We start from the raw sequence: 144,179 nt of genomic DNA on the forward strand, positions 1-144,179 counted from the left end.
GAGATGTCAAATGAAGACGTTTCTTAGGGGTCTCTATTTGGCCAGGGATGGCGGAGGGATCTGAGAAGGCATGAATGGTAGAAAGATTTGTGATGAAGGCAGTATGTTCATGTGTTCTTAAGGACAAATTTAAATCACCTTGTAGCGGTATAAGCCAACATTTGTGATGAAGGCAATATGTTCCTCGTCATGTTCGAACATTGGTATCTAGTTGTAACCTGAGAACACGTCCATGAAACTGAGCATGTTATGACCCGCAGTTGAATCAACCAGTTAATTGATTTTCAGTAACGAGAAACTATTCTTTAGGCATGTCTTGTTAAAGTCTGTTGAGTTCACACACATTCGCCATTTGCCATTGGACTTCTTCACCAGGACCACATTGGAAACCCATTCAGGATATTCAACCTCCCTTATAAAGCATGTTCGCAGCAGCTTCTCGACCTCTGCGCTAAGGGTGTCGTATCTCTCCTGATTAAAGCACTTTCTCTTCTACTTTATTAGTCGAACATCTTTCCTTACAACTAACTTATGGCAAGCAATTGTAGGGTCTATTATAGGCATGTCGTCATACGACCAAGCAAACACATCTGCATACGTTTGTAAACAGTTCACAAGCCTTTTTTTTTTTTAAAGTCTGCTTCAATCTTCAACCCAATTTTGATAATTTTTTCTGGCTCTTCTCGCTTTATACTTATTGTTTCGACTTCTTCAACTGGTTCTTGCCTGCCTTTTTTAGCATCTCCTCGAGTATCCAATAAAATTATTTGTATTGCTATTTCAGCTGCTATTACATAGCAACTTCATGCAATTCTTTGGTCTCCCTTTACAACTCCCACAACGTCGTTCACTTGATACTTCAAAGCCAAATAATGGTTAGATACTACCGCCTTACTAATTCTCAGAAAAGTTCTGCCCAAGATTATCTTATACAAGCAATCTTCATCAACCACTACGAAGTCCAACATCATGGTCTTCTGAAACGGACTAGAGCCTATTGTGACAGGCAATTTGATCACACCAAGAGAAGTTAGTGTTCCCCCACCAAACCCTTTTAGGGACGAGCTTGTGTCTTCTAACTCAAACCCGTAATCCCAATTTCATCCAAGGTTAATTTAAACAAGATATCCACTGAGCTCCCAGTATCTACAAGTATCCAGTCGAACTTCTTAGTTGGCACAACGACACTAATTACCAGAGCATCTTAATGCGGATACAACACTCCATCTTCCATGGTATCAGTCCATCTAATAGGGACTTATCTGGTTTTTGCTCACTTCACGGCTCGTATATCGAACAGAACATCTCTGCTGGTCATTGCATACCTTGAGTTGTTCTTCCTGGACCTGTCTTAATCTCCGGCCAGAGTCGGTTCTTCAGCGATGACCTGACTGTTCACTGCTCGCGTCTAACGTCCCTAACATTTTCCTCTATTCCATGCTGGAAGTCTGCTATTGGATGGGATTCCTCGATAAAGTTGTCCAAATACCGATTTCTCACTAAGTCTTTCACCTGGTTTTTGAGATCTCGACACTGGGCTATTATGGGACCATGGGTGTTGTGGAACTAATAGAATCTACTCTTGTCTCGTTTGTTGGGTGCTTTTGCTATCGATGTTGAGGAATATAACAAGCTGTGATCTTCAATTATGTGATATAACTCCTCCAGAGGGACTTTCAAAGGAGTAAACTGCTAATGTATAGGACTTTGGTCAATCATCTACATAGTCATATCCTTAGAGATTGGATGATGGAATAATTAGTTTGTTAACTCTCGCATCTAGTGTGTAACAAGCTATTGGAGCGTTATATTCTAGTTGTCTATATTGTTGATTGAGTTCCCTCCATTGATCGTGAGCAGGAGAGCGAGGAAGTGGGATCTTATTATATTGGAATTGAGACTGCCTCGGATGGAATTGGTATGGGAATGCCTGACTACTCGCCTTTCCACTTGAGGATGATTTGTCGTTTTAGATAGGCCCACTCTCTTTTTTAACCTTCTTCTCTTTTTTCTTCAATACTTCAAGCTGCTCAACTCTCAATCTTGCTGTTTTTTCTTCCTTGATCTCAATATCTCTCTTCGCATACTCATAAGCAGCGAAATATAACTGTATTGCCAGATTTCTCAAATTGTACCAGAAACGTCTTATCTTTACCCCCCTTTTTTAAAGCCCTTTCAAAGCCTGTGAATGGTTAAAGGCTCCAAAATCAAGAATAGCCCGATAATACCTGTTTAAGAACTCCCTAAGAGGGGCATTTTCTCTCTGTTTTATTCCCAACAACTCCATCATATCATCTTTTGGACTACCTTATGAAATTGCTATGCAAACTTCCTGCCCATCTGGTCGAAACTCCTGATACCTCCTCGAAGCAATTTTCAGTACCACTCCCGCGCACGTCATTCTAAAGTTAATGAAAACACCTTACACCTCTGGGCCTGTGTTAAGCCTTGCACCCCCTATCATATCAATAAAACGTTTAACATGAACTAAAGGGTCACTCTTTCCTGAGTATTTGAGATCAGAGAAACGGAAATCTCGCAGGATTATTGTACTTATAATCTCCTCTGAGAGAGGTGACTCATTGTCCAGCATAATCCTCTAGCTTGGTGCCTTCTGCCGTCCTGGGAGTTCATCTATCACTTGAGCCAATTGACGCATCTTCCCTTCCAATTCTATATCACCATATGGGTTTTGTACCGTGACCTGATCGCGTTCTCGCACGACAACATTTAGATGATATCTCAACTCTCCCTCTTGAACATTCATTCCTCCCCCTGAATTCAATTGGCCCTGATTTTCTCCTAACTGAACCTCATCTCGAGTACTTTGATTACTTCAATGCCGAGCCTCCTCGTCATGACTCCACTCACCTCCAGTTGCCCTGTTACTAGGGCCAGAGACACCGAGATTTTCTCCTTGGGACCTCTCCTTAATCCTCTTCTTCCCTTCCTTTAAATCTTGAAGGACAGCATGAGGGCTTCCATTTATTTCTCCATCTGTTCCATTCATTCATACATCATCATTTCTCTTTCCTCATTTGTCGTTCCTCGAAAAATAGTAGGTTCACTGGTTCCAGAATTTGCCACGCGAGCTCCATTCCTTCTTGAATTCATATTTCTTGTCTTGTTGTCAGTTTATTTGGTGCACAATAGCTTTTTGCCTCGAATTCCCCACAGACGACACCAAACTATTGATATCGAAATCTGGTCAAGCTGATGATGGCGACCAGGTTGCTTCGTCAATACTTCAATTTGTTTTGATGGGAAACTGTCACTTGTCGCTCTAGAAGAATTTGAATTGCACCGATACCCTATTTAATATGCAATAATAGAAAACTGTCAAGTGGCACCAGATTCTTCGCAGTAAAAATCATCTAACGCTCAAGTCAGTAATTAGGTTTTTATTTGGAAAACAATAATCTCACACACTCATGATCTCTTCTATATTTTTTTATCAGATTCTTTTTCTAGTCGAAAAAAATGTCCCTTTTTTCAAGATCTTCTTGGGTTCTTATAAACAATCACGAATATCACTTATTCTTCAATGCGCAACCGTTATCAAATTGAATGTGCCGCTTAACTCTAAGAGTTAATGCATCTGCTTCTAAGTAGTTATTAAGCAACAATTATAACGTTTGGTTATGCTTAAATGCTACAGTGGGACATGCTTGGACATTACGAACTCTCTCCCAAGTGGAGCTCTAAAACCCGAGAATTAGACCAAGATCATAAGATCAGACGACCTGATTCTAGTCTCCTCGCAGAATGTTGGTCACTTATTCATGTGACCAGATTAATGCTTCCTCGACACCCCTTATTATCTTTGTGACCTCGATATTTGTGGAGATATTATCATTTTGTACTTAAATTATGTACGGCTCTAGCATCAACTTTGCACCCACGAAACTTGTTGCTTCATTGCAACTTCACAAAATGTGACTCTTACTTAACAAAAAGTTGCACATGGATTGAAACATATTGAATGCAAATTACACTAACAGAAGAAGACCAAGGGCTACAATGTAATGCTATTATTTACATATTACAACTGATTATTAGGAAATGTAATTTTCCTGTTCTGTTATTTACAAAGTCACCAGAAGATAAAAACCCAAACAACATAGTATCCACACTTTCAATTTCCGAATGATGATCTTCATCATGGTCAAACCCACTACACCTCAATCGTTGTCCTTTCACCCCCATAGTATTAAACACTGTTAATCAGCCTCCCAGGAGAGGGGGGGGGGGGGGGAGGGGGGGGGAATAAATAACCGCACACCTGAATAAGAACAAATGCGAGGACTTCAACTCAAATCTGCAAGACATACACTCACTATTAAGACACCATAGACTGAAGTATTGCAATCTAAAAGCCAGATTGTAACTCTTCAGCTTAATTTTTGGAAGAGCAGCAGCCAGTGTTTCATAAACACCAACTTTTACTTAACTAATGTTTACTGCCAGCCCTTATAACATCAGCAAGGAATTCCATTCCACAATAGATGTGTATTAAAAGCCCTTACATGTCAATTCCAGACGGAGCCTAAAATTAAATTGGCAACAGGGAAATTACCTCTAATCAAACTCATCCCCTTCGTCTTCAAAATGATTCTCCATTCTCAGGCCCTCAATTTTACTATTTACAAACTTAAGTTGAGCCTCCACTCTTAAGCTCTCACTATTATTTACAATCTCATGCCGAGTTTTGGTTTTAGGGCTGACACTATTATTTACAAAGCCCTTGGTATCTACTGGCATCTGAGGACAATCTAAACTTGTTTCTTCGATGCCAATGTTAGGTTCGGCTGCTAAAGCACCATTGTCAGTTACAGAATCAAGAGATCCAGAGCTGCTCCTTCTTGAAAGCAGGCCATTTTCAGACAGCCCAGATCTCTGATGTAGCAGTCGCTCATTGCTATTTCTACCTACAGTAGGAACCCTGCAACAAGAAAAACATTTATATATTTCATGACTTCAGCATATGATTTCATAGATGAGCACCAAAATTCATTTACAAAAATATATAACTGAACCCTGCATAACAACAAAACCAAATTTCATGAAAGTCAGCATGAGGTTTCACGTTTGAAGATGAGGAAAACCATGTACAAGAACATGTAAACCAAAACTAAGCCAGTATCTACTAAATTCATATATACCATAAATTGTGCATATACACTATATAATTAGCTAACAACCTTATCTCATAGACTACACTAGAATGATAATGTAAAAGAGTCAAATAGCTAACCTATAAAACTAATGGTACAAAGGCTAGTTAAACATAAACATTATAGAACCTATGGAAATTTAGGGCACCTTGCTTGCGAAAATTTGGGACTTTGAAGATAGTCAAAAACTGGTACCAAGTCTTTTGATCTTGCTTCGACCATGCGCGTTGGAAACCGTTCGATTTCAATTTCCCCTTTCAGAAAATTTTCTTCTCCCATTTTAAAGTCCTTTATCATCATCGACTGAAAATATATCTAAAAAGCAATGGCACAAGAACAACAAGCATGTTAAACATCAAAGAAAACATTCACATGATTCTATGTATAAATGCTTCATAGAAAACCCTGCACAAGGAAATACCTGAGGTTTAGCCCACAACGGAATGCGAGGTGGATGCATCTGCAGTTCAGCTTCAGAAATATACAGATGATGCTTATCTTCAGGACTAACCTTTGTTTTCTCAATCACACCGTTAGCTTCAGTAGAAGCAAAATTTCCATCTTTCACTTCTTCAGGGTATATCTTATTGCTATCTAAAGTTCCATTATCACCATATATGTCTATATTATCTTCTCGCTCTCTTCGAGCTTGTTTCTGACAAATATTCCACTTCTGGATTGCCTCAACAACTAATCTAGGATCATCCTCTGGAACTGAATCATAAGCACTGCCTAATCCAGGCACACCCATTGTTACATCTAGACCAGTTGATATTCGCAATGCATACTGAATCATACATCCAGAGGGAGAAAAGACCAGAAGGTGGTTCTTTATCTTTAAAGAGCTGCCAGCTGCATATGTTTCACTATTGCCTTTGCAGTTATGGAAAGATGAAGCAATGGCCCCAGAGAGCGAACTCACCCTTCCTGTCGCAGCCGCTGCTGCACCACTAACAGTGCCTCTCCATCCATTATTTCCATTCCTTATTCTGCTAACCACAGAGAGAGTAACTGGGGGACCAGATGCACAAAGGCTCTGTTGATTAGGCATTTGCAAACCTAAATTGGGTGGCCAACGAACTCCTGACTTAGCCATTGCACCATGCTTTGTGGTGAAATTAGCATCAGTAGGTTGAAAATTGACTGATCCTCCCAAAGGATTTATAGCAAATAAATGGCTCGTCCCCCTAGAGGAACTAATCATAATCCAATTGCTGTCATCACTGAAACTAATATCTTGTATAACCTGGAACCAAAAAAAAAAAAGGGGAAACAAAATATAATATAATGAGCAAATGGGTCAATAGATTACAGTTGTAAAAGAAAACTATGGAACAACAATAGTGCTCTTACAGCATTTGTTAAACCACGTTGCAGCCTGTAAAGATGTACATAAGATGAACCAGCATCACATGCAGAGGAGGTCCCTAGGATTCCGGGGATTATTTTGAAAATATTTATGTTATGACCCTGAACTGAAGCAGTCACTAAAAGTATCCCGCTAGGATCAAAGCATAATGCTGAAATAGGACTCTTGTGCGCCCTAAACTGGGCAATAACATTTTTACTGACAATGTCTCTGACAATGACCTGATTAACACATAGGGGAAAAAGAAGTAAGGGAAAAGAGGTAAGGCATAAAAGTATCATCATTATATTCAGACTCAAATAAATGGATATAGAAAAATACAGATCGCAATTTTGTTTCCAAATAAAGCTAAAATAAGATTGTTCCTCAAATAACATCATTATACAAGTGTGCATGCGATTGGGAAGAGCAGCAAAGAACCAAATACTATAAAAGAAACGAAAAAGGCCTCAGTTGCCGACACAAATAAACTTCAGAAGAATAGAAGGTACCATTCCAACATTCTCAGCATCAGGAAAATGACCATTAACAGTTCCATTACTTTTCCCACCAGGAATTGCTGATTGCAGAGAATTCTGGGAATCAGGTAGAAATTCTGAGCAGTATTGCGACAGCTTTTTATATCCTAGATCTCCAAGGTTCACTATCCCAGCAGCCAGATGTTTGCTCGATTCTTTTGCATAGTGTGCAACACGGCTCCCATTTGAAGCAAAGCCAGAAAAGCTCCGGGACTGCATTAGATGTTGTGGATTTACACGCCCGTCATTTGAGACAACAACTGGACTTCCACTATAAGCCAGCCACCTGGGACCAACAGCGAGAGGTCCATAGCCAATACCTATACCTCCAGCACTAGGATGTCCCATAACTATAGGATTTGTTAGAATTGCGTATTCAATCTCTAATGTTGCAGCATCAAAGCAGTGTACCTGCAGTATGTGAAAAATTAATTCTCATACACTGACTAGGGGAAAGATACGAGTGGTTGGAAACAAATGCACAAGTAAATACCTGAGCTGCCTGACATATGGCAACAACTCTAGAGCTGCATCTTACAGAATAAATGGGAGACCTGAACTTTAGCATATGCACATAAGACTGAGATCTCAAGGAATAAAAATGAACAACCGTGGGCACAGAACTGCCATTCCCCAAGTCATGGTAGTTTGCAGAAGTCCCATTGCAAGCAGTAGCTAACCCATCCTGAACTTTAGTACCACAAGAACGGGACCCATCAGCACAAAATACCAGGAGTGGCCTGACTTCTGCAAACTTGTCTCTCGATCTTTTTGATGTTATTGGTCTTGGTAACATTTGCATAAATGAGACAGGACCATCATATCGGGAGACCAGGTCATGAACGTTATCCGCCTCTTCAACATCCCAAACCTGGAAACCAGACCGATACCCCAGCAGCAGGACTCGCCGTGTTGCACCTGCCTCACTCTCTAATTTGTCAAACCCAGCCCAAAGCACCTTTATATCATAAAAATGAAATTTGGTATGAGCCATTTCAACTCTCAGATCATAATTTCAAGTACTCAAATTAGCAAGAATCGTGCCATAAGAATAACATCAACAGGAAAGACAGCAGCATAGCCATCCATACTGAGCACAAAAGAAAAAGTTAATAAAAGCCAGCGTTCTTTTCAAAAAATTTCAAAACAAATTTCAAAATAAACAGAAAAACAAGTTTCCAGAGATTCAACTCATACCATATCGCAAAAGTCAATGAACAAGCTCAAATCCTCAACTCCTTTGGTAAAAGATCACCCCACGAGCCACAATTGTTTTACCAGGTACCACAAGTGAACTAATTCCGCAATCATAAAACTTAGATGACAAAATGATAAACATACCGAAACTCTTGTCAACTCGATAGATTGCATCAAAATGCCACCACCAACCACTCAGCCCAAAATAATAAAACAGATTACCGCATACACACATTGCTATATACCAAAAATAAACTAAAGTATAAACATCCACCCGCAAATTCAACTAATAGATAATTTAAAATAAGCATGCCACATTATAACTGTCCATCGAAATCCACCCCAAAGTCAGAATACCCACTTGGAAAACTGGAAAGAGAACTCCTGCTTATTCCACATCCCAAAATCTAAATATCCAATAATAATCTCTGCATGGGCATATGGAATTTTTTTATGTATCCACTCATAAATACAAAATTACATCGGTTCAAAACTTTTTAAAAAAGATATATACAACCCACAAATCATCTAAACTTGACAGTTGCATTCAAATTAAAGGCCAAAATCAACTTGGACATGTCAATATAAGCAGAATAAGAATTACACAGCTGGCACTTGTTCATAACCAAAAAACTAAGGTTTACCTACTTTCAGCCAGAACTACACTTTCCTTAGAAGCACTTACACCTACATAACAAACACATTCAAACTCAAAGCTTGAAATACTCTACTTCTAATACATCAAAACACAAACACAATTTTGACTTAATTAACCAAAAACAAAATCGCAAATAAACAAGTAAAAGTACCTGATCATGGCTTGACTCATCATCTCTCTCCACAATAGAAGACGCCACAGAAACGGCCGACCTGGCCACCGTTGACGCCCCAGATGACACGATCCTAAAATAACTCGATATGGCACGAAACGGGCTCTTTGTGGACCGCGAAACGACACCGTTTTGCGGTTTAGGCCCATCAGTACTATTCCTCATCCCAGAAAAGAACCGGACAATGAAATTAACGAATACCCAGAACACTAAATTCAGTTCTATGTCTCCAATTTGTTGTTCAAGCATAACCCCAGGCTGTTTCTATTGTAAAAATCAAAACCTTTTTGAGCTCCCAAAAAAAAAAAAATCCGATATCATTATGTAAAGAAACAGCTCTAAAATTTCAAATTTTCAGCTTTCAAGTGGGTTCGTGTTGGGTTTTGTGAAGAACCCAGATAAAAAAAGCTCTCAATCGAAACAAGAGCCGGTTTGATTTTGGTTTGCTGAAGAAAAATAGAAACTGCTTTCAGACAACAAACGAAAGCAAAAGCAAATTATAAAAGAAAAAAAAAACAATTGTTTGAAATTGAAAGAGTTTTTTTGGGTTTATATGTTTAATACCCAGAAACGAAAATCAAAAAGATATCAATTTGATAAACAACTTTTATTGATCAGTATCGTAATATACAATTAAAATCAAAAAATTAAAAAATTTACAGAAAACATAAACAAAATAAAAACGAATTTGTTTTTTTCTTTCAAAAATCGAAATATTTTACAGTAGATTATTTCATCGAATGGTTTTTCGACGACTAAAAATTTAGCTGGAAAAATCAAAGAAGAGAGGCAGAAGGGTCCTTAGAGAGAGAAAGTTGTGGAGAGAGACAGAAGCAGAAGTTGGATAATGAAGAGTTTATACAATACAACATGTTTTGTTTTTGTTTTTTCTTTTTTTTCTTTTTTTTTAATGAATCTCTTTTGAATTTGGTTTGGTTTGATAATTAAACTAAATAATTAATGAAAATAGTCTTCTTATTTGTTGAATGAAAAAGTTGAAAATTTTAGAAATTCAATTTCAAAAGTGCGTTTGCTTTATGTGTTGGGTTTGGATTTGGTTTTGTTGTTGTTTCGGCTTCTCGTTGTTGAACCAAACATTCCCACACGTCTTTTCAAAGTCTCAAACTTCCAACTTCCAAGTCTTCTACTCTTTCATTGTCTCGTGGTTAAGGGATCACAAAATATTTATAGCATAAAATGCTATGTTAACATTTTAATGTTAGCTCTTTTTTTATGCGACTCAATGTTGTGACTACGGTATCTAAGAATATTATATCTCATAATTTGATAGCTAGATTTTATTTATTTTTTTAACATATAATTATACTTAAATGATGGGAGAACGATAATCTTAAAGTATTATGGCCGCACATGTGATCTAAATAATATCTAATTTTATCTTTCATAACGTAGGCAAGTGGTTTTTCATATGTCATTTACAATTTTTTTTGCTGAGGAAGATCTTTGTTTTTTGGGAATAATTTGATAATATTCAAAATTGATGGATATAATTATTGTAATTTATTTGAAATCTATCCTTATTAAACTAATAATAGAATCAAAAGATTATCCTCTTGGTGTCAAACTCTCAAAATAGAATAACAAAAAACTACCAGGGTCAAATGTCTATTAATATTATCATTTATATGAGTTTATGAATATTTCTATATAAGTTTGAAATTATCATGTGGAATTAATTTTCTACTTTGATTTTCTCTGTTTCTTCCGACTCAAGCTTACTTGATTGCCAAGCATACTATATGCTATTAATTATTTCCCGAGAATCTAGAAAAACAATTATTGATATCTTTTTTATTCAAAGGAAAAAAAAATACTAAACTAATAACATGGATATATACATGTCTAAATTTAGTTGAAGTACGTATTCTTTGATGGGCTGATAAATTAAATTTGGAAAATTTTGATTGTTCCAACCCAAGAAAGAAATTGATGCTTAATCTTTTTAAGATGTTTGCCAAGCACTTTACACAATACATGCCATTCACGTTTTGATTCTTTTGAATAATCACATGCAAGCAACTTCTACAATAGTATATCTTAAACAAATCACGATTAATATTGTGACAAAATTTCTTTAAACACACAACTCATTAGGTTTTCCGTGACAACAGTGTATTTGGTAAAATTTATTAACACATGCATGTGGGCATGTTAAATTATTGATATTGTTAGCTAACATGCGATGCGTACGCTCCATAAATGATAAATTTTACATGCGTATCTTCCAAGTTAGGTCTATAGGGCTTTCGGCATAAATTGATTTCGGCATAAATTATTGATTTGGGTGGTGAGAATTAAGAAGAAGATTGATCAAACAATGCAGTTAGGATTCTCTCATAATCTGATCTCCTCTTGCGTAAAAATATATTTGAGTGATTGGTAATTAATAAATAAATAAATAAATAAAGTTAAATCATACTCATACACTATCACTTAAAGATACTTAACACAAGATTTTTAAAATCTCATGAAAACTCTGATTAGAAAATGAGCTTTATCTGTAAACGAGAGAGGATAAGTGAGCATTTATATTGTTTCTAAGATTAATGATTTGCATTTTTTCACGCGAAGCACTAGAAAATGATTTGAATCGCGTAAATGAACCCAGTGCAATCAACCTCATAAAGTAATCCTCTCAATCAAATTCTAATTCCTATATGAGTATATAACAAGTGCTCAAGTTTTTAGTACTTTGCTTTTCATATAAAAATTTGCAAATATTGAGAATGAATTTTTCATTATTTATAATAAGAATAATGTTTGAGATCCCAATCCAATATTTGATTTTTAACCTGAGTTTTAATGTTATATATCACTCATCTATTAGATTATGAATATAAAATTATTTATTACTCTATTATGTCATCTAATTAATGAATGTCGTATAAGTTGGGAGTAAAATTGGGATTCAAATGTTGAGATCTCTAATATTACTCATATAAATTATTTGTTAGTCTATTTTATCATTTAATAGATGAGTGTCATATTAATTAGAACTCAAATTATGACTCAAATGTTAGGATTCTTAGCATTATTACTCACCATCTAATAGTGTTCGGGCTATGAGACTCGGTACTCCTTAATTAGACCTCTTGGGAAGAATGATGATAGATTTGTACAAAGTTATTTTATACAATTAACATGACACAAATCAATTGGTCAAATAAAAATAAATAATGTAGACTAAGAGATGTTTAATTCAATCAATTAAATTATGTCATATTAATTTATACAAGAGTTTGTAATTCTACCATTACTCAAAAAATCAATTTGGGCCCCGTCCGCACCTATTCTATTTTTTTTCCAAAATAAAAATTGTTATTATTATCATTATAATATACAAAAGTAATTCCTGCCCATGGAGACAAACTTTTTATTATTAGCATTTTTATATTTAACACAAATTACTTATTTCTCTTAACTCTTAATATCAAGAATTAAAAGAATAAGGAGGTGACAACAATTTAATCAAAAAGTGATTTTTATAATTTTTTTATATTTTAGCGCATATTACTTACAATCTATTATAAAATGAATTTAGATTTCACCATTATTAGCGCTCCATATTCCAAATTTTTATTCTAAAACACTTACAGAATGACCTATAAAAATTTTAGATGTCTAGCCGTGTACTGTACAATAACACGGTCAATCCTATAAAGCCCGTAAATCACATTTAATGAATAAATTAATAAATAATAAGTGAGAAGATAATATTATTAGCCTTAAAATAACCCAAATGCTAATTCTAAATTTCGGTCGGCGCCGTCTCGGCTGATCTGGCATATTTTGATCTTTGACATATCCCTGCCTATCTGTTTCGGCTTAAATACGTTCACGTGTTTTCAATTCAACCCGGTTAGAAATCGGTGGCAGGGTTAACGGTTGTAATATTCCAGTGGAAAAATTTTATAAATTGTTTTGTCACACCAAAATCGAAGACGATTATCAGTTATCAGATTATGCACGTGGTCATGTGATTTAACGGAGTCATATGTGAAAAGAGATTGAATAAGGCAAGGGTCCAATGAGAGAGTTTGGAATAATTCAATAAATATGTGAAAAGCTAGAATGTACTTTGTGGTGGGAGTATAACCATCCAATGATGTCGTTTGCTTCGGAAGTGCCTTTAAGCTTAGAATAAATCAATCTCTTGTCTTATCAATTTATCGGGAAGGTATTTCAGTTGTTGTTTCTTTCGTAAATCTTGAGTAACTTCTTTCAGACATGCAGTAGGCTAACTACATGTTTAATTTCAATTATATATTGATTATTAAGGGTCGGGCTAGCCATTGGATCCACTTAAATGAGTGAAGTCCACTTGAATGAGTGGAAATCCAACGGTAGGGTGCAACTATGACACGGTACCACAGTTGCACCATAGTTTTATCCTGATTATTAATAAATAATTTATCTTTTCATTTATGTGATTGCGTGGATGAGGTTCGAGTTAAGTTTCTTACACTTAATGAATTTGAATTTAGTACTGAACTGATTTGTTCTCAATTTTTCATAATCTTCTGTTACACGTGTATGTAGAACAATATACGGTTAGGATTTAATTGGTTTTATATTTTTATCAAATAATTAATAATTGTTACTTTTTTATCGGTCAGTACATTGAGCTAATACTTAATAAAAGTAAAATTAAGTTTAGAAAGTTGAGTCCCAATTGATATGGTATTTATCCATTAGATGCCAAAATAGTAGTTTTCTAGTCCGGAATTTTTAAAGTGAGGGAAATCTTTAAAACCGCACGGTTTTAAAGTTTTCTTAGACTTTCTTACAATTTAAAATCCTGAATTAAAAAATTTCTAGATGACAAAAAAGTAATTTTATAAGTCATAAAATCTATTACCCTAGATGTATGAAATATAGTATTGAGATTCATATTAAGACTCAAATATTGGTTTGATTAATAATTATTTAATAAAAAAAATAAGGGAGCAAAAATGATTAATATTCTAAGTATGATTAATGAGCTTCATTTTCTTTTTTTTTCCTTTTCTCTATGAAATGGAAAGAATAGAAAAAGAAGGAGATTATTATGCAAAAATGACTGATCCAGTCAATAATCAAAATTGTTCTTTTTTTTTCCTTCTCTCTATGAAATGAAACATTTTAAAATTATATATTAGTCTTGATATTAAAAGTAAGATATCGTACTTAAACAGTATTTGTCAACCTACTTATATCACAAACCAATTAATTAAAAAAAAAAGCCAAAAATTGGGTCGCAACATAATACACCATTGTATGAGCACCGTTGAATGGTCATAATTAATAAAAATTCAGTAAAATCTTACCACCTAATATTGCAGAAGCCGTGGATCGGTGTACACAATTCCAAAAGCACCATAGTCACAGCCGTTGAAAATTTATCTAATGGTAGTTAAATTTATTTTGCGAATATTTGTATATACAAATAGTATCCAATGCTTTAAGTGCAGATAGCCAGATATGATCTTTTTATAAACCTTAGCCGAGCGCAGCATGGTGTCGCTGTCGAAAATCTGAAAGTAGTGTCTGTCATCCAACGCTATTAGATTTTGTACCTAAAATTAAATTCAACACGCACCACAAAACAAGAAGTACACAAGTTGTCCTAACCAGCTCGCCTCGTCTAGATGTTGCCATTTGGACTCCGAGTTTTAGCTGAAATTACGAATGGTCCATAGTTATTAGATTATATTTACAAACGCATTCCACTTACTAATTTTGATGGTTTGGTAGTTAGTGAAAAAAAAAATGACATCTAGAACATAAATGTTCTCAAATAATTGACGATAGAAGAGTGGTCAATAAATGATAGATAAATGATCCGTTGAGAATAGTTGACCAACAATTAACGTGATTAGCATGAATGAACCTTTTTTTTTTTTTTCACTCTTTTAGTTCTTACTTGTTAATTAGTTGTTGTTTTGATCAAGCCATTCGAAATTGTTTTTTCAACTTTAATGTGTGCTTGAATTGCGAACATCAATCTTCTAACTTTTTCCATCACTTCAAGACATCCGCATCCACTACCCTTATAACTATGATTTTATAGGAAATAATTGTAATGGGTAATCGTTAATTAAGATATCGAATCACACACATAAGAGTTTGTTAGCGATTTAGGGATTCAGCGGTCGAAATTGAACACACAAAAAAAAAAAAAATGATAAGACTAAGGAGCAAGTGCTCTAATTGACGGAAAAAGACATGCAATATAGACCTTAACTGGAAGAGAAAGTAGGGAAACCACATTCTTATCACCAACCTCAAGAAAACAAAGAGCTAAAAGAAATGTTTAAATCAATTTATTTATTTTCTTTTTCTGGAAACATAAGCAAGCACAAACAAGGAGTTCTTTAATTACAATGGATGAATTAGTAGAGGTTTCAGGCTTTCAGCATCTAAAAATACCCTGAGCATAAAGCTTCACTTTAAATCCCAGAACAGCTGCAATTGGCATGCCAATAAAATAGAACGTTCCCAAATTGGCCAAAACAGCCAAGTGCTGCTACCCATATCCTCTTGCCACCCCTGCACCATTAAGCCCACACCTTGAATCTATTAATAATCAAAATTTCATTTATGCGTACATCGACTTAGAAATTTGTAAAGCAGTTGCAAAAATCTGATAAGAAGCCTTGCACGGAATGAAACGTTATTGAGATTGCGAGAAAAGATGTCAAAGAAGCAAGTTTCTTTATTGTTTCGTGTCTGTTACTGAAGAAGCCAGCCCAGATGTCATGACCAAAAGCTACAGCCCAAACAACAATAAGAGCGAGGATGACAGAGAGCTCGATTGCCACAGCCATGGCATTCTTATCCCTACCGATGTTTCCAGTTCCCAATTCATTTGACATCCTTGTGCTGTCAAGACTCAAGGGGTACAGTGTGTATATGTATATATTCTAAATTACTTCAACCTTGACTCTAATAGTTTCACGATGTTCAGTGTAGACACTAAGTCAATAACCTATATAGGTATTAGTGCCCTCATATTTTTCTACTCATACCATTTTAATAGAGTCAGTATTCAATTCACTGTTAAACCAACAAAGACATAAATTACTGGTAAAAGTAGAGGTATCGATAACGAAGCTGAAGCTGCTAGTGAAGGTTCCTTGAAACCAAGAGATAGATGTACAATGTATAAAAGCATATGCAATGCCAAAATTAATGGAGTATAGGCTCTTGTCTAGCACCACAAGACTGGTATGATAATTGTGCAGGATAATGATATGATGCAAGATGCTTGATAGCCAAGTATTATTATTTAAATATAACTGATGGGTTCTTAATCTACTAAGTTTTGACACATGGTAATTAAATAATTTTATGAACATGATTAAGTGTTTGTTTGGTATAGATTATTTAATGATTATAAGTGTTTATTTAATTTTAAAAACTCTTTGTAAAATTTTTATTGTTATTTAATTGTATTTTGAGTACCAAACAATTAAATATTTTTAATAAAAACTCAGCTTGAATAAACTGTATTTAAAAAGCTATAAACAAAGGCTGAATCTACTCTCAATTTTTCTTATTAAACACAAAAACTCATTGTTTTCAGCTAACCAAAATTCTAAAACTAAGACACAGACAAACATGTTAATTTTTTTCTGTGTGGCAAGTTATATAATGTTAACTTACAATACCTCAAAAATTACGCTAATCAAACAAAGTATAGTTTAATTGTCAAATACTTTTGTGTTATTAAATACAACTCTTAAATTGTTGTAAGGTACAACATTATGTAACTCTGAGGTGATTAGCTCTTCACCCACATCCTGTTTAATTTTTTTTCCTGCTAATATTTTTTCTTTGTTTGTCGGATACAATTTCAATTCTTCGTAGGTCTCAACCTTGCAAGCATATACTTTGAAGTTTGAAGCACTGCTTGTATCTATATTCCTACAGCAAAAATATATTTCAAAAAAATCAATTGAAGAGTCAAATAAATATTCATATTAAACCAATCTTTACAATGTTTACCATACAAACCTTCAAGAAAATAAGAAGGATTTGACCGCATTTCATTGTAGGCTATGACTATGTTGGAGTTCATCTACGGTAGAGCACGAATCTCAGCCACACACGTAAAGTGATAAATAATAAAAAGCTCATTATCACTCATTATTTATTATTTATCACTTTACTTGTGTAGCTGAGATTCGTACTCCACCATAGATGAACTCCAACATAGTCAAACCCTTCATTGTAACCTAGAACACAATAATTGCCATCACTATTTACGTGTCTCATGTCAATGATGAATATACAAATTACCGAGGCTGGGATTTTTTTTTTAAAGAAAAAAAAATCCAAATTCAAATACAATTGAAAACACCATTCACTATCTAACTTCTAAAAATTCACTAACCTTGCTCCATTTTTTTTTTAATATTATTGAAGTCTTCTCCTGCGGCTGCCAGAATCTGCTACGAAGATGAACAGAAACAGAAAGATAAAAAAGAACAATTAAAGAGTTAACGATTGTTTGTTTGTTTATTTTAGAATTTTCGTGTTTAATCAGAAAAATTAAGAGTGGATTAAAATTTTGTCCATAAAATTATTTAATTATCATGTGACAAAATCTTCTACAAATATTAAGGAAGATTGGATTATAAGAGAATCCAAATCCTCACGGCTAAAGTTACATAGAAAGATTAAAGAGTTAACTAACAACATCCTAATATGAACTGCTGGATTGAAGGGGATGAAATTCATGATTCAAATATCATATGGTTTTGTATAATTTTTAACTTGTAACTATCTTTGTGTCATATAATCAAAACCCCCCGAATGTTTAGAAGAAACCCTAATTCCCTTGAACTTTCGCTAAACAATAATAGCATCACAATTTTTAACCCAAGCATATAAAAATTTTTTTAAACAGATTCTTATTATTCCAGCATAGATTTCAAAAGAAACAAGCTAAATATTGTGGAAAGTCTTCCACCCCTGTAAGACACTGATTTTGACTAAGTGTATATATAGTCAAAATATCAACTGCTTTACTACAATTTCTATGTACATGATCGGATGACATCCTGTTTTGGTAACAGTAAATGCTGTAACTTTATAATTATCTAAAACAGCTCTATACAAGTATTACTCTGTCCTTATAATAATTGAATAACCTACAAGAGTTCGACTCAACAAATAACAGAGATAAACTAATCTCACTAGCTAGAATGGTAAAGCGTAACACTTCTGCCCCAGCTTTATCGTAAACACCACAATAAACCCACAGAAGCCATAACTAAGCCGTCATGATTGCGCACTACAGCTGCATAGCCACCCTTAACAAAGCTTAACGTCAACAGCCGCATCAGTGTTGAGCCTAATCCACCCATGAATAGGTGGCTGCCAAACATTAGGCACCGAAACTTATTAAACCATATTTCTAAAATGAGAAATTTATAAAAATAACCATAAAATTTTTGTTATTTTCACAATTAACCCTCTAAATTTTTTTCTATCAACATTAGTCAAACACACGCTTTTCTTCCCAAATTACCCTTGTTTACAAACCAAAAATAACTTTTTTTCTCCCCTTTTATCAAACCAAACACAGCTTTGCACTCTTAAATCATCACCGGCGACGGCAAAAGGTAACGGTAAACGCCGACGGCGAACGGTAAAAGGAATCCGATCATAATCCATCCGGATCCAACACCAATCGGCATCACTGAGTGGTATGAGTTATTTTCTGAACTTGCGAGAGAGTTTCAGTGCGGTTGCTTGCTGCGAGTCGTGGGACAATCTGCCTCAAGCTTGGTGCGACAGGCGCCTGTCGCACCAAGCTATGTGTGACAGGCACCTGTCGCACATAGCTTCGTGCGACATGCACCTGACGCACAAAGCTTCGTGCGACAGGCGCCTGTCGCACCAAGCTTGAGGCAGATTGTCCCACGACTCGCAGCAAGCAACCGCACTGAAACTCTCTCGCAAGTTCAGAAAATAACTCATACCACTCAGTGATGCCGATTGGTGTTGGATCCGAATGGATTATGATCAGATTTCATTTTTATCGTTCGCCGTCGGCGTTTACCGTTGCCTTTTGCCGTCGCCGGTGATGATTTAAGAGTGCAAAACTGCGTTTGGTTTGATAAAAGGGGAGAAAGAAAGTTGTTTTTGGTTTGTAAACAAGGGTAATTTAGGGAGAAAAGCGTATGTTTAGCTAATGTTGATAGAAAAAAGTTTAGAGGATTAATTGTGAAAATAGCAAAAGTTTTATGATTATTTTTGTAAATTTCCCCATTAAAATTAGTGTGTGTTTTTTTTTCCCTGTATGAAATTCATTAACTCATTTACCAATTTGTCATCAGTAATTTTTGCTCCCTAAGCCAAAATTTCGTTGGCTCTTTTCAGTCACAAATTTGGGCTCCATTTCGGATCGGCCCATTATGAGCCATGCATGGAACTGCGTAAAAGTAGTTTTGAAAATGAAACGTAAGACAAGACTCAAGAGGAAGAAAAATCTTTTTTCGGTGATTGGTGAGACTTTAAGTAGAATTTTGGCTTCTCTTATCGCTGTCAACGGAACTAATCCCAATGAATTCACACCTTTCTTCCACGCTTGCCAAAGTACCTTATCATCACTATCTCTGCTAATTTTTGTTTTTTAAGATAATTATGCTAATCTTGCATCTAAGTACCAATTGATTCACAAGTAGGGGTGGGTATATTTTAACCGAACCGATCCAAACCGACGGTTTGGATCGGTTTCATTAATAAAAATACTGGTTTCGGTTTATTGGATTGTAAACCGATATCACTCGGTTTGGATTTTGGTTTGGAAAGATTTCAAATGGATTCAAACCGATCCAATCCAAAATTTACACTTTCATACGTACACAAAGGAAATGTACACTTACATACACAATAGCATATCTCTTACTATAAAAACAAAAAGATAAACCTAATTTTCCAAACACTCACGCCTCCGCCTCCACCTCCAGACTCCAGTGCTTCCTATTCCTAATTCCTATCATTCTCTAACCTCTCAATCTCAAATTCTCAATCACTCATTCTCAAGTCTCCTGAGGTATGTTTTGATTTTATTTTTCTTGCTAAGATTTTATTTCATTTTAGTCAAAAGTAAAAATAGATTTTGGTATAATTGATGATAATTTATTTAATTAATTATTTTTCTTGGTTTTATTTTTCTTGCTACGATTTTATTTCATTTTAGTCAAAGTTAAAATGGATTTAGGTATAATTGATGATAATTTATTTGATTAATTATTTTTCTTGGTTTTATTTTTCTTGCTACGATTTTATTTCATTTTAGTCTAAGTTAAAATGGATTTAGGTATAATTGATGATAATTTATTTGATTAATTATTTTTCTTGGTTTTATTTTTCTTGCTACGATTTTATTTCATTTAATTATTTTTCTTGCTACGATTTTATTTCATTTTAGTCTAAGTTAAAATGGATTTAGGTATAATTGATGATAATTTATTTGATTAATTATTTTTCTTGGTTTTATTTTTCTTGCTGCGATTTTATTTCATTTTAGTCCAAGTTAAAATGGATTTAGGTATAATACTATAATTGATGATAATTTATTTGATTAATTAATTCCATAACTATTTTTTTAATCTTTATTAATTGTAGAAGCTCTCAACATGGAAGATAATTCTAATATGAATGATATCATGGAAGATGGAGAAACATTGATGGATGATTTTCTGGAACCTAAAAGTAAGAAATCTAAAATAGGGGGTGATCGTCTTCATGACAGTGAAAGGGGTTCAAAAGCTTGGCCTCATTATATCAAAGATGAAGTGAATAAGACATGTAAGTGCAAATATTGTGGGAAGCAGTATAAGTGTGATAGTAAGTTTAATGGGACTTCTAATTTGTGGACTCACTTAAGAGAACAATGTGAAAAATATTGGGCTACTTTAGATGATGAGACTCAAACTAAACTAACAAGCTTCCGTGTTAAGAAAAAAAAGTCTAATATGGCAAGTGGTAGTGGCACTGGGAATACTGTGTATGGTAGTGGGTTGGGGCTTGCTGGAAAGTTTGATAAGGAGGATTGTAGGAAGACTGTAGCTATGTATTTTATTCTTAATGAGGTTCCATTTAGGGAAGTAGAGTCTTATGGGTTTCATCTTTTGTGCGATAAACTTTGTCTTAGATTTGGCCCTCCTTCTAGGAGAACACTTGTTAGAGATATATATCAATTGTATTTAGCTGAGAAGGCAGCATTGAAAAATATGTTTATTGCAAGTAAGTATAGAGTTTCTATTACTACAGACACTTGGACTTCCATACAAAATTTTAATTATATGGTTGTGACAGCCCATTGGGTTGATCCTAATTGGAAATTACAGAAGAGGATTTTGAATTTTTTCCAAATAACAAGCCACAAAGGGGATTCAATTGGCAAGCTCATTGAAAAATGCTTGCTTGATTGGGGTATAGAAAAAGTGATGACTGTTACAGTTGATAATGCGAGTGCTAATGATGTTGCTGTTAATTATTTGAAAAAAAAGTTGAAAAATTGGAAGGGCGATGCAATGATTTTAGATGGAGATTGTTTACATTTACGTTGTTGTGCCCATATTGTTAATTTGATTGTGACTGAAGGGCTTAAAGAGATGCATGACTCAATTGCTAGCATTCGCAATGCAATTATGTATGTGAGGTCTTCTGGTTTGAGGTTGCATAAATTTAAATCATGTGTTGAGAGAGAGAAAATTGAAAATAAAGGACTTTTAGCATATGATGTGCCCACTAGATGGAATTCTACCTACACTATGTTGTCAAGAGCCATACACTTTCAGAAAGCTTTTGAAAGGCTCGAAGAAGAGGAACATGATGGACCATATATGAGTTTTTTCAATGAGAGGAAGGCAGAACAGATCAGGCCACCCACTGCTGAAGATTGGAAAAATGCTGAAATATTTATTGAGTTTTTGAAATTTTTCAATGATGTTACAGTTGATTTCAGTGCTTCATTATCAATTACATCTAACTTGTATTTTCATCATCTTTGCACCATTCAAACCCAATTGCATTTGTATATTGAAAATGAGGACGTGCTTCTCAGTAAAATGGCTGAAAAAATGAAAATAAAGTGTGACAAGTATTGGGGTTCTGTGGACACCATCAACTAGCTGTTGATCATTGCTGTGGTGCTTGATCTAAGGTAAAAATCTGTTATTTCATTTGAATTTTTTATTTTTTATGATAAAATCTATTGTGCTAATTATTTACTCTAATTTTTTTTTTAATCTAAGGTACAAATTGAATTATGTGTCGTTTTGCTTTGAACAATTGCATAATCCTAAGAAAGTGGAAGAAATTACATCAAACATTAAGAAGCTACTTTTGAAGGTATATTCTTAAACTTTCAAAATAAATTTAGTTATAATAATAGTTATTTTATTTTTTTTAATTTAAATGTATTTATATTTACTTCAATTTATTTTCATAGCTATATAAGACCTATTATCCTATGGAATCTACTTCTGGTGGTGGTAGCCAATCTAGTAATGATGTTTGGGCAATTGATGCGGGTTTAAGAAGGAAAAGTGGCAAGGACTACTCATTTATTAATACAAAGACTCAATATAAGCAGTTAAAAGTGCAGAAAAATTCCATTGATTTGAAAAATGAGGTTGAGAGGTATTTGTTCGAACCTAGTGAGGATGAAAATGATGATCAGTTTGATGTTTTGGGCTGGTGGAGTGCAAATAGTGCCAGGTTTAGGACTTTGTCACAAATTGCAAAGGATGTGTTAGCAATTCCTGTATCTACTGTGGCTTCTGAATCGGCTTTTAGTACCGGAGGTCGTGTAGTTGATGCATTTCGAAGTTCATTAACCCCTACAATGGTGGAGGCTTTGATATGCAGTCAACAATGGCTTAAAGCATTTGGTATGGATGAAAAATATATTAAGAAGTTTGATGTAGAAGCATTATCATCATCCTTCAGTGATTTGGAATTATGTGCGTCTGTGGAGCAAGGTAACTATGCTTTAAATATTGTATAATTACATTATATTCTAAGTTAAGTAATCTAACTAATTATATTTGCCATTTTATGCAGATTTTGACAAATGAAAAGCAATTGGGCATAAGTTTTGACGACAAATGCACAATATTTTAATTGTCAAATGTTGTTCAAATTTATTTTAATTTTGTGAGTTTGTTTTGATTGAACATGGGGAGAACTTTTTTATTATAATGTATTATGTTGTGAACAAATTTTGTGAGTTTGTTTTGATTGAACATGGAGAGATTTTGTTTATTAAAATGTATTCTGTTGTGAACAAATATAAAACCAGTATATATTCTGTTATTAGAACTCAAACCGAAGATCCAAACCGATCCAGTCGGTTTGGATCGGTTCGGTTTATAAAAAATTTATGTCTATATCGGTTTGGGAATATTTCAAACCGATAAGTTTGGATCGGTTTGATAATATGTCTCAAACTGATCCAAACCGAATTTGCCCACCCCTATTCACAAGTATCATTATGCTTCTGTTAGTGAAAAAAAAAACATTTAATTTACATTTTAGAATAAACAAATCTTTCTTGCTATTACATGGACCATTTGTAAACATCCATCGATAATGATATATAATTTTGAAGTAATAAACTAATAATGGTAGTGGTTCAAACTTTCCTCGCCTTAATGTTGAAAATATATATATTTTTTTAAATAATAAATTTATTACACCAAGCATACTTGATAGATGTACAATGGGATAATAATTTCAATTTAAATAAATAAATCAAAACAATGAATTGATGAACAACACTAAAGATATTATCATTTTACAATGGTTAAAAAATACATTTTAAAAATACTCAAGAGAAGTATGATAAATACTAGAACCCTAATTGATAGCTTAAGTTTACTTTCACTATGATTTTGTTTGGGATTGAGATACTGTAACTTTTAAGTTGCAGCTGTTTGTGGAAAAAAGTTGTAATTGTGAAATATAAGTTAATAATATATAGTGAATATAAAATTTAAATAATAATTTTGATAAAATTATTAAAGATGCAATATATTTTCAATCATAAAAATAAAAAATCATATTAACATAACTTCTAAGGTACGACAACTAGTGCTTATCAAATACTTTTCTACTGTAACTTTTAAATTACAGCTACCTAACCTCAATCACAAACACACTCTATATATGTTTAATCCACGTCTATCGTTTTTTCCTTTTTCAAATTATCTTTTACTATAATCAAAATATTATAAGTGCCCAAAAAGAATTATAATACGTAATAAATTAGATAGAGCTAACTAAGACCAAATTTATTTTATTTATTCTTTATGTATTGACATGTCAGTTTGCTCTATCATTACATCACGTAACATGTGAGCCGAATTTGGAATGTATTAAATATATATGATCAGCCAAGTCATTGTTATATTTGACTAAAGTCTAAAGCCATTGATTTAATGCAAAAGTGTCTGAGTCTCAAATGGCTAGTTGGTCACATTCCATGCAAAATTGTGTTGCATACTTTGCATGTGGCTTCAAAGTCCATTTGCTAACCCTTCGTTTACTTTTGACAAGCTGGATATATTCTATTTCTATAGATCAAGATGTCTTATTATGCTTTGTTGAAACTTTTTAAAGGGTCTAAGACTTGAACATAAGATTTAACGGAGTAGTTATAAAATTTTTTTAATCTAATTAAACATTTAAATTTAAATCTTATATTTCTTTGATCAGAGGCTGAATCGATTACTAGAAGAAGAATTAGTTCAAAAAATTAAAATATTTTTGTGAGAAAATAAAACTTCCATCGGAAAAAAAGTAAATAAAAGATTTTTATAAAAAATTTCATAAAATCGAGAATGAAGTTTTCATTTAGTAAATGTTAGATCATGAATTAATAACTGCATTTAATCTCTAAAAGAACTCAATTGTTTCGAACTTTTTATTTTTAGAATAGAATAAAAATATGAAATAAAAAATTTAATATGATTTTTCTTAAATTTTTATTTTTTAAAATTATTATTTTTTAAACAATTAACAAAACTTTTAAATAGCAGAGAATAAATAATTTTTTAAATAAGAAAATTATCGGTCCTGAAAATGATTTCTTCTTCCACAAACCAACGACAAAAAACACCGACAAATCCTCTTCTGACACAGCTCTTGCAGCTCCACGCACATGCCCCCTAGAGATCCAATGCATTTTAGCCTGATGATTGAATCCCCCTCTTTTTCCTCGCACGTGCCGCACGTGCCAACAGCTCCGATTTCCCGTTTTACTCACACGTGCGACCAATTCACCAAACACGTGCCGACCCGCCCTTCGCTTTCTCTGTTCTGAGAGTGGGAGATTCCCACCTGAACGCAATTCTTTCCCACACAAAAAAGCCACTCTCATCAAAACGTAGTGAAATTTTCCTTCACATTTCTCCCAAAAAAAAAATTAAAAAAACTCCTAAATTAGGTTTTCACATTGTTGAATCGGAAACAATTTCGATAAATTTTAATGTGATCGTCACAGCAACACATCCTTTAAAAAAAACACTATAAAAACGAACGACGAAGACGAAGAGGATTGAAGTGATTTAATGGAGTCGATAATAGCTCGCGCCTTAGAGTATACGTTCAAGTACTGGCTCAAATCTTTCTCAAGAGATCAGTTCAAGCTTCAAGGCCGCACTGCGCAGCTCTCCAATTTAGGTAAAATTTTGGCTTAATTATACGTTAATTAATAGCGTGATCTCGTCATTATGCTTAATGATTGAATTTCGTTGGATGATTAGATATAAATGGAGATGCGTTGCATGCGAGTATGGGATTGCCACCGGCGTTGCACGTGACCACAGCAAAACTTGGAAAATTAGAAATAATTGTCAGTATTGCTTTTTAATTGTTCTTATATTTCTAACATTTGATTCGTTTTTTGACGTTGAATTAAAATATATCGTTTTCCTTTTTGTTAAATCTTTAATGTCATTAGTGTTTGTCAGATCAGATTATATGGTAATGATTGGTTTAGCGTAGAATTGAATCCATTGCTGTTAGTTCTTTCATTTCTGGAAATTCAGAAACTGTGTCTATTTAGGGTAATAAATGGTGTTGTCTAAATCGAACTGATGATTATTTGGTTAGGGAAGCTAGTTTTTTCTCAAATTTCAATTCTTGTTTTAGTGTCTGTTTTGATAATATTAGAAATTGGAGAAATGGTAATCTTAAGACCTCAGAGATTCTACACTCAGGATTAGCTTACAGTAAATGATTTTATTTTGAGTTTCTGGCAATTTATCTGCTTTTGTCTCATTTTATGCTTTCTCTTCTGTGGTTGGTTGTCTGACGCACCTTTAATCACCTACTATCTACGAATAGCTGCCCTCCTCTGTAAGTAATGTACAAATAGAGCCAATTGTTCTGCAAGTTGATAGACTTGATTTGGTTCTGGAGGAGAACCCGGACAAGGATGCATGTAATTACGCAAGCAGGTCTGTATTTTCATGTTGCTCACTGAGTTATCTATTCTATGGATGCGTTCAGTCATTATTTTATTCTTTGTTAAACATTTTGATCTCGCATTTTCCACTTGCAGTACCCCGACGCCCACTGGCTCCAGCAAGGGTAGCGGTTACGGATTTGCTGATAAGGTTAGATGCAATGTGGTGTTGTTATAATAGCATTTGCATGTAGAATTTGTGTGAACGGCTAAACTTAAGATGTGCATATGATAACTTCTTGGTTTTGTTTCTTTTTCTCTGCGTTCCCTCTTCACGATGTTAGTATAAGTAATTAATGCTTTGAAGACTGTCATTCTAGAAATCTTTGCTTAAGAGGATACAGGTTACGTATTACTTATTCAAATATGATCCTTAACTCAATCCTTGACATACATATTAGGAATTTTCTCCTCAAAGAATTTTGTGTGTGGATTCTCTTTTTCTTAGTTGGATTCAGGCATGCCTTTGGACTGAGAGATTAAAGTAATCCACCATTTTGTTATTGTACCAAGGCATTTCAGTGGAAGTTGTGCCGTACCCTGAGAAATCGGACTAAATGTTATTCATATCATTTATGAGGGTACGGGCATATATGCTTGTTTGTTTGTTTGCAGTGGCTTATATTAAGCTGTCATTGACTTGGTCAAAACACTTATGGTCTCATACTCTAAGGCCTTTACTAACTTCTTTCTAGCACTCAAGTTGCAACTTTTAAATAGTACTAGATCACACCTCCTACTGATATCATTATAGGGACCAAACACAAGGTCAGGATCCGTGTTTATGGGGATTTAGTCAATCATCTATAGCAGCAGCCATGTTGGCTAACTGATGCAGCTCTTCCTTGTGTGGGGTTGTTATTTACATGCACATAGTTGTAGCCATTGAGTAAAATTACATACTGACTTGTTATAAGTATCAGATTGCAGATGGAATGACTTTACAGGTTAATACAGTCAATCTTCTTCTTGTAACAAGGGGAGGTGCTCAACGCGATGGAGGGGCATCTTGGTGAGTTTGTATTTTGTTCATTGAATTTTTTTTCTTTTTACATGATTTTTGTTGTTTTCCGTTCTTTAGGGAGGAATGTTCTCCTTCATGCCTGACCTATCTGCTTTAATGCCACTTTCTATCATGATGAAGGCTATTGATAACTTTTTTTTTTTTGAATGGGGCTATTGATAACTTTTATGAATTATAAACTCGTCCTCCTGTGGGTTGCAAAATTGTTTCTTCTTTCTGCTAATTTTCCCTTTTGGTGCACATCTTGGGAGATGATAAGCTGACATTGCTGGTTTCTCTGTTGGAAGGACACCTCCTATGGCATCTATCACTATACGCAATCTGGTTTTGTGTACAACAAATGAAAACTGGCAGGTAATTTAGTGGATGTGGTTATGATACGACCGTTACTGTGCTCTTTAGTACTGCTTGTTTGAACAATTTCCCTCGACAGGTTGTAAATCTTAAGGAGGCTCGGGATTTCTCTTTGAACAAGAAGTTCATATACGTATTCAAGGTAATACAAACATGCGCCATTCACAGATTATCACTATATTTTTTTTTTCCGTTCCTTTTCTTTTTGATGGATTTTCTATTCAGCTGAGATGAGGGGTGCTAGTGAGGGGAGATAGGTTATCCTACTCTTTTGGTTTGATCTAACTAAAATTCTAATTATTGTTATTATCGTCGATGTTTTTTTGGTGTTTTGTTTATCATCGTTATTGTTGCTTCTGTTGCTGTTTTTATTATTATCTACACAGATGTTTCATGTGTTGTTCTGAGTTTGCTTCTCTTTCGTGTGTAATAAGTATGCCATATTGAACATGTCCTCCAACATTAATAATTAATGGTTTTCATTTTGTCTCAACAGAAACTTGAATGGGAAACTTTATCTGTTGATCTCCTGCCTCATCCTGATATGTTCGCTGATGGTAGCATAGCACGCTCTAATGAGGGAGCAAGTCACAGAGATGAGGATGGTGCTAAAAGGGCTTTCTTTGGTGGGGAGCGCTTCATTGAAGGAATATCTGCGCAGGCTTATGTAATGCAACTTAAACATTTGTAATTGTTTCTTGATGAATTTTTCTTTTTCCCAAATTTCTTGTAGGATACTAGATAGCGTGGTCCAGCTTTTTTATAGGATCTGTTGGTACTGACCCTGTAATTTTGTTCAGATCACCGTGCAGAGGACAGAATTGAACAGTCCACTTGGGCTTGAGGTTCAGTTGCATGTTACAGAAGCTGTCTGTCCTGCATTAAGTGAGCCAGGTATCAAAGTGGCAAGTCTTCCACTCCTTATCTCCGCACTGTTGGAATGATTCAAGTGGCTAATCATAGCATTGTGATTTCTGTGCAGGATTACGTGCTCTTCTGCGCTTCTTGTCTGGTCTGTATGTTTGTCTAAATAGAGATGATGTTGATCTAACAACCCAACAGGTATTAAGTTGCATTCCTTAAACATAACATATTTTGTTATAGATAAATCTCAAGGAAATTGTATCTAACTTCTTCTATTTATATTTAATCCTGATAGCTATCTACTGAAGCCGCTGGTCGTTCTCTAGTCTCAATTGTTGTGGACCACATATTTCTCTGCATCAAAGATGCTGGTTCGTTTCTCTGTGTTCTGAGTTTCTTATTCTTTTATCCTTTTATTCGCATATTTTTGTAGGTTCTACATTTCTTTAATCCACAAAGCTATTCTTATACAACCGTTTGTGATAGTTTTTGACATTTTTTCTTAGTCCAGATTGATACGGTTTAAATACTTTTTAACAATGATGTACTTACAGAGTTTCAGCTCGAGCTTTTGATGCAGTCACTTTTTTTTTCACGGGTATTGTTCCTTGACACAAATGTCTAATATGTTGATGATGTTTAATTAGTTTCCTGATGTAAAAATTTGTTGCTAAAAGATTTATCACATTTCAAGAAATATATGATTGATGGCAAACAACTGCGTGTCTGTCTCTAAATGATGTATGATTAATACTAGTAATCAACAGTAGAGAAACATGGGAATATGAATTGCTGAACATGTAGCTTGAACATTTAAACCTATCACTACTTTGATTCCCTTCCCATTTTACCTTAAGGAACTGTAACTCAAAAGTGTATAGGTCTGTCATTACATCCTTTGAAATTAAAGTTTACTTGGAGCTGCTTTCTAGGTGGCTTATATGCTCTTCGTCTAGTTTGGTTTTAGATAGGCAAAGATCCGCTACAGGGACCAAACCTCTGCCTTTTGACTGATAGTCTGAGAAATAAAGATGACCTTTCCTGTAGTTTGGATTCGTTCCCCGTCATGGTTCTTTGAAATCATAAGTATATTGTGCTTGTTAACTGCACTGTGGGTGCTATGCCATGTTTTCCTAGCTGTCTAAACCTCTGCCTTTTGAGTTTTGACCGATAGCTTGAGAAATAAAGATGACCTTTCCTGTAGTTTGGATTCGTTTCCCTTCGTGGTTCTTTGAAACCATAATTATATTGTGCTTGTTAACTGCACTGTGGGTGCTATGCCATGTTTTCCTAGCTGTCTGAGAACTTATGATAGGATATACTTTTATGCAGGCAACTGTTTCTGATGGAGAAACTGCTAGTAACTTGACTAAGATTACAGTTGCTGGCCTTTTTTTAAGGTAAACTCATTGTCTCATAATTGTTTAGAAATTTGATGCTGATGAATTTACTTAGATGCTCTCTTTTTGGTTTCTGTTATGTCTCTGGGTATCTTGTGCTGCATGTTGCTCTCATTCTATTGTTTGCATTGTTTAACTTTAGACCTTAAAATGCAGAAGATACCTAAAGCTATGCAGGAAAAAATGGAATACATTATATATAGTAACTTTGTTGATACGAGCCTTTTTTATTTTTCACTAATATACTTGGTCTCGGATAAAAAATACATCATATATAGTATCATCTGATATCTATAGAAGTTTCAGATTCGGTTTGTGCTAAGTTCCACCCTCCTCTCTGCCATTATATATATATATATTCCCCTGCAGCTGACTTGATGGCATCATGTGAGTGGATTCTAATTACGATGTGAATGACTAAAATGCAGGGATACCTTTTCACGCCCTCCAAGTACTTTGGTGCAACCATCTATGCAGGCTGTCTCAGAAGATCTTGTGCTTATTCCTGACTTTGGTATTGAATAATTTGTTGGATGCGACAGAGCAATTAAGTTTAATTTTATATATTGTTCGTCAGATTCAACATTTATCATTTAAAGCTGATCCATTTCTCATTTGACTGCTTGAACAGCTAAGGATTTTTGCCCTGTTATATGTCCACTGGGTGACCAGCAGTGGCAGATAAATAAGGGTGTTCCTTTGATATGCCTTCATACGCTTCAGGTCAAGCCTTCCCCAGCCCCGCCTTCTTTTGCTTCACGGACGGTTATCAGCTGCCAGCCACTTATGGTATGCTACAACAACTTTATTGATTGAATTCTTTCCATTTATTTGTATCTGGCCATCTAATTTCTTACTATTATTTCCTATTATTTGCTCAGATTCATCTTCAGGAAGAATCCTGTTTGAGGATATCTTCCTTTTTAGCTGATGGCATTCTTGTCAACCATGGTGCCGTGTTACCTGATTCTTCAGTTAACTCCCTTGCATTCTATCTTGAGGACTTAGACATTACTGTTCCTTTGGACATGAATAAATTGGATAATCATGCTCGTCAGAGAAACCTTACAGCACATAGCTCCTTTGCTGGAGCAAGACTTCATATTAAGAAGTTGTTCTTTTCAGAGTCACCTTCCCTAAAACTAAGGTTACTACACCTCGAGAAAGATCCTGCTTGCTTTTGTTTGTGGGAGGATCAACCAATTGATGCTAGCCAGAGGAAATGGACAGCTGGAGCATCACACCTTAGTTTATCTCTGGAAACATGTACTAGTATAACTGGATCTCAAAACTCTAATTCAGGCTTGTGGAAATGTGTTGAGCTGAAAGATGCTTGTATTGAGGTAGCTATGGTGTCTGCTGATGGGAAACCATTAACAGTTGTTCCTCCTCCAGGTGGTGTTGTCAGAATAGGGGTTGCCTGTCAGCAATATTTATCAAACACTTCCGTTGAGCAGTTATTCTTTGTCCTTGACATCTATACATACTTTGGGAGAGTCAGTGAAAAGATTGTCCGAGTTGGAAAAAATAAAAGTGCAATGAAAAGTGGTAATGAATCTTTGGGCGTGAAGTTGATGGAGAATGCTCCTAATGATACTGCTGTAAGTTTAGCAGTGAAGGACCTTCAACTTAGATTTCTGGAACCTTCTTCCATGAATATTGAGGGAATGCCTCTGGTTCAGTTTGTTGGGGAAGATATGTTCATCAAAGTTACTCATAGAACCCTTGGTGGTGCAGTTGCAGTTTCATCCACTATACTTTGGGAGAGTGTTGAGGTGGACTGTGTGGACACTGAGGAAAACTTGCCACATGAAAATGGTATACTTTTACCTCCTAGTGAAAGCTGTCCTCAGGACATTGGGAATGGCTACCCTCAGCTAAGAGCAGTATTTTGGGTTCACAAGAAAGGGAAGCATCGATTGAATGACAGTGCATATGCGATGCCTTTTCTGGATATGAGCATGGTACACGTTATACCTCTAAGTGAAGGGGATAGAGAGTGTCATAGTTTGAGCTTATCGGCTTGTATTTCAGGTGTTCGCCTTGGTGGAGGAATGAACTACGCTGAAGCCCTACTTCACCGATTTGGAATACTTGGACCTGATGGCGGTCCTGGAGAGGGGCTGTCTAAAGGGATCGAGCATTTATCGGAAGGGCCACTGTCAAAACTTTTCAAAGCGTCACCTCTCAGTGTTGAAGATGTAGGAGAGGGTATGGAACAAATTGTATAGACAAAAATGTTTGGTTGTAATTTTTCATGTAAATGAGTGATGCTGTTTTGTACCTATTTGTCATACTATTTGCACTGCTCTTATTGTTGTGTCTTTTCTTCAGGTAGAAATTCATTAGATGGGAAAGATGGTCTTGTGCACTTGGGATTGCCAGATGATGTTGATATATGTGTAGAATTGAAAGACTGGTTATTTGCCCTTGAAGGTGCCCAGGAGATGGAAGAAAGGTGTTGTTTATCCAGTCAAGAAGTGAGCAGGGAAGAGAGGTCTTGGCACACAACTTTCCAGAGTGTGCGAGCAAAAGCTAAAAGTATTCCGAGGCAAGGAAAACCATATGGAACCCAGAGACACCCTGTGGAATTGGTTACAGTAAGGATTTCACCTTCTCTTTTTCATTTTTCTTCTTTAGGATTTTATTTCATTTTTCTTATGAAGGTGGAAGCATAATTAAGAGCAAAATTATGTAAAAATGTTAAATTTAATTAAGCAAATTTTTAGTCTTATCCTTGCAAATCATTATAAACAATTTCTGTCATTGTGTTAGGACTATCTTGGAAGCAGAGCATTATGAGATGCAGTCATAGTTTAATTTTTCCTGATTTGAAATAAGTCTTTAATAGGTGGGGGGTTATAAGTGGGCTTGTCCCAACAACTTTACTGAAACGGATATACTTGAAATAGTTACTATGAAGCTTTTTTTTTTTTTCAAAAAGAAAAATTGGAGGCACAACCGCTTCTACCCCCTCCCTCACCACCCCCCCCGGGTCTAATGGCAACCCAATCCCTCCCTGCCTGCAAGGGGGGTTCGAACCCCAGGCCTCTTGTTTTCAACACGAGATTTTAATATTTCAACTAGATGGCACTGACGAGGCACGGCTTACTTGGTTCACTGTAACATTTGTTTTTGTTATAATTTTGTTAAGAATGTTCCATAGTGTCCATTGATTATGTTTAGTTACACACCAGACCTCTTGTTTTCAACACATGAGATTTTACCATCTCAATTAGATGGCACTCATGAGACACAACGAATTTGGTTCACTGTAGCATTTGTTTTTGTGAGAATTTTGTTATTGATATGCTTCATACTGTCCGTTGATTACATTTTCTTATACATGTAAGTAGAATTTTGGTCAGATATGGTCGAATTATGGGATTGGAAGCTTTTTCTTCTCCGTTTTGACACTTCAGACATGAATAGCTTAGTTGTGCTTGAGGTCAATTCAAGACAGACAGAATTGCAGAGATGTCTTTCTTATTTAATTGATTTAATGACAGAATTATATTCATGTCTCTATGTTATTTCTAATTGACATTTTACATGATAAATGATAATGCATGTAGGTCAGTGTGGATGGCCTGCAGACCTTGAAGCCTCAGGTCCAAAAGGATTTACAACCTGGTGTCTTACCTGCAAATGGAATCAAAGAAAGTGCTGGCTCATCTGGTGGTATAAATGTTGAAATTCGTATGGTGATATCGGAGGACAATGCTGAGAATGAAATGGACAAATGGATGGTGGAGAACTTGAAATTCTCTGTTAAGGAACCGGTACTGGGATATGAACTTTCTAGGTTTGGTTGCTGCCACTTATCTTAATGGATCTTTTTGTATGATGGTAATTTTTGTGCTGCAGATTGAGGCCATTGTTACCAAGGATGAGGTTGAACACCTTGCTTTTTTGTGCAAGTCTGAAGTTGAGTCAATGGGTCGAATTGCTGCTGGAGTCTTAAGGTTACTCAAGCTGGAAAAGACAATCGGCCAGTCTGCCATAGATCAACTGGGCAACCTTGGTATGGTTGATCTAATAACATTCTTATCAATTTTGTTCTGGACTAGCATTGCATCATTCTTCAATTTGTTTGATTGAAAATATTGGTCCTTTGTGGATTTGAATGTACAAAAAGTACTCAAGTTTTATAGCAAGCGGACAGAATTTAATTTGAGGTAGAGTTTGTTGAAATTGGGTTAACCTGTTCTAATTGATTAGGACATGAAACTGAAATAATTGGTAGTACATATTATTTGACTACCTTATGCTAAGCTTTCTAGAATAAATAATAAAAAGTGGTTGATGCATGGGTGCGTTTCGAATAAAAAATGATTATGTATATTGAACAGGAAAAGATAAATTCTCATTTTGAGTTGTGCTTTCTAGTCGGTTGTGGTTAATCTCCATAGTCTAGGTAGCTATTTTTTCCGCTGATGGTTAGGGATTTATTTACAACTATTGACTTGCAGGTAGTGGGGGATTTGACAAGATTTTCTCCCCACATCTCAGCCGGCGTAGCAGTGGTCAAAGTATCGGACAATTCTCATTGGAAAATTCGGTTACTAAAAGTTCACATACATCATTAGAATCAACTCTGACTTCACTTGAAGAGGCAGTTTCAGATTCTCAGGCCAAGTGTGCTGCTTTGGTAACTAACTTAGGTAGTACAGAATATTCTTCAGATCATCTGGCCAGTATTAATCAACTCAGAGAGAAAATAGAAAGTATGCAGAGTTTATTGACGCAATTGCGTTCTCAAATTTAGTTGCTCCCACTGCTTGGAAAAGAAAATGCCTTTTTCTGCTATTCCTCGATGCACAATTTTGGGTTAAAAAGGATACAGATCATATAGTTCCCCCCACATTCTTTTGTGTAAATAGTATACATGTAATAGCGTGTTAAGTACATGTAATTGTCGGGCAGAAGAGAAAGCTGTTCATAGGGCCCGGAATTTTGTATCATTTAGATTGATTTTTTTTGTCCCCCCCTCTGCAATATATATTTTTTTTAAACGGAGATCTTGGTGCGTCGCCTAAGTCGTTCATTTCTGTATGTTGTAGTTGAAAATTGAATACAAATAGAGTATTGTTTTTTTAATACATTAGTGTAGTCAGAATTTTGTATTTACTAAACCCAGGGATACCAGAAATTTTCTATTAATGTGATGGTATGTTTGCTAATGAAACACAGCATCCATTTTAAAATAATTATTCTAAATGCATGCAATGCTAGAGACCAAATGTGACCTACGAAGCAGCAAGAGGAGGAAGACGTTGAATTCTTGTATCAATTAATCCAAATTGACAACACTCTTTAGTTGCAGATACCCGGGACGAAAAAGGGGAACAATATAATTTTAATTCACAAAGGTGCAAAAAGTTCGGCCCTGCTCGTGCATGTTGCATCCCGGGCCGATCACAGTAGGGGTAATAATCGCCCGTTTGGGTCTGATATCCTGCAGGTGAATGATAATTCCACTCTCCATCATATGAGAATTCTAGAAGTTGATATCTTGATTTGCACATTTTGACTCATTTTTAAGTAGCATGACTATGAATCACCAATATTACAATGATTGACAGTTCATGCAACTATCTCATGTTATACACAAATATGATGTCGCTAAAGGTATCGTTTGCCTGTAAGTCCAAGAAGTCCTGCCATGCATCAACTTGATTAACCAAACGACCACGGAAACATAACTAATAATATTAGAACATAACTAAACAACATTGATATATTACCCCAAAACTAAAACAACAAAATGAGGATCCGATAGACCCATTTGGGTAGACTTCTTAAGTCGGTATAGCATCCCAGCGCCATATTGCTCCATCCTCACAACAGCTGAGAATGGTGCTGCAGCAAAGAAAAAATAAGTTATTTGTAGCAAATGAGTTTGTTTAGCATTAATAATAACATCATAACACATTAGAAGAGGACAGAGTTGTGTTTGGGTGTTTCCAGAGCATTTCTCCCTTCCATTTACTTTGTACCATGTGTATATCGCCATTTTCTTGATTGGTTGAAAGACGCACATCACAAAAAGTGAATGGGAAATGAGCAATGCACCAAGAGCACCCAAGATTTTCTTAAGGAAAACCGTATGTTCAAGTTACCTTCCATCATAGGACATGGCAGTCTGTCTAATGGGAGATTTTGACTGAGCATGAGACAGCCTGAAATGTATAATAGGATGTAAGGCCATCAATATACAGATTGCGGGTTGTATTTGACATGCAGGGAAAAGCTTATCAACCTTGCAATTAGAACAGGGGGGCTACTTTGTAGCTCCCAAACAAAAATCTTCCCTTCTCTATTCCCTGGCAGTCAAAGCACCGAGAGTTGATTTCAGCAACACAATATCTTCGAGAATATAAAGCTCATGTGCATATACTATTGAATTTCACAAGTATTTATGCAAAATTCAATGTGCAGTTGCACCAATAAGATGCATCTGAGTACATGCATACAATAAAGACCACAGAGAGAACAACTAAAGCCTAACAATACCTATGGCAGCTGCATTGTAATGAAAATCACAGGAAAACTTGATGAACCAGATATCACACTCTGGGACAGGGTATTTCTGAAGTATGTCAGCTGTACCCTAAGCGGGAAACACCCAAAAAAAAAAAAATTCATAACAGCAAAAATTAATGAAATGGATTCCAAGTGGTCAACATAAACAAGCATTGTATAGTAAATAAAAGTAAAAATATTAAAAAAAGAAAAAAAGATGCATCAGTACAAAATTGCTATTAAATTACAAAAATAGACAGACTCTAAAGCAAAAGTACTAAGGTCTTCTAACCTCCCCCGGCGACTGTTCCTTCATTTTTGGTTCCCACAATACAATTTCATTGTCCACACTCTGCAATCATGCAAATGAGACCACTAAAAATGTAAGAATAGACAGAGTACGAATTCCTGAATTCTAAGAAAACCATATGCACAGAATATGCCTGGAATCAATGTCCAAGTAAGCATAGGTACAATAGTTAAAAGACAACAAAAACACCAAGTATGACCAAATATCATCATCCACTCTAATTTTAGTTTAATCAAGTCACTCTAAAAGAGATTGACCAACTTCACCTTTGATAAAATAAAATCACCAAGCCACCGATTACAGTCAACATAATTTGAATGAACTGATGCTATGAAGACCTGAAAAAGAGAAGAGTCATCTTACACACATGCCCATTTCTTATGTATTAAAAGTGAAAGGAAAAATGAAACTAAACTTACAGGGAATTGTACATATTTTGTGGGAAATTTTGAAGGAAGATCTGTCCATGTGAATGATTTCTCTACATATGTCCAGAACTCTGCAAGAAGGTTCTCGGAAAGGCAAATAAGAAAAAAATTAGCATTGATAATTGAATGATGTATGCTTAACTGTAAGTAGGACGTATGTCCTGCCTGCCTGACAGTTTAATCAAACATATTCGTAGTATGAGGATCCTGGACCTATCCCAACCACCCCCATAACCACCCAAATTCTCAGATGAAATGCTCAAATACATCTTTCTAAGATCTTGGCAACATAAATGATCAAAAAATTTCTGCAGATAGAATGATAAGGAAAAAAGATAAATTCTTAAGGAAAAGGCCTCCTCCAATTCATGATGACTAAAACCTCAAATTTGACTGGACTTTGTGATACATCATATAGAAATATAAATGCCAAGTAAAGAGTACAGATAATGATAGGGAATAATCTTCATACATGTGTTTCAAGTCTTCAGAATCCCCCCCCCCCCCCCCGCACCACACAACACACAAAAAAAAAAAAAAAAATCCAGAGTTCTAGCTGAATGTAATAACCCCATCATATGCTTAGAAGACTACTACAAAACAACAATTAGTTTAAACTATAAAGTATACTGACCTTTCATTGACCAAATCTTGACAGTGTTGTCCATGCCACAACTTGCAATGCGATAGATATCTGAAGGATGAAAGTCCTGCAGGACAGCAACAGTACCATTGGCTAATGATTTCTGTAATCTATTAAATCTAAAAGAGAAATAATAATAGAACATAATTATATTATGCTTACCACGCTCAAAACTTCATTACGGTGACCCCCAGCACCAGCAAATATCAAAATGCATATTCCAGTTTGCACATTCCAGAGACGAACTGATTCATCCTGGCCAACTCTTAAACAATTAGATCTAATAAACAATAACAAACATATTAAAGACAAACTACTAATAATAATTACTTTGCTTGCAGACACCACAAGTGAGGGTTTCAGTGGCTGGGTCCTGATTTCATTTATTGAATCCCCATGGCCAACAAAACTCTGCACATACGGGAGCATGTAGTTAGACAGAAGAAGGATAAATCAGAAAATTCATTATCGGATGGACATTTATCATGCACATGAAGACATTTCTAAAATATGCCTTCACATTATAAATACTTTAGAGAGTGAAATATATATATATATAACCATCATTGTTCAGTTCCCCATTTCCGATAGACTACAATTTTTAAGTGACTACAGAAGCTGCCAAGAAGCACTTCTCAAGCTAGGATGCTTAAAATAACAATCTCTACCTTGTGAAGTTTCTCATTACTGACATCAATTACTCGGATGATACCATTGATGCCTCCTGCCACTAAGAAGGGGATCCCATCCACATTGCAAGCCCAGCTCACAGTATAAAATGACTCTTCCTTCTGATCTACATAGCACATGGAATTCCCAATTGTTCTTTAACTAATATTTTCCAAACTCACACATCTGCACTAAACTAGAGCTCAATTCAATAAAATCAGTTCAATGAGTGGTGAATCCTCTTACATCTTCATCAACATAAGACTGCAATGCTGCAATAACACCCCCCTCAAGACATTGGTATACAGTTACCTGTGACAACATCAAGCAACAATTTCACAAATAAATAAATTAAATCCGAAACTGCCATTTTTAAAGCACTATTTGGCTAAACAATTTTCTGGAAAGAAAAATCAATAAAATTTTAAAGCTTTGAACGGCAAATTTTTTTTCTTTTAATGTTTTTATTCAGACCTAATGAAGAATAATTAACTCTAATTAGACCTCAAACAAGCTTGAATAGTGAAAACAATAATTTAACGCCGACAAATGAATAGTTTTTATAATAAAAAACGCAAAGGCTACTTAAAACAACAATAAAAAGAAATACAAAATGAAGAAAAGTTACGCGATTTCCACCGACGGTGGCGAAGACGTTGAAGTAGCGGGAGTCGATGAAGTTGAAAACGACGGCGTACAAAGGACGCTTGCCTTCTTGGAGCTTATTAGTGACTCTGTACTCGCGTTTTTTCGACGGCGTTAGTGATCCTACCAGTGGCTCGCAGCCGATCGCAGTCCTCGCCATCCTGCGCACGTTAGCACCCGTCACTGCGTAACCTATGCAAGAAAACCACTGAAGCGTTTCGTCGATGTATTCTGGGGATATTTTTGTAAAGCAATGTTTACCTTTGATATAAAGTTAATTATGAAAAATTTTCCGACATATCATCTACGTCATAATTTATAAACGATAGCTCATACTACCGACGTTTTCTCCTGGGTTGGGAAAGGTTTAAAACAAAAAAAACTTACATGGCATCTATAGGCGGAAAATACAAACGACTTGTCATGTCCGTTTAATAAATTGTACGTATTGTCAACTATATGACATCTTTATAAACGGCAGGTCATACAAATTTTTCTGCGGACTGAAAATTATATGATATGTCATCTGTTTTGTCAATTTTTACACGACTAGTCATATATTTTGATCAATTTATAAACCACGTGTCGTACAGTAAATTTAAAATTTGTACTCATTAATATCATTCACAAAGTAATTATGAGTGTCAAGTAATTGATAAATTAATATTGGAACATTTAATTTCATTCTAAGTAAATTCAATTAATCAAAGTCCAATCTTAAGTTACACAAAACACGAGATAATGTTAAATATAATTTGATTCAATTTTATCTAATTCAATTCAGTCAATTCACTCTAAATCACCAAATCTACCCTTAAAATTGTTTTCTGAATTTTAATATAGATTTAATTTTAAAGGCCATTTGCCAAAATAAAACCAAAATTCAGTAGTTGACTAATTCTTGATATAGATATTTTGCATAACAAGTGTTCTTTTTCTTTACTTCATCTGAAACTATCAACAGCATGTAAACAAATATCGTTGATCTTATCTTCTAGCTTGAGCTCAAAACATTCATGGCTGCCACATTCTTTCCCTTCCTCTCTCAACCAAACTCCCCTCTCTTTAACCATTTCACCTCAAAAAATCAAACCAGCAGAAACCCATCACAGAGAAGCTACAATAGCATCAAATGCAGCAACACTTCAAACAACTCAACTCCAGTCCCAGCTCAGCCTGAAGATGAAAGTTTCCCTTCTCCATATCCAAACTCCATTGCAACAGAAAGCTCAGATACATTTCCCATCGAAAAGCGAAGAAAATCGGAGATCCTACGTGAAAGAAGAGCAAGAACCGGCCTTGTGAAACCAGAACCGCCAAACTTTGAAGTTGGTTGGAAAAGAACCAAAGAGATAAGCTTAGAGAAGCCAATAGGGTTTGTGATAATGGACTTCTTGGAGAAGTTACAAGGGTTGATGGAGAGAGACTACGGGTCGACTGCGCTTTTGGCAAAAGTTGGAGAGTTAGTTGCAGAGAGAGCAAGAGAAGAAGCAGAGGTGTTGAGAGATGAAGGGAAAGTGGAGGAGAGAATGGTGACCGAGTTGTCTAGGGTTTTGAGGTTGATGGAGATGGACATGGCTATGGTGAAAGCTGCTGTTAAAGAAGAGACTTTGAGCGAGAGGCTTGAACAGGCTAAGGCTCGCTGTAGGCAAGCCATACTTGTTGCTAATTCCTTCTGACAAAATAACAGACATATTGTAAATTCATCTTCCATATGTTTGTGTATCAAAGCAATATTCTTATGAAGGTCGCATAATCCACTGCCAAAGATGACATTTTCAAAAGATTTATTAATTGATTAATTGATGCACTACAATGTATTGTATTGTCTACAATGTATTGTCCGTATACAATGTCCTTGGTTGAATGAAGACGACAAAAATTGAAAGCTCCTCTTTTTCTTGATCTGTACAGTAAAAATTGTGTCACAGTCTCAATCTTTTTCACCTCCTTTCCTTATGCAGGAGGAGTGTATCTCTATCTTTTTCAAACCCCCTTTCCTTTTGCAGTGAGGGGATTGTGTAAGTTTGCTTACATGCTTGAATGACAAATCGAACATGGGGATCATCTTTGGGCATTTTACTCAGTAGTTTACTTGCAGATTTACGATTGCCTGAAGCCAAAAAGGCCTTGTACATCCTGCAAATAATTCAATAACAAGATCCAATCAGAAGTTAGAGTGAAAGATCACCTCCCTATTTCTTGTAATCAAAGTTATTTTCACTGAGGGATAACCAGGAAAAATAAATATAAGAACCAGGACGAGCATCAATTACCATAAATAACTCAAAACATTATAGGGCAGACCAGCATTCTCGTATTCCTTCCATATCAAGTGAGCCCTCTTCAAATCTCTGGCATTCACACATGCACCGAGGAGAAAATCAAGACATTTTCGTGACGGAGGCAGGCCAAGTTCATCCTTAATGAACTGAAGCAAGTCCAAGCCAATCTGTACATCGGGTGGGTCCGTTGTGGCAATTTGGCAGAATATCTATTGGTTGTAATAACCAAAGGACAAACGAGAAGGTTCATCAAATCTGTTCGTAATTATGCAATGAATTTACAATGAATACCAAGTTATAGTATTCTAAATAAGCAAACGTGAATACATATGAATACATTTGGAAACATACACAGCAAATATTTACTGCTATGAATGCCTTCAATCAACCACAATAATTCTAACGGACAAGATGCATTTTTTAGCAAGCTGTTTATATACTCTATTTGCGCTGGCCCAAGAGCAAGAACAAACCTCGGAAAAATGATATTCCATAGCCATTTCATCATCCTTGAATTTATCCTTAAGTTGCTTAAGCAAATCAGTGGCGGAACTAGAATGAAATAGGGGGGAAAAAATGTTCAGCATAAGCAAACTGGGAAATGTGGATAATCTTTTGAAGGGAAAAAGGGAAAAAAAAATTAGTTATATTCTCAACGAACCTTAATTGCTTAAATCGAACACAGTGCAAGATAAGTCTGCAGCAACCATCCATCCAATAGTCTGGATCATGCACTTCCTCCAGTAACTGAATCAATCTATTTAACTCTCCTTCAGAGTTGAGATGCTCCTAAGAGAGGAATAGAAGATGTGATTCTGATGAAAATATATAGAATAATAAACATATCTCTGCAAAACTTACAATAAGAGCTATGACTGCTCTAGGCTCCAAATTACATCCTGCTTCCTTGATTTCTTCATAGACGATGATGGCATCAGATGTTCGTCCATGTGATGCAAGAGCTGATACAAGTGCACTTTTGACTTCACTTCGGCTTTTAACTGGTATCTCTGCATCTAAGACCACCTACCAGAAAAAGAAGAATCTATCAGATCATGAAGGAAAACATGTCATATCAATCAATAAGCATAAAATACAAATGAAAACATTAAACAGAAAAAACCAAAATCTATTATGTTCTAATTTTCCGGCATGCTTAGTGACATGTCAAGAATCATAAGAAGACGATTAATATATTACCAAGGTGTCCTAAAAGGAATTTTAAATCCCTTACTTCCTGGGCTTTCTTTTCTGCTTTTACCGGGGTCAAGGTTGGTTGTTTTTGGTGGGGGTGGTGGGGATAGTGGGATGGTGTGGTTGTTAGTTGGAAGATGATTATTTAGTCTGTAGACTGAAAGAGCTTAAAGTCTTGAGATTAGTTAATTGCCATTCCATCATTATTATGTTTGCAGTGTCATGATATAAACATTACTTAAAGAAGTAAAGCCATTTTAAAAAGAGGTATGACTAATCAGGGGACGGGAGAGGTGAAGAGCATGACGAGAACTTAGAAACAGTTTGTAGAAAAAGAGCAGGGGGAATCTAGTAAAAGATGAACATGGATGGGTGGGAAATATGACAATCTAACCAATAAAATTCTTAAGCTGTCCCCATTATTTTCAGGTCATCTAATCTAATTGAAAAGTTTCAAATACATAATTTGAACGAGATACACCATGCAATTGGGCTACTTGTAAATGAAATAAATCAAGAATGTCAAAATGTATTTCAAGATCTATTGAATTAATTAGAAGGTCAATGTTCTTAAATCTCATTACTAGCCATATATTACTAGCCAGAATAATACTTCTCAAATCAAATCTAGAAAATTTCACAACCAAAGATCTAACAACAATATGAAAACAGATGTTTTATCCTAAAATCCGATAAAGAAATCAAAATCACGCAGATAGTTTCATATATCAATTGCAATGAGTAATTTTTATATTCATGGATAACCTCTTGCCCATCTCCCTTCTCAGTGGAAGAAGCAAATCAAGTAGACGATAATGCAACATGGAATATTATGCAAGCTTACCTGTCTTGCCTTCTCAAACTCTCCACAAGTTGTGTATGCATTAATAAGTGCCATGAAGACGTACTTTGTAATTTGACCACCAGCAGACTTTAGTTGTTCATAATACTACAAGCAAAAAACCATGGTATTTCATCACTAATTGTGAATCCATACTTTGCATAAACTGGGAAAATAAAATTGTTTTCTATGACAAACAATATTTTCAAACTACCTTTATAATATCTTCTTCATTGCTACAATTGTGAATCAGATAGCTGAAAGTTTGAGAATCTGGTTTCACATTGGCTTGTTCCATTTCTTTGAGTACCATTAAAGCACCTTGGACGTCTTTCTACAGATCATTTAGCAATATAGTAAGTCAAAACAAAAAATCAAAGAAAAATCAGAAAACTGAAAACAGAAGAGCTTGGGCATAATACAAGGGTACTGAAATCACCTTTCGAAAATAACCCGCCATTATAGCATTGTACATGCTGGCAGTTGGCATCAAATTCATTTCCTTCAAATCATCAAGCAAACTATATGCACTATCAAACTGCATTGAAAGAAGAGAAACATCAAGATGAAATGGTATCAGGTCTACTTTTCTACCACATGAAATGTAACTTTAGTACAAGGCAATAAATTAAAAGAGATAGCAAAACATATATAAATAAAATTTTTCCAAAAAAAAAACATGGAGCAGGAAATTCAAGGATATGCAACTTACATCTTTTATTTTCACATTTAAACTGATCATGCTCCTGAAGGTCTCACTATTTGGCTTCAAGTTATGGTGGCAGATCATCGGGTAGATTCGCCGAACCTTAAAAAGAAGTAAGGGTGAAAAAGGAGGAAGAAGAAAACAAAGAACAACAGACTATATTCTAGTCCAATGGATAGTGAATGAAACAACAAGGATTAATGCATCAATTCATATAGCTAATCTGATAAAAACAGAACCTAATGCTACTAAAATTACATTATATAGAAATCGAGTCAATATTTGCAGCAATCCTAGTTCCATGCCAACTCACCTTCTCCAGATCAGTGTGATGCACCAGTTGAGATCTAAGCTATAGCAATAAGCAGACCAATAAGACGGGTATCAGAATCCACTACTGCTCCAATTAACTAAGTTCAGGACCCACTCAGTTCTAAACATGGTGGATTCACACCCATTCCAACTTCGTCTATTTATTATTTTTATTTTTTCTTCTAGAGATGCATTATAAGAAGTAATATAATTATTTATATAAAGGATTACGAAGATTTTGCACAAATATCCATAACGATATAAGTTTTAACTCCAAACTGCATTTTTACATTCTAACTTCTAAAAAAGAAATGCATGAAAGGTGAATAAGATAATCCAGCATCCCATATCCCAGGTAAGTGGCATTACACGTTTCCATGTGCATCCCTCGACCATATTGATCCATCTACTATGTAACATAGAACAAATGCCATAAATTATTGTTGCCTGTAGTTCAGCATCTCCTTGCCATCAGTTCAGTCAATATAAAAGCTTTTTAAATCAAAAACTGGTGAAGAGCTTTAATTTTGGACCATCAGATTATCATTTTCAACAGCTAAACGTTTCAAAATTCAATTACCCACATAGTATCTAGCTCTAATCTTGTCAGAACATTGACTCTAGTGTTCCAACATTTATGGAGGATGTCTTCTTTATGATCTGTTAGTTCCCCAAAGAAAATGAAAATAAAAAATTGATGCATTTCTAGTTAAGAACATAGCCATGATATGAAACTTTTTCAAGCGAATGGATTCACAGAGTTTGGAACTACAATGACATTGAACTGAAAATGTATATATATCAAATCTGTAATGACAAGAGCCTTAGCTAAGTCAATTAATTTACTGACATTGACACACCAGCTGCAAAAAGCACTAGGAAATTTAGGACAAATGCCTGCTTCACAAAGCGAGTATGTTATTTTTCAGCATTTTGATGGTCAAGGAACTCAATTACATTAATAGAAGGAATTTAATACAAGTTCATTTTCCAGCATATTCATTATCTGTATCTAGAAATGGGTGTAAAAATAAAGAAGATCAAAACCACCAAATGATTTGTTTGGCGTGATCTCTTCATTAGTTCATTAACCTAGTATGTAATCATTGAGTACATTATCAGAAAATTTAGACATTAAAAATATGTTAAAACATTACTGATACAATCTATCATCTTGAAGTCTGAGGTGCTTATTCCAAATACCAGATAATACACTAGCAATTGAAAAAAAAAATGTCAAGCCCACATACCAAATTAAACTCATAGCTCTCTTCACAAGCATGCAATATTGAATTTATTGTCTCTGTAGATGGTACCAATTCACCTTGAACCATTTGCTCAACCACGTCAAGAGCCACATGCACCTAAATAGAGATGAATCAAATTATCAGTCGGACTGTAATTTAGAAATAAAAATCCGAACACCATATGATTAAGAAATTAGATTTCAAAATGAGAGACGGCAAGCCATGTTTAATAATTCACACGACACCTTCAACTCCAAAAAACAGTGTTAGATCTCTCAAACCTTTCAATCTAATATCTTTAATTGGTCAAATTTTCTCATACTTTTTTTTTGTTTGGGGGGGGGGAAGGGGTTTGTACCTTCAATAAGTCACAACTATAAGTAATGAGCTTCTTGTAGGAGGCAGATGAAGGTGTGATCTCCAGCTTGGCATGCATGCCTTTGAATTTTGAAAAAATATCTTCAACCTTCAATCACAACAATAAGTTTAAAGATACCTCAAAAAGAGAAAAGAAAACCTTGCATTAAAACATATACCCAAAAGCTGGTTTCATTATTTGTGACATTTGCTTAGGCATAAAACAAGAGTCATTAACTAAATAACACCTTCGGATGTCACCAAACTCTTAAAATTAACTGTTGGAGATTCAGTCAATTAATTGTAAATATTTGGGTGTATCTTTTCCTTTATTATTTGATTTAGTCATGACAAGAAAGCATATATTAGGGAGATATTGTAGGATTAGTTTACATAATTTAGAGATTCTTTATTTAGTTTCCTTTTTAATTAGCTTTCTAAGTGTATATATTCTGTCAAAGTTAATGAGAAAGCATGAACAAGAATTATTAATTCATCAATATTCTTGTTTCATGGTATCAGAGCTAGGTTACTAGTCAGTTTTTTTTTTTTTTTTCTGGAGAACTGCTAAATATGACCTCAGAGGTGTCTTCCACTACAGCAGATCAAGCATCTGCAGGATCCATAACCGGATCCTCATCTACACCGTCTTTTGACAGCCACTCTCTGCAAATTACACAACACAAGCTTAACGGACTGAATTTTCGAGAATGGTTTCAATCCGTTATTCTTGTCATCAGGGGTAGAGGGAAGGTTGGCTACTTGACAGGGGCAATAACACCTCCTTCAGACACTGCACCAACTTATAGCACTTGGGAAGCAGAAAATTCGATTGTCATGGCTTGGCTAATTAATGCTATGGAGCCAAGTATTGGACGATCTTATCTGTTTTACAAGACAGCAAAGGAGATTTGGGAGGCAGTCCAAGAAATTTATTCTGATCTTGAAAACACATCTCAATGTTATGAGATTCGATCAAAGATTTGGAACACCAGACAAGGAAATCTCACGGTCACTGAATATTACAATTCCTTAATGGAGTTGTGGCAGGAAATTGATCTTTTTTATGAGATGGGATGGTCCTGTACTACTGATACAGAAAAATATAAGAAAATGCTTGAGAAAGAGCGTATTTTTGATTTTTTGCAGGGATTGAATCCGGATTTGGATGAAGTACGTGGAAGACTGCTCAGGATGAAGCCTTTTCCAACCCTTCGAGAATCGTTTGCTGAGGTAAGGAGAGAAGAAAGTAGGAAGCGTGTGATGATGAATCCTTCCAGCCAAGATACTCCTTCCTTAGAAGCACCAGGCTCGGCTCTTGTAGCAAACAAACAAGATGATGGTCATGTATCTCAGTCGAGAGACAAGATCTGGTGTGATTATTGTAAGAAGCCCTATCACACTCGTGAAACTTGTTGGGACTTACATGGCAAGCCACCTGATTGGAAACTGAAGAAGCAACGCAAGCGAACCAAATCAGCCAATATAGTGGAATCAGATTCAAGCAAAGTTGCTGGATTTAACTTCTCAACAGAGCAAGTGGAGATTCTACGGCAGCTTCTCAATCAAACTAAGGTGTCAACGGGATCCGAGAGTCAAAACTCAAAGATTCCTACTGCAGCTATGGCACAAACAGGTAAAATAAGTCAAACTTTCCTGTCAAAGTCACAGCCAGCAGGCTATTGGATTGTAGATACAGGGGCCTCTGACCATATGACTGGGTCAATGAATGTCCTTGAGGATTATGACAAGTGCAATAGCAGGATAAATGTGTGGGTTGCGGATGGAAAAATGTCACCTGCAGTTGGGAAGGGCACGGTTTGCTTACCGAATATGATATTGAAATCAGTTTTATATGTGCCCAAATTTACATATAATCTTTTGTCAGCTAGTAAGTTAACAAAAGATATGAATTGTGTTGTGACCTTTTTCTCCTCTCACTGTGAATTTCAGGATCGTTCTTCGGGGAAGATGATTGGCATTGCTGAGAAAAAAGATGGCCTATACTACTTCTCGGGAGTTGGGGATTCCAGTAGAGTTAAGTCACAAAATAAAATGTCCATGTCCGTTGTTTCCAACTCTGATATTATGTTATGGCATCAACGCTTAGGGCATCCGAGCTTTTCTTATATGAAAGTTTTGTATCCAAATCTTTTCGTCAATAAATAAAATTTTTCGTTTCAATGCGAACATTGTGGCCTTTCTAAACAATCCAGAGTCAATTATCCGCCACATATATACAAACCCTCAAGACCTTTTCAGTTGATTCATAGTGATATATGGGGTCCATCCAGAACAATCAATTTAACTAGAACTCAATGGTTTGTCACTTTCATAGATGACCATACTAGGGTGTGTTGGGTGTACTTGATGAAAGATAAATCTGAGGCATTTTACTGGTTTCAACAGTTCCACAAATTTGTCCAAAATGTTTTTCAATCCAATATAAATGTCCTTAGAACAGATAATGGAAGGGAGTATTTCTCAAATGAATTTAGCCAATATTTGGGGAATAATGGGATACACCATCAAAGTTCTTGTGTTAACACACCAAAACAAAATGGGGTTGCCGAAAGAAAGAATCGACATTTGTTGGAAGTTGCTCGATCAATAATGTTCACTAGTTCTATTCCAAATTCCTGTTGGGGTGAGGCAATTCTCACATCCACATATTTAATTAATCGTCTACCCTCAAAAACACTTCAATTCAAAACTCCTTTGAGTGTCCTTCTTGATCATTTTCCAAATATAAATTTTTTCAACTCGTTGTCCCCAAAAATATTCGGTTGCACAGTGTTTGTCCATATTAAACAACCCAACCAAAGCAAACTTGATCCCAGGGCTCTTAAACGTGTATTTTTCGAATATTCTCCATCCCAAAAAGGGTACAAATGTTATTCTCCTTGTCTCAAAAGATTTTTTGTCTCATGTGATGTAACTTTTTTTGAAAATCAGCCCTTCTATCCCAACAACCATCTCCAGGGGAGAATTCTGATGAAGATGGTCATTGCGATCTTAGTCTATCTCTTCCAATATCACAAGATGTCTCATTTTTGCCCATGAATTCTACCCTAATAGAACCAGGAAATGTCAGTGTCCAACCACCTCCAGAAAACTCAAGTCCAAGTCCATTTCCTATCCCTAGTCCTATTTCAAGTCACGGTCAAGAGAGAAGCAATTTCTGAGAGACCACTTCAAGTTTACTCTCGAAGGCCAAAAGCTTCTCAGCAAGACCAATCATTGAACTAAGAACTAGATCCTGGAGTGAGCAGTGACCTGGACTTGCCGATTGCAGTACGGAAAGCGGTAAGAACATGTACAAAACATCCTATTTCCAATTTTCTAACCTGCACAAAGTTATCTTCTGGATTTAGAGCCTTTATAGCAAAGATCGATAGTGTGGTAGTTCCAAAGAATATCCACGAGGCTTTCAAAGATCCAAAGTGGGAGAAAGCTGTGCAGGAGGAAATGAGAGCATTGCACGATAATGGAACTTAGGAAGTAGTTGACCTACCAAAGGGTAAGAAAGTGGTTGGAAGCAAATGGGGTTTTACAGTGAAATATAAGGCAGGTGGAGAGGTAGAAAGATATAAAGCTCAGTTAGTGGCACAAGGCTTCACACAAACATATGGGATTGATTTTGAAGAAACATTTGCTCCAGTGGCCAAACTTAATCTAGACTGGGAACTACACCAACTCGATGTGAAGAATGCTTTCTTGAATGGAACTCTTAATGAAGAAGTGTATATGAAGATTCCACCAGGATTTCAGTCTGAAAAAGAACAAGGTAAAGTTTGCAAATTGAAAAAATCGTTATATGGTTTGAAACAATCCCCACGTGCATGGTTCACTAGATTTAGCTCAACTCTCACTCGGCTAGAGTACACTCAAGGGCAGGCTGATCACACTATCTTCGTTAAGAAAGGGGAAAATGGAAAAAAGGTCATTTTTATTGTATACGTAGATGACATCATACTTACAAGTGATGATAATGTTGAGATTCACAGGCTCAAGAGTCAACGGAAGGAAGAATTTGAAGTTAAAGACCTAGGACCTCTAAAATATTTCCTCGGTATGGAGGTTGCTAGAAGTAAAGAGGGTATTTTCATTTCTCAGAGAAAATACACTCTTAACTTACTAGAAGAAACAGGGAAGTTGGGGTGCAAACCAGTAGGAACTCCACTCGAGAAGAATTGGAAAAGCAAGATTAAAGATAATGAGCCTTCAGTAGATGTAGGAAGATACCAACGCCTGGTTGGTAGACTGATTTACTTATCTCTCACACGGCCTGATATTGCATATGCTGTGAGTGTGGTGAGCCAACACATGCATTCACCTACTCAGAGACATCTAGAGGCTGTAAATCATATTTTGAGGTATCTTAAAGGAACTCCAGGAAGAGGACTAATGTTTCTAAAAACTGAGAGCAAGAGTATCGAAGGATATGTTGATGCAGACTGGGCTGGAAGTGAAGATTGTAAGTCAACTTCAGGATATTGCACCAAGTTGTGGGGTAACTTGGTTACATGGAGGAGTAAGAAACAAACAGTTGTGGCAAGGAGTAGTGCCGAAGCTGAATTTCGAGCTATTGCACAAGGAATGTGTGAAGTTATATGGCTGGAAAGATTGATGCAGGACTTGCAAATCACAGTTTGCTCTCCCACTAAGTTGTATAGTGAAAGCAAATCTGCCATCAGCATTGTGAACAATCCAGTCCAACATGATCGAATGAAACACGTCAGAATTGATCGAAGTTTTATCAAGAACGAAATCGAAGGAGGAGGTATCGATTTATGCTACATCTTTACTCATGTACAAGAAGCAGATATCCTCACCAAAAGTCTACCCAAACCAACTCATGAAAGGCTTCTCAGCAAGCTTGGAATGCAAAATATCTATTCCTAAGCTTGAGGGGGAGTGTTGGAGATTTAGTCAATTAATTGTAAATATTTGGGTGTATCTTTTCCTTTATTATTTGATTTAGTCATAACAAGAAAGCATATATTAGGGAGATATTGTAGGATTAGTTTACATAATTTAGAGATTCTTTATTTAGTTTCCTTTTTAATTAGCTTTCTAAGTGTATATATTCTGTCAAAGTTAATGAGAAAGCATGAACAAGAATTATTAATTCATCAGTATTCTTGTTTCATTAACAATCTTCTTTTTTTTTTTTTATCATGCAGAAGTCTTTCATGCTCCGGCAGCCAAAGTACTGCTATAAGAACCCGGCCACAGTACCCCATGAATAACACAGGAAAGAAGTACTTTTCCTTTTGTCTTGGCATACTATAGCTCCTACATCAAACAGCTCAGAATATCCAGAAAATCATTTTACTATAATAAGCCAATAACTAAAGCAAGAAGTTAACAGAACATAAAAAGTACAATGATTTCTAAATGAAATCAAACTGCAAGGGGAACAGCGGGTCCAATCATGGACTCTTGGACATTAACTACAGCATTCATGAGAAGTTCCTCACCTCTAAATTTGGAATGCCAGTAACGTAACTAACGATAAGATACGAGGCATTCTTTGCTCCATCATCTGCAATTTTAACAAGCACAGATTGCAAAAAACAGTTAAGAACAAATGCATGCTTAGTCTTCCATCATATATGACATAATTTCCATCATTTCAAATTCCAAAAAGTTAAGTCTTCCGTCATATCTCAGACAATATCCATCCATCAATTATAGATTCCAAAACAATTAAGAACAAGCGCATGCTTAGTATTCTTATACAATATCCGTCTATTACAGATTCCAAAAATTTCAACTCTTCCATAATTTCGACCACACACTTTATCTATCACAGATTCCAAAAGTACATAAAATTTTCTGAAACGTACTTCAAATAAAAAGTACATACGGAAGAAATGGCATTATTATGTTAGAAGAGCCGATGTAGAGCGAAGTAGACATAATTAGTTGTGCAGAAGATCATTAATCTTAACATAATAACCCAAATAATATATTTAGCTGTCCCATGTGGACTTCCTGTCCAACTTTGTAACGGTTTTCTCTTCAACATTATTGCTTTAGAATTGTGGATCTTTGTGTATTTGAATACCACAGATAAAAGAGAGGGAAAAAAAAAAGGCAAGAATATTAAAATCATAAATGTGAATGATATTTGTTCCAAAAAAAAATCTATACTTTGTTTTAAAGAATATAGGTCTTCAGATTCAGATGTGTCTCCATCAGGATAAGTCACCCAAAAATCGAAAGGATTCCAAAGAACAAGCAAAGAAGAGAAAAATTTCAAAACACTGCATACAATTAAGTATTGCCCAGATGCCAATGCCAAAACAACTCAGAAAATAGATTATATATCTCACACTCATTTAGTTAGCAAAAACAATGGATGCTGCTGATTTATTCTATCACATAATAATTTTTGTAATTATAAACTCGGGACAGTTGCAGTAACTTTTTAAATCTAGCCCAGCAGCTGAATTAAATTGGTGAATTTTGCAGGTCTTTTGACTTGCAAAACTTTTTCCTACCAAGTGTACTTGGTGTCAAGCTTACTGGCCTACAAATTGTTATGAGATCAGATTCTCTGTGTTCTGGAGGTAATGATGACTGAAGAATTCATTCAACTTTCTACTGTATAATATGAAGCTCTTTTTATTTTTATTTCTGCTCCTAGGTGCAAAGCCTTAGTTCTTTTAAGCTAAAGGTACTATATTTGAAGCATCCAAAATCCTTATAACCAAGCATGTTGGTACTGTGATTTTGTTTCTAAATCAACATTTTGTTGCTTACAGTAGCAGAAGACCTGCTCCTGCAATCTGCTTTCCTACAATAGATCTATTAGCTCTTTACACTTCCCACGCTGTACTATTAAGCCTCTATAAGTGATATTACCAATGGAGTTTCTGCAACAAGACAAATAAAAGTACAATCAGCAAAAGGTTACAAAGAAAATACCAGATGTTTTGAAAGCCAATATGTACTTCTCTGCATCGGACTCCAGTAGCAACCGCCCTAATGATTTAAAAATACTCGCCAAATGGTCCAGCAATGAAATTTTTCTTATGTCTATAGTCTCCAAAAGTTGCAAAATGTCAATCTTCCGGTCACTTTCGCAAAGAGCTAACAGGTAGTTCTCTGCAATTCAAGGGTTGAATCTTGTAAGGCCTTGGTCATGCAAAATGAGTAGAGTTAACTCTGCTATTAAATGACTTTCTATTGCAAGTAAGAATATCAGAAACATAAACATTAATATCAATACCCTCATCTTTTCAGGATAAAATATGAACTTGAACATAAATATATGCACATATTGACAACCATCAGTTTCTTTGAGTTAGATTATCAAAATAACAAAGTACAGTCACATAAATAGAGAAAATCCAGACAAGAACAATGAAAATACTAATAATAATAATAATAACAGCTCATGCCTTGAAAACAGAGATAGTTTCCATCTTCTTCAGCTGCAGTTTGTTTGCAGAGTTCCCGAATCTTTTCTTCATCATTTACTTTGATCCAAAGCAACATCTCATAGTAACCCAGTCTTGGAACCGAGCTAGAATCTCCATTGTTGATAGTATTACAGAAAAAGTGGAACTCTTCTATCATACCCATGTCAATGAAATATGTAAGAAGGGGACCATAAGTTACCTCTTCTAACCGAAACCCCTTCTCCTTCATTGAATTAAAAATTTGAAAAGCCCTGCAAATTTGCTCTACTGCAACGTCTTCATCATCACATGCCCTAGCCTTCTCTATACAAATCCCTATTAACGAATTGTGTTCTTTCACACCATTTTCTCGCCCCATCTTACCGAATACTTCAAAAGTAGCTTCAGTTCCCAATTGATTTGCACAAATCTTGACTATCCGGCTAAAACGACGAGTTTGGCCGTTACTGAATACCCATTTTTGTTTCCTTTCACGCCAAATTTCTCTTCGTCGTAGAAGTGAATTGTCGTTATTAGACCTAGTAGAAAGCCATGGCATCTGCAGCACATCTAAAAGGTTTTTGTTGTTTGACCCAATTGAATCAGAGGAGGTATCTGAATCATCAGCTGCAGCAGACACAGATAAAAATAAATAAAAAAATAAAATTTCAGTCAATAAAACAGAAACTCCCAATTTCATCAAAATGAAATCATTCAACTGTTACATCTTCAAAGAAAACAGTGAATGCTGTCAAGTCAATACTTTCAAAATCTTTCTTTCCAAACGTAAAATTAAAAGTACTTACTAAAAACTAGTAAGCTATGTACATAAGTGCCTAAAAACTAGTCTTGCAATCAATTAGGACACCATCATTAGTAGTAAAAATACCCCATTTCAACCTTCTTAATAACTAAGTAAAAGACCAAATTGTTTTGCACCATTAAACTAAATTTTACGGAAACATACCGACTAACAGAGATTGGATCTCCTCAGATAGCTGTTTGAGCGAATTATCTGCATCAGACACGTTAAATTATAATCAAACACACCAAAAATTTATTCAATCACCAACTAATTGCACTCTAATTGGCTTCCAAAAAGCATATAAAGAAACAATTTCCCCTATTAAGCTCTCAAATACCCAGAAATGTATACAACATATTGAGTTTAGAATCAGTATCAAACATCTAGTAAAGGAACGTTTATTGATGAAATGTGGCTTTCGAAGCTAACAATGCAGTCACCAACTATCAAGTGCAAGTAAGCATTTCAGCAAACACTTTAGATACAGTGTTTGCAGACCCCAAAACTTGCAACAAAACAACAAATACCACAATTGGGGTTCGGGACAGGGTCCGGCTCGGGCCCTAACTCCCAGAAGGGGTCGTCGTCGGCGGGGTCCTCGGCCGGAGAGCTAGTGGGTTTGGGAGGTTTAGCTGAGGAATTGATGATAGAATTAGCGGTGGCAGAAGGAGACAACGACGCAGCCGCCGCCTCCTTCGCGGTGTCGATAGCAGAGACGAATTGTTTCAAAGGAAAGTCGCTACTTGCGGCGCGTGATGTTAACTTGTTAGAGGTTCTTTCAACGGCGGCGGATACTTTGCGACTTGAACGGAACAGCGAGCTTAGGAGTTTTTCCGCGGCTGGCATTGCATTTGAAATTGATTCTGTCTGTCCAATACAACAAATGATTCTGTTTGTTCGATACAACAAATTTGTAACAGTGTAAAGTGTTCGTTTCTGCGACAGTGTCAAAGTGTGTGTTTCTGCTTCGCTTCGTTTTGTTCGAACTTAATTAGTACTCAATTATTTGATTTAGGTTCATAATCTTCCCTCGCTACCTGTGCCGGTTCCGTTTGTTAAGAGTTAATATATTTGATTTTATAATAATTTTCCAAGGGATTCGCGGAAGGCAAGTAATGAGAAATGTACCCCTTCGTTCCAACTTTTTGCATTTTGAACCGCTCTTAATTAGTAGAAGTATTGTGCTGGTATTGGAGGCCGAGCGGCCCGAGCCAATGGTGTTCTCTTGTGTTGGATGCCAATTGGGTAAGTGAAGGGCCTGAGCCCTAACAAAATGTCCGGCCGTTTGAATTTTGGGAATCAGGTCAGGGTCGACCAAATTTTTTTAAGTTTTTTATATTTAAATAATTTAAATTCAAAAAAATGGACATAGCCTACACAGATTTAGCTGCAGATTTTTTTTTTGGAATATAAAAGAATAATGATATGACTATTGTCATAGTCTTTAGAGTAGTAATAATTGAATGAAGCTAATTAAAAAAGTAATATATTTAATTAATATAACAGTTAATCAATTTCAAAAAATATACCCATAATTGATAATTTAATTCTTTATTATATTAATATATGAAAGATCCACTCTCTCATAAAATTTGATTAGGGTTTTATCATTATTCGTGTACTATTGGGTAAATATACAAATTTTTATTTTTATTGAAAATAAAAATTAACTAAATGTAAAATAGCTTAGATGAAAGTCTATAAATTTGCACTTTAACTTTTCTGTTGACTATTTTATTATTTTATGTTTTAATTATTTAACTTTATTTCATTATGATTTATCCTCATTAACAAAAATTAATTAATTTTTTTAAATGTTAGGGTCGGTTCAGTTCAAGTTGGGGCATGTAGGACCCGAACCTGACCTGAATTTGATTGGGCCTTAATATTTAAGCCTGAACGTGACCCTTGACTTTTAAATTCGGGTGAAAGTCTAAAAATTTTAGATGAGATCAAATTTTTTTGCCATCCCTCTTCTATGATGGAGTATTCGTACAATAATGTCATTGTTTTTTATATAAAATTTAATCGGCCACCACTTCTATTTTAGGATCCACTATTTATTATATGATAGAGCACTATAGGCTTGACTAGCATCTCTTCAAACCCTATTTCACGTAAGCAATGAGAATTATTGAAAAATTATAAATTAGTCCACAAATTTATCACATATCTCAAATTTGTCTCTTGGTTTTTAATTCTAAATTTTGCCTATTGCCTCTCATGTTTAGGATTAGCAAAATTTCCCAAATCTCAATCAGGATTCCAAATCTGACCCTTTCAGTATGAAATTTTGTCCTAATTTACTATTTAAGTTGGGACTCGGGGCCCAATTTATATTGATTCATTGTTCAAGATGAGATTTGAGACATTCAAAAATCCTAAAATCTAGGTTTTTAAAAAAGTACAACAAATCGGTTTGATGAATCACATGAATTTGACATGTTAGTTTTATGTGTACTATACGTTTGTTTGAAAAATAAAAGATATATGGCATGCCAGCCATAAAAGTATGATAACTTGATCACATGCATATAACATGTCGTTTATAACATAATCTGCAGCATATGATAACAAACTTATGTGATCCAAGAACGATTAGGGATCCCAATTGGTATTTAGGATTTTAATTGAGAGGGATTGAGACACATTTTTTTATTCTGGTTTACTATTTGGGATGGACAAAATTAGGATTGACAAATTTTGGCCAATCCCGTCCCATTGCTAACCCTGCCCATGTCCATGCATAGATAGTAAAGTAGATAGTCTCAACAAGGCGAGAACATATAAGTTTTCAATTTCTTTTTTTTTTTAATATGTTATAGATTTATAATATATTGTTATTAATCTAAAACTTAGAGTAGGGGTGTCAAAAACACCCACTCAGGCTAAACTTAGGTGATGCAAGCCAGGTAATACCCAGCCCTGGGGATGAGACCGGGCCAGTTCCGAGCATCACCTGATAAGCCTGAGGTCCGACTTGGAACCCGAATTTTGTTTAAAAATATTTTAAAATATATAATATTTTAAATAATTATATTCATTTGACCCATCTATTACATTTATGTAAAATTTTAAGCATTTAAAGTTTATATTTCCATGTCCAATTTTATTAAAATAAATTTAAAAATTATAAAAGTATAAAAAAAAATATACGTATATAATATTATAAAATATAAAATCCAAGCATAAAAATCTAAATTAAAAAACCCTGCCTGATGTTGGGCTTTTTAAGACCAGCCTGGTTGTCTAAAAAATATATCCAGGCCGAGTTTGGGCATTGTCATAATTAGGTCCGGACCTGAGTTTTGTCATCCCTAACTTAGAGTAGAACTACCATCTTTAACACAAGAAAATAAAAACCCTATAAGAATTTTATCACTCTCAATTTAAAATAATTAAGTACTACTAAAATAAAACATAATTGATGCATATATTAGACCAAATCAGGAAAAATCTATGAAAAAAAGAAAATTATCATGAATGTGATCATATTTTACAAACCAAGAATACCTGTCCGAATAATAATTTATTAAATATCAATTAACTAATTTTTACTAAATTAATAATTTTTTCATGATCCTAATGTTATTAATTTATTAAGGTTGTAGTGTTATACACGTGTATTATAATTATGAAATGCCATTATGAAATATTTATGGGCATGTAATAACGTTTTACTATTTTACAAAATTGCATCAATGACAAAAATCCAGCCCAACTCTTTTTATTACTTCGCCCACTGGGCTGGGCCGTGCGAAATGCATCGGTTTGTCCGTTGTCCATCAAGACACTTCCACACCACTCGCAGTGATCGATTTTATGAAATTTTTCTCAATCATGATGGTAAGAAACTCGGATTTTAAAATTACTTTATCAAAACTCGTCATGAAGTCAACATATGCAATTTATATTTATGATGGGTTATATATATATATATATATATATATATGGGGGCAGATTAGCAGCCCGTTAAAATTATATCTATTTTTATACTAATTTATAACCATTAGATTTACGACATATCAATGGTCAAGATTTTGAGAATTTAATAAAATAAATGTTTAACAATAACAATAATTAATGTACTGTCTCTCTCCTTATCAATTTCCTTATAAACTTAATTTCTCTCTCCTAAGTTTTCTCATTGCTAAGTCTTTACCCATTGAATGTATCATTAAAAAAATCCAAAATTTAATTTTTATTACTAATGTTTAAGAATCCATCTCAGGATGACAATGAAGCGTTTCAAAGTTAATGATTTTTTCAAGAAATTTAAAAGGTTAAGGCTAATAGGACCGTATATGGGGGTTCTTAGATTTTTTTTTTGTTACGATGTGTACAATTTTTTTGTTTTTGTTATTTGGATTACCAAGCAGTGGAATAAGGGTACGGAAAATGCTAAGGAGCAAGAGGAACGAGAGAATGACGAGAGAAACGACATTCTCTCCTGTCGTTTCGCTTCTCGTTCCTCTCGCTACATAAAACATTAAAATAATAAAAGAATGAATAAAAATGAATAAAGAAAGACTACTTTATCGCTTCGTGCAGAGGGAAAGGAAAATGCTAAAGAGCGAGAGGAACGAGAGAATGACGAGAGAAACAACATTCTCTCCTACCGTTTCGCTTCTCGTTCCTCTCGCTACATAAAACATTAAAATAATAAAAGAATGAATAAAGAAAGACTGCTTTATCGCTTCGTGCAAAGGGAAATCTTATCTACTTTCCATTCCAGCCCTCACCTTCCTCTCTCCCTCGCGGCTTCCGGCGTGCCTCACCAGCTTCTGTCTCCCTCACGCTTCCAGAAGCTCCCTCACGCTTCCGGCTTGCCTCACCAGCTTATGTCTCCCTCACGGTTCTCTCCCCCCGACGCTTCTCTCTCCCTCACGGTCCTTTCCCTAGCACTAGTAATCTCGATTACCTTTGCTTCGTACAAAAAATGAAGGCTCTGCACTAGTAATTTTTTTTTCTGGACTAAAGTTCTTTAATGAAAAGGCTGCTGGCTAGCTGTTCCTCCTCCTCCGAGGTATCTTATTTGTCTTTTATTTTTTTGTTGCTTTTGGGAAACAATGTCTTTGCTCTCATTGTTTGTCGCTCTTGTTTCATTTAATTTTTTTGACACTTTTATTTTCTCGGTTTTGTTCTGTTTGGTTTAATATTTTTTGGTTATTCTGCGATTAATAAGTTGTTTGATATTTTCTAGTTTGGATCTAATTTAAGAACTTTTGTCAGTTGGAGTTTTGTTATTTAGATCTGAATGACTTGAAAATGCAAATGTGTTAGCCTTATGGGCAAGAATCAATTTTGATCAGTGCTGAGGAAATTGCAACAATTTTGAGGTTTATGTCAATTGTATGTATTTGCAAGGGTTGATTTTGTCATTTTTGTTCATTAGATAATTTACTGGCACTATCATTGTTGATTTAAGCTGTTGATGAAATCATTTACTTCAGCCGTCTAATTGGTTTTACATTTTTCTTTGCTTGTTCTTTCTCTGATGGAAGTGGTTGAAATTGAAACTTGTACCCGTATATATATATATTTTTTCAGAAGGAAGTCATCTTTGCGGGCATGATGGTTTATTAAACATTTGTTTGAAATTTATGGTTCCTGTCAATTGGGATATAATGGTTTGTTTGTTCTTGTCATATGAAGTGGAAAAATGTAATTGTTTGGTAAAAGAATATGTGGAATCAAATATCTTTGGATATAACGGCAATTTATAGTGGATTAATTGCATGCTTGGTGTAATTTTTGCTCTATTTTTAACAATCGATTAATTGCATGGTTGCTGTAATTTTTGCTTTGCTCTGTTTTTAACTTCTAGGATTGTATGCCTGCTGTTTTTTTATATTTTGGCAGTTTAAGTAGTTTATGAATGACGATGTCATCTAGTACAAATGAAACTCGGAATTCATTGCAAATATGTAACGAATGCAATGAACAAATAGAGTTGTTCACGTCACGTACTACAAAGAATCCAAATTACAACTTTTGAAAATGTAGAGGATGTAAGAAATTTGAATGGGAAGAAGACCATAAATGTAGTGAAGAGAAAATTGATTTGTTAGTGGAGGAAGTTAAAAAGTTGGCATTGGAGATTGAATGGTTGTCTGTTAAGTTTCAATTATGTAAAGCGCAGAGGGGATTGTTTAATGATGAACTTCGCAGAAGACAAACACCATGTTATGATTTGATTAGAATACATATAATTATTTTACTATGTTTTATATTCGAGAATTTTTTTTAAATTCTTTTAATTTGTACTATGAATTGAATTTACTATTGTAATTATAATTCATATCTAAAAAAATGCAACAATTGCTAACGGACCCAATAATAAACCATATATATTGGAAAATGAAAAAAAATGCAAATGCCAACAAACAAAAACAACACAATAACCAAACATTTGAAATGATTTTTTAATTTGCCACTTTTTCTAACTTAAATCCTAATTCAGACAGTTCTATCATTCCATGCAAATGCCAACAAACAAATGCCAACACAATAACCAACACAATAACACAAGAAACCGTCAACCAATACAATAACACAAGAAATTGTCAACCAAATAGAAACTGAAAAATACAGCAAAAACCCACAAAGAAAAACAAAGAAAAAAGGAAATCATTAATTACACTTCCGCTGTTGGCTAGTGAAGTAAAGAAAATTGAAAGGAAACTTTTTGGGTCACCTATAAGGAATTATTTGTAGTGAAAGGAAATTTATTCTGTAGTGAAAATACTCGTAAACATTAACACAAATGTAAGTGAAAATAATCGAAACAAGTTAAAGTCAAACATAAATTTGTCGTCTCAAGCCAAATCTAACTGAAATGATAATGAAAATAATCGAAACAAATATAAGTCAAACATCAATTGCGGCGATTGTTGTCTTCATTACATTGTTGATGTAACAATTGTTGAAAATTCCCACTTGCAGATCCTTCATACGTCATCGAAGGAGAAGAATAATGTGACTGCAAAGCATACAGTGGGACTGGTTGCTATAATACACAAGAAATTAAAATATCATTATACATTATAAAAATTTGACAACGTAAAATATAAGTATGCATTAAGAAATTTATAAATATAAGTATACTTACCGTGTGCTAGCTATAAGGAATTGGCTGGTAAATATTATTTCCACCAACTTGAAATGGGTATACAGGTACCAAAAAAAAATTGTTAAATTCATATTAAAATTGTAAAATTAAAATTTACTTGTGAATTTGTTTCTTACATTATAATAGCCTAAACTCCCGTGCTGATTGAGATTTGCATTTACATTGCTTCCTTCGTGAAACGTCTACATATACTCAACAACATACTTAGTTACATATGTTAAAAATAGTTGAACTAACATTAATAATAAAAACTCAAAAAAATATATCATTGCCATGTTGCTCTGCTGTGTGGAGACTTCATTAGCCATTTCAAAAGATGCTGAAACATTTTCTTACAAATCCTGTAAAATTATAATATACAATGTAATTAAGAAAAAATTAAGATAAAAGATAAAATGAAATTATAAAACATATATATGCATTCAAACAAACCTTATTTTTTTTCGGCTGTCTTGTTCTTTTGGGCAGGTTTTTTTCGGAGTGAAGATTGTTTCCTCAAACGAGGAGGATGCCCTTTACGACGTGCCGTTATTGGATCATTAATTACATGTTCGATGTTGTTGCTGCTACAACTTACTTCACCAATAGCTGTTGTTTCCACACTTGCACACCGAATTTGCTTGGACAGATCCTTCATTATTTTATTAATCAAATCCAACACAAATTTATAACTACTCTCATCATCAATAGCTATGTTTGCAACCTCAGTGAAATCAGTACATATTTTGTCATATCTCTCTTGTTGAATGGATAAATTCTGCATACCATAACTAACTTTCACTTTACTATAACATCTCTTCACATCTTTCCTCCACCTTGATAAAATGTACATCTCTGGAAGTATTTCAATACCATGCCGTATCAGCACTGAAAGGGCATGTCTACAAAGAATTCCCCTAAAGCAGATACAACTAACTTCACATTCAGTTTCATCAAACGCAACCTCAAAGTTTTTTTTCTTTCCTTGTCCAAGTGATTCACTGATTTCATAAATTGACCCAACAGAATCCACTATATCACAATACATCAGTGCATTTAATTCTTGCTGGAATTCTTTGAACTTAGCAATTGTGTACATCTTCTCAACTTGTTTCTCTATCTCATATCTTGTTACACACGGAGTGTTTTTACTGAAACACTTGGCATATGCTTGCCATTCCAATTCAGCTTTCCTTCGCAATGCATTTTCATATTGCTTCACAAACTGCTTTAAATTTGTTTTTGAGTTAACAAACCCATCAAAAAATGCATTCATACTTTCACTTCGCTGCGTTGTTGACATTCATGCCCAAAAACTGTCTTTTAAATAGCATGGAACCCAACGATACCTCTCATCATATAAACCATTTAACCAAGCATTATCCCATAAATTATATGTTGTAATCATGTCATTCCAATCTTCCTCAAATGCAGCAGGGCTCAACGAATCATAAACAACAGAAAGTAACAAAGAAATAATACCTTCATGTTCTTTAAAAGCCCCTAACTTTTCAAGCACCTTCTTCATTATATGCCACAAACACCATCGATGCCTAATCGTAGGAAAAATATTCTCAATTGCCTTTTACATTGCTTTATCTTGATCAGTAATAATACCAATGGGAGGAGAATCGGACATGCATGATAGCCATGCCTCAAATAGCCACGTAAAATGTCTCCGTATCCTCGTGAGAAATCAATCCGTATCCTAACAAAATAGACTGCCCATGATGATTAACTCCAACAAAAGGGACAAACGGCATATCATACTTGTTCGTAAGATACGTGGTGTCAAATGTTACAACGTCTCCAAAATATTTATAAGCTGCCTTACTCCTCCGATCTGCCCAAAATACATTCTTCAATCGATCCTGCTTATCCAAATCAATGTTAAAAAAAAATCTATCGCATTCAACTTGTTTTGTCTTGAAGTACTTTAAAATTGCCATAGCATCTCATTCTCCAAGCTGTAATCGTCTTGCTTTATTAATAAAATTTCTACAATCTTTTTCTAAAAATGACACATTTTCATGCCCACCAGCTTCGACAACAATAAAATTAAAATTTTGAGCAATATTAATTCCCTCAGAATCATTCATTTCAATTCGCTTTTTTACACTTGCACTAATTCTACGGTTACAAGGGAAATATCTTGCTTTGTCCAGACTCGATCCATGATTATGCTGAAGGTTTAAAGTTCGAAGAATCCATTTTCCCTCTTCATTTACACAACCTCCAATTTTAGTTTCACAACTAGTTTTCACAACAGGCTTCAACTTCAGCATATTACTAGATCTACTATCTGCTTTGCCGCTACGGCCACATGCAAATGTCGCATATTTTACAGTCTCATCGCTCCCTTTCTTACTTGTTAGCTTCTTCACAGGAAATCCTTCTTGTCTACCATACGCTTTGTAAAACTCAAACATTTCCTCATAACCATTGAATAACATGCCAAGAGTTGGCTCAAATTTTTTCCAGTGGCACATCTTCAATTACACGCTCATTTTCAAAATTTTCCATTCCTACAAAATAATTAACATTATATTCAGTTTCATAAAAATTAAATTTACAAAATTTCTAAAATAAATAGTATTGAAATAAAACAAAATTCATAACATAACCCGCAACTAAATTTACATTGCTTAAATTCCAGAAGCTTACATTCCAACGAGACCCACCAAAATTTCTAAAACAAATAGTATTGAAATAAAACAAAATTCATAACATAACCCACAACAAAATTTACATTGCTTAAATTCCAGAAGCTTAAATTCCAACGAAACCCACCAACAACACCAAAAAAAAAAAAAGCTTAAATTCCACAATACGTGCTAGATCTTTCACATAATAGAAAATTAAAACAAAAAGAACAAGCTGAAAAAATCCACCGCTCACTTAATGTTTGCCGAGAGAGCCGAGAGAGGGGGAGAGGGAGGAGGCCGTGACTGGTTGTTGGCTGGAGGGAGGAGGTGGTGAACAGTTGCTCAGGCTGGAGAGGGAGGTCATGATTTGCGTGAGAGAGGAAAGTGAAGAGTGAAGCCTGCGTGAGAGAGAGAGAGGAAAGTGAAAGTTGAGAAAGAGGAAAGTGAAAGTGAAGCCTGCGTGAGAACTGAGGAAAGTGAAAGTGAAGCCTGCGTGAGAACGAAAGTGAAAGAAAGAGGAAAGTGAAAGCTGGGGAAAATGAAAGAGAGAAAAGTGAAAGATGGATTTCACACCATTTTTTTTATTCATTTTTATTTATTTTTTTAATGTTTAATGAGTGAGAGGAACGAGAGGAGAAATGGCAGGAGAGAATGTCGTTTCTGTTGTCCTTCTCAATACCTAGCAGCACTTTAAGGGTACATAGTTATGGGCAAATCAAAGAGGTTGAAGTGACTGAAAGTTGATGGAGCGTTGATGATGGATAAGAGGAGAGTTGAATTTTTAAGTGAGAATTAAAATGGGTGTGATTTGATTGATGGTGGTGATTGGGTATGGAATGAGAAGTACCCTTTGTATTAATATGCAGATTGTAATTTTTTTTTTTTCATACAAAGGATTTCGGTGTATTGAAAATGGGAGGCCTGATAATTTCATAAGCAAGCCATTCCTAACTGTTGATTTTTTATTTTTTATTTTTTATGTTACATTCAATGGATGCTTAGCCATGAGAAGAGAAAAATAAAAAGAAATTAAGAAAATTTAGGAAAGAGAAAAAATTACCGAGAAAAATTAGGAGAGAGAAATTAAGTTTTAGATGAAAACTTATGAAGAGAGAAAAATACATTAATTACTATTGTTATTAAGTATTTATATTATTAAATTCTTAAAATCTTGACCGTTGATGTGTAGTAAATCTAATGGTTATAAATTAGTGTAAAAATAAATGTAACTTTAAGGGACTGCTGATCCGCCCCTATATATGCATATATATATGTGTGTGTGTGTGTGTATAGGTTATAATAGACGAGCACAATGATGGGTAATAGTGTCACGTGACAATCTATTATTAGAGAGGTTGTGAGTATCAATATATAATCTTTTGATGAAAGGTACCCTAATTATACTTTTGATGCAAAGAATCTGGTCAAACTTCCTTTTTATTTCAAGTTAGTGATTTTGCATTTAAAAGGTAAAAGATGACCATTAATAGAATGACACGTGGATACATTGAGGGTAAATATAAGGTCACATCAGACTTAATCCAATATTTAGGACAACGTTTAAGATTGAACACTTAATTTTTTTTTGTCTTAATCACGAGGTATCCTAGGAAGGGCCTCAATCGTGGGAGGCACCTTTAAGCCCGTACCACAACCCAGACTATAAGTCCCCGCTCGAACCGGGAGGCATATGTTCTTCCAACAAAGACGACTTCCCTGCCACTTGAACTAGGGAGCAAACTCAGTCAAGCCACTTAAGGGGACTCCATTGCCAGTGTCTAATAACATAGTCACTAATAGTTACACATGCTAAAGTTTTATGAGTCATGGGAAAATTTTTACAGGTTTGACCAAGCCTACCTTGTTCAATTATTGTGTGTAAACACTACATACACTTCGGAAAAAAGAAAATTACAGTAGTGCCTGCTAATAATAAAAAAACGAGAGATATATACAAATGTTGTTTTTCTTGTGAAACGTATCTGTAGAAATATGAAAGTATTTAGTTAACAAGTCATGCTCGAAGAAATTAATATGAAAGTATTTTTATGATTGCAACATTTCTCAATTACTACGTACCAAGTGGCCCTCATTCTGAGGAGGAATTAGTTTCAACTGATCATATTTTGTTTTCTGCTGAGAATTCATTGATCCCTTCTCCATTTCTTTTGTTTCCATCCTTCCTTTCATATAATGCATGCAAGAAAGATACAAGAAGAGAAGGGGCTAATTTATAATATAGTGTTGATTTAGTCCAAAATTCTGAACTTTATTTAAATTTTAAAAAATTATTAAATCTTACGGTTTAATAGTATAATGTCATTATATTAATAAAACATGTGATTTAATGGTTTTCACAATTAATCAGATCACACTCTTCAATAGATTTTTCAGATTTTAACAAATCCAACGTCCTGTATTGGAATATTTTTAATTTATAATAAACTAACAAAACAATCATTTGATATATAAAATAAATAAATCACATACATGCAACTCAGATAAAAGGATGCCATTGCTATAGATCAAGTAAAATTTTAAGCAGAGAGGATAAGAAATTTGATAATTTCTGTCTGCCATCGGAAGTTTTGGCATATGAATTATTACATTTGTAAGTTTAAGCACTAGAAAAGTTTGACACAAATAAATGGTGTTGATTCAGAAATAAAATCATGCAAAAATCTAAGACTAAAAGAGTATTTCCTAATAGCTATGAAGAATACATTAGCACAAACACATAATTTCTTGATCATTGGCTGCAATAAATTGCAACTCGAAAAGCTGGCATAACAAATGCTTTTCTTTAACATATAAGCACTACAAGTGCTAAAAAAATTGATTAAAGTTTTTTTTCTCAAAATTTTTTATTTCTTCCTCTTTTTTTTTTTAAAAAAATTCGAACTCAAATAAACAGTCAAATAAAATTAGTTTAAAACCATTGGGTCAGACCTACGGGAACTTATGGTATCTTGTGTGGTTAGTAAACTTCTTGTTCGATCGTACAAGACATTTTTTTGTATTCTAAATATCAAATTCTGAAAGATTTAAATTTCCTAGGCAAGCATAGAATCTTTCTAAAAGTACACGTATAGCAAGTCGGCCACAAGAAAATATACTTGCTGGTCCAACCCAAGAGAAAATACATCACAGTAAAAACAATTGCACAGATGTAAAACAGACAGAACTGTCAGTAATAATTTAATATGAAAATGTGTCTTGGGTTGCCGTTCCAGGAAGAAAAATTCTTACTAATCGCCATAACAATTTGTTTTTTAACCCCTGGAAGAGTGTGCTCGTTGCAGGCAAGAGCAAAGTGAACGAAAAAGCCAAGTAAATATGAAAATATATGAATACTATAATAAAACCAAAGTAATTTGCCTTGCTTTGGCCGTGCATGAAGGTGTGCACAAAGTCATTTTGCTTCAGAATTGTCAAATCAATTAAGGTCCTTATCAGTCAGTCATCACCAGCTAAACATTAACGTCAACAATGATCATACAGATTTTAGAATAATTCTAACAAGAACTTAGATCAGTATGTGGACAAAACAAACAGTAAGTCATTAAACATGAATAGCATGTACTGGAATTATGGAAACCATGCATAATAAATTCTTGTCCCAGCTGCCAAGATGTAAAAACAATTAATCGCCGGCTAGCATAAAACAATTATTTAAAATATAAGGGCCAGCCAATGAGAGCAGAGCACAAGAATGAAGAATATAAAAGGTAATCTCTGTTAGAACGAAGAAGTACTAATGAAGTTGTTACAACTTTGAAAAATTACACATATTATCTTCTACCAGGAGGATTAAAAAGAAAAAAAATGGGGGGAAATGATGGCTTGTTTCGATATGCTGATGGCAAAGACAAGTTGTTGATGTTATTTGGAACTATAGGCAGCATTGGTGATGGAATGCAGTATCCTCTCATGGTGTTTGTGCTTAGCTTTGTGATCAATGATTATGGAAATCCCAGTAGTAGCTCGTTGTCGAATGATACTGTAGATAAGGTATGTATTTTGAGTCCTGTTTGTAAATTTCATCATTTTTAGTACTTTACCTTGCTAATAATAACTTGTTACCATAATGTTTTTTGTTTTTCAGTATACGCTCAGGCTGCTTTATGTTGCTATAGGAGTTGGACTTTCTGCTTTTGTTGGTAAGTTGAAACACTTAACTATCTTTTTGTTGGTCATTCGGACATAATAAACTGGAGTCAACCTTTTTTTTTTTTTTTTTTTGTCCTGGAATTTGTGCTTTTGTAGAAGGACTTTGTTGGACAAGAACTGCGGAGAGACAGACTTCCAGAATGAGAATGGAGTACTTGAAATCTGTCCTAAGACAAGAAGTTGGTTTCTTTGACACTCAAGAGCAAGGTTCTTCCACAACCTTCCAAGTTGTCTCGACCATCTCTAATGACTCCAATTCAATCCAAGTTGCAATTTGCGAGAAGGTTCGCTTTTAGTATCATGATTCTTTCCTCGTATTGGTTGCATGTTTATAGTAATGAAGCTACTCATGCTGTGATATGTAAACCTGATAACTCGGTGATCAATCTTGAAATGGATGCAATGTGTAGAGTAGTTTGTCTGTGACAATGTTCTGATAATAATATGCTCGTTTCGTTCATGTAGATACCCAACACCCTTGCATATCTATCAACTTTCTTCTTCTGCCTCCTGTTTTCCTTCATACTATCCTGGAGACTTTCATTGGCAGCGCTTCCTTTAACACTAATGTTCATAGTTCCGGGACTTTTATTTGGGAAGCTGATGATGGGAGTCATAATGAAGATGATTGAGTCATATGGGGTTGCTGGTGGGATAGCAGAACAAGCAGTTTCTTCCATAAGAACAGTATATTCATATGTAGCGGAGCACGAAACCCTAATTAGATTCAGCAATGCTCTTCAGAAGACTATGGAACTTGGAATAAAGCAAGGTTTCATAAAGGGTTTGTTGATGGGAAGCATGGGAATGATTTATGTAGGTTGGGCTTTTCAGGCTTGGGTAGGATCTTATTTGGTCACTGAAAAGGGAGAAAAAGGAGGTTCTATCTTTGTTGCTGGAGTCAGTATCATCATGGGAGGATTGTGAGTTAATTTCCCTTTAACTACTCTTAATGATAGGCTTGATTGTTAACAATTAAACCTTAATTCAGTTTCAGAACTGAATACTTTCTATTCTGTTTGCAGGAGTGTTTTGGGTGCACTCCCAAATTTAAGTGCCATCACTGAGGCAAAAGTTGCTGCTACTCGAATCTTTGAAATGGTTGACAGGACTCCTGCTATAGACACAGATGATAAAATGGGGAAGGCGTTGTCATATGTTAGAGGGGAGATTGAATTCAGGGACGTTTATTTTTGTTATCCATCAAGACCTGATACGCTGGTCTTACAAGGACTGAATCTTAGAGTTCCAGCCGGGAAATCTGTTGGACTTGTTGGTGGCAGTGGCTCTGGAAAGTCCACAACCATAGCATTGCTTCAAAGATTTTATGACCCTGTTGAAGGAGAAGTTCTTTTGGATGGATACAAAATAAGGAGACTTCACCTCAAGTGGCTGAGATCGCAAATGGGTCTAGTTAATCAGGAACCAGTCCTCTTCGCAACATCTATTACAGAGAATATACTCTTTGGGAAGGATGGAGCTTCCATGGATGATGTGATCAGCGCAGCTAAGGCTGCTAATGCACATGACTTCATCACCAAGTTACCAGATGGATATGAAACTCAAGTAAGCTTACTTCTGTCTCAGTTCAACCAATATTTTTAGGTTCCTGCTCTTGGGATATTAACTTCAGCTTTAAGCAATTTCAATAAGTAGAGACTTAAAAATAGTTATTTGAAGTACTTTGAATGATTTGTTTCAGATAATTTTCCTTTATAGAATGGCAGAACAGATTGCAACTTCTCACAGTCATACGAAGTTATGAACTTAGGAAAATTTTAGCTTGTTAGTCCAAAAAGCTCTTACTCCAGAAGTTTAGAAAACACCCTTCAATTTATGAATTTTTGTCATTTCCCAGGTTGGCCAACTTGGATTCCAGATGTCTGGCGGGCAAAAGCAGAGAATTGCAATTGCAAGGGCTCTAATCAGGGACCCAAAGATCTTGCTGCTTGATGAAGCCACTAGTGCACTAGATGCACAATCTGAAAGAATAGTACAAGAGGCAATTGATAAAGTATCAAAAGGGAGGACAACACTGATAATTGCTCACCGCCTCTCAACAATACGAACAGCAAATCTGATCATGGTTCTGAAAGCTGGCAAAGTGGTGGAATCTGGTTCACATAATGAGCTGATGAATCGCGGGGAAGGTGGAGAATACTATCAGATGGTAGAGTTGCAGCAGATGGCATCGGAAAATGACACCTCCAATGACACTTTCAATGATTTCAGCCATCAAATGGATGCAATAAATCTCTATAAGAGGACTATTGCTCCAAGTCCTATGAGCATGAGGTCAAGTGCTGCAAGCACACCAGCTTTAAACCCCTTCAGCCCAGCACTTTCTGTGGGCACACCCTATTCCTATACAATACAGTATGATCCTGATGATGATAGTCTAGGCGATAGGATCGATCAATCAAGTTATGCTACACCCTCACAATGGCGTTTGCTCAAAATAAACATGCCTGAGTGGGGAAGTGCATTGCTAGGATGCATAGCTTCAATAGGTTCTGGAGCAGTACAACCAATAAATGCTTATTGTGTCGGTTCTCTTATATCAATTTACTTCCGAACTGACAAGTCCGAAATCAAGTCCAAATCCAGAACCTTGTCACTATTTTTCTTAGGCGTTGCTGTTCTCAATTTCATCTCCAGCCTTCTCCAACACTACAGCTTTTCAGTTATGGGAGAAAAGTTGACAAAAAGAGTGAGAGAGAAACTACTAGGAAAGCTTATGACTTTTGAGATAGGGTGGTTTGATCAAGAAGACAATACAAGTGCAGCCATCTGTGCAAGATTAGCTACTGAAGCCAATGTGGTTCGATCCCTTGTTGGGGATAGAATGTCATTGCTGGTTCAAGCAATCTTTGGTTCTGTTTTCTCCTACATAGTAGGCCTGGTTCTTTCTTGGAGGCTTACACTTGTGATGATCGCGGTGCAGCCATTAGTCATCGGAAGCTATTATTCAAGAAATGTCTTGATGAAGAGTATGGCTGGAAAGGCACGAAAAGCACAGAAAGAAGGAAGCCAATTGGCGAGTGAGGCTGTAATTAACCACAGAACAATAACTGCCTTCTCGTCTCAGAAAAGAATATTGGGGCTATTCAAGGAAACCTTGAGAGGTCCAAAAGAGGAGAGTCTTAAACACTCTTGGTATTCTGGTATTGGCCTGTTTAGCTCTCAATTTTTCAACACAGCCTCAACAGCATTGGCTTATTGGTACGGTGGAAGGCTCTTGACACAAGAGTTAATAACCCCGGAACACCTTTTCCAAGCATTTTTGATACTGCTATTCACAGCATATGTCATTGCAGAAGCCGGAAGCATGACTTCTGACATATCCAAAGGAAGCAATGCTGTTCGATCAGTTTTTGCAATCCTAGACCGGAGAAGTGAGATTGATCCTGACAGCCCACAGGGCCGAGACATCAAAAGGCAGATGAGAGGGCGCATAGAGCTGAAGAATGTGTTCTTTGCTTATCCAACTAGGCCTGATCAGATGATCTTGAAAGGCTTGAGTCTTAAAATTGAAGCAGGAAAGACAGTAGCACTAGTGGGACAGAGTGGCTGCGGCAAATCTACCATTATTGGCCTACTTGAGAGATTTTATGATCCATTGAAGGGATCAGTGTTCATGGATGAACAGGACATAAGGAACTATAATTTGAAACAGTTAAGGTCACATATTGCATTGGTCAGTCAAGAGCCAACCCTTTTTGCTGGAACCATCCGCGAAAACATTGCCTATGGAAAAGCGGATGCCAGAGAATCCGAGATAAAAAAGGCAGCAGTTCTTGCCAATGCTCATGAATTCATAAGGTACGATACTAATAGCTTGAAAGACACAAATTCAGCCCACAAGACCCTCATATATGTATCATCAGCTTGTTTATTGATCATATGAATTTGTTTTCCTAATTGTAGTGGAATGAAAGATGGGTATGACACATACTGTGGAGAAAGAGGAGTTCAGCTATCAGGGGGTCAAAAGCAGAGGATTGCACTTGCTCGAGCAATACTAAAGAACCCATCAATTCTGCTTTTGGATGAAGCTACAAGTGCACTTGATAGCGTATCAGAAAGCTTAGTCCAAGAAGCACTTGAGAAAATGATGATGGGAAGAACATGTGTAGTTGTAGCTCACAGGCTCTCCACAATACAAAAATCAGACACCATTGCTGTTATCAAGAATGGCAGAGTTGTGGAACAAGGATCACACAATGAACTCGTTGCCTTGAGTCGCGGCGGGGCTTACTATTCTCTCATCAAACCACAAGGCGGCAGCTCGCCTTTCCGCTAGAGTAGCGCCACAAAATGGATGAAAATTACACAATTATTGCTGCATACGTTATCTAGGCCGTCTCAGAAGTTAGGATTGTTTTAAGTATTATATGTATATATACGAGGATTATGCTTCTTTGATTTCCAATTTTCCATAAATCATTTTGCATGAGTTAAAAATGTTAAGAAACTTGAATGCGAAAGATCCTCGCAAAACAATTTGTGATCTGACATCACAATCTGAGAAATTGTTTAAGAAATTTTCTTGGTGTGCTGATTAATCAAATTCTTACTGACTCAATAAACACTTCATAATTTAATATTGACAGAACATACTCTGAAGCTTCCTGTGTATATCAAAAAATTGCTTTTCTACTAAGTCAAGTAGTATATGAACAAAATTATAAAACGCGTACCAAAAGCTTCTGCTTATCATCCCTGGTGAAATTGCCTGGAACTCTTCGAGGGGTATCAATCATAGAGCATTCGCTCTTAGAAATCTGACCTACGTGTCACGATTCCTTTGGCTGGCACCCTACAGTCCGGCTAATAAAATCATGACACATGATCCGTTGTGTACGACAACGTTCCCGATGGTATGCACGGTCAGCATGGAGTACCCTCCACTCTTATATTTATGCATATTAACTATTTTTTCTTTTTCCTTTTCCTTTTGAAAAATAACAAAACAAGTGCCTAACAGATGCAACATTGGACCAACTTTAAGTCGGTAGCATTTAAGACGAGATGAGTTAGAGATCATTATGATTTTGGCAGTGATGATGTCTCTTGTTGAAATTTATTGATTGGCAACTCTTTCTTTATTTAATTGAGGAACATGTTTGCCCATTTGGTCCAACAACCATTCTCTGCTTCACCAATATATTATGATTCAAGAGGCATCAAATTAAAAATAAGGAAAAAGAAGTATCATTAAACAAATGGGTGCTGAAAAAAAAAAAACAACTTACTAAACATGATTAAAAATTCATGTCTTTTTTAAGAAAGAAATAAGAATAATAATTACAATTTTTTTACTTGCAAAGAGCCATAAGTCAACTCATTGTCAATATAAAATTATTAATATATATATAGCACTGAAATTTGCCAATTGTACAACAATAATTTCTGTTTTCAAAAAATCATCATTAATTAATTAGCTCACACAACAAATTAATCCTAAGACAACGATTTCAAAATTTTCAATAAAAACACAAAAAATTAAAAATTAAAATTAAGCAAAAATCAAGACAAAAAAATACAACAATATTCCCACACAACAACAATAATAGCTCACATTATTTGATCCTGAAGAACTGAGCTTAATGTTCTTTTTGTTGACTTTGGTACCATTAACGTTGACTTCAACGTCAGCCCCAACAGCGATCTTGTGCCTCTTCGTCTTCCATGCAATGATCTTGAACCTCACCGCCGTCACCAAATCCACCCGGAAAACCGCCGACCCATTTGCAAAAACCGCCCGGGAAACCACTTTCTGATCGGTCGGCGCAGTTCCATTCTTGTGAGCAGTCTTCTTGTGCCCCTGATAAAACCTCCCAATCACGGACGTGCCGATGATGTGGCTTCGATTGGGGAAGTCATAAACGGTGACGTTTACGTCGTCGTAGTAGACTCCCTTGTCTTTGTTGGTGTTCTCGAGCTTTAACTGAAACTGAAGTGTCGTGTTGTTTCGGTTGTTTGATGATTTGTCGAGGGCAGGAAGGTAAAATCCTTCTATGGAACACTTGGGGTTGGAAGTGCGTAGACTCAGCCACATGAAGAGTGAGGTCAGCCCTAGGGTGAAGATGAAGCTGCAGCAGCAACGGCAGCACCCACCGGCGTTTTCTGACATGAGGGGCAAAGTTGTAAATAGTGATCAAACGGAGGGCAAATTGTGAAGAAGGGAAATGAGATATATGCTGAAGATGGAGAATCAACGGGAATAAAGAGAAGGGACTTATAAGGGGCTGTCTTGTTTTTCTTCATAAAGAAGACACTTGGGATAATTCTATTTGTCTATTCTCTTTTACTTTATGTTTGATAGAGTTGCGCGGATGATTTTTGTATACGTATTATGATTGGCCATGTGGTGCAAAGCGGTTGGTGGGGATGAGAGAATTTGGGGCTGTTCCGGTGATTGAATCATTGCGTTTGATTTATGGTATAATTTATAAAAAATTGAAAATTACTAAAAATATATATATATCTTGAAGTTGGGAATGATAGGCACAATTACAATTTTGGAACAATTAAGCTGTAGATATGTTGGTCAAGTCAACAGTCAACACACTTGATCTGACTACTCAGAATCTTGCAAGTGGCATACTCATGCCTGAACAGACAAATAAAATAAAAATAAGAGAAAAAGGTTAGTAGTTTGTCTAAGATAAGAGTGTAATATGTTTTCTCTTGATTAAAAAAAAAAAAGAAGGAAAATGTAATATGTTTCAAAGAACGTGTAATGTGTATCGCTTATATAATCCGAGATGGTTTGAGCGACAAGTATTTATAAAGAGTAATAACAAAATCACAGATTTCTATATAAATTTATGTGACATAACTATAATAATTAAATAAAAATATTTTTTTTTCATCAAATTAATACAATTATTTCTCATTAATTTGCATACAAATTTGTAATTTTATCATTAGTCTTTTGTAAATAATTGGTGTGTTGTTACGCGGAAAGTGAGGGAAATATCGAACCCGTGATCTTTTTACAATATTGGGCTCAGCTTGGGTAGAATCTGCCTATATGTAATGTAACTGTGGTACGTGTAGATTCGAGGCAGGTATAATTGAGAACCATGCAGGAAAAAAGAGCCCAAATTGAAGGTTTACCACTTGGGCCTTATCTTTGGGCCCAAACAAAATAATATACTCATGAAAATATTTATGCTGTGTTTACTTTTTGGATTGGAGTGGAAATCCTTGGATTAGGAGTGTGGAGTGGGAGTGTGAGTAGGTTATTTACTTACACTAGAATGGAAGCATAGAATAGAGATCAGAATCCAATTTATGTGTTTACTTTGTCTTGGATTGGGAGTAAATAGTTTCAAATTACAATTTTATCCTTATTTAAAGAATTATAGTTTTTAATTACAAAACTAATAAAAAATATATTTAATGAATAATATTTATTTTATTATATTTGTAAATTTATTATAATTATTAATATTCTTAATTATGAACAATAAATTATTAATTTTAATATAAAATGAAACCTTATTTTATTTTATTTAATATAATTATATTAAATTTATTATTATATAAAATAATAATATAATATTATTTAGAACAAAATTAATATTTTCTTAGAATAAACTATTTATTATTATTAATATTAAATAAATATAGTACTATTATTTTTAAAATAAATATAATAATATTATATTTATTAATTCTCTATTAATGTAATAATATTATTTTAAAATAATTTTAACTTAGAATCAATGTAAATTATTATTTAGTTAAATATAATATTATTATTCAAATAAATATTATTTATTTTATTTTATTAATTATAAAATATTAAATTAAATTAAATTAAATTAAAGGGTAAAAAGGAGAGAGGTGGGAGTGGATTCCCACTCCCACCTCCCCCAATGGGAGTCCCACTCCCACTCCCCACTCCAAAAATGAGTGGGGCCCACGGAGTGGGATTCCCAATCTGTGGCCATTTTAATCAAGTAAACGCTGGAGTGGGAGGAATCCACACTCCTCACTCCCACTCCAGCAAGTAAACACAACCTTATAGGATACATCTTATAAATGGGCAAGAGGTCTCGCCTCTAGCTGGCGTAGATTTCCAAGTTTTTGTAAATTATCCTCTAGGTTTCAATTATAACTAACTAAATTATATTATTGTTATAAAAATTTCAAAAATACAAAGGTATACTCCTCAGTTGGCATAAACAAATTGTCTTCTTTCTTCGGTTACATCTAACAACAAGAAGTAATTTATTGGTTAAAATGAACAAACAACGAACCCCATTTTATCATGAACTTTAATTATGAACACAAATTTAGGGATGACAGTAAAATTCGGTTCTAGCCCGCATCTGCAAGGATCCGGAAGATTTGGATTCACATATTAAAAAATGCGGATCCGAATGTAGAAAGTAAGGATCCGTGTGGATTCGAATCCGGGTCTAGTTAAATTTTATTTTAAATTAAAAATATATATTAAAAATTAAATTTTATGTGTGAAATTATGATATTGTTGTATGTTGTTCATGTTGAATTATTAATTATTGAATTATGATTTAATTTTATTTGATATTATTAGGTAAATTATTGAATTTTTAAATTATATATTAAAATTTTGAAATTTTAAATTATATATTAAAATTTTGAATATTTATTTTTGTGGATTCGGATATCCGGAATATCCATCCGCATCCATTGTGAATATTACCCACATCCAAATCCAGATATGGAAATGTAATGCGGAAATGGAACTAGATGCACCTACATCCGGATCCGGATCCGGATCCGGATTTTGCCAACCCTACACAAATTGGTTAGAGTTCGAGTAAACCATATATATCAACGTACACTTATATGATAAAATGACGTGTACTCAAATACATATATACATATTTAAAACAAATGATAAATTAACCTTAATTACATTGATGTAGTAAAAAATTTCCATTCCAAACTACGTGATATTTATCAAAAAGCTAAATAATTATATATAACGCTCGTATGTATCGCACTACACATATCTAATATGTAATTTGATCTCAATTTCTTAAAATTTACATGGATGATTATATAATTGGCAAAAATCCAATGATTGGGACTCGTATTCCTCTTCAGTTTAACTGGCTAGGGTAGATATATCGTTATCTTTCTTATATATATTAGTAAGACTAGAAATCTAAGTTATGGCATTATAGACTTGATCTAACAAATTGTGAATTGTAAATATATGTTGAGTTTTGATCTCAAGAAAGAAAGATAGAAAAAAGAAATTAATTAGAAAGAGAGACGGAGGAAAACTAATTAGTAGTCATTTCAATGTCTCTCCGTAAGACAGGTTTTCAGAAGAAGGACATTGGAGCATATGGCTAAAATTAAATTGGGAAACACAAGCAGTGTTTGTTTGTGTGGCCACTTGCCAACTGAGACGACTTGTCTTTCACCGTAGTCGGCAACGAAGAAAACAAAAAACAACAATAATCAAGTCTGCACGTCCGTACGTAGGTTATCTACAACTATGGTGGGGATATATATATATATATATATCATATAATAAGTAATCTAGTTAAGTTCTCATTGGGAACGAAATGTTGTAGTTTAAAAAGATATGATTGTTGTGGAAAAAAAATTATAATTATAAAATAAAAATCAATAATGTATAGTAAATATGATTATTAAATAATAATTTTAACAAAAATAATAAATATCTTATAAAGTTTTTATCACATAAATGATGGAACAAACTCCACTTAATTTTCAAACTACAAACAACTAGTATTTACTGAACACTTTTATATTATAACTTTAAAATTATAACGCTCCTGTCTCAAAACTAAACAGGGATGCTAGTAAACATTTTGCTAGCCACTGAGTGCATTCATAACTATAACGGTCGTGTGCACGTGAACTAAAATCAACCTGCTCCCAGCAATACTTCATTGATTGATAACAGCTGTTGCAAGAGAAGAGAGCCGGCCGATACATAATATTGGGGATGATACATACTATTGATTGATAGTTATCACACAACAATTATGTAAAAATCATGACCTAGGTTCATATCAGGTCATATTTTTCGGCAAAATAATGGAAGCTAAACCAATTATCAATTGCCAAACCCAAACAACCCTCGCAATTGCGAGAGCAAGTTTTCATTATTTTCGATCTCAATGCTCAATTATATAATTGATGGAGGTAGATTTTTTACGTGGGTAGAGGAGATGTCTCTTGAATATTAATGAAAATATAATTTTCAGCCATACTTTGTAGATTTGATTTAAGTAGTCTTACTAAATGTTAGATTGTAAACTTTTCATTATAATAATATATATCTATATAAAAGAAAGAACTCGGTTGTCAATTGAATTACTAACCATGTAAAGAGGTATAACAAGAGTAGAAGGAGAGTTAAGCAGCTTAGTATATGTAAATGCTGCATCCTGCGTTATTGGATGTTCTTAACTTTTTACCTATATCCCTCTTAAATATTTGACAAAGGAAAGTGAAAAAATGTTTCTTATTACAAGAGAAACCTTGAGAGGCCTACTTTGTTTCCTGTAGCTCGAACATCCTCTTGGATTTGTTGTTTATATTCTCTGAAACTAAACTTTCTATAAATTGCTGGCTCGATGATATTCTCGGTACTCTCAATCACAGCTTCATATGAGGGACAATAAAAGTATGCCACTGAGTATCTTTCAACTTTTGGATGCGAAACCACCCGGTGTTCAACGCTCTTGTACACTCCATTGCTCAATGCCTAAGATATCATAAATTATATGCATGCCTCATTAAAAACTTTTAATTGATTAAACTCAGTACAAGTTCCAAATTATAATTTAATTACCTGAAATAAGTCACCAACGTTGACAATTAGAACATCAGGATTAGGTTTAACACTAAGCCATCGTCCATCTTTCTTCAGCTGCAAGCCTCCGACGTGGTCTTGATATAGAATGGTGAGAAAATCACTATCAGTGTGAGGTATCAGTCCCAACACCTCGAATGATGGCGGGCATGGAGGATATCTGTTCATTCGAAGGTAACTGGAGCCTGGCAGGCAATTTTCTCGAAAGTAAGATGACTTGATCTTCAAGTTACGAGCTAAATACTCGGCCAACCTCTCAGCCAGATTCGCAGCTTTTGTCGAAAACAAACCAATAGTTGATCTGAAGAAGATGGTGAAGTACTTAGGATAAAAGATCTTAACGTGAACCAGATTATATCATTGATACATTATCTTGATCTCCTTATCCTAAGTTTTTAGTAACCCATTTTGCCTTGCCTATGGTGTTAAAACTTTAAAAAACACATATATGTTATTGATGGATAAATATGATTGTTGTTTAACATACAAATTGATTACTGAGCATAGGTAAACAAATTAAAGCTAGTTAATGTGTATGTTAAAAGATCAAATTTTCCCCGTGACAAAACGTTTTATCAGTAAATACTACATTGGTTATTAAAATTTATAAAATAATCCGAGTGCATGGTAAAAGTATTATTAATCTAAGTGTCATTCTCCCTTAACTAAAATGACCAAAATCAGCACATGAATGTTTCAAGGGATGGAATGATGAAGAGATTGTGCAACTTTTTAGGAGTTAGGCGGCAAGGTAATGTCAGGCATGTACATGATATGACTTGGATAAGGTTTGAAAATGGGAAGTACCGGTTAGAAGTTCGATAAGATTAAAGTGAACAATGCTAAGTACTTTCTGTGTCCCCTATAGTTCAAATTTTATGTCCTGTGTGGCATAATTACGCACTTACAATGTGTACTTTCATTTTATATCATTATAAATATATATATATAGAGACACACACAGTGTAAAGAGTGTAAAGAGCAGGTAAATGGTAATAAAAGTTAATCTTTAATCTCAAAAATATCGTTTCTTATTTAAACAAATCTACGTATACGCATAATCCGTAATTTTCAGCATGTAATTATGGGATAAAAGCTTATTCAAAATAATTAATAATATTATTTTCGATTTATTGCCATTATTTAGTAATCATTTTGCATTTATATTCACCGATTCAAGAGGCTGTACATTCAAAGATTGTTGGAATTTTTCTTTATTCTTTGGCTTTCTGTTTTGGTTCTTCATGGCCTTGGTTTAATCCTATACTTTTTTTAATAAAATTATTTAGTCGAGGTTAACTCAACAATAATGTTACATTTACGTTAATGCATAAATACAATAAAAATTACAAACACACACATATTAGTTTCATTTTACTAGAATAAGTTTAGTGAAAATAAATATAAAATCGTGAGTCAAGAGTAATTAAATCCCATACAGAAAAATTGCCTTAAGAATTCATAAATTCTAAAGTGCCTAATCGATATGATTTCATAGCGATCCCAATTTCTGGTTCTTTTAATTTTTTTTTAATTTCTGCCATTGAGCTAACTCTATCTATATGCATGTAATTAATTAATTGAACAGTTAATCAAATAAAAAATTTATGAAAATCATGAATAAATCAATGATTGTGGATCTTCAGTGGTATGAAGTGGCCTTCCCGTCAGGTTTTGGATTTGAGTTTCAATGAGTACATGAGTTAAATTAAAAAAAAAATGTAAATACCTGGGGTTATTGCTTTCATCGCCCAGTCTTGAAATATCAGTAACCGGAATGTGAAGAGCTTCTGACCATAGAAACTGCTTCAAACAAGTAGCTTTAGGGTTTCCCCACCTATAACTATCAGCTGATAAATTCATGAAATTTTGTTCCGACTTCTTTCGGAAAGGCTGATGAAAGATCTTCATCTGCTCCTTTCGCATGCTTTCGAGGACTTTCTGTGGGATTCCATGATTCATAACTTGGAAGAAACCCCACTGAGAAGCAGCTTCAGCCATCTCTTCTATCCATTTGTCAAAGCTCCGGAAATTTAAACGAGCGAGGTCAATCGAAGGAAGCTGACATTCCTCATCCACCGCGACAAGCCTCTCATCGTTTGCTTTTGCAGTAGAGTTATGGAAGAGGGTTGGGTAAGTTTTTTCAAAAGGAGGTTCTATATCATCCATGGAGATAAAGAAAGAGAAATTAATGCTGCCTCAAGTGTACTGTCTACTCAGACCTGTGAAGTTCTAAAGATTAGTTTATGTATAGTAAGAAAATCTCATATATTGGATAAGAATTGTTTTGGGACCAAAGATATAAGCTAGACAACTCTCTCATAAGCTAACATTTGAGCAGTCAAACACAATGTTAAGTGGATAGGTAGAATCAGCAGCATATTACATTCTTATTTAGATAATGACATCTCATACGTTCCCATTTTAGCTTATTAATTGTTACAATATATTACATTTTTATTTGCATAAAGACATCTCATACTTTCCTATTTTAGCTTATTAATTGTTACAATATATATTTATTTCATGTCCAAAGTGATACTCTGAGTATATACTTTATTAATTTGGACAACTATGGTAAAAATATTTGTGCATGGGCGGATATCGAGTATAGGATTAATGTGGGGACACGATCTCAGATGTCTTTTGGAAAATTTCAAAGTATGATTATAAAATAACTTTATTTTCTTTAAATTTTGTAATAGTGCTCGATATGAGTTTTTTAAATTATGAAAAAGTCTCAGCCGATTTCGAAAAGTTTCAACCTACCGAACGTCTAAAATCCCAGTTCTTTAGAATTAAATTAGTTATTTTGATTTTACATCAAGTATTACCCACACTTAATAAACGATAACTCACAAAAATAAAATAAAATAAAATGTTTTCCTCTTTATGTATGAGGAAGTATGAATGAAAAAAAAAAAAAAACCCAAAGCGTTTAAATATGTCAAAAGAAAAAAAAAAGAAGAATTCGGATTGGTTTGCATACCAAATATGTTAAGTCGCTTTCAAGTTGATCAATCATGGTAGTGATTAAAATAATGAGAGAGATAATTTGAAACACATGACACAATTCTATTGGATTATTTATTGAGATTGTTCGACATAAAATTTTCTCATTTCGAAGTTACTCCATAATATTCTCTATTGAAAGAAGAATATTCAATTAAGATTCAATTCTTCTTTAGTTTATTGAGACTGTCCTACTTAAGTTTTTCTTAATCCTTCAAAAATTACTTTATAATATTCTCTAGTGACTGAAGTATTTAAGTTAGTATTCAAGTATTCTTTCTTGCTTTAATCTTTACAGCGGCTTTCTTTATGCATGTTCTATCCATTGGGCTAATTGAGTTGAGTTAGTAACTAAATACACACAAGAATTAATTGAGAAATTCACTATCAAGAGTTGGTGTTTTGCTATTATCTCATGTCAGTTGACTAGTAATAAAAGAAATGCAGCTTTATGATCAGTATGAGGAAACCCTCATACTTGTTCATCCCGTTATCAGAATGAACACCTAAAGGATTTTCACCATAATTACAAAATTTCCACCTCGCATAGGTTTCAATTAGTTTCATGTATGAATTACTGTATATACAAATTACAGTCTTAATTTGGAAATTAATTAAGCTAAAACAAAGTACGTGGTAATTTATTATTAATTGATCATATGAGATTATATACCTCTAATTGTCTCACGTATCCATGGCTTTGTCAATGTTGGCCTCCGCACAAATCTTAGCTAGCAGTTGAAGATTTGATGTATTGACTTATGAAGAAACTCTAGAATACTTTTGAAGTATTATTTCAGTCATATAATAAGTAAATAATATTATGATATGAGTGCATTTACTTTTAAGAACCAACATGCAGTTAATGGTTATATAAAATTTAACTGTACATCTCATACATGTATCAATTAATTGTATTACTTCTAATATAATTTAAGATGAACAATAATCGCATTTTGTATCTAAAATCAATGTCCAAAACAACCAATTAATTATACTCATTTAAAGCAAACCCTTTTCTGGAGAAAATACAAATAAACTCTAAGTGTGAACTTCAAAATATTAAAAATCCTTACCGGTAAGCTCCTTGCTTTTACGTGCATGTACAAGTTTCCTTGGCACTGACAAAAACACATTCATGGAGCTAATTAAAACCATTCTAGCTCTATATAGTTTGTCGCTACTAAATTCATGGGCTAACTAATAAGATTTTGTATTCGAACATAAATTTAATTCACAGGGTACGTAAATTGTTAAAGACTTAATAAATACTATTGACTCCTTAGTAACATAGAGAAACAAGTGTTTTCCTAACATCCATCCCATTTCTTCTTAATAAACATCATAATTATATTGGAGAAATATCTTAGCTAAGAAGCGAAGCAATTGGATATACATCTAGCAAATTTCATTTATAAATCACAATAAACTATAAAAGCATTTTAGTGTTGGGTAATATTAGTGATCTCACCTACAGTGATTTTCTTATTAGAATTCTAATTAATGTAGCAGCTTATTTATATTTACCACATCCATCTATTATTAATATTTATCATGGAGGGATGAAATTATAAATTATAAAAAAAAAATTATCAATGACTAACATGATGTGAGAGTTACATAAAACCTACACATTAATTAGAACTCAAATATTTTGTCAATAGTTATATATGATCTTTAACATTATTGTTTGGATGCGTGTGCGCGCATAAAGATAGAAGTTAAGTTTAGTGCATTTCATATTTTCATTAGTTATTAAAAAGTAATGATAGCAGTTAAAACTTTCATCAAAATTAATACCATAATCAATTACCAATTGTCATATGTCATTCCTATGTCATATCATAAACTAACTTTTATGTTTATTTCCCTTAAAAGCAAAAATAAACTGTATATTCTATTTTCTAATATAAAAAAACTGTATATTCTATTTTTATCGATGATGGTACATATGAATGATATTTTTAGTTGATTTGATGGCTGCAACATTACCCACCACACCAAAAATGTCCAACTAATACAAATATAAATGCCGTCGGTCGACTAAATAATTATAACACTTCACTGTGCTTCATAATTAAGCTGATGTTTATAAAGCCACAAGCGTAGCCTCATGTCTTTATACATAGAAGAAGATTCTCAAGATTAATAATTAACGCTTTTTGAAACTAAGAAGTTTAATGATTGTCATAGCAGCTACCCTCACAAAAATTAAAACAGAAATTAGAGAAATTAAAGAAAAATGCTGAATATAATCATAGTTATGCTGTCGGCAGTCAGAAAATGGTGCCACTTGACCAATGACCCTTAATTAATTGTAAACTTGAAAAGAATCGGGAGCAGAAGCGAAGCTATTGAAAATTTCTCTAGGATTATTATTTTTTTTTAAAACCGTTCATACCGGTCCTGAGCACATTTCATTATAATTTTAATAAGTTTAATAAGGTTCATATTGTTGTCCCTTAAATCTTCATAGCATCCAGGTTAAATTACTGAAAAATACGAAAGCGGAAGCATGCTTGAATCCATGATGATTCGTAGTGGTTCTTGAGTGTAGGAGATGGACTTCCAATTTTATATTTTCTCTTTAGTTTAGAATTTTCTCTGAGAGAATTAGAGAATTACAGAGGATAATGAAAGATTGGGGACCATAACCCCTTTTATATAAATATCATGACTATTGGTTTTCTTTTAGAAAACTCAACAGTCACGTCGTTTATGATAATTATCACTTCAGCCCCTCATTAAAGTGATGATTAAATTCTGGTATTTATGCATTTAATCCACAACAATTATACCCTTAACCATTTAATTAACTTCAAATAGATCACTTAATTCTTGGCGTATTAAATAATAGCACACACATTTTATTTATTTCATGTGTGGCCCTAAATATATTAGATTAATATAAAATTAATCTAACAATCTCCCACTAGGCCACAAATGAAAACTGAAATGTGTTTAACTTAATGAGCTCATAAAATTGCTATTATGTCCTTAGAGTATATCTGAACAATCTAGTTCAATAACCACATCGATATAGGATCATAGCGGCCTTTGTTACATTAATCGTACCTCAACCATCTATGGTCACATATATCAATATAGTTATATGACATAGATCAATTGTGGATGCATAACATGAAAATTACATGCAATGTGATCTAAACATGTCTATTCCCAACTGGTCCTAATTTACTTTATTGAGATCTAAACTTAAGTTAGTCTAACAGAGTGTAAGAAACTGAAATACTGTATTTCTGCAGAAAATAATCCGAATAATATAATCAAAATCTAAAAGTCACACTTAGTAATTATACAAACTCCCACTAAATCTGAATATCCTCAAGTAAAATCACACTCATACGAGCAGTGTGCTCATGAAAGACTTTAGGTGGTAATCCTTTAGTGAGCGGATCCGCTATCATGGAGTTTGTCCCAATGTGCTCTATAGATATTTGTCCACTTTGCACTATTTCCTTCACAACAAGGAACTTGATGTCAATGTGTTTTGACTTTGTAGAGCTCTTGTTGTTGTTGGAATATAAAATTGATGACTTATTGTCACAAAATATCTTGAGCGGTCTTTCTACACCCTCTAGAATGCGCAGCCCAGTGACAAAATTACGCAGCCATATTCTTTGACTGGATGCCTCATAACATGCTACAAACTCTACTGCCATAATCGATGAAGCTACAAGTATCTGCCTGGCAGATCTCCAAGAAATTGCTCCACCAGCCAACAGGTAAATATAGCCTGATGTGGATCTTCTGCTGTTTTGGCATCCAGGAAAATCAGAGTCGGAATACCCAATGATCTCTAACTGATCCGACCTCCTATATGTGAGCATGTACGCCTTTGTTCCCTGTAAGTACCTCATAATCCGTTTGGCTGCTTTCCAATGATCTATGCCGGGATTGCTCAAATAACTGCCCAACATGCCAACTATGAACGCAATATCTGGACGCGTACATACTTGAGCATACATAAGACTCCATATAGCTGAAGAATAAGGAATCTTCTCCATTTCCTGAATTTCAAGATTGGTCTTAGGGCATTGACTAAGGCTGAATTTATCTCCTTTGGCGGTAGAGGTGTCACCTGGTTTACTGTTTTGCATGCCAAACCTCTTCAAAACTTTATCGATATAGTTCCTTTGTGACAATTCCAGAATACCCCGAGAACGATCCCGATGTATCTTGATTCCTAAAACAAAGGAGACATCAACAAGATCTTTCATCTCAAAATATTTTGATAGAAAACTCTTGCTGTCGTGCAGTATGCCTATATCATTTATGGCAAGCAATATGTCATCAACATATAAAACCAGGAATATATGTTTACTCCCATTGAACTTGTGATACACACATTCATCAATAACATTTGCCTCAAAACCATATGAGATAATTATTTGATGAAACTTAAAGTACCACTGACGAGAAGCTTGTTTGAGCCCATAGATGGATTTAGTTAGCTTACAAACCATTTTCTTTGGGTCTCCCAACACAAAGTTTTCTGGTTGTACCATATAAATTGTTTCCTCAATGTCACTATTAAGGAAAGCAGTCTTAACATTCATATGATGTAACTCAAGATAAAAATGTGCAACAAGTGGCATAATTGTCCTAAAAGAGTCTTTCGTAGAAACCGGAGAGAAAGTCTCTTTATAGTCAATTCCTTCCTTTTGAGTAAAGCCTTTAGTTACAAGACGTGCTTTATACCTTTCCACATTACCATTTGAATCCCTTTTGGTTTTAAATGTCCATTTACAACCAATGGGCTTCGCACCGAAAGGTAATGAGATAAGTTCTCAAACTTTATTGTCTTGCATTGACTTGTACTCTTCATTCATGGCTTCGATCCATCTATGAGAATTGGAGCTTTGCATGGCTTGATGAAAGTTGATTGGGTCATCTTCCATCACTCTAGTTTCATCATCATGTTCTTGAAGAAAATACTATATAATCATCCGAAATAGCATTTCCCCTTTCTCTTGTGGATCGTCTTAATTGCACAGGCTCTTAAGGTTGTTGAGTTTGTTCTTCAGGAACAATAATCTCATGTTGATTCTGGGGTTGAACAACATTGTCAGATGGTTGAGGATCTGAATTTACTTCATGATCAATGACAAGTATTAAAACTTGTACATTGTCAAAAGCAACAGTGGATCCCTCTTCCTCTTCAAAGACAATGTTTCTTACTGGATTTCTCCCCCCAAACTCAACATCCTCAAAGAATGTAGCAGTTCCCGTCTCAAAAATTGACCTTGTACTGGGATCATAAAACTTAAAACCCATTGATCGCTCTGCATAGCCAACAAAGTAGCTGCTTACAGTTTTGGAATCCAATTTCCTTTCATGAGGTCTATAAGGCCTCGCTTCAACTGGACATCCCCAAATATGTAAATGCTTTAGACTAGGTTTTCGACCCGTCCAAATCTCATAAGGTGTTTTAGCAGCCGCTTTAGTTGGCACTCGATTTAGGATATAAGCTGTTGTTTTTAGTGCTTCACCCCAGAGTGATTCTGGTAAAGTAGAATAACTGATCATACTCCTTACCATATCTTTAAGAGTGCGGTTTCGTCTCTCAGATACACCATTCATGCTAGGCGATCCTGGCATAGTATATTGAGGGACAATTCCACATTCCTCTAGGTATTTAGTAAACGGTCCTAGACATTGTTCACCTGAACCATCATATCTACCGTAGTATTCACCACCATGGTTAGACCTGACATTTTTAATCCTTTTGTTGAGTTGTAACTCAACTTCGACTTTAAATGTTTTGAACACACCCAAAGACTGTGATTTTTCATGAATCAGGAATATATAGCCATATCTTGAATAGTCGTCTATGAATGTAATGAAATATTATTGTCCATTCCAAGTATCTGTGAGGAATGGTCCACAGATGTCTGTATGAATTAATTATAAGACGTCTGAAGTTCTGTAGGCTCCTAATTTCTTACTTTAGGTTTGTTTTCCCGTGATACACTCAATACAAACACCAAGGTCTGTAAAATCAAGAGACCCGAAAATCTCATCAGACACTAATCGCTCAATTCTAGCTTTAAAGATGTGACCTAAGTGTTTGTGCCATAATGAGGCCGAATTTTCATTCTCTAATTTACGCTTTGTACCTCTGGAACTAAAATGCAGGTTTTCATTATAACTTGAAACAATTTCTAGCAAATATAGATTATCATAAGCATTAAGCAAACCAGTTCCAATAACATTAGAATTGATAAATAAACTAAATTGTCTGTTTACAAATGAACAAGAATAACTAAATTTGTCTAAAACAGAAATTGAAATCAAATTCCGTCTAAAAGATGGAACAACAAAGTATCTAACAAATTCAAATAACAACCAGTTTTCGTAAGTAATCTAAAATGCCCAATTGCTTCAACTGCTACCGTCTTGCCATCTCCTACATAAATGCATCTTTGAGCATCACTTGGCAGCTGGTAGCTCAGGCAACCCTGTAGCGAAACACAAATGTGAGTAGTAGCACCCGAATCTATCCACCATGTGTTTCTTGGTACTAAAGCTAAATTAGTTTTAGAACAAACCAAAGTAAGAAATGTACCTTTCTTTACGCGCCATGCATGATATTTTTTACATTCCTTCTTCACATGTCCAGGCTTGCCGCAGAAGAAACAGCCATGCTCGGCCTTTGGTTTCTTTGGCTCTGGACCCTTAAAAGCAGCAGCTTCACCATTTTTCTTTCTTTTGCCCTTATCTTTAGAAGTGCTTACCACATGTGCACATTCGGTTTTCTCTTGCTTCAGTCTCTTTTCTTCTTGTACACAAAAGGAAATCAATTTATTGAGATTCCACTTCTCTTTCTGACAGTTGTAACTGACTTTGAACTGATTAAATTGTGCTGGGAGAGAGATAAAGACCAAATGCACAACCAAATCATCAGATAGGTCGAGCCCTAATGCCTTAAGCTTAGAAGCAAGATGAGACATCTCCATGATGTACTCCTGAACGTTTCCCTTGCCTTTATACTTCATTGAAATCAAGCTTGCTAAATGCGTACTTGTTTCAGCCTTATCGTTTTTTGTAAAACATGTCTGAATTTCGGTAAGGAACTCACTAGCACTTGTAACCTCATCAGTTATAACACTCTTAAATACTTCTGGAACATCGCGCTTCATGATTATAAGACTCATCCTGTTAGATCGATCCCACTTCTCATAGTACAATACATCTTCAGATGTACTATCATCAGTGAGTTCGTCCGGCTTAGGGTGTCTGAATGATAAGTCTAGATCCATGCAGCCTAAGAGAATCATCATATTCTCTTTCCAGTCCTTAAAATTAGTCCCATTTAGAACCGAGACACTATTCATATTTGCAGATATAGAAATAGCAGATAGAAAAGCTGAATAGAGAACAAAAAAAAAAATAATAATGCTCACATTAAACAACTCAATTAATAATCTTTAAAAATTTAAAAGCAAATTATAACAATTCAAGATACATAGCACAACATTAGTAATAAGTCTTTGGACTATAATACTAACTGTAAATGGTACTCTTGTTGCAATGATCAAATTTTGACAATAAATTATGTCAAGTAATGAACCTATCTTTGAATTAGTACATTACTCACATTAAGTTATCTTAATAATCGTCACAAATTTACCATCACAAGTGTGTGTGCAATTAGGCCAAATATTAACCTTCCTTTGGTCGATTAACATCCGCAGGAATTACACAAACACAAACATCTAACACCCCAAATAAACTAATCTACACAAGAGATATCACTTTGGTGACTTCCTGCTTTAATTAGCATATCATCAATGTTAGACTAATTTTAATTTTTCTCGATAACCGAATCATGCATTAATAGTTTGATTCGACTATAACCATTAATCAGAAATTAATAACTCAATAATCTAATCATGGATGGGGCTCTGATACCACTTGTTGTCCCCTAAATCTTCATAACATCTAGATTAAATTACTGAAAAATACGAAAGCGGAAGCATACCTGAATCCATGGTGATTCGTAGTGGTTCTTGAGTGTAGGAGATGGACTTCCAATCTTCTCTTTTCTCTTTAGTTTAGAATTCTCTCTGAGAGGATTAGAGAATTACAGAGAATAATGAGAAATTAGGGACCATAACCCCTTTTATATAAATATCGTGACTATTAGTTTTCTTTTAGAAAACCCAACAGTCACGTTATTTATGATAATTATCGCTTCAACCCCTCATTAAAGTGATGATTAAATTCTAATATTTATGCATTTAATCCACAATAATTATACCCTTAACCATTTAATTAACTTCAAATAGATCACTTAATTCTTGGCTTATTAAATAATAATACACACATTTTATTTATTTCATGTGTGGCCCCAAATATATTAGATTAATATAAAATTAATCTAACACATATAAGTCCCTAACAAATTTCATATATTTAACTAAAAATATTCATAACAGTCTCAATAGATAATGTTTAATATTTTAATTTAGCCCAAGTTAAAAAAAAATTGTTTCTAATTTTACCATTAATTGGGAAAATTGGTGCACCAAAGTTAATTTGTTCTGGTTGCACTTTCTTCTTATGCATGGTTTTAAAAAGTTCAAGAACAGTTACTAGCACCATGGTAGATTTTTGGAGATATTGCATTCGAGTGCCTTCAGTTTTCATTGACACCTGCAAATGGAAGAAAATTCCCACCAATATTTACAAGGAAGAGAAGGAAAACAGAAGATGTAAAAAGTATATGGGCTTGAGCCCCTTCCACGTTTTCTTAATCTACGTACAGCGAGAACTGAGATCATATATAACAGATTAACTTACAATGAGAGGATCCAAATCCAGTTAAACGACACAATGGACCACTCCACAGTCAAGTTAATGCAATTCTAGGTCTCACTCTATCAATACGGTATACTCAAAGAAGCTGTATTGTAAAAAAAAGCATGGCATTCAAATTCACAGATTTAAAATGAGATGCAAGTACGGTAAGACACACATATCCGCTTTCTTCATCTAATTTCTTACATATACAGTAAGTGAGGAGGTACCTGAGCCAACCTCGGAACATCTAAGCAATATAAAAGGTTTAGAGATTCACATTGTTCACTTCCGTTAGAGAAATGCTTAAAACGGAATCTTCTTAGAGCTTCCATCAAGGAGACACACTCAATCATCCTGAATTCATCCGCTAATAACATCCTTGCCTAGCATACATAACAATGTCAAACTACCTGTACATCGTGCACAAAGACAATAAAACAATCAAAGAAATCCCACAGAAAGATTTTAGAAAAGCTCTGAATACAAGGAATGGCACTCGCCTGCTCTATGGCCACTCTATTGTCTCCACTATAGATGTTGCGATAATAAAGACTTTGACATGTAGCAGGAAGCTCAATAAAATCCAGGAGGGGATTGTCATGCAAAGTTATACTGCAACATGTCCCATCCAGGGGTGCAGCCAGAAATGTTTTCCAGGCTGGGCTAGAAAGCTTCACTTCATTATACTTTTATTTATTTATTTATTTTAAAGGCCTTTATTACAGCATTTATCGCAATTAAAAAAAAAATTGCTAACTAAATTTGAAATAACATTTCCGATTTGTCAGAAATGCATAAAGAATACAAATATAATTATGCACTATCAAAGTTGCCTTTGACGATACTTTAGATTGTAGAACTGGTCAAATCTCAGGGATTATGACTGAAATAATCAAAGTAAACATAATAATGAAACTCTAAAAGTAAATGCCATAAATGTTAAGCTGATATTTGAGAGTTTGCAATTGAAAATTATATTGTGAATTAAGCTTCTTTTCCTTCACGAATTTGTATACATGACTTGAGAGAAAGAAAGAGGGAAATAACGATTAAGAAATTAGGAAAGAGAGAAAATTGGTCGTAAAATTAAAAGGACAAGTCTCTAATAAATTTTGTAATAACTGAAAATCAAAGTTACTTACGAAAGTAGCTATAACTTAAAGAAAAAGGATAATGAACTAATTTTAAAAATAATTCAAACTTGTGTATCAGGTTTATAAATTAATTTACTTATAATGACAGGTTCATAGATATATTAAAGGCAAAATTTGTAATTACTAATAACCATAAAGGCTTAAGTAAAATTTTCCAAATCTAGGCCAGGCTATTATAATTGGCTCCATCTACTTAGAATTATGTGAACCGTCCAATTAATTTTTTTTTAATTTTATTTTAAAGGTGGATAAAGTGTAAATTAATTTTTTTATCTTCCTAACTTTTCTAAAATTCAAACTTAAATAATTAACCAAATAAAATTATTTAAACACCACCTCATGACCCCTACGACCCTTCAAATCCTAATTCCTTCCTTAGCTTGGATGAGGTGTTTAAGAAGTGTAAATTAATCCTAAATCCTAATATCTTGCTAAATCCTAATTCCTTCCTAAATCCTTTAGAAGTTAGCCAGAGGTCAGTAAGAAGCCAAACATGTTCATTTCTTTAATTCATTCACATGCATGCATGAGTTAGATTTTCAACCAATTTGAATTTGCCTTGAATCCTATAAATAGGCCGAATTTCTCCCAAAACCAAATAATCTTTAGTGCTTCATGAATACAATTATTCTTTACGCATTTTTAATGCATAATTTTCAATTAATTCCTTATTCAATAAAATAAATAAATTAGCTAAAAATAACAAATAAAATTAACTAACAAATATGAAAACTTATGCTCATCAACAATTGCACCATAATTTTCGATAATCAATAAAGAATCCCAAGCATTAGTTCAAAAACTTTTCTCCATTCATATACACTTACCATCTGATAATTTGACATGGTCACACAATTACAAAGATATTGTACTAGTCCCAATTTGTTGAGAATTATTAGGATAGTTTCCCAATATAAATTCTCTCTTAATTTAAAAGCTCCTATTCATTTCAAGGTTTAAAATGACATATTACTAGTTAAGAGTTATTAAACTAACAAGATAGTAGTTCCCAAGTAAGTTGGTGAGACATTTGGCACACTTAAATTTCAAGATTTTCTTAGCCAGAATTGGCTGCCTAATGTTAATTTTTATAATTGCTCAGTAAAAGCACTAAAGACTGGATCTTTTTATAGATGTCATATAAGCATAAAAGATCTATTTAAACAAGTGTAGGTAAAATAAACCATAGATAAATTAATTCCCTTAATTAATAAATCTGAAAAGCATTGTTCACCAATTATTGTTCATGCAATACTGGTCTTATGAGTTACTGCTCAAGGGCACTGATCATCATAACTATTCACTGCACTGTTCACATTTACAATTCATTCATCATAAATATGCTAGAAACAGTAAATTGTAGAAAGTAAAACACATAGAGGATTTTTACGTGGTTCGGATCATAATCTTACATCCACGAGGCCACGCCTAGAAAATAAACAATTCACTAAGTAATGAAAATATTACAATCTATTGGATTCTTAGACAATTTCAGACACCCTCTTATTCTTGCAGCAACCTCGTTATATCTAATAGTCTACCTTGGTTAGCGAGAACACTTCGTTTTCAATTGTGTTCGTTGCTTTCCTTGAGATCCCGTCAACGCAACAAATGACCTCTTCGTCTCGAAGAAACTAAGGTAAATATAAAAAATGTCTGATGAAATACTTAATATAATGAAGACTTGGTGAAGAAGACCAAAACATCATAGAGATATGAAACATTATAAGCTACCAAATAGGTTTCTTCTTGTTCTATCTATTTTGGCTGCTTCTCTAATATAAAATACAATATATCTTTTTCACATTCTTGAACGCATGAAACACTTCTCTCTATATAAGTGCAATATTTCACCCAAACCCTAGTAGGGGAATATTAATTAATAAATACTTCCTTAAGAATCCAATATTCTACAAGCACTTTATATAATTACCAATGTAGTAGTCATCTTTATTTGGAACTCTTTGATATGGAATTCCTACTTACATGTCATTTTGCTTTTTTTTTTTTATACCTTAAAAAATATTTTATAATATTTCACATAGTCTAATCTTAATTAATTCCTAAGACCAGAAAAATCACTAATAAAAGGAAACAAAATCATAACAAAATAAATAAATAAATTGCAGTATTATTGACACAATGATGCAAATAATAAAAACCCTAACAATTTCCGTCTTTGGCATCTTTGTAGTCAAAACATTAACTAACCAATTTTCTACTCTTCAAATGGCATGTTTAGAAGCAAGATAGATCATGAGCAATGGCTTACACACATGCAACAAAAACAAATAAAGAGCTAATCAAGACAAAAGTCATTAGTCACCGTTAGTTTAAGATAAAAATCTCCTCTAATAAATAAATGCTCATGACTATAATTCAATTGAGAAAATTAACTCTCCTTCTAAGATAAATAATCTCATATCAATATATGAAGAGAGTAGTAATGCATATCAAATAAATAATCATTAAAGATAATATAAGAATCAAACAAGCTCCCCCTTAGAGAAAGAATAAATAAACTTAATGAACATATAAATAAGCACCCCATTTATTATTGAAATACAGTTTAAACAAAATAAAGAACTACTCTTCTCCTTTCATGAGGCAATAAAAAGTAAAATAAGTTACTTTTCCCCTTTTTGACAAAAGATGCGAAAGAATGATAGAGAGCATAAATGAAAAATTGAAATAGCATCCTAAACTAGACGACAATCAAAACTAAGAATGGGTATAAAGCAAAGAAGTCAAGGGTAATGAACATGTCTAAAATTTTCTACCTTTGATCATACAAACATTGAAGAGTGGAGCGAATGATTTGAAACTCAAAATTGATAGTCGTCGAATCTAGGAGGGCATTCTTAGTTTGAGTATCTTCGTCCCGATCACCAACAACACTAAGGGACTTCAACATAGGATAGGTTGGTTCAATATAAATAGAAAAAGAAATAAAAACCTCTTTATTTTTAATTAATTATAATCTTGAGATGTCAACACATGATGAATCAAGGAAGGGAATGGCAATGCATATCTCTCCCAAAAGACATTTTCATTATTTACAATCAAATCAAAAGCCAGCTTTCCAAAATTTAAAGGAATTCCACCTCCAATTAGAAAAAAAGATTTTAGCAAATAAAGGATCCACTATAGCATAATTTTCATAATTAGGATACCAATTGTGCGCCCCAATCAAATGTAAAGCTTGCTATTTGGAATCAAGCTTGGAAACTGAAAGGTCTTTAGGCTAAAGAGAACACCTTCCTAAAAGTCGAGCAACAATAGCAGACATGTCCATGGTATTCATGTGTTCCTAGATATTGGTATCATAAAAATCCTTACATATAAACTAACGATTGATTAAAGAAGGAGAAAAATTCAATATACGCCCTCTCCCATAAATTTTATGGAGAAAACCTGGCTTAGTCTTATCCACAATTTTTTCATTCAAATTGGCATAGAAATTTCACGAACTAAGTTAGGCTCATACAAAGAGGTATTCTTAATGGTGTTATCCATATCAACAACATTTATGGATGGTTCAATCTGAAAAAAAAAAAAAACTTAGAAATAGCAATACTATTTTCAGAATGAAATTTTCTTGAGAGCAAGAATCAAGACTAACATTAGGAGGATAAGTATAGTATTTTTTACTATAAATACAAGGTAACACATATCTAAAGATTGAATGGCCGTCGTTTTGATGAATTTGGAGACTTTGAGACATCTTAATCTAAACTGGCTTCACTAGGATCTTCTTTAACTGAGTCGGCATTGCCTTCATAAGATCCAACAAGATTGTTGCAATCGACATGTGTCCCCCATCCTAGCGTACTGAGCAATTTTAATGTAGTTTTGTCATAGGCCATGGGCTGTCATTTTTCTCTTCTTCATGAGCAGCATGCATCACATTAATTGGATCAGATTTATGCATGTTGGAATCACCAACAACATCCATTTCCTTTGCATGTTCAATATGCATCTTTGATCTCTTTTTCATGGAACTTGATCTTGTGGAAACCATGACGCACAAATAGGAAAAAAAAAAAGGAGAAAAGCTAAAACAAAGAAGCTCTAGAGAAAGAGGCTGCTGTTTGGATGAGAAAGAATGAGGAAAAACAAACTAAACAAGAGCTATTATTTAGCGAGATAACCCTAAACTAGGGGTGGCAAAATAGGTTAAGATTCGTTTACTCGATTCGATTCGATTCGATTCGATGAGAATTAAATGGGTTTGGGTTTAAAAAAAATTGATTCGTTTAATAAATGAGTGAATTTGATTTGATTTGCTAATTTAATGAATCGAATCTGGGTTTAAAGATATTGATTCATTTAATAATTGGGTTATAAACGAATTGAATACTGGTCGATTCATTTAAAATTATTTTATTGTTTGTTTAATTAAATTACTTTTTTGTCTTTAAAATTTATTTTAAAAGTTTTTAAAACTTGAAGGTTAATATTGTAATTTTTAGCGATTATAAGACAACCCATAAAGTGAAACAAGAATTAGGGCAACCGACCCAAATTTTTCATTTCATTGTTTCACTCTTTCTTTCCCTTCATCTCTTAGCCACGATAGCCCTCTCTTGTCTCCAGTGTTCACAGTTCACCCTTAGCAATTTCTTTTGTTCTCTTCATAATTTCTCAGTTGGCACCATCTCACTTAACTCACATCGAATAGTAAGCTCTAATTCTTTTTCTTTTTTCTGTTTAATTTTTGAGCTATTTAGAGGCATATCTCACATTATTGTATATTCTTTACCTTTAGATTTCTCCATCACCTAAGATGATTCATCTCTAAACATTTTGAATTGATATGATTCTTTTTCTTTTACTTTTTTTTCTCAAATGCACTATCATCATCAAGATGCAGCCTTTAGTAATGATTTAATTTTTGAGCTTAAAAGTTATTCAAGCTTATGATTGGTTGTCTTTAAATTTCCATCTTGTAATTGATAAGATGGATTAAAGCTAAAGTTAGATGTTTGATAATTTATTTAATAATATTAATTATTGTTTCTATTGCTCATCTTATCCTAAGGCCCAACTTTTCTTCTCAAATCTTTCTAAGTGTGGTCATCATGTCTAATATTAACGTATGCTTGATTTGTTTAGCTTTCAAAAGGTACATATCACTGGTCAAGTTTCCTTCATCCAGAAGAGCTCGCACTAATCCTACAATGTGCTTCCGTCGATGTAAGCCAAATATACACATTCCTCAGCAATTTCTTTTTGGTTTCTCCACAATATCTCATTCAGCACTATCTCACCTAACACACACAGTAAGTTCTAATTCTTTTTCTTTTCAAAAATTTTTTGAGCTATGGATTTACATGCATATGCATATGGCATATGATCTTATTTACGAGTAGAATCTTCATTTACCGATTTACGCATATGATCTTTTATTATTTAAGTTAAATTGTTAATCCATCTTGCTAAATTATTTTGAATTTTTTTAGGAGAATGGAAACAAGCCAAAGTAATTCAATCTACACAATTAATGATTCCATTGTTAGAGATGATGATATAAATGACATAATCAAAATGAAAGAAGAGATTGAAAAGAGTTTAAGACCAGCAGAACAAAAGGGACTACGTCAAAGGAAACTAACTTCAAAAGTTTTGTCATTGTTCCCTAAGGTTTTAAGGATAAATATCCAGAGAACAAGCCAACAACGGAGTGTAAAAATGCGACATTGAGTACGTGGCTATGCATAATTCTAGCACAAGTACTTTGAAAAGTCATAATGATGTTTGTGCAAAATTTAAAAAGCATGATCCCATACAAATGATGCTAGATCATAATGATGAACTAGCAACTCGTGTTCCAAAGTTTGAAGCTCATGTGATTCATGAATTATTGTCTTAGCCATCATCATGTATGATTTACCATTTCAATTTGTTGAATATAAGGGTATTAGAAGAATTTAGAATTATTTGTATCGTGAAGCGCCTAACATCTGTAGGACCACTGTGGAAGCAGATGTGTTAAAAATGCATAATAGAGAAAAGGCAAAATTAGAAGCATGTTAGAAGAAGCCTCTAGTAGAATATGTCTTACTACCGAATTATGGACTTTTATAACCACATATGATTATTTGTGTCTCACTGCACATTTCATTGATAAAGGATGGAATTTATAGAAAAACAAATGTTGAACTTTTGTGAAATGCTAACTCTTAGAATTAACACAATAATTGTAAAGATTAAGACAAGATGTTCTTATAAGATGGAATTCAACTTTTCTCATACTTGATAATGTTGTATATTACAAAAATGCCTTTTGTCATTTACAATTGAGTGATTCTAATTACAGGAATTGTCCTTTTAAAGAAGAATGGGAGAAAATAGAGAAAATAGGCAAATTCTTGTCTATGTTTTATGAGATTACATACATTTTTTCTAGGTCAAAATACCCCACTTCAAATTTGTCTTTTCCTAAGGTGTTTGCAGCTACGGTTGCTTTAGATCAATTATTGTGTAGTAAGGTATATGAAAACTGTGGCATGGAAAATGATTGAAAAGTTTGAGAAGTATTGGTCTAATTTTTGTACCATTTTGGCAATAATAGTTATCTTGGATCCTCGATACAAGATGACATTCATTGAGTTTGCCTATAACAAGGATTATGGTCAAAATTCATATGAGTTAAAACATGTTTGAGATAAGTTATTTTTAGTTTTTGGTGAATATAATTTGATCACGCCATCTTCCTCCACTATAGTCATACTCACTCAAATAAGTGATGTTGGTTCAAGTGCGGGACACAATGACAATAGTCAAAATACACTTAACCAAATGACCATGGATGTTTTCAAGGTATATTTACAATTTCTTATTTGTTCATTGTAAAACTTATTATTTCCATATTTATTTTGGATTTTGACGATTCTTATTTCTTAATTATTTTGTAGGAGTTTGATGATTTTGATAGTACGGATTGTAGTGCTTATGTTAGAAAATCTGAATTGGAGCTTTATTTAGATGAGCCAAGAATTGATAGAAAAATTGATCTGGACAATCTAAGTTTTTTGAAAGGAAATGGATTTCATTATCCTAACTTTTTTCAATGACTCGTGATATCTTTAGCATTCTTATATCCACTGTTGCATCTGAATCATCTTTCAAAGTTGGCGGTCGAGTTCTTGATCAATTTTGAAGTGTATTAAAGCCAAAGACAATCTAATCAATTACTACCATTAAAGATTGGATGTTTGTAGAGATTGGTAAAACTTTCTCATAAAATTTATTTATTTTTCTTTTATAATAGTATATGCAATTGTTTCTAATTAAGGTTTATTTTTATAAAATTATTGTAGAAAATTTTGATGTCACTATGGACCAACTTACTCAAAACATTATGAACATGAGCACTAATTGTGCTCCATCTACAAAGAGTGCCAATGATCCTAATGATAGTGTGGGAGTGTGATAGGTAAAGTTTTATTTTGTATATTTTTCTTGGCTTTGTAGATTTAATTATTATTTCCTTAACAATAATACAAATTTGCTATATATTTGATATTTTGAAGTTTTATAGTGACTATTATCAGTGTTGCAGCATGTTAATATCATTTTATATACTTTTTAGTGTAGGATTTTTGTTTTCAAAGTGACAAAGACAGAATGAAGAGAATTAAAAAAATCTCCTTGCGTGTATGATTTGAATTTTAATTATTGTTATTTGTGATGTTAAGAATTTGTAATTTGGTGCTTGAATGACTGTATATTTAATTCTAAAATATAGTTTGGATTATTAGTATTTTGTATGATATTAAATTTGTAGATTTTTATATATATTTTTGCTTAATTTTGTTTATTAATTATATTTTCTAAACAAATTGTGAACGAATGCAAATTCGATTCGATTTATTATGGATTCGTAATAGGATAAATGAATTCGGATTCGGATTCGATTAATTTATTAATTCTACCAAACGAATTAAATGAATCGAACTGAATATTCATTTAACAAATAAATATTCAATTTAACTCATTCTTATTTTTATTCTAAGACAAAGTAAACACATAAATGGTACACATCATTTTAATTACGATTCCTACAGTTCAAGTAAATAAATTATTCTCATTCTAATTCCTCATTTCGATCCTAACTATTCTGATTCTAACTCATTATGTTTCTAACTAATTTCGATTCATGTTTAGTGAATGCACTATAAAATTCATAATACTTATAAATAAATTGCAAATAATATAGAGTTGTCTAACTGAATATGATTGTGAATAAATTGTAAATAATATAGAGTGGTCTAAATCAAAATTGATTATGAATAAATTGTAAAAAAATATAGATTGGTCTAATTGAATGTAGATTATTCTAATTGAATGTAGATTATGAATAAATTTTAAATAATATAGAGTGGTCTAATTGAACATAGATTTTGAATAAATTGTAAATAAAATAGAGTGGTCTAATTGAATATAGATTATGAATAAATTGTAAATAATATAGAATGGTCTAATTGAATATAGATTGGTTTACAATTTTATAGTCCATTCACTAAACATGAATTGAAATTAGGTAGAAACATAATGAGTTATAATCGAAATAGCTAAAATCGAAATGTGGAATTGGAATAAGAATAATTTATTTGAACTGCAGGAATTGATCGTAATTAAAATGAGATGTATTACAGTTTATGTGTTTATTTTGTCTTAGAATTAAAATTAGAATGAGTTAAATTATAACTAATTACTATAAAATTCTTAATTAATTTTTATCATAATAATTATTTTTATTTTAATTATATTATTGTTATTATTATTCAAAATTAATTACTAATAATAATTATTGTTAATTATTATTATTAATAATTTAAATAATTAATTATTTTATAATTAATTTTTATTTTATAGTTATAATTTTTTCCACAATAATTATATTTTAAAAATTATAGTACCTCAATCCCAGAAAAACATGCTCTTTATAACTAATTAATTAAGTAACCAACTTCACGAGTACTAAAAGCTTGCCCACTCCTACATATTTTGTCGTATTGCTATAATTTTCCACAATAAAATCTGTTGATGCCAAATGAAAAAAAGAATAAAATAAAAAAGTATAAAGGGTTCTGTTTCTTTCGTTTAACGGGGCAGATATTTTGTTGGCTACTAATTTGGATGTCGTTTGCATTACAAAAAAAAGGAAGGGATCATTAAATTTCTTGGAAGCAAATCAAAAGTTCTATTCGAAAGCAACTTATGGAATCATTTTAATTATCATATAATAAAATGATTTAAGTTGGATCTAGTTGATGTCGACTATGACTAGGTTGAAAAGTCGAGTATAAAAAATAGCACTATAGCATCAATTTTATGAAAGAAAATAACGCGGTTTGGTGACATTTGGCCTACCCTAATCAATCATATTATTCTCAGTACAAAATTTTATATTTCTCGGAAGTCACTGAGAAATTTCTTGATAGTTGGTGATCAAATTAACCGAAAATGGAGGAAAAAGTTGCTTCCAGAACAATAGAGCAAGTTGGAAAGAGAGGTGGGTAAGGTTTTTCTTTACCAATATTTTTTGCGGATTAAGATTATGCACAACAACTTAATTAATTCTTTAAATTGTTAATTTTTTAACAAGAAAAAAAAGGACGAATTTAAATAATTAATTAATTGTCAAGCGGGTGATGGCAGCAGAATTATTATCGGCTAATGGGCTGGTAGACTCCGTCAACAGACGGAGAAACAACGGCGGAAATAACGGAGACCAACCACACCCACATTATCAGGAAAAACAAACCCACGCTCATGCATGAAGCATGGGTGCGTGCTGGAGCATTTTGATTTTGGAAAGGAGAGCGAAGACAATGATGAAAATTCAATTTATTAATACTAAAAATTCAATTTATTGTTTGTATACAGAGTAGGAAATTTCCATTATTGATACTTTATTTGCACAATTTTTCCTCCTAGCACATCAATATAATAAAATAATTTAACTGATTATTTTTTGTAATGGACTATGGTAATTTGATTGAATAGTGCATTGTGTGTGGATTACGTGTTGTAGGAGTTATGAATATGTTAAAAAACAATAGATACTTGAATATTAAAAAAATAATCATAAATTATTGAAAATTATCATAAATGATCAACATAGATTATCAACCTAATTGAGAATTCTCAATTTTATATTCTTTTTGTGATTGTAAAATTTCCCTCTTATTCCTGAATCACTATTTTTATTTATGATTAGTTCAATTACATTACCATAGTGATTCTTATAATTTTGGTTGAGTAGTTTTTACTTTCATCCAGCTCAAAAAGTTAAAATTACACATTAAAAAAAAAGATTTAGACTTTGTTTTCAAAAATGTCATTATAGGAATCTTTAAATTTTCACATATTTTCTTTTTCAGAATAACTTATTAATATTTGGAAAATAACTTTAAATCGTTAAAAATAATCTACAAATATACAAATAGAAAATTAGAATGATGAGCTAGTGTGTGACGTGTGGCACACTCGTACGCTCGTGATATAAATACTTAACAATACCTTAAGAGCATGTTTGGTACATTATATTATAGGGTATTAAAATACTGTTCACATTAAAATAATATCAAACCCATGTTTGGATCAAAATTACAAGGAATTAGGGTAGGGGACTAATGACACGTTAGGGTGGGGGGCTAATGCCTTTTTTTTTTTTTTTGGTTTTGCTTTTGGTTTTAACTTTTCTTTTTGCTTTATTATTATTATAATATTAAAATAATAAATAAATATAGTTTTTAATTTAATATAATATTTTTATTTTATTTGTTTTTACATTATAATTATTAATATAAATTAATAAATATATAATTTATCATTCAATAATAGTATTTTTTATTTTCTTCATTATAATTTATTAATAAATTTATAACTTATTATAATTAATAAAAATATTTAAATATGAATAAATTTTAATAATATTAATTTAAAATTAATAATAATATAAATAATAACATAAAATATTAATGTAATTTAAATATATTAATATAATATAAAACATTAATATAATATAATATTTAATTTAAATTAATTAAAAAAATAATACAGTACAATATAGCACCAAGTATTGTACAACATTATTATAATACAGTGCTAATACAATACAATGTAATACAATACACCAGCATTAAAATAATGCAATACAGTATAATACAATACAGTATACCAAACGCACCCTAAAAGTGTTTTTGACACACTGTATTGTATTATGTTATATTATATTATTTTAATACTGGTGTATTATATTACCACTATATTATAACAATACTGTACAATATTTGGTGCAACAATGTACTGTATTATTTTTTTGTGATTAATTTAAATTAAATTTAATATTATATTAATATATTTAAATTGTATTAATATTTTATATTATTATTTATTTTAAATTAATATTATTCATATTTAAATATTTATTATTAGTTATAATAAATTATAATGTAAAAATAAAAGATTAATATAATATAATATTATATTAAATTAAAAAATTATATTATTATTATTATTATTAATAAAAAAAAAGCAAAAGTGAAAACAAAATTATTATTATTATAAAACAAAAGCACAAGCCAAAAGCAAAAGTAAAAGCAAAAGCCAAAAAAAAAACAATAACTTAAATCCGACAGTGTGAGTCGGGTTTAAGTTGCCGGCCGCATTAGCTTGCCCATTAATATAATAAAACTGCAGTTTTTTATATACGGATTTATATAAATTTAATGCAACAGCGGTTTTAATACAACGCCCTAAAGTCTGAAAGATTCCCTTCCGATCCGCCGACGGATTTGCCAAGCTAATGTCGGCGTGTGGGTCAGGAAGGGGACACCAAATATTAAAGACGTGGCATCATTGTACGGGATGGAGTTTGGGCAATATCGTCATTTTAATTTGTCAATCGCCACTATAAAACGAGGATCTCGAGCCGTGATTCCGCACCGCACCATTTCTTACAGTAATCTTCACCTTCAATTCCATAAGAGGAGTGCTTGGCATAGATAAAGATGAGAGAAAAATATGAGAGAAAGATGAGAGAAATTTGTTCCCTCTACACCCACCCACTCTCTCTTCTCTTTTCTTCTTTTTCTCTTATCGTTATCTGTGCTTAGCATTTTTCTTCGATAAAAGGCCTCCTTCTAATCTCTCTGTGTAGTTAAAAATGATTATAATTGCTACCTTTAGCTTTTTGGTTTTATTTTGGACTAATATTTATTTTTCCGATTAATCTAGCTGTTATGATGCTGTGCTATGTCGATTAATTCGTAAATTGGTTTTTTTTTTAATTATTATTGTTTATCTTGACATGGTGATATGCTATTTATAAGCTTTTCATTAGCTGTAAATTTTTTTAGGCGATAGCTTATTTGTTGTTTGAGGTTATAATTATGGCGATTTAACACTCAAATCAGCCTCGTTGATTCTGTTTAGGGTTTTGATTTGATGTAGTTATAGTGCTCTCTCGGGGATAATTTTGACTTTTTTGGTGTTAATTATAGGCATATCTTGTAATTCTATAAGATTTGTGGAAAAAAATTAATTAAAAAAGCAAAGAGAAAAAGATATGCCCAAATCTTTACTTATGATTGATCGTTCTTGAAGCTCTCTTTTTTATCTTTTGATCTATCAAGAGATGTACAACTTTTATAGGTTTTCTATCAGTTTTTTCCTAGAGAGACCTGCCCGAAGGTGTCTTTGAATTATGTAGTGACTATATCTTCTACAATTCTGTGTTGTTGGTTATGTTAATATTGTTTGTTTGGTTTGATTGTTTTGTATGGATATATTCTGATATGGTGTTTCTTTGGTCCAACAGATGCAAATCCTTGTGAAAACTCTCACCAGCAAGACGATTACTCTTGATGTGGAAAGCTCCAACACCGTTGATAAATGTCAAAGCTAAGATCCAGGACAAGGAAGGGATTCCACCAGACCAGCAGAGGCTTATCACAACTTTGGAGGTCGAAAGCTCTGACACAATCAACAATGTCAAGTCTAAGATCCAAGACAAGGAGGGCATCCCACCTGATCAACAGGGGTTGATCTTTGCCGGCATACAACTTGAAGTTGGTCGTACGCTGACCATCCACTCTGCATCTTGTGCTCCGTCTCCGTGGAGGTTTCTGAGTTTGGTCATCTGGGTGTGTGTCTTATTTGCTTCGGTTTCTCATGGTTAATGCTTGCTTGCCATTGGTGATATGGCTTAAATAAGTTGTAACAATTATTTGAAGTTTATTTTGGTTGGTGGTTGTTGAACTCTGTTTTTAAGATATTGATATGGTCCCACTAAAGGTTGCATTATAATATCTACGAATCTTCTTCTTGAATAAATACATGTTTAATGTACATTACTTATACTGGTTGATCGCCCATTTCTTGTTTGATATCTGTGTTGGCGTTTCAATTTATTTCAATTAAACAAAGTGTAAATGTATCATCATTTTCTTCTAAATTCTAATGGAGTTGGGAGAGCATCAATCAACCCCCTTATAAAGTGACAATTTTGGTGTTTATGGTGAGGGAAAATTTTCAGAAAAACAAAATCCCGAGGGCTCAAATGGTTGCCTAATTTAGCCTATCTCATCGGCACTTAAAAACTTTTCCATCGCTGGTCTTACAAATGAAAGCCTGAAACCATGTACCATTGCATATTCAATTTCTAATTTTCCGGTTATTCTTCTGCCTGCGCGGCTTGGCTGTTTGGCCGCTTCATGGCCATCGATAGTCACCATTGTTTTTGCTGAACTATGTACGATATTTGGATCAAGCAATGGTTAATTACAACACGATTTGTGGAAATTCTCTTTTAATTCTTCTTCTTCTTCTTATGGCGTCGACTCTTCTGTTTTCTTCTACAGGCATTGCCAAATGTCGTCGCCAAATATCTGGAAGTCACTTTTATTTATGTATATTTTGTAAACTAATGGATAATTTTGTTTGTTTGGTTTGCCTGTGTTTGATTCGAAAAAAATGTGCACTGTGTTAATTTGAAAAACTGAAAGCAAATGTCATCTATTGCTTCCTCTGTAATTGTTAAGAGTGTGTATGCGTGAGTGTTTGTTGGGTTAGGTGGTTTTAGTTGAAGGTTGTATATACATACATGTGTCCTTATGCACAGCGTGTGTGGATTACAAGGAACTGTAAGGTGGTTTGTATATTTTGAAACTATTGCTAACTAATTATCTGGTGTATATTGATTTTGGGATTATTATTATGTGTTTGGTCAGTGAGTAAAAATAAACACAGGGGAAGGAAATGTTGCTGGTAGCAGTATGTTATTCATGTTTTTGGTTTGTAGTTACTTTAGCAACTGAACTGGAACTCTGTTGAATACTCAAGGACTTTAAGCTGAATGAAGATTTTAGTTGATTATGTCTCTAGTAGTAAACAAAAAAATATGATACTGAACTTGAAACATTGTAGTAGTTTGTTGTGATAAACAAGAATAGGCATTCCTACTCATCGAGGTTGATTAAATTAGCAATTAGGGGTTTTATAGATAAAAAATTTTCATCGAAAACTAAGAATTCTAAATTTCTTGTGATTTGTGGGGAGAGAGGATTGTAGGAGAAGATTAAATTGGTTCCTATTGATTTGCAAAACAGGCCTGATTGGTACAAGATGAAAGTCTATCTAGCGAATAAGGTGAGATTAATAGGAATGCAACATATTAAGAGCGGAGAGTTGCTTGATTGTAACATGGAAACGATGGTGGGAAATGAATGACTTTGTTTGATTAGCATTGAAATCACTCAAGAGTAATCGGGAACTTCATTTGATTATCATAATAAGTTTGTCAATTGCTTCATTTTTCTTTTCTGTATTCATTTATTTGATTTTTTATGTAGATGCCATCATTGGAACACAATAATGAAGTTAAAGGAGGGTCTCAATTTGATGAAATACATTGACAGTCACTTTGAAGGGCCTTCTCTTTTCCCTGATGGAAGATTTAAAGAGAACATTATTACTTGTTTTCAGCAATTTTTTTTCAGATGCATAACTTTTGCTTCATAGGATCCTAACAAGAGAGAATTTGCAGAAGAGTTGTTTTCCTACACTGACACATTCAATAAAACCGCGCGTTCTTCACTCGAAGGAGATGGAAATGAAGCCCGTGAGTTGCTCACTTACCATAGAACCATTTTGTTCTAACTGAAGCACTTGTAACACATTGGCAAACTGTATCAGGTGCTGCATTTCATTATTTTGAAACGCCTCTCTCCAAGTTCAATGATGGGCCTTTTCTTCAAGGCCAGTTTAGCCTAGTAAGTGAAAATCTTATCCTCATTGTGGCAGTTTTGCTAGCTTTTTGCCATTTAATGATTCCGATATTCATAAAGCATAGAAAGCTAGATCACATTAGTAAGCTCCTAATGCAATATAGAATAGTATAGACTTCGCTGCAGTTTCAGCAATCCATTATGTTTGGCATTACTGGATTTATTGATTACTATGAAAGTAGAATAAATTTAACGTGTGCTTGATCTTTGTTTATAGGCGGATATAGCTTGTGCTCCATTCATTGAAAGATGTAAGCCTTTCTTATTGGAAGTGAAGAAGTATGACATCACTGCAGGGAGGCCTCAACTGGCTACTTGGATTGAGGTATAATGAATTTGCTTAAATGTATTGAATAGTCAAGTATTTTAGTAAGTAATAGTTACACATGGAAATAATGTAAATGAGATCTTTTATAATTTTTCAATGATATCTCATGTTGTTAATTAATATGCTCTGTAGGAGATGAAGAATGAGGCTTTCAATCAAACCTACAAGAAACGATTTGTCGTATTCACAATTTATTACATTGTGAAATGAAATTTAGATGCTTTGAAATGGTTGTAGGCTTCCAGATGAAAAGGGTAACCAACTTATTTCCAAACTCACTGCTTCTGCAGGCTAAGATCTGAATTGTGGCTATACACTCCCTCCAGTCTCAAAATGACATAATCAGTCACGTCGTTGTGTTCTTACAGGGGCACCAAGATTCTCCAGTTCAAGCGTGGATTGTTACTAGTGTTATTATAGACAACATTGCACTGTGTTTCAGAAAAGCTAGTTGTAGAATTTTGTAATATAACTGTATAATTTAGTATATCAATGAACACTACGGCACTGAAAATGTTGCATCATATTACACGACTATAGTTAATTTTCTTTAGTAACAGTTCGTGAATCATCAATTAACCAAACAAGTTTTCTAAGTTCTAAAAGACATGAAAATTCCATGACTAATGCTTCAAAGACAAAAACCACCATCTCCAGGTAAATAATTCTAAGGCTAACAGAAACCTTCCACTCTGTTTATATTTCAAGACTTGTAACATCAAATCTCAAAAATCTCAATGAATCAAATCTATTCATTTCCAGGATTCTGCAAATAATCTGCCGAAATAAAGCAATAAAAAAAATAAAATTGGAGATAAAAGAGTTAGTAGAAGATCGCAATCAGCCTCAAATTTGTATATAATGATAGTAAGAAGCTGTATTCCATTGAAGAGAACCTATAGACAGCCATAACTGCCAATCAATCCAGTAGATAAATCCAAAATTGTTAGCTTAATAGTCTATTAATTTATTTTTACACTTCTTAAATTCAACAACAACAAAATCCCTTGAACTCTTGTGCCACATTTTCAATTTCAATATCCAGCCCTGGAGTGGACATTTCAGAGGGTTCCAAAACTATCTTCATAGATGAAGCCAACCATTGGATCAGAGCAAAGAAAAATTAGAAGAGACAGGCGAACAGCCTGAAAGAGGGAACTTGGGATTTTGAAGATATCTTATAACACAGTTCCAGTTCAGTTGAGTTAATTTAAATTACAGTTATTTAAAACAGCCCTGACTCGGAAAAGGACTCCCCCATAATCTGCACATTTGAAGAACTTTGCTTCAGCGGGTGAATACAGGAATACAAAAGGTTAGAAAAGCCATGGCCAAACAGCACAAACTCTACGCTAGTATATGTTTGCAAACATAAAGCAGATTGTTGATGGAACTACTTGAGCAATACTTTCGATATCTTCCCCATATACACAATTAAAGAACGTAAGGAAAGCCCTGCTGAGATATAGCAAAACAACACCAGCACCTACTAGAATCCATGGCCCTGAAATATTGCAAAATAAAAAATGAAAGAGAGGAATTAATATAGATGAAGAAACTTCAGAGCATAAATCAAGAGAATCATTTTTGGAGGATTCTCTTTCATGTCAATTGTAAAAGGAGATGATGAACCTGCGATCTCGAGTAGCGAGAAGGATGGCCAGTGCAATCACTGTGTTGCAGTTTTCCACTTGCCAAGGTTATTTGCAGCAACAGCCTGCAGGAGACCAATACAGACATTATCATTATTCATGGCTATTAATCAAATTTGTTGACAAGCTAGACAAATTTTTATTTTTGAAAAAGTAAGACGTATGAGTGACTATATGAGGTCGAAATACCGAAAATTGACCTGGTGACAATCAAATCTTTTACAATCAATTAATTTGTTTTGGTGTAAACTAGTTCCACAACAATTCTTCAATAATAAAATGAGTAGGTGAAATTGATGTAATGTAAATTATTTGTATTAATGATCTGATGCAAGCTAAAATGTGTAAGGTTAAAAGAACTCTAAAATTAATTGCATTGTAACATGATGTTTCCTTTTTGGGCTTCAAATTAAAGGGGAAAAAATTGGACTTCTTTAAGGAAATAAGTCCTTGAAGAAGGTCCAATCTCAAAAGGAATAAACTTACAAATAGCAACACTACTTTCATAATGTAATTTTCTTGAGAGCAAGAATTAAGATTAGCGTTAGGAGGATAAGTATAGTATTTTTTACTATAAACACAAGGTAACACATATCCAAAGATTGAATGGCTGCCGTTTTGATGAATTTGGAGACTTTGAGACATCCTAATCTAAACTGGCTTCACTAGGATCTTCTTTAACTGAGTCGGCATTGCCTTCATAAGATCCAACAAGATTGTTGCAATCGACATGAGTCCCCCATTATGGTGTACTGAGCAATTTTAATGTAGTTTTGTCATAGGCCATGGGTTGTCATTTTTCTCTTCTTCATGAGCAACATGCATCGCATTAATTGGATCGGATTTATACATGTTGGAATCACCAATAGCATCCACTTCCTTTGCATGTTCAACATGCATCTTTGATGTGTTCTTCATGGAACTTGATCTTGTGGAAACCATGATGCACAAATTGGGGGGGGGGGGGGGGGGGAAAGAGAAAAGCTAAAACAAAGAAGCTCGAGAGAGAGAGGCTGCCGTTTGGATGAGAAAGAATGAGAAAAACAAACTAAACAAGAGCTATTATTTAGAGAGATAACCTTAAATTAGGGGTGGCAATATAGGTTAAGATTCGTTTACTTGATTCGATTTAATGAGAATTAAATGGGTTTGTGTTTAAAAAAATTGATTCGTTTAATAAATTAGTGAATTTGATTCGATTTGCTAATTAAACGAATCGAATCCGGGTTTAAAGATATTTAAAACAATCACTGTCAAAGTACTAGAAATTATTAGTACAAGCTCGCAAAGATATAAATATCAAATATGCTTTTAATCCAGATTTCCTAATCCAAATTTGTCTAGTAAAGTTACCTTTACATTTAAGCTTAGAATTAGAAGCATATCCAGATTTATCATATAATGATAAATTAGATGAAATAAGTTTCTTTATGGACTTCATGAGCTTAAAGCATCTAGGTCATATGTATCCTTTAACATGGTAAAAGTGACGAGTAGAAACAAACCTTTCAAACTTGCCATGTGAGCTCGATGTATAATATGCCACATATTTATGTTCCACTTCATTAAGGAGCTTTGCCATAGGTAGTGGTAGTTTAGTCCTTGGTTGAGAGGCTTTAACAAAAATAGTATTTGAACTTAAAGCAATTTCGTTCTGATATTCGAGACCATAATTATCTAAACTAGTTTTTCCTATAGTTCAAATCTGATCAAGTTGCTCCTGTAAGAATAACAAACACAGTGAGATAACAATTTTAATAGTAGCTAATTTAAAAAACAATGTAAACCAGCAATCGGAAACAAAAAATGAAGAACAAAAGAGAAAGGAAACCGAAACAGAATATGAACCCGAGGCCTGCACAAGACAGTTTCCTTAAAACAGATTACCACCTCTTGGAGTGCTTTAGGTGGTCTGCTGGTATCTGTTGCCTAGGATACAACGGGCACGAACTTCCGGCCAAGCATAGCTAAAAATTCCGGCGAACCACAACAGCGAACTCAATCAGAGAAAACAGAAGACGAAGACAGAGGGAAAACAAGTGTGGTTTTTGCTGGTTTTTCAAGTGTTTCAAGTGTTCAAAAAACAGAAGAGGATGTGCATTTTTATAGTCATGTGAGGATGTAACAGCTGCTTTGTATTGAATTTCCGAATTCAATATGTTTTATTTAATTGTTATAATAGCCAAATCAATTCAATGAATTGATTTCAAAATTGAATTAAAAAAATGTGAATTATATAACAGCTAAAAAATAATTGTTGAAGCTGTTACAAATCCTTTGAATTCAAAACGTGAAACTATTACAATAAAAAATTCAAAAGGAAATTAAAAACGTGCCAAGCTTGGGTGGATGATTTTGGGCTGACATTCGCGTCGCAGGACGCGCGGGCGGACACGAGTTCAACCAAATCAGTCTTGGATTTGCACACTCCCAGCGCACGTGCGTGTGTAGAGAGCCTCTATCCTTATAATTCTTACTCATGCATGGTTAAGTGTTTATATATAAACACTAATCCCTAGGCTTCTTTTTCCCATGTGGGATAAGCCTCATTTCCTTTCAAATTTTCAACTTTTAGGGTAAACTTTGAGAGACAATTTCTCATTCACCCAAGCACCATTTTGAGAAAATAAGATTATACTTTGATTCTACTCTGTTGATACTTCAAAAGTATAATCCGAACCTCACAAGATTTTTCACTTTTGTTAAGTGGGACCCACTCAAAATGTGCCCTCAAAATAGCATATATACATGCTATTTTTTCAACAATCCCCCACATGAATGAAAATTGGCAGTAAAACAAAAAACTGCTATATTTTTTACATCAAAACCATTTTTGACCTTAATGATCGAGTTTATTGGATCGATACCTAGCACAGGATAGGTAGGTGTTATCCTTTGAACCTTTCCTTGTAATAGTATAATTACTTTACTGGCTGATCAGTAGACGCGATGTCTTTGAACTGTGCGGCCGTTAGTGTAAACGATCATATACTACACATAGGTATTTCTCCTAACACTGTTGAGTTCTCATGATTATGTTCGTTTTGGCCTTGAACGTCTGCCTGGTTCTGCAAGAGTTTCTAAGAGCTGAACCCTTTATAGCTCCCTTTGAAGCGGCCTCACTTCTCTCTTATATAGGTGATATATTAATTAAGAGTAACCCGCATTACTCCGCTCGAATTTCCAACGCATAAGAATCATTAAGAGCCTAGCTCATCCTTATTCCCCATGGGCATCACTGTTTCATCATAGGAATGGTCAATGAGGTAATCCTCTCAAGAGAATGACCCCCATAGTAATCCATCTTTAGTCTTTAATAAATAGGTTATCCAATTGAACCTAGATCTTGAGATCTCCAGTCTACTAGGTTGGGTTTTTCTTCATTATTGACTAATCAATCTATGGGTTTAAATCCCATTCCCCTCGATGATTTTTCTACTAACTCTCTATTTAACCTTTTGGTTAGTGGATCCGCAATGTTATCCTTTGACCTCACATAGTCAATAGAAATAACTCTAGTAAAAATAAGTTGTCTAATGGTATTATGTCTACGACGTATGTGTCTAGACTTACCATTATACATATTGCTTTGTGCCTTACCGATAGCTGATTGACTATTGCAATGTATACAAATTGTAGGCACATGCTTTGGCCACTTTGGAATACCTTCTAAAAAATTGCGTAGCCATTCTGCTTCTTCGTCACATTTATTTGATGCAATGAATTCAGATTCCATTGTAGATCTAGTAATTACTGTCTGTTTAGAAGATCTAATGCACCTGCTAGTGTAAACACATAGCCACTAGTAGATTTTGAATCTTTTACATCAGATATCCAGTTAGCATCACTAAATCCTTCTAATACTTCTGGATACCTAGTATAGTGTAGTCCATAATTACGAGTGTATCGAAGATACCTAAGCACTTTTACGATAGCTTTCCAGTGATCAATTCCTAGATTACTCGTATATCTACTAAGTTTACTTACCGTATAGGCTAGATCTGGTCTGGTACAACTTGTTAAGTACATCAGACTGCCTATTATTCTAGCATATTTTACTTGAAAAATACCCTCTCCTTTGTTTTTCGATAGATAGATACTAGTATCTAATGGAGTTTTAGACATAGTATTATCATCTTTATTAAATTTTCTAAGAATTTTATCTACATAATGAGTTTGACTTAAAATATGTCTATTAGAAGCCCTTGAGATTTTAATTCCCAAAATGACATCTGCAAGACCCATGTCTTTCATGTCAAACTTAGACTTCAACATATTCTTGGTAGATTTAATCATGTCATCATCACTCCCAACAATGAGCATGTCATCAACATATAAACATAAAATGACATAGCAATTTTCTGTTTCTTTGACGTAAACACATTTGTCACACTCGTTAATCTTAAAGCCACTTGTGATCATTGTATGATCAAATTTGTCATGCCACTGTTTCGGTGCTTGTTTCAAGCCATATAATGACTTTACTAATTTACAAACTTTCTTTTCTTGTCCTGGAGCTATAAAACCTTCAGGTTGCTCCATGTACATTTCTTCATCTAAATCTCCATTTAAAAAAGTCGTCTTTACATCCATTTGATGTATCTTGAGATTGCGTAAAGCTACAATTACTATTATCATCCGAATGGAATTTATTCTCGTAACAGGAGAATAAGTATCAAAGTAATCAAGGCCTTCTCGTTGCCTATAAACTTTAATTACAAGCCTAGCCTTGTACTTATTGATTGATCTATCGGCTTTCATTTTCCTTTTGAAAATCTACTTATACCCAAAGGTTTACATCCTAGAGGAAGATCTACTATCTCCCAAGTATGATTTTGTAAAATTGATTCAACTTCATTGTTAATGGCTTCTTTCCATAAAGTGCCTTCAGCTGAAGTTACAGCCTCTTTGAAACTTTGAGGTTCACTTTCTAGTAAATACGTCAGAAAATCTGGACCAAAAGACTTTTCTATTCTAGCTCTTTTGCTACGTCTGACCACAATTTCTGTTTCTTCTTCTTCTGATGCTTCATCATTTTCTTCATTTTCAATTGTTGTTTCATGAAATTTTCGCAATTCTCTCGATTCCACTCTAGAATTGCAAGGAAACACATGTTCGAAAAATGATGCATTTCTTGATTCTATTATGTGGACATCTGGAACTTTAGACTCATGCACTAAAAATCGATAAGCACTACTGTTTTGTGCATAACCAATGAAAATGCAGTCAACAGTTTTTTGTCCTATTTTTACTTTTTTATTTGAAGGAACCACTACTTTAGCAAGACACCCCCACACTCGTAAGAATTTATATGAAGGTGTTCTACCTTTCCATAGCTCATATGGAGTTTTATCTTCTTGCTTTCGGGATATCTTATTTAACAAATAATTAGCTGACAAAACTGCTTCTCCCCACATATTCTGGGGTAACCCAGAACTTATCAACATTGCATTCATCATTTCCTTTAAAGTTCGATTCTTTCGTTTTGCAATCCCATTAGATTGAGGTGAATATGGAGTCGTGACTTGATGTATGATTTCACTTTGTTCACATAGTGACATAAACGGACCAACATACTCACCACCACGGTCACTCCTTAATTATTTTATTTTTCTATTAAGTTGATTCTCAACTTCATTTTTGTAGAGAATAAACTTTTCCAAAGCTTCATCTTTGCTTTTCAATAAATATACATAGCAATATTTTGTGCAATCATCTATAAAGGTAATAAAATATTTATTACCACCTCTTGTTTGAATAGATTTAAAATCACAAATATCACTATGTATTAAATCAAGTGGTTCGGTGTTTCTTTTAATTATTTAGAAAGATGACCTAGTTAGTTTTGCCTTAACACAAGTTTCACACTTATGTTTCAAATTAATTTGGAAATTAGGAATATGCTTCATGTTAATTAATTTACGCAAAGAATTAAAATTAACGTGTCCTAATCTACCATGCCAAAGATTAGAAGACTCAAGCAAATAAGCAGAAGAACTAGCTTTATTATTAATTGTTGGTTTCAGAGTCATTACATTGAGCTTAAATAGCCCATCATTAACATAACCCTTTCCCACATACATCCCATTTTTTTGACAAAACTACCCTATCTGACTTAAACACCATTCGAAAACTATGTTTGTTCAGCAGCGATCCAGACACCAAGTTCTTCCGAATTTCTGACACATAAAGCACATCGTTCAGAGTCAGTTCTTTCTCAAACGCCATCTTCAAAATCACCTTCCCTTGACCCTCAATCTTAGACGTAGCCGAATTCTCCATGAATAGCTTCTCTCCATTGCTAATTGCTTCAAATGAAGTGAACAACCCTTTGTCCGAGCAAACATGTCTAGTTGCTCCCGTATCAATCCACCATTCTCTCGGATTAGAGCCAACCAAATTCACTTCTGAAACCACTGCAGAGAGGTTTATGTCTGAAACATGTTAAGTGATGCTTTCCACCATATTCGCCTCTCGCTTCTTTTTAGGCAACCTGCAATCCAAAGCCTTGTGACACATCTTATCACAATTAAAACATTTTCCTTGAAATTTAGTTTGCTTCTTGGAAATTCCTCCTTTCGGACCCAATTTTTATTTTTATTTTTAGGTCCATGTTCAACAAAATTTGCCTTTGCCATAGAAATAGCCTCTATTCTTTTTGCATTTCTGTTATCTTCCTTAATTCTGAGCTTAACAACCAGCCCTTCAATATTCATCTCCTTTCATTTATGCTTCAAATAACTCTTGAAAGCTTTCCAAGCAGGAGGTAATTTTTCAATAATTGTGGCCACTTGAAAAGTTTCACTTAGATGCATCCCTTCTGCAAGGATTTCAGATAATATAATTTGAAGCTCTTGTACTTGACTTATTACAGTTTTAGAATCCACCATTTTATAATCTAGGAAGCGACCAACAACAAACTTTTTGGTACCCGCATCCTCAATTTTATATTTCTGGTCTAAAGACTCTCATAGCTTCTTGGTTGTTTTCTTTCCTATGTATACGTTATGTAAGGAATCACTAAGGTCATTCATTACATAATTTTTACACAAAAAATTTGAATGATGCCATGCATCAATTGCACTTGCAACTTGAATATCTGTTTCACCCTCTTTGGTTTAGGAGCATCCTCGGTCAAGAACCTCGCAAGGTTCAACGTGGTCAAGTAAAAGAACATCTTTTGCTGCCAACGGTTGAAATTCTGGCCATTGAATTTTTCTGGTCTTTCCGCATGATTGACAGGAATTGCCACAGAGGCTGGTTCCTTCACAATAGATGGTGCAGTAACAGAGGATGAAACAGGGACATACGGAACATCATCAACGGTTTCAGTTGTCATCTCAATGATAGTTAAGTTATGTTTTAAGATTGTAAGAATAAAAAACATAGTGAGATAACAATTTTAATAGTAGCTAATTTAAACAACAATGTAAACCAGCAATCAAAAACAACAAATGAATAACAGAAGAGAAAGGAAACTAAAACAGAATATGAACCCGAGGCCTGCACAGGGCAATTTCCTTAAAACAGATTTACCACCTCTTAGAGTGCTTTAGGTGGTCTGCTGATATCTGTTTCCCAGGATACAACGGGCACGAACTTCCGGCCAAGCACAGCTAAAAAACAGAAGAGGAGATGCCTTTTTATAGTCATGTGAGGAGGTAATAGCTACTTTGTATTGAATTTCCGAATTCAATATGTTTTATTTAATTGTTATAACAGCCAAATCAATTCAATGAATTTATTTCAAAATTGAATTAAAAAAAACGTGAATTATATAACAACTAAAAAATAATTGTTGAAGCTGTTACAAATCCTTTGAATTTAAAACGTGAAACTGTTACAATAAAAAATTCAAAAGGAAATTAAAAACGTGCCAAGCTTGCATGGATGATTTTGGGCTGACATTCGCGTACGCAGGACGCGCGGGCGCACACGAGTTCAACCAAATCAGTCTTGGATTTGCACCCCCCCGCGCACGCGCGTGTGGAGAGAGCCTCTATCCTTATAATTCTTACTCATGCATGGTTAAGTGTTTATATATAAACACTATCCCTATGCTTCTTTTTCCCATGTGGGATAAGGCTCATTTCCTTTCAAATTTCCAACTTTAAGGGTGAACTTTAAGAGACAATTTCTCATTCACTCAAGCACCATTTTGAGAAAATAAGATTATACTTTTGAAGTATCAACGGAGTAGAATCCGAACCTCACAAGATTTTCCACTTTCGTTAAGTGGGGCCCACTCAAAATGTGCCATCAAAATAGCATATATACATGTTATTTTTTCAACAGCTCCATCGTAGAATTCATCATTGTCAACTATTTTGGAGTATTTTCTAGCTTCCCCGAAATTGCCTTCAATTTTTCTTCTTTTTCAAGAATAGTGGTTTGAAAATTGATTGTCTTACTTTCAAACATTAGCTTTTGATAAAATAAAAAAAAATCTAATAATTGAGCTTCATTTCTTGCATTTTTTTTATTCATTTTTATCCATTTTGAATACATGTTGGTCATATGCTTCACTCATAGTTCTAGCCATGGAATTAATATCATGACTACTTTCAGCTTCTGAATTAGATTATTGATCACTCGACTTAATACTTGAAGTTTTAACATTATTATGAGTGAAGAATCCGTAAATCACAAGGAGGAGAAACATCTCTTGATTTTCATCTTTAATCATCAGAATCTTCAAGTTTTAACTTTTTATCATGAACAATAAATCTGCCAATAATATCCTCATCATTAATGCCCAACTCATTGTTATCACTCTGGTTGTTTGGATTTTCTTTCTTTTTTTTTTAAAGATGTAATTAGGATATTGAGCTTGAATATGACTAAAACCATCGTAAACCCCACATCAAATACTTTATTCTATATTAGTTTCAAACAAATTAGAATTGGAAGAATATTTACCCTTTGTGCAGGTTGCAGCTGCAATGAGAATTTCTTCATCTTATTGCTTCCAGAATTTCCTCAAGTTAAATTTTGAACCTTCTTGGTGATTATGGCTAGAGATCTTTGCAAAATCTTTAACTTCATTATCAGTGTCTTCAGCTTCATCATCATCATTCTCTAAATTTGGCATCTTAACTTGAAAAAGCAATATATTTTTCTTTCTTCTTCTTTAAATGATTAGTCTTAAAAGTTTGACGTTTGGTAATCATCATTTTTTGTCATGGTGCTAGTATCACAATATTCTTCAATAGCTGTAACTTTAATAAGAAATCCATCCAATAAAAATCTAAAAATTTTCTAACTAATTCTTCCTCATAAATTCTTTTACCAAGAGAATATGAAGTATTAGTAATCTTAAGAAGTTTAGCATTAAATTCAGCAATTTCTTCATGTTCATGCATCTTAATATTCACAAATTTAGTTGCAAGTTTTTAAAGTTTAGAACATTTTACTAAATGGTCTCCTTCATGAGTATCTTGAAAATGTCCCAAACTTCCTTGGCAATTGTACATGTAAAGTTTAAGGGCCGGTTTGGGATTGCAGTTGTTGATTAAATCAGCTGCTTCTACTGTGCAGATGCTATAAGCAGTTGATTAAAAAAGTAGTTTTTTTGCTTGACAAACTGTATTGTTGAGGTTGCTGTGAGTTTGAAAAGCAATGTATATGCATTTGATAAATTTTATTACAAACGTATTATTTTATCATATAATGACCAAAATAGACATAAGTTTAAATTATTATTTTTAAATATGTTCAATAATGTTTAGACATGCCCTTTTTTATTAAAAGATGTAAAATTATATTAAGTTAAAAAAACTTAATGATTTGTTACATAAAATATGATAAAAATTCATACTAATATATAGTTCATATAAAATAAAAAAGTAATATACATTACTTCCACATTAAACTTGTTGCAATAAACACCGTGAATATAGAAAAAATAAAAATAGATTGAATGTTAAAAGCCATGGTTATGAAATTGACTTTTAAAGCTATGGTTAATTTTCATGTGAAATTGTTCATAATTAAAAAATAATTATTATTATATGCAAGTCTTTTTTAATCTTATAATAGAAAATACAAGTATAATATAAAAAATATGAACTTACTATATCAAAACTTTGATATTAGAGAGAATATATAGTAGTTATAGTGGTAATTTGATTGTGGTGGTAATATCATATCTAATGACTTATATATTAGAGTGTATGGAGAAATATGACATAATTATTTTTGTTAGAATATTAATTAAGCTTATAATAGGAACTCTAAAAAGATATGGTAACTTGTTTAATAAACTGCTTATAAAAAGTAACATTCCACCTACTTTTAAAAGATATTGTCAAAACAGAGAAAATTATAAAATAAGCAGTTTTTTAAAAAATTTACCAAACACTATTTTGTCACAGATTATGAAATAAACAGTTTATTGAGTTTCAACCTCAATCCCAAACGGGGCCTAAATCATATTGATTGATGTCAATTCCATTGACAATATCATTGAGGGCCTTGGAATTAAAGCCAAATTCTTGAATTTCAGCAATAGAAAATTCATTGACCAGTTTAAAAATTATTCTTCCATCTAGATCAGACATGGTGGACAAAGTATAGCCTTTTCTTACACATTCCATAATTCTATTCAATGGATTCGATAAAAGTAGTCATATTTTGCATCCATTATGAATATTTGGTACCATCAAGTAATGATAGATGAGCAGTAAATCCTCCTTCTCTCTGCAAATCCATGCCTACAAAAATAGATCAAGATCCTAAAATCTCACCAACAAGCTATTAGTGATACTACTCTGATATCACTTGTTAAAAATTTAGATCTATTTAAAAAAGTGTACGCAAAATAAAAAAATAGATAAATTAATTCCCTAATTAATCCTGAAAATGTTGTTCACCAATTACTATTCATGCGAGTTACTGTCATGGATATTGTTCATTGTACTATTCATCATAACTACTCACTGCAACATTCACATTTACTATTCATTTATCATAAATATGCTAAAAACAGTAACTATAGAAAGTAAAGCACACAAAAAACTTTTATATGATTCGGATCACAATCCTATTTTCATCAGGCCACGCCCAGACAATAAGCTATTTCACTAAGTAATGAAAAGATTATAACATATTGGATTCTTAGATAATTTCAAACACCCTCTTACTCTTGCCGCCACCTCATTGTATCTAACTTAGTCAACCTTACTTAGCAAGAACCCCTCATCTTTAATTATGTTTGCTATTTTCCTTGAGATCCCTACAACACAACAAATGACCTCCTCGTCCCAAAGAGACCAAAGTAAATATATATAAAAAAAATGTCTAGTGAAAGACTTAATATGATAAAGGCTTGATGACGAAGACCAAAACGTCATCGAGATATGCAATATCATATTAGCCAAATGGGTTTCTTCTCGTTCTCTACGTTAACTGCTTCTCTGATATAAAATACAAGATATCTTATTCACATTCTTCAAAGCATGAAATACTTGTCTTTATACAAGAGTAGTATTTCACGCAAACCCTAGTAAAGGAATATTAATATATACTTCCGTGTACTTGATATACTTACCAATGTAGTCATCTTTATTTGAAACTCTTTGATATGTTATCCTCCTTACATGCCACCTTGGTTCTTTTATGCCTCTAAAAATATTCTCCCATATTTCTCGTAATCTAATCTTAATTGATTCCCAAGGCTAGATAAATCACTAATAAAATAAAACAAATATCTAATGAAAGAAATAAATAAATTATTATATTACTGACACAATGATGCTAATAATAAAAACATAACACTCCTTTAATCTAATCTTTCTTAATGTATATATGAGATTTTAATACGTATCATTGAAGTAATTTTATGATCAAAATTTAATTTACAATTAACTACTATTAACTTTATTTCTTTAGTACTTTTTAAATTTTCTCTATTTCTTTTTATCACTTTCTCCAAATCTTAATTACCTGTCTCTAAAATTACCTATCTCTAAAAGATAAATTGTGTTTATTAAGAAAAGCCATAGAGTAAATTAAGTCTTGACAATAGAATTACTTAAATGACACGTGTTAATATCTCATACAAACATTAATAAAGATTAGATCAAGAGAGAATCTAAATCAAATTATAAAACCCTAACAAAGGGCAATTTCTATTTGCTTTTAATTTTAATTTAAGGCTCAAGTTAAGAGATGCAAGAGATTTTTAACTATGGGCAAAGAATTAGCGATGAAGTCTAATCCTTATCTTGTTAGGGTTATTGCATTTACTAATAAATTAATGCATAATGTTGAATGCAAGTTAAACTAGAAAAATAAAAATAAAAGGATGCAGGTGTGTGTAAATAATTGGTGTCCTAAAAAGAAAGTTACAAAGTTATTTTACTGTGTTTTAACCTAAAATATAGAGCACTCTAAACAAGAAAAATAAACTTTCCTCATAACTAAAAATAACAATTAAAAAACTAAGAGTCACGTAAATATATGAGAATTAAAATGAGCAAAAATAAAAATTAACCCAAATAAAAAGAAAGGAAATAAAAGTAAAACTAGTGAACTGGAAGACATATAAACAAAATAATAAGAATAATAATAAGAATAATAATAATAATAATAATAAGAAGAAGAAGAAATGAAAAGTCTATGAAATCACATAACTCGCAAATTTTCACATGTAGATTTCATGCAACCCACTTCACATGCAATCAGATAAAAATAATTAAATCTAAAGTAAATAAGATTAATTTTATTTCAAGAGCAAGTTTTAAAGCAAAAGTACTAAAGATTTCATGTCAATTACATGTACTGTTAACAAAAATCGATTGCAACTATTTTTTTAAAGATAAAATAAAATGAAAGACAGTCTGTTTTGTTTCGATTTTGGTTTAGCTCAAAATGATATGAGAGCTTCTATGCAAAATGTGGTTCTTTGGTGAAGATGGAGACTAGGTTGTCTGGAGACAGTTTTTTGGGATGGTGATGGCTGAGACAAATCTGAAATCGTAACAAACAGCCGTTAGAGGCGGTGTTGGTGGTAGTTGGTGATAGCACTCTGACGGTCAAGTCAATGGGAGGTTGAAGGAGGTGATGGGTTTCCAAGAAACTCTAGTATAGAAAAAAGGTTGAGTGTTTTGTGAATGAATGACTTTAGTCCCTTGTGAAACCAACTTGACCTTCCTGACCTTTTAAGATGAATTGCCCTTAAGGGCGTCTTTGTGTCCTTTTAGACACACTTGGTGGGCTGCTACTAGTGGTTTCCCTTCTTAAGGGTAATTTGGTCTCTTTTAGAGAGGCTTTTAAGCAGCATGTCTTTAACTCTAATTGCCCCATTTTAAATATATCAATTGGGTTGAAAAGCACCTAATTTCGCTGGATATGATGCATGTGGCTTTGTCTGTGGTCCCCCTTTCTCGATTTGATTTTAGAGGCTTGTAAAAAGTTATTCTAGAGACAGTCTAGATATTGTGTTGTAATGACGTGTCTTGTTATGGTTGGCGAAGTTTTCTCTATTATGTGGTCTCTGGCTGACATGTGGCAATGCGGGTATAATGGAGGTGACGCTTTCAATTATCATCAAATGATTTGGATGGTTGATGCTAATTCTTTGAAATCTTCCCATTTCATCTTCCCTTCTTAGCTTCCCTTTCATCATTTATCATAGTCCTAGGTCACGCTTTCAATTATGATGCATATGGCTTTGTCTGTGGTCCCCCTTTCTCGATTTGATTTTAGAGGCTTGTAAAAAGCTATTCTAGAGACGGTCTAGATATTGTGTTGTAATGACGTGTCTTGTTATGGTTGGCGAAGTTTTCTCTATTATGTGGTCCCTGGCTGACATGTCGCAATGCGGGTATAATGGAGGTGACGCTTTCAATTATCATCAAATGATTTGGATGGTTAATGCTAATTCTTTGAGATCTTCCCATTTCATCTTCCCTTCTTAGCTTCCCTTTCATCATTTATCATAGTCCTAGGTCACACTTCCCATGTATCATTCCCTTAATACCTCTACTCTACATTTTACCACCACCACAATCTAAATTATAACTAGTGGAAGAATCAAATCGATTTAGATTAAACTAATGTTTTGTTATTATTCTCGGTAATAGTGTCAAAAATTTGTGCAAATTTTAATATATCTGCAAGTCCATAGATCAATAGATAGAGACTAATGGTAATAAGATCAATCCCAGAAGAATTGACAAAATTGAAAAGCCTAATTAAATCTCAATTAATATTAGTCCTAACCTAGTTGACGAAATTTAGTTTTAAAGAAAATTAAACTAATTTAACTAAGAGAAGAATTAATACAAGGAAGAATTTAAAAGACAAAGGTTTAGGAGGTTTCAAAATTTACCATGGATCAGCTAAGTAATTATCTATTTATCAATTGATCTCTAATATTAGAATGACAGCTCGAAGATAATCTATATCACTCTATGAACAATTAAGCCAAGTAATTAAATTTAATATAATTGTTTTCGCTTTAATATATATGATTTCTAAATATTATATGTATCTCCTTGAAAAAGAAATAAATAAAATTTCTTAAGCATTCTAAATATCTAATTTTACAAAAAAACAAACGATGAAAGAGAAAATTAGGCCAATTATCAAGAACAAAATAATCAAAGCTAGCTGGCTTAAGGAAGCCAAGCAAGTTTCCTTATTTCTTAATTCATTCCCGTGCATGCGTAAGTTAGATTTTCAACCGATTTGACTTTTGATTATTTTGCCTTAAATTCCACGTATAAAATTGGCCCGATTGCCCCCAAAATCAATTAATCTTCCATGCTATTTAAATTATTATTATTTATACACTGTTCACTGTTAATCCATAATTCTCAATGAATTCCTTATTCAATAAAATAAATTAAGTAACCAAAAATAACAAATAAAACTAACTGGCAATATAGAAATAAGGGTAATGTATGTCAAAAACTTGTGCTCATCAACAATTGCACCGTCTCTCATAGTAGTAACTATTGATAGTAATAACAAAAAATGGGACGAGGGAAAGTGAAAATAATTCATAAAGTGATATAAACAAGCCATGTTAGCTGGAAACCAGGGTCTTAATTAAAGGACTTCGAAAGAATTGAGATCAATACATTTCATACTTCACGTTCACTAAGCTATCAAAACAATCCCAATATTATAGCCCCTGCAACATAATTCAGTACAAACCATTTATGATCTAAAACCTACATTAATTTGCAATCGTATAATCATAAGGACTCAATCAAATTCTGGTCTAGTACCAATTTCAATATAAGTTATCTATTAATAAAAATTTGAACTTCAATTCCATAATAGAGCTTGTCAAAGATTCTCAATGCTAACTTGCAGAATGTATTCAGCTTTACGATCTTTTCTTCCTTTTTTAAAAAAAAATTAAAAAAATAAAGCACAAAATGACTTTTGCAAAAGAAAATTCCTCTCAGCGTTACATGCTTCATTTGTCCCTAATCATTCACTTTAAGATTTCATTTAGTATTGAAGTTAGCCAGCTGTACTATTTAAACTATAACACTAAAATATTTGGTTAACATTTACTATTATGACTTAGAAGTTAAAAATAGTTTCTACAAATGAATTCTTTGAAACGTTACATGTTTCATTTATCCCTAATCATTCACTTTAAAGTCCTGACATTTGATATTGATATTAAGTAGTTGTAACTTTTAAGTTATAATACTAAAGTATTTAGTTAATGTATACTTGCTATTGTGACTTGAAAGATAGAGTTAATTTGAGTCGAAACTTGTATAATAAAAACTTATAATATCTTTACTATTTTATTAAAAATATTATTTAAATTTTATGCTTATTAAATATTGTCAACTTTTATTTATAATTATTATTTTTTTACATCAATTGTGTCTTTAAAGGTACAACGCTTTAATATAACGTAGGACCTAAATTAAAATTATCAAAAAATATTAAATGAAAATGAGTATGCATCCAGTTGATCTAGTTGTTTGTTAACTTCCTCATCCGTAAGCAGCTGATGCAATGTGGCGCCGCAAGTTAATGTTAAAAAGCCCAACATGCTGCAGAAATTTGAATTTTAAAATACAGACAGTTTTTCAATTCAACACAATTATTTTTTAAAAATAAAAATAAAAATAAATTTACAGATGGTAAGAAGAATTAAATCAAACGGTTGCCATACGTCCTACGTTGGCCAAGATTGAGTCATCTGATCCACGACCAACAGGAGCCACTATGAGATCTCTGCAAAGTGAACTAAAAACTGAGTTTGATCATCACCATATACATACATATATATAGTAGTTTTCTGGTCATGAATTTTAAAGTGCGGGAAAGTTCGGGAAAACTTTAAAACCACGCGGCTTTAAAGGCTTACAGTTTTAAGCCTTTAAAACCATGTAATTTTAAAGGTTTTCTGCACTTTAAAATTTCTGACTGGAACATTTCTATATATATATATATATATATATATATATATATATATATATATATATATATATATATATATATATATGTGTGTATGTATATATATGTATATCCAATGTGGGCGTTCTTATTTTTTTTTAGGCAAACACATTTTAAATCATTAGATCAAAATCATCATAAGTCGAATAATAAATTAATTTTTGAATAAGAAAAAAGAAAGGACGAATTTAAATAATTAATTAATTGTCAAAGTGGGTGGTGGCAGAAGTATAATTCGGCTAATGGGTTGGTAGACTCCGTCTGTTGACGGAGAAACAACGGCGGAAATAACGGAGACCAACCACACCCACATTATCAAGAAAAACAAACCCACGCTCATGCATGAAGCATGGGTGCGTGCTGGAGCATTTTGATTTTGGCAAGGAGAGCTAAGACAATGATGAAAATTCAATTTATTAATACTAAAAATTGAATTTATTGTTTGTATACAGAGTAGGAAATATCTTTTATTGATACTTTATTTGCACAATTTTTCCTCCTAGCACATCAATATAATAAAATAATTTAACTGATTATTTTTTGTAATGGACTATGGTAATTCTGATTGAATAGTGCATTGTGTATGTATTACGTGTTGTAGGAGTTATGAATTTAGAGTACTGTAATGCATTTTATTTTCTATGTTAAAAAAGTAGATACTTGAATATTAAAAAAAATCATAAATTATTGAAAATTGTCATAAATTATCAACATGGATTATCAATCTAATCGAGAATTATCAATTTTATATTTTTTTTGTGATTGCAAAATTTTCCTCTTATTCTTAAATCGCTATTTTTATTTATGATTAATTCAATTACATTACCATAGTGATTATTATAATTTTGGTTGAGTAGTTTTCACTTTCATCCAACTCAAAAACTTAAAATTACACATTTAAAAAAATTTTGGACTTTATTTTTAAAAATGTCATTATAGGAATTTTTTAATTTTCACAGATTTTCTTTTCAGAATAACTTATTTAATATTTGTTTAAATAACTTTAAATCTTTAAAAATAATCCATAAATATACAAATAGAAAATTAGAATGATGGGCTAGCATGTGAGGTGTTGTGGCACACTTGTACGCGCGTGACATGAATGCTTAACAATTCCCTAATGGTGCGTTTAGCATACGGTATTATATTATACTGTATTATATTATTTTAATATTGGTGTATTGTATTATGCTCTTGTCACTGATGTAAGATTTAATATAATATATTATATTGTATTAATATTTTTATATTATATTAATATATTTAAATTGTAATAATATTTTATATTTTTATTTATTTTAAATTAATATTATTTAAATTTATTTATACTAAAATATTCATTATTAGTTATAATAAATTATAAATTTATTAATAAATGATAATGTAAAAATAAAATTTATATAATATTATATTAAATTAAAAAGTTATATTATTATTATTATTATAAAACAAAAGCAAAAGCGAAAGGAAAAAAATATTATTATTATTATTATTATTATTAGTATTATTATTATAAAAAAAAAAAAGCAAAAGGACAAAAATAAAATAAAATAAAGCAAGCGGACAGATTTGCCAAACTAATGTCGGCGTGCGGGTCAGGAAGGGGATACCAAATATTAAAGACGTGGCATCATCGTACTGGATGGAATTTGGGCAATCTCGTCATTTTACCTGTCAATCGCCACTACAAAACGAGGATACGACTCCGCGCCATTTCTCACAGTAATCATCGCCTTCAATTCCATAAGAGTAGTGCTTGGCACAGGTAAAGATGAGAGAAAAACATCAGAGAAGAGAGAAATGTGGTCCCTCTCTATCCACCCACCCATTAGTCTCTCGTTTCTTTTCTTCTTTTTCTCTTATCTTTTATCTGTGCTTAGCATTTTTCTTCGATAAAAGGCCTCCTTCTAATCTCTCTGTCTAGTTAATAATGATTATAATTGCTCCCTTTAGCTTTTTTTGTTTTAAATTAATATTTATTTTACCGATTAATCTAGCTGCTACGATGCCGTGCTATGTCGATTAATTCGTAAACTGGATTTTTTTAATTATTATGGTTTATCTTGACATGGTGATATGCTTGCTATTTATAAGCTTTTCATTAGCTGTAATTTTTTTTAGGCGATAGCTTATTTGTTGTTTGAGGTTATAATGATGGCGATTTAACACTCAAGTCAGCCTCGTTGATTCTATTTAGGATTTTGATTTGATGGTGTTATAGTGCTCTCCCGGAGATAGTTTTGAATTTTTTGGTGTTAATTATAGGCATATCTTGCAATTCTATAAGATTTGTGGAAAAAATTAATTTAAAATAAAAAAGAGAAAAGAAAAGGATATGCCCAAATCTTTACTTATGATTGATCGTCACCATCGTTTTTGCTGAACTATGTACAATATTTGGATCAAGCAATGGTTAATTGATGGTATTAGTGGGTCAACCAATTTCCCTTATTGTTGGTTTAAGTGCTGTCCTTTAATCTGAGGAAATTTTTGTCACTATTGACTTATAACCTAGTTTCGTAGCTAAAACTTAATATTCTTTTGTTTCCACTTACGAAAATTGAAGAAAAATGAATATTATATATATATATATATATATATGAAGCTAACTGCTGTCCTTTACCGCTTTTTATTAGTCTAATACACGGTCACAGCATCACCTAAGACTTTACTCAACACAGCAAATGGGGATTCTTAAACTAATTACAGTCAAGCCATGGAGCTCTTGCTTGTTACTTGGTGTCTTGTTCATCTTTGCTTTCATGGCTTCTCTTTCTCATGCAGAAATTCAATTCCATGAGTTTGTTGTACATACTAATTTAATTTCTCATTCTTTATTAATCATATCATTCTTGGACAGAGGATTTATACCTCTGACTTGATGAACACAGATTGAAGCCAAGCCAGTGAAGAATAATATGTTTATCAAAAAGAAAAAGAAAAAAAGAAGCACAACATTATTTTGATATCAATTGTTGCTTGAAGGCAAGGTCTAGCTCTGGTATGGAGTGGCTTTCACATGTAAGAAAAAACATGTTTGCCCTCCCAAAATACTCACAAGTAAGAAAAAAGCATCCATACTCCCTAACACTGGGATATCATGCATATGTGAAATAAGATTATCCTTCTAATTAGCAATTCCTTCCTCCGATAAAAGAGCGAATGCTTCAGCTTCTCGGGTATTTGACATATGGGTTCCTAAAACTGTCCATTAAATCAACTTCAATAAACAGTTCAAGGCAAGACCTCACAAATGGGTACACATGATCACAACATAAGAATCTGAGCAGCCAAGAACTCGACTTCGAAATCGGCCAGCAATGAGTTGGTTTGCTGAAACCGAACGAGCCACTAATTTGCTGCCACCCGCTTACATGATTCGGTCTTGTCATTCAAGAAGTGAACAGCTTGCGCCACTTTGATTTGCAAGTTCATCTGCATCAAATGAAGCCTAGATTGTAGAAAATTCGGTTGTGGATTTGAAGTAGGATGGTCGTTCAAGGAGATGCAGCTTCGGCTTCTCTTGGTGGTTGATTTTCAGTAGGATGATTGTTGGAGGAGATGCGGCTTCCGCTTCTCTTCGTCAATGTTGTGGGTTTCCTTATGCGAGGGATTTACTGTAATTGTAAAACGAGTGTGTTTGATCCATTTAAAAACTAAAAATAAACAAAACCGATAAACTATGATTGCCGTACTTGAATGCTTTGGGCTGATTAATCTTGGTGAATAAATTTTGAACCTCTACAAAGAATGTATAACTTACTAACAAGATCTTTAATTTTGCAATTTCAGCTGCATCTCGCCATGCAATGCAAGACTTACTCTCAGTATTGAGTCTGAGTTAACTAAGCAGATCAACAAGTATCAGATTTAGGAACTGGAATGTGCTATTCAGAGATAAATATCAGTCAAACCAATTACGATTGTAAGAAAAAGAAATCAACGATACATCAATTAATTAACAAACATATAATAGAATGAAAAGATATCATCAAGTTATCAATTAATTTTCCTCACTATTATTGAATATTACTCTTCAAAAAAAAAAGTAATTTAAAAGTAAAAAAATAATGCGAGTTAGTCAATACTTGCACAAGTAATTATTGCATCTCCTCTCTTTACTAAAGTAATCCACTGCCCATAATGAGTTTTAGCTTGTATTATCAAATTTGCCCATTATTTGTTAAATTACTCTTAGTGGGCCGGTAGGAGAGAATTTGCAAGTTTGGGGGGTAAAATTATTATTTTTAAATGTATTATTAACCTAAAAAAACCATCAATTTAATTAGTCGAAAAAAATAAAGAATATGATTATTTTTTAATGTGAGTTTTTTTTTAATTTTTAAAAATTTTATATCACATGTTATTTAGAGATAATGTCTGGCTAAGTGACTTAAAAAACAAGATTTAACTATTATTATTATTTTTTACTTAATTAACTATCAATAACTCAAGTGAATTTTATTAAAGAGAAAGAGAATTTTGGATTACGAGATAATTATGATCCGAAAAATATAGTGGTTTAGGATATTACGCCATTTCACTACTCTTATTAATTCGTAAAGGTAAGCAGTGTTTGTTTGCGGCCACTTGGCAACTGATGACTGATGAGGCTACTTGTCTTTTAGAGAAATAGAATGGCATATGGGTATAATTAAATAAGTAGTGTTTGTTTCTGGCCACTTGAACAACTGATGAGGCTCCTTCTTTCACCGTGGCCGCCGTCGGCAAAAAAGAGAACAAAAACAAATTAAGTCCGTCGCCTATCTGGTGGCGATCTCATCACATCATTCATACAATATGCTAGCTAGCAATCTATACAGTGGACAACATTTTGCTAACCACTCAGTGCATCATGTACACGTGAACTAAAATCAACATGCCCCCAGCAGTTCAACATTGGTGGGAGCTGTCTAAAAAGACAATCCCACAGTCAGAAAAATCAAATGGACGGAGCAAGAAGACAATTTTTGGACTGAGTGGGGCACTACCTTAATGGCTCCGCCACCGCCCGAGGGTGCATTAGCTGCAGCTGCACCATGCACCAAAATCGATACGGGCCCTTGGATAAATGGATAGAAATTGGACAGTTGTGACAACTGTCAGTCGACTTTAGGTTATTCTTAACCAACACCCATAGTTTTTGAAAAATGCCAGTCCACCCCTGCTCAAATGACAAATACTCAACATAAACTTCTTGATGATTGAATTAATTTGATGATAAAAAACAGATTAGCCCATGTGTTTCTGATCTAGTTTATACGTGTTTTCTCTGGGTATTAATAATGAACAGGCAACACTTCAACATTCTCAAAAATGAAACAAAAATTTTAATGAATATTTTAGCGGCATTAGAGATATTAATATTTACAGTACTTTTTCTAATTTGGATGGATTTTTAAAACACTAGGGAGTTATGCTGATTTTTTTTTCTTCTTTTTATGAATTGTTAGCTTCTCATTGAATCATTAGCACTCATTCTGAGAGAAAGTTGCATTCAACTTATAATCGTTGTAAAGCCGGGCCTTTTGATATAAATACAAAATGTGCAGATTGCTCTAATCCTATTATTGTGTTTATCACATAAAACTATGAACTTCTAAAGAGATTATAATTAGATAAAAGCACTTAAGTTGTCTACAATCTATTAAAACGTATCATGACATACATGACGAAGGATGTCATCTGAGATAATTGAAGCAAACAATTGTTAACCAGGTGTAGTTGTGTTATTACATTCAAATTATTTTCTTTTTCTTTCCCAAAGATTTAAGGAACATGAGTTTAATCTTCCAAATTTTTTAAAGTTTCGAATTTTCTTTTGGCTTCAAATGCCATGTACTATGGATGAAAGAGATACTATTGCTAAATGCCATTTTAAAACCTACTGTAAATATTAAAATCATAAAAGTGGGTATTTTCTAATTATCTTTATAAAAACTAGATAATGTAGGATGATTGTTGTTACTAGTAAGATACTTTCCGAATGGCATAACTTGAATCACATATATCCTTTTTTTTTTTATGTATAACATGCTATTTTGAAACTTGTGATGATGCGAACCAAATCTATAATCGCTTGCGCCATTCTTACCCTATTGTCCAGCCAAAAAATTCCACTTATTTTCTAGTCATTTTTCAGTTTTAATTTTTTTTTTCTGTTTGTTTTAGGATTTTTTTTTTCTAGATATCGAATTTGGACACCCTTCATTTTGCTTTTCTTACTTAGACTAGGAGAATTTAATTATAAAATAATATTCTGAATTTTCCTATTTTGGTAAATTTGTGATATTTAGTATTATTATATAAGGGGTCTAAAACTCTAGTTTTGTTAATTCAAACTAAATTCAATAAAACATCATTATCAAAAAACTTATATTTTTTCTATCATTCAATTTTAAACGTTTCCGTTTTGTCATTAGATAAATATTTATTTTACTTATATTAGAGAAAAAAAATATATATCTACTTTTAGTATTTTATCCAATTTTTTATCGTGAGAAAAGCATAGGAGTCCCCAACAAAGAATATGATCTCGTGCCCGCATGCCGTCGCCAACGTGAGCACATTAGTTTGGTCGAGTAAGACCCCATGACCAATGGGTCTTTGGTCCAATGGGAGAAGTCTTGCACTTACAATGTTGAGTGCAAGGGTTCGAGTCTCCATAAGGGCATTATGGAGATTAGTTTCAGTTCTACCTCAATTATCAATTAATTGAGTGGAGACAGTCTTTCCCTTACCAAATGTGAGTGGAGTAGACACCCCTCGAATATTAGAGAGAGTTTAAAGTATTTGGGCAAGTGCTTCAATGTGTTAATGTAAAGCGGTGGTCCCAGTTATTTTTTATACGATTGTAAATATTATAATTGTAATATTGATATAATATCAGTAATAATTTATGTATACCATAATTTAAAAAAAAAAAAAAGTAAGACCCAATTGAATGATAACAAATGTTGGAAGAGGAGAGAGGGGCCTACATGTGATAATACCGATTAATATATCACATCAATCATCATGCATAGTTGGCCACTCGTAGTCATGAGCTTTCTTGTTTTTAAAGAAACCTCGTTGGAGTTAGGGAAATATTATTTAAATAAAAAAAAGTCAATATAAGGTAGGGAAAATGTAATGAAGCCTATCCTTAAGAAAATACAAATGCATCAGTCATGACCTAGATTCATATTAGGTCAACTTCTTTACAACAATAATAATAATTGAAATTAAACCAAGTTTTCAATTGAATTACCATCCGTGTGCTATTAGGTTTTTAATTCAATGGTAATCCACATCCTTGAATACATATCATAGTTTCAAGCTCTCATGAGTCATATTGTCTCAAATTTTAATAAAATTAAACATCTCTTTACATATTTGTACGATTAAATTTTAAAATTATTATTGTAGATTTTTGAAGTATACTATGAAATATATATATTAACATTCAATTGATTCCAGATTATAATGTATTTGTAGATTTTAATAGTTTCAAAAGAATAAAATTACCATAATATCATCCATAGAAAAGAACGACATAGAGTATAGGAGAAGAGTCAAATTGCTAGCATATAGAAAGACTAATCGTGGGCTAGACTAGTGTTGTAGGATAAAATTCCCCTCTGTCTAAGCTCTCCTAATTTTTTAGATATATTGTGCCAGCTATCTTTTATTGCTAGTGTATATTTAGTATTTTACCACCTTTATATTTACTATTTTACCACCTTTATTTTTTCAATTTATTAACCACCAATAACGTGAATGAAAATTGCTCAAGAGATGATTAGATTAGGAGAGGATGCTGATTCTTCAATATTTTTTTCTTCTTTAATTAGAGTTTGAGACTTAATTTATAAATGTTTAAACTATTAATGTATTGAATAAATTAAAATTGTTAGGAGGCTAAAATGTTATTACTACTTTAATTTATAAATCATGAAAGAGTAATTTATAAATCACGCAATAAGCCACGTATTAATTTTTAATTGAGTTCACAGCCACGGATATGCAGCTAATACGTTAATGTAATAACAGCTAATATATACATGAAGAAAGTGATAATCTAGTTGCTTCAATTATAAGCAAGAAATGAGAATTTGATTAATTAGATTATAAGCTTATAATTTAGTTGCTTTAATTTGAGTCCAACTTTCCCCTTTATCTTCGGTGGAATTTATTTTCCTTTTTTAATTTTTTGTTTGAGTTGTGTTTATATGCTCTTTAATCTATGGCTTGTTTTCTCTAATCATATAAAGTGGTCATGAGGTTTAACTTTTGTTATCTGCAGATCGATCACAGCAGTAATTTAATTAATATATTAATTAGCACATCCAAATTTTACGTGGAGGGTAGTTAAAATAGCTAAGTGCCATCTCAAATAAAAATTGAATTTATTGTTAGTATATAGAGTAGGAAATATCCTTTATTGATACTTCGTTTGCACAATTTTTTCTCCTATCACAATATAATAAAATAATTTAACTGATTATTTGTTGCAAGGCCGGCTTTAGAATATATGGGGCCTTAGGCAAAAATTTTTTGTGGGGCCTTTTTTATTTTGTAATTTTAATACTCGAAGAAATATAAAAGACTAAAAAATTCATTCAACTTTTAACTCTTGAATTTTAATAGTAATAAAAAAGATCTTAAAAATTTTCAAAAACCAAACCTAAAAAAACACCAAGAAGATATCTTTTTTACTTCTATTAAAATTATAACAAAAATAAACAACAAATAAATAAAAACAATATTATTTTTAAATAGAATATTTAGCAAAAAGTTGAGATGATGAATTGATTATCAAATAATAGATATGCACTTCGTATTTTAAGAAACTAATTTTTTTCTTTTTTAAATGAATCAATGAATGTAATAATTCTCTTTGTAAAAAAAAAAAAAGAGAGCAAGAAATCTATTTATCTATTGAATTTTTATATTACAAGGTTTTAATGGAAATTAAAAGGAATATTAAAAGTTAAAAAATTTAATTTTTTTAGGAAACTTAAAAGGTAAAATTTTATTTTTTTTTGGAAAAACTAATAATGAATGAATTAATGACTAAACAATTTTATTAATTATATCTCTTGAACATTAAGGTTACCAAATATTGATTTTCTATTAAAAAAAATTCTTAATTGTGGTATAACTCTTAATTATAAAGATGTCTAATAGACTTTTCTACAATACATAATTAAAAAAATTATCTTTATTAATTAAAGAATTATTAAGAAATAAAAAAAAATGAGACCTTAAAAAAATATAAGGATTTAGGCAATCGCCTTGTTCGCCTATAGTTAAAGCCACCCTTGATTTGTTGTAATGGACTATGGTAATTTGATTGAGTAGTGTATTGTGTGTGGAGTGTGTGTTGTATGAGTTATGAATTTGGAGTACTGCAATCATTTTATTTTCTATGTTAAAAAAAAGAAGATACTGGAATATTAAAAAATTAATCACTTTTACCAACTAACTAACATAGCATAATATTATTGAAGTTAGTAGCTTGATTAAATATTTTGAACTCAATTTTTTTTTTTTGGTTTTATCAATAAATCTCCATGATACTTTATTGAAAATTGTCATAAATTATCAACATGGATTATCAACCTAATCGAGAGTTTTCAATTTTATATTTTTTTAGTGATTGTAAAATTTCCCTCTTATTCCTAAAACACTATATTTATTTATGATTAATTCAATTACGCTAGTATAGTGATTCTTATAATTTTGGTTAACTTAAAATTACAAATTGAAAAAAAAAATTAGATTTTATTATCAGAAATGCTGTTATAGGAATCTTTAAATTTTCGCAGAAGTTCTTTTCAGAAAAAATTATTGGGTTAATTTTGTCCTGCCCCCAACTGTTTCAACATTTTTCGCCACACACCCATATGTTTCGAAAATACTCACTCCACACCCAATTCCGTTAATTTGATCGTTATGTTTAACGGAGCTATTTAAAATTTAAATAAATGTCCAAAATACCCCTTATCTTGAATTAGAGAAAAATAACATGAGATAAAATATTAATTTAATAATTAATGTTTACATTAAAAAAATTTATTTAAAGGTAATTAATAATAATTTCATCAATTAAATTATCAAATAAATTTAATTTATCATCATCAAATAATATTTAGGATATGAATTTTCAAATTTACCCTTTGACCGTTAGAATAAACGGTCAAATTAACGGAATTGGGTGTGGAGTGAATATTTTCGAAACATATGGGTGTGTGGTGAAAAATGTTGAAACAGTTGGGTGCAGGACAAAATTATCCCAAAATTATTTAACATTTTTTTAAGATAACTTTAAATCGTTAAAAATAATCCACAAGTATACAAATAGAAAATTAGAATGATGAGCTACCGTGTGAGGAGTGGCACACTCGTATCAAAGCGCGTGACTTGAATGCTAAACAATATCCTAAAATCTGAAAGATATCCGCCTCTTCCGATCAGCCAACGGATTTGCGAAACTACTATTGGCGTGCGGGCCAGGAAAGGGACACCGAATATTAAAGACGTGGCATCAATGTGCTGGATGGAATTTGGGCAATCTCGTCATTTTAATTGTCAATCACGACTATAAAAATGGAGGACCTCGAGCCTCGGATCCTCACCGTTTCTCAGATTATCTTCACCTTTAATTCGATAAAAGGCCTCCTTCTGTTCTCTCTGTCAAGGTAATAATGATTATAATTCATCTCTTTAGCTTTTTGGTTTTTTTTTTAAATTAATATTTATTTTACCGATTATTCTAGCTGCTATTATGTCGTGCTTTGTCGATTAATTCGTAGATTGGTTTTTTGTTTTAGTTATTATTGTTTATCTTGATATGGTGATATGTTATTTATAAGCTTTTCATTTGCTGTAAACTTTTGTAGGCGATCGCTTATTTGTTGTTTGAGGTTATAATTATGGCGATTTAACACTCAAATCAGCCTCGTTGATTCTGTCTAGGGTTTTGATTTAATGGTGTTATAGTGCTCTTTCGGAGATAATTTTGAATTTTTTGGTGTTAATTTTAGGCATATCTTGTAATTCTATGAGTCTTGTGAAAAAAAATTAATTAACAAAGAAAAAGGTATGCCGAAATCTTTACTTATGATTGATCGTTCTTGAAAATCTCTTTTCTATTTTTTGATCTATCTAGAGATCTACAACTTTTCTAAATTTTCTGTTAGTTTTTCCTTGAGAGACCTGCCCGAAAGTGTCTTTGAATTATGTAGTGACTACGTCTAACACAACTCGGTGTCGTTGGTTATGTTAATATTGTTTGTTTGGTTTGATTGTTTTGTATGGATCTATTCTGATATGGTGTTTCTTTGGTCCAACAGATGCAAATCTTTGTGAAAACTCTCACCGGCAAGACAATAACCCTTGAGGTTGAAAGCTCCGACACCATTGATAATGTAAAAGCCAAGATCCAGGACAAGGAAGGGATCCCACCAGATCAGCAGAGGCTTATCTTTGCTGGTAAACAGCTCGAGGATGGTCGCACACTTGCTGACTATAATATCCAGAAGGAATCAACCCTCCACTTGGTCCTTCGACTTAGGGGTGGTATGCAGATCTTTGTAAAGACCCTCACTGGCAAGACGATTACTCTTGAGGTGGAAAGCTCCGACACCATTGACAATGTGAAAGCCAAGATTCAAGACAAGGAAGGGATCCCACCAGACCAACAGAGACTTATCTTTGCCGGTAAACAGCTCGAGGATGGTCGCACACTTGCTGATTATAACATCCAGAAGGAGTCAACCCTCCACTTGGTCCTCCGTCTCCGTGGTGGTATGCAGATCTTTGTAAAGACCCTCACTGGAAAGACTATCACCCTTGAGGTGGAAAGCTCCGACACCATTGACAATGTCAAAGCCAAAATTCAGGATAAGGAAGGGATCCCACCAGACCAGCAAAGGCTCATCTTTGCTGGTAAACAACTAGAGGATGGACGCACACTTGCAGACTACAACATCCAGAAGGAATCAACCCTTCATTTGGTCCTCCGTCTCAGGGGTGGCATGCAGATTTTTGTGAAAACCCTGACCGGTAAGACTATAACTTTGGAGGTTGAAAGCTCTGACACGATCGACAATGTCAAGGCCAAGATCCAGGACAAGGAGGGCATCCCACCTGATCAACAGAGGTTAATCTTTGCCGGCAAACAACTTGAAGATGGTCGTACTCTTGCTGACTACAACATCCAGAAGGAGTCAACCCTCCATTTGGTGCTTCGTCTCCGTGGTGGCATGCAGATCTTTGTGAAAACCCTCACCGGAAAAACAATTACTCTTGAGGTTGAAAGTTCTGACACCATTGACAACGTGAAAGCAAAAATTCAAGACAAGGAGGGTATCCCACCAGATCAGCAGAGGCTCATTTTTGCTGGAAAGCAGCTTGAAGATGGAAGGACTCTTGCAGACTATAACATCCAGAAAGAATCCACTCTTCACTTGGTTCTTCGCCTCCGTGGTGGTATGCAGATTTTTGTGAAGACACTCACTGGGAAAACCATCACGTTGGAGGTTGAGAGTTCGGACACAATTGACAATGTGAAGGCTAAGATCCAGGATAAGGAGGGGATTCCCCCAGACCAGCAGAGGTTGATCTTTGCTGGAAAACAACTTGAGGATGGAAGGACTCTTGCTGATTACAACATCCAGAAGGAGTCCACTCTGCATCTTGTGCTCCGACTCCGTGGAGGTTTCTGAGTTTGGTCATCTGGGTGTGTGTGTGTCTTATTTGCTTCGGTTTGTCTTGGTTAATGTTTGCTGGCTATTGGTGAAATAGCTTAAATAACTATTTGAAGTTTATTTTGGTTTGTGGTAGTTGAACTCTGTTTCTAAGATATTGATATGGTCCCACTAACGTCCCATTATAATATCTAAGAATCTTTTTCTTGAATAAATACATGTTTAATGTGCAGTACTTATATTGGTTGATCGCCCATTTCTTGTTTGATTTGTGTGTTGGTGTTTCGATTTGTTTCAATTAAACAGTGTAAATCTATCTGCATTTTCTTCTAAATTCTAATGGAGTTGGGGAAGCATCAATCAATCCCCTTATATAACGACAATTTGGTGTTGATGGTGAGGGAAAACTCTCGGAAAAACAAAATCCCGAGGGCTCAAATGTTTGCCTAATGTAGCCTATTTTCATCAGCCCTTCAAAACTTTTCCATCGCTGGTTTTACAAATGAAGCCCGAAACCGTGTACCATTGCATATTCAAAATCTGGCCGCTGGCCGCTGGCCGCCAGGAAAGATAAATTACTTACGAATTTTACGTTTGGTATTGTCTTGACAGCTTGAGAAATCTTCTTGCATTTATCCCTATCACCATTTACCCAGCCAATCTACCTTCTATTTTGTACAATGAACTCTATTAGTCGCTTAATAGAAGAAGAATCGTTCCTTTATATATTTTTTGTGCACGCATCTTAAAACAAGACCGATAAACCATGAATGCAATACTAGATCAAATGCTTTGGGCTGATTAGTCTTGCTGAATAAATTTTGAACCTCTACAAAGAATGTATAACTTACTAACAAGATCTTTAATTTTGCAATTTCAGCTGCATCTCGCCATGCAATGCAAGACTTACTCTCGGTATTGAGTCTGAGTTAACTAAGCAGATCAAGAAGGATCAGATTTAAGAACTGGAATGTGCTATTCAGAGATAAATATCAGTCAAACCAATTACGATTGCAAGAAAAAGAAATCAACGATACATCAATTAATTAACAAAAACATATAATAGAATGAAAAGATAACATCAAACTATCAATTGATTTTCCTCACTATTACTGAATAGTAAGTAATTTAAAAGTAAAAAAATAATGCGAGTTAGTGAATACTTTCGTCGCATCTCCTCTCTTTACTAAAGTCGTCCACTACCCACAATGAGTTTTAGTTTGTATTATCAAATTTGCGCGTTATCTGTAAAATTACCCCTAGTGGGTGGGTAGGAGAGAATTTGCAAGCTTGGGTTAAAATTGTTATTCTTAAATGTATTATTAAACACCCCCCCTCCCCCCCTCCCCCCCCCCCCCTCCCCCCCCCCCCCCCCCCAAAAAAGCAAAAACACACCAATTCAATTAATTAGAAAGAAAAATGGAGAAAAAAAATTAAAGAATACGATACACTCTTAATTTGAGTTTTTTTTCAAACTTTTAAAGATCTTATATCATATGTTCTTTAGAGAAAATTGCTTAAAGAACAAGATTTAACTATTTTTTATTTAATTAACTATTAATACTCCAAGTGAATTTTATTAAAGAAAAGCTTAGATTATGGGAGAATCGAAAAACATAGTGCTTTAGGATATTACGAGTCAGGGGCAGAGGTCATATAAGACTAGAGGATGCCATGGCCTCTGTAGAATTTTTAAAAAGTGTATGGTTTTTGAATAAAATATGAAAAGTTAATGTAAAATGTCTATATTGATCCTTACACAATTAATGTATAAAATTTATATATTGAATAATATTATAATTTTACTGATAATAAAAAATAAATAAACCAAACCCACTAAAATTCATTAAATCATTAAAATATAATAAAAAAATAAAAGCTTAAATTTGGGGTCCGATTATATTATAACTATAATACCGTACTATAATTACAATTGTAACAAATTATTAAACTTATTTAGATGGAGGGTGTAATAATAGATCTAAGTAAATTTAATAAGTACTACACTTGTAACATAGCTCAGCCCTTAAATTTGACCCAATTTTCCCTTGAGCCCCGCCCTGAATACGACATATGGCTACACTTAATTCATAAAAGTAAGCAGTGTTTGTTTCCGGCCACTTGGCAACTGATGACTGATGAGGCTACTTGTCTTTTAGAGAATGGCATATGGCTACAATTAAATTCGTAAAAATAAGCAGTGTTTGTTTCGGGCCACTTGGCCAACTGATGAGACTACTTCTTTCACCGTGGCAGTGGTCGGCAACAAAGAAAACAAAAACAAATTAAGTCTGTAGCTTATCTGGTGGCGATCTCATCACATCATATCATACAACAAGCTAGCTAGCAATCTATACAGTACAGAACATTTTGCTAGGCACTCAGTGCACCCGTAACCATGCTGGTCATGTACGCGTGAACCAAGATCAACATGCCCCCAGCAGTTCAACATTGGTGGGAGCTGCCGAAAAAGACAATCGCATAGTCAGAAAAATCAAATGAACGGAACAAGAAGACAGTTTTTGGACTGAGTGGGGCACTACCTTAATGGCTCCGCCAGCGCCCGAGGGTGCATTAGCTGCAGCTGCACCATGCACCATGCACCAAAATCGATACGGGCCCTTGGATAAATGGATAGAAATTGGACAGTTGTGATAACTGTCAGTCGACTTTAGGTTTTTTTTTTTTTTTGACAAATGCCAGTTCACCCCTGCTGAAATGACAAATACTCAACAAATACTTTTTGATGATTGAATTAATTTGATAATAAAATACAAACTAGCCCATGCGTTTCTGATCTAGTTTGTATGTGTTTTCTGGGTATTAATAATGAACAGGGCAACACTTCAACGTTCCCAAAAATGAAACAAAAATTTTAATGAATAGTTTAGCAGCATTAGAGATACTTATATTTATAGTGCTTTTTCTAATTTGGATGGATTTTTAAAACACGAGGGAGTTCTGCTGATTTTTTTTTCCCTCCTTATGAATCGTTAGCTTTCTAATTGTTCCCCTCCTTTCTAATTGTTAGCTTCTCATTGAATCGTTAGCACTCATTCTGAGAGAAAGTCATATTCAACGCATAATCGTTGTAAAGCCGAGCCTTTTGATATAAATACAAAATGTGCAGATTGATCTAATCCTATGATTGTATTTATCACGTAAAACTATAGACTTCTAAAGAGATTATAATTATTAACACTTATCAAATAAAGCACCTAAGTAGTCTATATTCTATTAAAACGTATCATGAGATACATGAGGAAGGATGTCACGTGAGACAATTAAAGTAAACAAATGTTAACCAGGTGTATTTGTGTTATTACATTCAAATTATTATTTTTTCTTTCCCAAATATTTATGGAACATGAGTCTAATCTTCCAAATTTTTTAAGCTTCGAATTTTCTTTAGGTTCCAAATGCCACGTACTAAGGATGAAACAGATACTATTGGTACATGCCAGTTTAAAAGAGAACCTACTGTAAATATTAAAATCATAATAATGGGTATTTTATAATTATCATTATAAAAAATAGATGATGTAGGATGATTGCATGTTATGAGTAGGGTACTTTTCAAAGGGTATAAATGGGGTTACAGGTGTCCTATTTCATAATATATCATTTCAAAAATTTGTAATGAGACAAACCATACTTGGAATCGCTTGCGCCGTTCTGTCCCATTGTCCATCTAAAAATTTCACTTCTTTTTTAGTTATTTTTTCAGTTTTAATATATTTTTCTTATTTTTCCTGTTTCATTTATGATTTTTATTTTTTTCTAAATATCATATTTGGACACCATTCATTTTACTTTTCTTACTTAGATTAGGAGAATTTAATTATAAAATAATATTTCGAATTTATCTATTTTGGTAAATTAATGATATTCAGCATTGTTATATAAGGGGGTATAAAATTCTAATTTTCTTAATTCAAACTAAATTCAATAAAACATCATCATTCAGAAACTTATATTTCTTCTATCATTCAATTTTAAATGTTTACGTTTTGTCATTAGACAAATATTTATTTTAAGAGAAAAAAATATATATCTACTTTTATTATTTTATCCAATTTTTTTGGGAGAAAAGCATGCGAGTCCCCAACAAAGAACACGATCCCGTGCCCGCATGCCGTCGCCAACGCGAGCGCATGGGTTTGGTCGAGTAGGACCCCATTTTTTTTTTTTTTTTTTTTTTTGAGGAGTAAGACCCCATTGAATGATAACAAATGTTGGAAGAGGAGAGAGGGGCCTATATGTGATAATACCGATTAATATATCACATCGATCGTCATGCATAGTTAGCCACTCGTCCTCTCTTGAGTCATGACCTTTCTTGTTTTTAAAGAAACCTCGTTGGAGTGAGGGAAATATTATTTAAAAAAAAAAAGGAAAAAAAGTCAATATAAGGTAGGGAAAATGTAATGAAGCTTATCCTTAAGAAAATACAAATGCATGAGTCATGACCTAGATTCATATTAGGTCAACTTCTTTACAACAACAATAATAATTGAAATTAAACCAAGTTTTCAATTGAATTACCATCCGTGTGCCATTAGGTTTTTAATTCAGTGGTAATCCACATTCTTGAATATATATGGTGGGTTCAAACTCTCACGAGTCATATTTTCTCTAATTTTAATAAAATTAGAGCTCTTTATATATTTATAGGATTAAATTTTAAAATTATTATTGTAGATTTTTGAATTATACTATAAAATATATGTATTGACTTTCAATTGATTCTAGATTATAATGTATTTGTAGATTTTAATAATTTCAAAAGAATAAAATTACCATAATACCATCCATAGAAAAGAACGACATAGTATAGGAGAAGAGTTAAATTGCTGGCATATAGAAGGACATAAGTGTGGGCTAGACTAGTGCTGTAGGATAAAATTACCCTTTGGTCTAAGCTCTCCTAATCTTTTAAATATATTGTGCCACCTATTTTTTTTATTGCTAGTGTATATTTAGTATTTAACTATCTTTATTTTTTCAATTTATTAACCACCAATAATGTGAATGAAAATTGCTCAGGAGATGATCAGATTACGAGAGGATGCTGATTCTTCAATACTTTTTTCTCTTCTTTAATTACAATTGGAGACTTAATTTATAAATGTTTAAACTATATATGTACTGAATAAATTAAAATTTTTAGGAGGCTAAAATGTTATTACTACTTGAACCTATTACCAAAAAAAAAAAATGTTACTATTGGTCTAATTGAAAGGAAAATATGTCATTGTATTACAAAATTGTCATTAGTATTAGAAAGTTACCAAATGGCTTATGGTAACAGTTAACAACATTTTCATAGTTTCATGATTTATTTCCTTCAAAATCATATTTTCTACAGTAAAACCTCTCTATAGTCATAATATTGGGA

At 33.4% G+C, this 144,179-nt stretch overlaps 11 protein-coding genes, 1 long non-coding RNA gene, 2 other non-coding genes and 1 pseudogene across 23 annotated transcripts; 9 read left to right on the forward strand and 6 right to left on the reverse strand.

Annotated features, from left to right (window-relative positions):
* Positions 1 to 3,976: 3,976 nt before the first annotated feature.
* LOC102607728 (autophagy-related protein 18f) lies at positions 3,977 to 10,190 on the reverse strand. Of its 5 annotated transcripts, none has more exons than XM_052433361.1 (8): positions 9,068 to 10,186; positions 7,555 to 8,019; positions 7,035 to 7,472; positions 6,528 to 6,764; positions 5,596 to 6,420; positions 5,323 to 5,489; positions 4,577 to 4,942; positions 3,977 to 4,318 (listed from the first exon to the last, which is right to left on the reverse strand). In XM_052433361.1, exons 1-7 carry the CDS (start codon positions 9,335 to 9,337, stop codon positions 4,579 to 4,581), a joined length of 2,766 nt encoding a protein of 921 aa, XP_052289321.1. In that variant the 5' UTR covers positions 9,338 to 10,186; the 3' UTR covers positions 3,977 to 4,318; positions 4,577 to 4,578. The 5 variants fall into 5 exon arrangements, with proteins under 5 accessions (XP_052289321.1, XP_015384776.1, XP_015384772.1 ...); XM_015529290.3 differs by adding an exon at positions 8,903 to 8,945 and having other exon boundaries at positions 3,977 to 4,942; positions 9,068 to 9,216; XM_015529286.3 differs by having other exon boundaries at positions 3,977 to 4,942; positions 9,068 to 10,185.
* Positions 10,191 to 25,425: 15,235 nt separating this feature from the next.
* Positions 25,426 to 35,323, forward strand: LOC102606947 (uncharacterized). The gene is made up of 20 exons (XM_006475156.4): positions 25,426 to 25,792; positions 25,876 to 25,964; positions 26,459 to 26,571; positions 26,676 to 26,730; positions 27,503 to 27,591; positions 27,891 to 27,957; positions 28,037 to 28,099; positions 28,454 to 28,624; positions 28,758 to 28,851; positions 28,940 to 29,019; positions 29,117 to 29,192; positions 29,376 to 29,419; positions 30,154 to 30,221; positions 30,650 to 30,735; positions 30,853 to 31,010; positions 31,103 to 32,432; positions 32,556 to 32,821; positions 33,797 to 34,003; positions 34,089 to 34,245; positions 34,694 to 35,323. Exons 1-20 carry the CDS (start codon positions 25,681 to 25,683, stop codon positions 34,987 to 34,989), a joined length of 3,621 nt encoding a protein of 1,206 aa, XP_006475219.1. The 5' UTR covers positions 25,426 to 25,680; the 3' UTR covers positions 34,990 to 35,323.
* Positions 35,324 to 35,711: 388 nt separating this feature from the next.
* On the reverse strand, positions 35,712 to 39,725 carry LOC102631462 (polycomb group protein FIE1). Of its 3 annotated transcripts, XR_370326.4 has the most exons (14): positions 39,425 to 39,722; positions 39,043 to 39,108; positions 38,796 to 38,918; positions 38,458 to 38,538; positions 38,290 to 38,382; positions 38,119 to 38,194; positions 37,476 to 37,555; positions 37,323 to 37,394; positions 37,039 to 37,098; positions 36,738 to 36,834; positions 36,484 to 36,547; positions 36,344 to 36,403; positions 35,969 to 36,083; positions 35,712 to 35,881 (listed from the first exon to the last, which is right to left on the reverse strand). XR_370326.4 is itself a non-coding variant. In XM_006475155.4 (13 exons), the coding sequence occupies exons 1-13, from the start codon at positions 39,599 to 39,601 to the stop codon at positions 36,023 to 36,025; spliced, it is 1,110 nt and encodes a 369-aa protein (XP_006475218.1). In that variant the 5' UTR covers positions 39,602 to 39,722; the 3' UTR covers positions 35,712 to 36,022. The 3 variants fall into 3 exon arrangements, 1 of the variants encoding a protein (XP_006475218.1); XM_006475155.4 differs by having other exon boundaries at positions 35,712 to 36,083; XR_008051816.1 differs by lacking the exon at positions 35,712 to 35,881 and having other exon boundaries at positions 36,058 to 36,083; positions 36,738 to 36,827; positions 39,425 to 39,725.
* A 626-nt stretch (positions 39,726 to 40,351) lies between these two features.
* On the forward strand, positions 40,352 to 41,346 carry LOC102631151 (hypothetical protein). The gene has a single exon (XM_006475154.4). It carries the CDS (start codon positions 40,458 to 40,460, stop codon positions 41,118 to 41,120), a length of 663 nt encoding a protein of 220 aa, XP_006475217.1. The 5' UTR covers positions 40,352 to 40,457; the 3' UTR covers positions 41,121 to 41,346.
* Positions 41,212 to 55,743, reverse strand: LOC102610475 (pentatricopeptide repeat-containing protein At4g04790, mitochondrial). The gene is made up of 16 exons (XM_052433850.1): positions 55,128 to 55,743; positions 54,763 to 54,810; positions 53,796 to 54,422; positions 53,320 to 53,499; positions 51,867 to 51,931; positions 46,385 to 46,492; positions 46,030 to 46,143; positions 44,474 to 44,569; positions 44,201 to 44,299; positions 43,976 to 44,095; positions 43,765 to 43,869; positions 42,588 to 42,752; positions 42,388 to 42,515; positions 42,200 to 42,278; positions 41,718 to 41,935; positions 41,212 to 41,580 (listed from the first exon to the last, which is right to left on the reverse strand). Exons 1-16 carry the CDS (start codon positions 55,444 to 55,446, stop codon positions 41,385 to 41,387), a joined length of 2,667 nt encoding a protein of 888 aa, XP_052289810.1. The 5' UTR covers positions 55,447 to 55,743; the 3' UTR covers positions 41,212 to 41,384.
* A 5,316-nt stretch (positions 55,744 to 61,059) lies between these two features.
* Positions 61,060 to 63,014, reverse strand: LOC112497950 (protein FAR-RED ELONGATED HYPOCOTYL 3-like). The gene is made up of 3 exons (XM_025097806.1): positions 62,310 to 63,014; positions 61,540 to 61,609; positions 61,060 to 61,181 (listed from the first exon to the last, which is right to left on the reverse strand). The coding sequence occupies exons 1-3, from the start codon at positions 63,012 to 63,014 to the stop codon at positions 61,060 to 61,062; spliced, it is 897 nt and encodes a 298-aa protein (XP_024953574.1).
* Positions 63,015 to 68,138: 5,124 nt separating this feature from the next.
* On the forward strand, positions 68,139 to 74,044 carry LOC102630534 (putative multidrug resistance protein). Its single transcript, XM_052434516.1, has 5 exons — positions 68,139 to 68,810; positions 68,992 to 69,449; positions 69,552 to 70,092; positions 70,385 to 72,348; positions 72,454 to 74,044. The coding sequence occupies exons 1-5, from the start codon at positions 68,667 to 68,669 to the stop codon at positions 72,827 to 72,829; spliced, it is 3,483 nt and encodes a 1,160-aa protein (XP_052290476.1). The 5' UTR covers positions 68,139 to 68,666; the 3' UTR covers positions 72,830 to 74,044.
* Positions 74,008 to 74,825, reverse strand: LOC102630232 (protein NDR1). The gene has a single exon (XM_006475151.4). The coding sequence runs from the start codon at positions 74,660 to 74,662 to the stop codon at positions 74,045 to 74,047; it is 618 nt and encodes a 205-aa protein (XP_006475214.1). The 5' UTR covers positions 74,663 to 74,825; the 3' UTR covers positions 74,008 to 74,044.
* A 4,151-nt stretch (positions 74,826 to 78,976) lies between these two features.
* Positions 78,977 to 81,807, reverse strand: LOC102610164 (gibberellin 2-beta-dioxygenase 8). The gene is made up of 4 exons (XM_006475167.3): positions 81,800 to 81,807; positions 81,114 to 81,578; positions 79,364 to 79,685; positions 78,977 to 79,276 (listed from the first exon to the last, which is right to left on the reverse strand). Exons 1-4 carry the CDS (start codon positions 81,805 to 81,807, stop codon positions 79,037 to 79,039), a joined length of 1,035 nt encoding a protein of 344 aa, XP_006475230.2. The 3' UTR covers positions 78,977 to 79,036.
* Positions 81,808 to 96,897: 15,090 nt separating this feature from the next.
* LOC112497990 (uncharacterized) lies at positions 96,898 to 100,156 on the forward strand. 3 transcript variants are annotated; one of them, XR_008051864.1, is made up of 5 exons: positions 96,898 to 97,056; positions 97,492 to 97,658; positions 99,104 to 99,605; positions 99,699 to 99,814; positions 99,971 to 100,156. It is a non-coding gene; the product is annotated as an uncharacterized LOC112497990 (long non-coding RNA). The 3 variants fall into 3 exon arrangements; XR_003065072.2 differs by lacking the exon at positions 99,104 to 99,605; XR_008051863.1 differs by lacking the exon at positions 99,104 to 99,605 and having other exon boundaries at positions 99,976 to 100,156.
* Positions 100,157 to 104,370: 4,214 nt separating this feature from the next.
* Positions 104,371 to 104,518, forward strand: MIR3951A (microRNA MIR3951a). Its single transcript, NR_129337.1, has one exon. It is a non-coding gene; the product is annotated as a microRNA MIR3951a (primary transcript).
* A 690-nt stretch (positions 104,519 to 105,208) lies between these two features.
* Positions 105,209 to 105,749, forward strand: LOC127898674 (polyubiquitin-like; annotated as a pseudogene).
* A 137-nt stretch (positions 105,750 to 105,886) lies between these two features.
* LOC102629666 (glutathione S-transferase L2, chloroplastic-like) lies at positions 105,887 to 108,527 on the forward strand. 2 transcript variants are annotated; one of them, XM_052434311.1, is made up of 5 exons: positions 105,887 to 106,279; positions 107,410 to 107,509; positions 107,584 to 107,660; positions 107,893 to 108,000; positions 108,136 to 108,527. In XM_052434311.1, the coding sequence occupies exons 1-5, from the start codon at positions 106,163 to 106,165 to the stop codon at positions 108,211 to 108,213; spliced, it is 480 nt and encodes a 159-aa protein (XP_052290271.1). In that variant the 5' UTR covers positions 105,887 to 106,162; the 3' UTR covers positions 108,214 to 108,527. The 2 variants fall into 2 exon arrangements, with proteins under 2 accessions (XP_052290271.1, XP_052290272.1); XM_052434312.1 differs by having other exon boundaries at positions 108,294 to 108,527.
* Positions 108,528 to 127,844: 19,317 nt separating this feature from the next.
* MIR3951B (microRNA MIR3951b) lies at positions 127,845 to 127,970 on the forward strand. Its single transcript, NR_161576.1, has one exon. It is a non-coding gene; the product is annotated as a microRNA MIR3951b (primary transcript).
* An 8,640-nt stretch (positions 127,971 to 136,610) lies between these two features.
* On the forward strand, positions 136,611 to 139,020 carry LOC102629380 (polyubiquitin). The gene is made up of 2 exons (XM_006475150.4): positions 136,611 to 136,771; positions 137,426 to 139,020. The coding sequence occupies exon 2, from the start codon at positions 137,426 to 137,428 to the stop codon at positions 138,797 to 138,799; it is 1,374 nt and encodes a 457-aa protein (XP_006475213.1). The 5' UTR covers positions 136,611 to 136,771; the 3' UTR covers positions 138,800 to 139,020.
* The last annotated feature ends 5,159 nt before the right edge of the window (positions 139,021 to 144,179 follow it).

This window comes from Citrus sinensis, chromosome 9, assembly GCF_022201045.2.
Source record: "Citrus sinensis cultivar Valencia sweet orange chromosome 9, DVS_A1.0, whole genome shotgun sequence".
NCBI lineage: Eukaryota > Viridiplantae > Streptophyta > Magnoliopsida > Sapindales > Rutaceae > Citrus > Citrus sinensis.

Bases quoted from the DNA above. Each gene is read 5' to 3' on its own strand.
- LOC102630534 (XM_052434516.1), top strand. From the start codon at position 68,667: ATGAGAATGGAGTACTTGAAATCTGTCCTAAGACAAGAAGTTGGTTTC. The intron at 68,811-68,991 runs GTTCGCTTTTAG...TCGTTCATGTAG, and splicing joins AAGTTGCAATTTGCGAGAAG to ATACCCAACACCCTTGCATA. The intron at 70,093-70,384 runs GTAAGCTTACTT...GTCATTTCCCAG, and splicing joins CAGATGGATATGAAACTCAA to GTTGGCCAACTTGGATTCCA.
- LOC102629666 (XM_052434311.1), top strand. From the start codon at position 106,163: ATGGTTAATTACAACACGATTTGTGGAAATTCTCTTTTAATTCTTCTT. The intron at 107,510-107,583 runs GTGAGTTGCTCA...AAACTGTATCAG, and splicing joins AGGAGATGGAAATGAAGCCC to GTGCTGCATTTCATTATTTT. The intron at 107,661-107,892 runs GTAAGTGAAAAT...CTTTGTTTATAG, and splicing joins TTCAAGGCCAGTTTAGCCTA to GCGGATATAGCTTGTGCTCC.
- LOC102631151 (XM_006475154.4), top strand. From the start codon at position 40,458: ATGGCTGCCACATTCTTTCCCTTCCTCTCTCAACCAAACTCCCCTCTC.
- LOC102607728 (XM_052433361.1), bottom strand. From the start codon at position 9,337: ATGCTTGAACAACAAATTGGAGACATAGAACTGAATTTAGTGTTCTGG. The intron at 6,421-6,527 runs GTAAGAGCACTA...TTTTGGTTCCAG, and splicing joins AACGTGGTTTAACAAATGCT to GTTATACAAGATATTAGTTT. The intron at 4,943-5,322 runs GTGCCCTAAATT...TTCTTGTTGCAG, and splicing joins CCCAAATTTTCGCAAGCAAG to GGTTCCTACTGTAGGTAGAA.
- LOC102610475 (XM_052433850.1), bottom strand. From the start codon at position 55,446: ATGCCAGCCGCGGAAAAACTCCTAAGCTCGCTGTTCCGTTCAAGTCGC. The intron at 53,500-53,795 runs GCATGAGCTGTT...CTTGAATTGCAG, and splicing joins AAACTATCTCTGTTTTCAAG to AGAACTACCTGTTAGCTCTT. The intron at 41,581-41,717 runs GTAATTGATGCT...AATTATTTGCAG, and splicing joins AATGTTTTGAGTTATTTATG to GATGTACAAGGCCTTTTTGG.
- LOC102606947 (XM_006475156.4), top strand. From the start codon at position 25,681: ATGGAGTCGATAATAGCTCGCGCCTTAGAGTATACGTTCAAGTACTGG. The intron at 29,193-29,375 runs GTTCGTTTCTCT...ATGTACTTACAG, and splicing joins TCTCTGCATCAAAGATGCTG to AGTTTCAGCTCGAGCTTTTG. The intron at 34,246-34,693 runs GTATGGTTGATC...ATTGACTTGCAG, and splicing joins AGATCAACTGGGCAACCTTG to GTAGTGGGGGATTTGACAAG.
- LOC102629380 (XM_006475150.4), top strand. From the start codon at position 137,426: ATGCAAATCTTTGTGAAAACTCTCACCGGCAAGACAATAACCCTTGAG.
- LOC102610164 (XM_006475167.3), bottom strand. The intron at 79,686-81,113 runs GTATTTACATTT...CATCTTCTTCAG, and splicing joins GATGAAAGCAATAACCCCAG to ATCAACTATTGGTTTGTTTT. The intron at 79,277-79,363 runs GTAATTAAATTA...ATGATATCTTAG, and splicing joins ACGTTGGTGACTTATTTCAG to GCATTGAGCAATGGAGTGTA.
- LOC102631462 (XM_006475155.4), bottom strand. From the start codon at position 39,601: ATGGCGAGGACTGCGATCGGCTGCGAGCCACTGGTAGGATCACTAACG. The intron at 37,099-37,322 runs GTGAAGTTGGTC...GCATGATTGCAG, and splicing joins GTGATTTTATTTTATCAAAG to AGTGTGGACAATGAAATTGT. The intron at 36,084-36,343 runs GTAACTTGAACA...TCTTTGCTGCAG, and splicing joins GCCATGTCCTATGATGGAAG to CACCATTCTCAGCTGTTGTG.
- LOC102630232 (XM_006475151.4), bottom strand. From the start codon at position 74,662: ATGTCAGAAAACGCCGGTGGGTGCTGCCGTTGCTGCTGCAGCTTCATC.
- LOC112497950 (XM_025097806.1), bottom strand. From the start codon at position 63,014: ATGTCAACAACGCAGCGAAGTGAAAGTATGAATGCATTTTTTGATGGG. The intron at 61,610-62,309 runs GTAAGTTGTAGC...TGTGTATTATAG, and splicing joins AAACAACAGCTATTGGTGAA to CAACCAGTCCCACTGTATGC. The intron at 61,182-61,539 runs GTGGGAATTTTC...TGTATTTTTCAG, and splicing joins GACGTATGAAGGATCTGCAA to TTTCTATTTGGTTGACAATT.